Source organism: Pelobates fuscus, chromosome 6 (assembly GCF_036172605.1).
Source record: "Pelobates fuscus isolate aPelFus1 chromosome 6, aPelFus1.pri, whole genome shotgun sequence".
Lineage (NCBI taxonomy): Eukaryota > Metazoa > Chordata > Amphibia > Anura > Pelobatidae > Pelobates > Pelobates fuscus.
In genome coordinates, this window is record NC_086322.1 from 81,094,979 (window position 1) to 81,222,237 (window position 127,259).

Genomic DNA, 127,259 nt, shown 5'->3' on the forward strand with positions numbered 1-127,259 from the left:
AAGTATATTTGTAGGTTAACAGTATTCACGTCTTTAATTACTGTTAACATCTTTTGTGCTGCTGAATTGACTCTTGGTGAGCTTTGGGTGTAAAGGAACCCCGTTTTTAACCATTTTGAGAAAGAGGGACTGCACCCATAGCTTCCGAGCACCATAACCAGTGCACTAACTTGTAGTGGTTGTGTTGCTTACTTTGTTCCTTGAACCATTTTTAACCACTGCTGAAGGATCTTCCTCTTAGACCGCGCTGTGTTTAACAGAACAGTGCATTTGATCATTTTGTTTAGATAACCATTTGCTTACTCATCTCTTGGCCTTTCTGTCAATTTCATCACCCTTAAGTAATTGTATCAGGATTTTTTTTATTTTTATTATTAATTATGGTTTCTCTACATTGTGTAGGTCTGTGCCATTTGCAGTAACTCAGCTGCCTATTTTGAAGGAACAGTAACAGAATAATGGATTAAATTGCATACGTGTGGTACATTCCACGCTTTTTGACAGAGGTTTGGTATGTTTGGAAATAGTGCAACAAATAAAACAAAAAAACAAGAAAAAAAAAACACAACCACATTTTAAACTGTTTTGCTATTTTATTCCCCTATTATTGAGAAGATGTAAATGAAAACAAAAACCGTGTTAATACTGAGGGGCATGTGTATAAATGTGGTAGTACGGCACCATCATTTTTTAGATCGGTTGATACCCATGGAATAATCACACGGTTATATCCACACTGTTATTGCTGTCCTTTATAACTTTAGCTTAATGAAGCCGTTTTGGTGTCTAGATCATACCTCTGAAGTATCCCTTTTGTTTCTGTTTATGCAGCCCTAGACACACCTCCTTTGTTTTAGATTTAGAAGGTTTTTCGCTCATGTTCTGTAAATTGAACTTTTATCTCACACAGGGGGTTTCTGCAGGCTCGAGGAGGCTATTAATAAAGCAGGAGATAAGGAATTCTAAATTAAACAGACTTTTCAATAAAGGAAGTTTAAACATTCAATATCTCTTCTCTGGAACTGTGTACTTGCAGGGAGGAAGTGATTTAACTCTTAAAAGGTAGATAATTGAGCAGTGAGCCCACAGGGGCACTATCTATACACCAAAACCACCACATTAAGGTAAAGTTGTTTTGGTGCCTATAGTGGCCCTCTAGGACTTGCCTTTTAAGTTACACCCATACCATTCCTTCCTACCCACCTACACCTCTTATTTAATTTCACATTGTTGGGAAAGAGCATCAGTGTAATTTTTTTTGGGACCATTCCTGTATTCCTATGGCTATGTGGGCAAAACGTTGTAGTCTCATTTAAAAATGAATCATTGTAACCCACGTGAAATAGAGCTGTCAGTCAATGCTCTCACTTTCTAATTAATCTGTCTCATTTTCAGTACTTTGGGACCATATAATCCAATCATAATGCATCTAGTGGTTTACCTGGCTATTTGTTTATGATAAATTACACATTGTAAACCTTAAAAACAGTTTACAATTTTGTTTCACTGTTTTTGATTGTTAATGTGATACAAAAATAAGTTATGGGAAAGGTGGAGGGAAATTGACTGTTTAGTAGATCATGTTATACCCCCAATTAAGACATGCATTTCTATTTTCTTGCATGTTGTCATTGGGGGTATGTCTAAAAAGAGCTTGTAAAACCTGCAGTTCGTGTGGCTGCAGCCTTTGTAACCACTCCCCTTTTTTCCCAGAAGGTACTTCCAGTTTATTTACAGGTAAATAATGAAACAGAGGCTTTTTACTGAGATGCCTCTGAAGCTATTGCTTTGTATGCTAGTGCTTTTACTAGCGTTCGGGAATACAGCTATTCTTATGTAAGATCTGAAGAATAGAGGAGGAGCACGCATGCAACTTCTGTTAGCCCAGAGTAAGCCAATGGAATGGCGTTTCGTAATTTAATTCTAAACTGGAATTGAACTATAATACTAGTTTCAGTGGTCCTTTAAGGAAAAAGGGCTGACAAATATTTCTATGGATGTTCCTAATAACTCAGAGTTTGGGAACAGCTTCTTCCTGCTGCTCCACTGAGATTATGTTGGAACTTTGATAGTAGCCTCTCCAAAATCCTATATTACTCACACGTTATAACTCAAGCTTCACAGTCTATGTTTTGGATGATCAATAGATTTGCCCTATAGTTAAAGTGTTACTCCAACCATCATGACCACTTCAGTGATTTGAAGGGGCCTTGGTGAGATCCAGTAAGTGCAGTGTTTCTGATTGTACAGCATTTCAAGCAGATATATTTTTAATTGTGTGCTGGGGGCTAGTCGCACACCCAGTACATGTGCCATATGCAGCCTAATGTCAACTCTGTGCATATTTGACGTCTGATGTCCGCAAGCACAGCACGCTAGCAACAGACATTATCTCCCCAGGGCCAGATTAACCCCTTAAGGACACATGACATGTGTGACATGTCATTATTCCCTTTTATTCCAGAAGCTTGGTCCTTAAGGGGTTAAGAGCCAGTGGGCCTGGTGCTAACAGTTATGATGGGCCTAAGTATAGAATCTTATCGACCAAAATCACTAAAACAGTCATACCTCTCAAGCGTTATGTATCTTATGGAAATGTTGCCGGAGGGAAATTCACAGGATGCAGCTATAAGAAAATTCAGATTCTATTAAAATATGCTAATTTCTCTCTAATTCATGCATTCATCTTTCAAGTAAATCATACCCCCTAACAGCAATGTCCAGTGAAGCAGGAAGTCAATGGGCCACTGACGCGGATCATGTAACCAGAACTCCCGAAAGGGACGAACGTGCCCAAAAAGCAGGCGTGTCTGCCAAAAGAATTGGAAGGCTAGCCTGGCATGAATGCATGTCAGGCTGCCTACCAATCATGCATGCTGGCCAACAGCATCCTGAGCTTGGCATAAATGCATGTAGCGATGCGCTCGCTCTATGCTTTCTAAGGACTGTCTCCTACCACTCACATATCCACTCCTCTCCTTACCGTATTACTAGCAGACAGAAGCTCCTGGTATACAGTCTGAGACAGAGATAAGGGGGATATAGTGAGTGTAGAAGAAAGGGAACATGCCACAGTGTTAGACCAAAGTCAGCATTACGTTAACGAACTTCATTTCTGCTAGTTCACACAAGTTTTGTTTCCATATATCCCTCTTAAGTCTCCATACTTAAGCAAGAGTATGTGAAGAGTAGTTAGGGTTTCCACCTTTCTTGGAGAAAGAAAAAAAAAATACAGGCCTTACTAATTTGCATAACTAATTATGTATGCATAATATCACATGATATAAATAAAAAGGAAATTCTGTAAAAATCACCGAAAAAACTACTTACCGTTTGATTCTGCTGTATAGATGGATTGCTCCCAGGTCTCCCCATGTCACTATGGTACACTGAAACTCTGTATCACAGTGTCTCAGTGCCCCATGTCTCCCAGTGTCCCCATGTCACTAGGAGACACTGGGTGACATGGGAACACTGGCTGTGTCCCTAATGTCTGTGTCCTCGTGTCTCAGCATCCCCATCGGTCTGCCTGTGTCCCATATCTTCCTGCAGCCTTTACCTCATCCCTCACTTCACTGAGCTGTAGGCTGTCTCTGCAGGCTGGGAGCTGCTGTCTGGATTCTCTGTGATGTGTAGCTGCTCCCCCACGGATCAGTGAGTAGAGAGATGTAGTAATATGCTGTAACTTCCTAGCCCTGCCTCTTTCCACGCACACATCTGGCATACTGGCTGGTGCTGGTAATGCAGACTAATCTCTGTTTATACTGAAAAAAATGCTGTTATTTGTATTGCCGGTATAACTGCAATATCGGTAGAGCAATGGGCATGGGCATGGGCCCGGAGCTGCAGCTTCATCAGCCCCTATGTTAATCCGGCTCTGTATCTCCCTCTGCCTGCAAGGGGAAGCTAGCTCACCCATCCCTGGGGGTGCTCCCTCCATTGCTTTTGTATTTTCATTATTTATTTTTTTATTAAAAAAAAAAAAAATCCCTCACCTCGCCAGCTGAGATTGCATGCTTTGAGCTGGTGAAACAGTTCATCTCTATGAGAAATCTGTAATTACACTGCACAGTTGATATTGGATGGAAGTCGGAACTGGGAGCTTGGCCCGGCGCTGGATTGCGGCTAAATCAACTCCCTCCCCCATGGCAGTGGACCTTATAGCAGTGCAAGCCTGTTTATTGTATCTGTATTCCTGTATCCGTGGTTCTACTTGTGGTGGTAACGTGCTCTGTTTATGGCAAGCTTGAGTATTATATGTGGGGAGGTTGTGTTTGTGCCCAGCCTCTCACACAGTGAAGAAGGAAAATTATATATAATAAAGACAGATTTTTTTCTTTTTCCTTATTTATCTTTGACCCCCCTCTCCCTTCTTACCATTTGAGCTGGGAGTGCACTGTAGCCAGATGGTCCAGTGCTGCAAATCTGTTCCTCACTTGCATTTTCCCAAATGCACAGAGCCAAAAAAGAAATCTTTAGATTCCATCACCGACTCATACAGCAGCACCGACTCTGTCTGCCTCGGGGACAGACTGCCTACAATAGAAAGGGCACCATTTTCAAACTGTTTCTAACTAGTAAAATGGTGTACACATGATTCCAGGGCATAAAAAGGGGTTAATTAAAAACTAAATGGCAAGAATAGTTGAATCTGGAAATCCCCTCAATAAATAAATGGTATTTGTTTAAATCTTACATTAGATTTGTTGTAGGGACTGAATAAAGAAGCCCTTGAGAAGGGCATTATTACTGAGGGAGAGTATAAATATATGTATAAAAAATATCCAAATATTCCCGTTTTCTATACTCTCCCTAAGATTCATAAAAATCTGCAAGCCCCACCAGGTAGACCTATAGTTAGCGGTACGGATTCCATTTTACAACCACCAGCCGCGATTCTAGATACATTCTTGATCAAGTACGTACCGAAACAAAAATCTTACATTAAGGACACAAATGATTTTTTGAAACTAATTAATAACCTCATTATTGGACAATCAACAGAGGTTTGGCTGGTTACTCTAGATGTCCAATCATTATATACAGCCATAGACCATTCAGGTGGACTCAGAGCAATAGAGTGGACAATGGACCAGGATTTAACTTTAAATACGCATTTAGACACCAAGACATACATATTGAATGTACTGCGATTTGTCTTGACAGATAATTATTTTCTCTTTGAAGATAAATAATATAAACAAATAAAAGGGACTGCGATGGGCTCAAATGTAGCTCCCACATATGCCAACATCTACATGAATAGATTAGAAGAAATACACATATATACTGCCCCATTATTTGAGAAATGTCTCACGTGGAAGAGATTTATTGATGATATATTCGTCTGTTGAGGGGGTACGAGAGCTCGGTTGGATACTTTCTTTGACCAACTGAACTCTCTAGACCCTAATATTAAGTTCACCATGACATGTGATAGGGAAACTGTTCCATTTCTTGATACCCAAGTACATCTTATTGAGGATAAACTACATACGAACATTTACACTAAGCCCACGGATAGAAATAATCTCTTGGAATACACCAGTTACCATCCACAACATTTAAAGGATGGTCTACCGTACAGTCAACTTTTGAGAGTTAAAAGAATAATCTCACAAGAAGAACAGGTTAACCCCGGGATGGAATTTATGTGTAATAAGTTTATACATAGGGGCTACCCAGTGGAATTAGTGGAACAACATAAAAGGAAGGTCTTAAACATGGATAGGGACAAGGTGCTTAACCCTATCAGCACAAGGAACACGACAGAGATAATACCTTTTATCTCACCATTTACACCCCATAGTTATGATATTAAAAAAATTATAATGAAGCACTGGAACATCTTTGAGGGTGATGTCAATTTACCAGATGAGTTTAGGAATCCACCTCTGTTTTCTTATCAAAGAGCACAGAACTTGAGAGACAAACTGGTACATTCAGATATAGGAAGCAATAAAAAACAAAAAAGATTTTTTTCCGAAGAAAGGCACTCACCCATGCTTGAACTGTATACATTGCAACAGCATAATCAGGGGCGAATGTTTTCTTCACCCACGATCAGGTAGGTCATATAAAATATTTGACTATTGGGGCGGAGTCTAACCACTGAAGCGATCGGACGCATGGCCGCAGAGCTCCGAGACAAAAACGGAAAAACAAACGAAAAACAACCGAAAAAAGGGGGTTACGACACCCCAGACATACACCGGGGGGACCACTTACCTCACCTGATCCACATGGGCCGTAAGACTAAAAAACAAAAGCCCGACAAACCCCGGCCGGGCATGAGCATCGGGGACCTCTGGAAGCAGGCCCTGAACACACCAGGCCCCAACATGGCGTCTCTGCACGGCGGCTGTTCGGACTTCGACGACGAAATGTCGGATGAAACGGAGGGGGAGTACCTACCGATACCACAGAGGCAATCGCCGGCAAGACAGGTACCCTCACCGCCTGCAGCGACTTCCACGCCGGTCACGATGGAAGCAATTAGCAAGCTAATGACGGACCACCACCAGAAAATCTCAACAGAGGTGGCCGCAATCCGGGACGACCTACGCGGACTGTCAAGCAGACTGGGAGTAGTGGAAAGTACTTCCAACACCCAAGCGGCCCAAATCAAAGAGCTGCAGCAAGCGGTCCAGGAGCTTAAACAACATAGTCTCCTCGCGGAACGGCGGCTCAACGCCCAGGAAGATAAGCGGCGCCAGAACAACTTGAAAATCAGGGGAGTAGCTGTAGACATAACAGAAGCTGAACTTCCACATTTCACCAGGCGGCTTCTAACGGCACTTTTGACCCCCAAAACGGCCAAAGCGACCCAGCTAACGGGCATATTTCGATTGCAGACACCAGCAAAGGCACCGGCTTCAGCCACTGGGGACGTGGTGATTCAGTTCCTAAACCGCAGAGATAAAGCTGCAATACTAGCAGCCTCCAGAGGTCAGCCAACCTACCATTTCGAGGGGATGGAACTCTCCTTTTATGCGGACCTCTCTGGTGGAACGTTAGCATGGAGGAGGTCGCTGAAACCGTTCACCACCTTACTGCGCACACATCAACTGCAGTACCGATGGGGCCCAGCCAACTCACTGCTTATTGCCAAAGGGGACAAAACACATGTCATACACAACCTACAAGAAGCTGCAGCAGCATTAAGAGGCCTGGACCTCCCCTCGGACTCCTTAAGACAAGAGGCACCTACTTCCTCTCGAGGCCTTGACCCCGTACATGCAGCGGAATTCCGACCCAGACAGAGAGCCACTGAGGCCTACGCAGCGGCCACATCTTGAACTCTTTACTGCATTGGACTAGCCAACGCCGGACTTGGGATGAACTGCCCACCACGCTACCCGTTTTCAAAGATACTCCAGACCAGGACCGGAACGAACTCTGACTAAAGAGACATACCTGGCCGCCGACACCTTCCTCCGGCCAAAGGCGCACTGAACTTCCACCCCAGCACGGCCCCTGACTGACGAAGATGAGTGTGCTGCTGCCCGCTCCTCACACCCGCAGCCTAAACGTTCTATAGGACTTACTCAGAGGTTCATTATCGTTGTTTATAACGTTATAGATTTCAAGTATATTTGGTTAACCACTGGTAAACTACTTGTCATTACATGTAATTAGTTCCATTCCAGCTCACCCTAGCGACACTAGACCACCACGATACTCCGTGGAGTGCAAACACTGCATGCAAGGGGTCCACACTACTACAGCAGGCAAACATTAGGAGCCAACGGTCTCAACACAAACACTCTACCCATCCGTAATAGGCAACTTCTGGGTACATGAGGCCTGGGCAACCTCTATAGGTAGATCCCTTATGCAACCAGACTGAGCATCGGTTATAGGCAATTGTCCTCAACATACATTTTATGCAACCGTTTCCCGTATCTGGCGTATGCAGCCGTTATTTACAATTGTTGTACGCCAACGTTATGTGCTATTACTCATCAGAATGTTACTTGGAATTGCGATAAGCGCACGGTCTCTGTAAATGTTATGTAACTGTTAGTGACACATAGACAGGCCTGCCCGAACAGCGGGTAACTTGACACCCAACCCTTACACACCAATAGGTACAGCTAGGTAAAGCTAAATGAGCCACCACACGGCATATAAACACATGACCACCAGGTAACTCACCTGGCACGTAACCCAGTAAATAGACCTACCAACTCGAGTGCAGCCACTCTAGCATGGTATCACACAACCTGATTCTTAATTTCTCCATCTGCATTTATTGGCACTAATGCCCTCACAAAAGCGGGCACTAACGCACCCATACCCACCGGACAAGAATAAAACTTACAACTGGAATTCAACAGTGTGCCTAGCTTATGACACCACGTCAATATTGAGACCGGAAAATAGCGTAGATAGGCATTACTGGTAATATATAAGTGCTACTCAAATTCATTTATACCGAAAAAGAAAGCGACTGTGACTCGGAGATTGTTTCCTCCCTTGTCACATTCGCTTGCTAGTAGCTTTTACTCTGTTGTAACCACGCTGATGGAAAGGCTAGCTGAAGGAGGTTAGGTCAATTATGTCATACTAATGCTCCCATGTACCAACTAAATTGTTAACCTTTCAACGCATTCAGACTAATGCACTGACAACTTACATGTTTTTACTACCTTGATGTGTTTAAGCTTTCTGCGCAAAGCTAGTTCTATGTTTATAAAAAAAAAAAAGTGCAATACAACTTGGCAAAGCTTGTGTCCAACATTGCACGTCAAAAATAAAGAATTTCAAAAAAAAAAAAAATATTTGACTATTATACGTGCAACTCTGATTATGTGGTCTACATTTTGAAATGTCCATGTGGGTTGCTCTACGTTGGAGAGACAATTAGACCAGTGAAAGAGCGCATCGGAGAGCATAAAAGGGACATAAGAGCAGCCATACAGAAAGGGACATGTGAGAAACCAGTACCAAGACATTTTTTGCAACAGGCCATAATGTTAATCAATTACGTTTTCAAGTAATTGATGGTATCAAACCCCTACGGAGAGGGGGAGATAGGCAAAAGGCACTTCTGCGGAAAGAAACAAAGTGGATTAGCCCTTTGGAGACATTACACCCGGATGGTCTAAACGAGGATTATGACCTCAAACATTTTTTATAAACTGACCCCGGGAGACGTAGACATTTACTTAGGGAGTACTTTCATTTGTCTCCTAAGACTAATATGTTACTTTATATTTACAGTGTACTATTTGGTCCATATATGGTACGTTTGTCTCCATTATCCCTTAAAAATCTCTAAAGCAGTTGACCAATTTTTGGTCCGTAACCCGATTGGTAGCGGGGTCCAACTCAAGAGAACCCATGGGCATCTTTCACACATTACACTGCTGGTGAGTATGCCTTTTTTCGTTATATTGTTCAAACCTTGGGAGGAGTGAAGCACTAACTTCTGATTATCTGTTGCAATACTATTTCTTCAAATATATAAAAACGACTCGAGCTTTATGACTATGAGAAAGGGTATTAAATAGGCTCTTTAAATATTCATCCCTACCCCATATAACAAGATGTCTCTCAATATTAAAACTATTTTTGTCTTGAGATAGTATTCTTCTACAGAAATATCAAAAATAGACCTTACCTTTTAAGCACCTCTGTACCTTAGACATATTTGGTAGGGTACAGGGGAGAGTAGCCAAATATCCCATAATACCCTTCTGTATATCCTGCAATAATTTGCAGGCTATTTCATGTTTCACTGTTTTTATATATGTATACAAAACAGTATCAGTATTTTGTATTTATGTTTTTTTGCTTCTATATATATGCTTATTTGGTTGTATTTTTTACATTCTCCTGTTTAAGATTGGGGTGAAGCAGGCAATGTGGCAATTGTTTTCTTTGAAAGGTGTGTTAGCACACCGCATAGGACTTGGACTGTATAACCCTAATAATTTAATATATAATAAATTTGCCACATTGGCCTCCAGTATAGCGCATATGAGCACATATAATGGGACACGCATGCGCGGACAAGAGATCCATGTGCATGCGCACACTGGAGCGGCACGTCAATGACATCAGGTGCGTCATGACGTCATTCGGGCGCGACCCGCGCGAACAAGCAGGGGGGCCCATTTTCAACATAAATACGGATACATTACCTTTTTTTACCTGCACAGGGCCATTGAAGGAACTGAAGGGTTCCGAGCGCGCAGCCGCCCGCCATATCAAGAGCCAGTACTCTCTACATATTTGACAAGGATCTGCCAAGGATGTGAAGCTTTCTTCAATACAAAAAGGAACAGTTCCGTTTATTTGGTCAGTTAAAGTATGGATGCTTCACTGGGAATTGTACTTTTCTCCTACAGGATATATTGGTGAGATCCACCTAAAATACACAAGTGTGTGCACACTGGGACTGTATATACATTTTTTCTTTTTTCAGTTTTGTCTCTTTTTCTCCATTTTTTTGTGTACACATTTTTTCCATTATTGTATATATTTCCTTGTCAGCATTTGTCAAATATTCCATATATGGAATTTTCCATGATACTACAGAGTTCCACATTTACTGTATATTAGTGAGTCAACTCTTGTTATGATCTTTTTTCATATGAAATCACACTGGTTTCTATAGGATTTATTCGCTTTAGATTATTTATTTTTTACACTTTTTGTATATATTTAAAACACATATGAAATATCTATGAAATCGACTATTCATTAAATATAACTTTTCAAAAAAAATTTTGAGTGCAGTATAATTTATTGATTTTTGGTTAGGAGGTTTTTTTGGGCCACCTGGATACTTAGCACCAAACACGGATAAAAGAGTGCCTGTATACTTGATTTTTTTTAACTCTACAAGTAAGCCTATTTGGTGGTTAGCTTCTTATGTTCAGTTGTTTGATATCTGGCTACCCAAGGCCCGGTGTTGTTTTTAGGTCTGGTACAGTTATAAGGCAAGAGGATTCTTCTAGTTTAATTTTTGGAGAAGATTCCTGTGCAAGGCTTAAAAAAAATAATAATAGTAAGAACCAAGCACTATCAGGAACCTAATAACTACATATGTGCAAAAATCCTTTTCTTCACTTGTGACAAACTAATCAAATTCCGGTCAGTTGCACCAGAATAAACCTGTCCACCCAGGATTTATGTGACAGGTTGATTCATTTGGGCGTAGATTAACAGGAATTTGATTAAAGGAACACTATAGGTTCAGAAACACAAACATGTAGATTGGGCTAGGTAACCTCTGGCACTCCAGATGTTGTGGACTACATCCCCCATAATGCTCTTACACCCAATTTGCTGGCAAAGCATCATGGGAGAAGGTGTCGCGGGGGGGGGGGGGGGGAGCAGCCATATTCCTTCCCCGACCCCAATTGAAATCAGGGGCACAAGCTGCAGCAGCGGCACTGTCCCTGTGGAATTGTGTTCCATCCTTTACCCACGAGCGGCCAGAGGGGGCACTGTGCTGGGAGGAACTACTTTTGTCCCTTGCCCCTTATGTGCCCTACCCAAAGTATGAATCCTGGAGACACCACTGCATGGGATGTGTAGTCCAAAACATCTGGAGTGCCGAAGGTTGCCTATGCCTGATGTAGATGGTGGTCCCCTTATTAAAGAGATGTTAATGTAATTAAAGAGAATGTAAAAGGCGAAAAGAGCTTCCCATTTCTTTCTTTCTTTTTTTTTTAAATGCATTATATAGAAGATTCTTTAACGTCACAGTGTAGGGAGGCTGGCTCAGCTACAGGAAGACATCTCCCTCAGTAAAAAATAGCAGTTTCAATCAGGAGCATCTCATTCTAGCCTTCGTCTATTCTTATCCAGCGAATATCAGCCCAGGAAAGGATTGTGAAATTCAACAGCATTTCCACTCATCACATAGAATGAGTGGAACTACTATAGAAAGTGGTAGCAACTATATGGCGCCTGTTGGTTACACAGACCTCAATTCTCTTTCCATGGAACAGCAACTTGATTAAAGGGACACTCCACTGCCCAAATACAAAATAACTGTTTAGTAGATGTACCCCAAAATAAAAAACTTGCATGCATTTAATGATGCATCTTTTTCATTGGGGGTAAATATAAAATCAGCTTGCAAAGCCTGCAGTTCTCTTGTCTGCTGCCTTTGCAACCCCTCCCCTTCTTACCCCGCCCAGACTTTCTGTTGCTGACCAATCACAGGCTGCCCAAAGCAGCTCAATGAGGATCTTTGTAAGGCAGGTACTCTGGGCAATTACTGCCTCTTGAAGTCAGCTGCATTGAGCCAACAAAACTAGAAAGTAACATTACCGGTTGTCTGCTTGAAAGCCAAGGCTTAATTTACAAAAGTGTACATTTATAGATATCTGCACTTTTTGCAAAATGAGAAAAAAATCATTTCACACAAAGCTATTCAGCAAGCTAAACTTTCTTAAGATCTGGAGTGTCCCTTTAATATTGATTCGCAAATCAGTGCAGGTCTTAACCCCTTTCAGAGAATGGGTAACTATTACTCCACGCATCATCAATGAAGTTATATTTAGTACATTATTGCCAAGGGGCATGCAGTAGGAAATTTTCAGTGGCGAGTAAAGTTTTACTTAAATTTTATATATGTACAAATTCTTATTGTGTTATAAAATCTGAGACAATGTAAGATGACCAAATAATTAAAAGCCAATAAAAATTTTAAGAAGATAATTTACTTTATTAAACAGCTGTGTATATACATTCTGGAGGGGGAAAATGGCTATTTTCCCGACAGAAACTCAGTTTCTTAATTTCATGCGGATCAGAAAATACAAGGCCTAGTGACGACCTGAATTTACAAATTCTATTAGTTGCACCAAAAAGCAGCTTAACTTTAATTGCATTTTTAGGAACACAAAATGAAATGAAAGCTGTTAAAAATGAAGGAACCTTAACCAGGCAAAGTTGCAAAAAATACAATCAGCAAGAACATATCGTATAAAACAATGATCTGGGACAGGTAATGTCTGCACACTTTGAAAAAGGACATTTGACAAAATCTCTTGCTTTTTTTGTTTTATTTCCCCAAAGCATTCTTTGCAAACCTATTTTTTCCTCTTGGTTTATTTTTAAGTTATTTAATGGAAAATTATATGAAGCCGTTTAGATTCTGCGTACTCCTAGGGTTGAAAGTTTTTGGAAAGAAAGAAAAATATAATAATAAAAAAAAATAACGGCCATACTAATTTGCATAATTATGCATGTGTGACATCACAATATGTACATTACAAGGAGTGACAACAGAAAATCCTTTAAAATCACCCCAAAAAAACAACTGATTCTGCTGTAAGAGTGATTGCTCCCACTGTCTCCCTGTCTCACAGCGCAGTGTCTTTAATCCTCCCAGTGTCCTCATGTCTCCCTTAAAGGAAAACTCCAGTGCCAGGAAAACAATCAGTTTTCCTGGCACTAGAGGTACCCTCTCCCTCCCACCCCCCAGTTACTGAAGGGGTGAAAACCCCTTCAGTCACTTACCTGAGGCAGCGACGATGTCCTTCGTCGCTGTCTCCTCCTCCGCGCCGTTCCTTCTTCTGTCTCCGTCGGCCGGTGGGAGAGACTGATCCCGCCCACCGGCCGAGGAGACCTAATGTGCGGCAATGCATTAGCGCTCCCCATAGGAAAGCATAGGAAAGCATTGAAAATCTTTTTCAATGAGGAAATGAGCGACGCTGGAGGTCCTCACACAGCGTGAGGACATCTAGCGACGCTCTAGCAAAGAAAATCTTTGCTATGATTCAGGAAGTGACCTTTAATGGCTGTCTAGTAGACAGCCACTAGAGGTGGAGTTAACCCTGCAAGGTAATTACTGCAGTTTATAAAAAAAAAACTGCAATAATTACACTTGCAGGGTTAAGAGTAGTGGGAGTTGGCACCCAGACCACTCCAATGAGCAGAAGTGGTCTGGGTGCCTGGAGTGTCCCTTTAATGTTTCAGTGTCCTCATATCTCCCAGTGTCTCCTAGTGTTTCAGTGTCCACTAGTGTCTCAGGGACACAGATACTAGAGGACACTGGGAGACATGGGGCCACTAAGACACTGGGGAGCACTAGGAGACATGGGGACAATATGTATTCCCCGTGGATCAGTGAGTAGAGAGATGCATTAACTTCCTATCCCCGTCTCTCTTCACACACACAGCGCCACCTGCTGGCCGGCATTGCATCTAATCTCCGTTTATACGGAGGAAAATACCGGCATTTGTATTATAGCAATACAGACACAGGCCAAATGGCAACACTACATACAACATAAATGATCGTTTTACAATGGGACCAATGTGGGTAAAGTCATATTTCAACAGAAACATAAGACAGTGATGGCTTATCATAGTACTGTAAATTTTCATATAATGTCCAGTCTAAAGGTTGGCTAAGCATTATGGGAGACCGTTCACCATTCTTCTCCACTTACCCAGGTTTGAAAAAACTAATCTGGGGTTCTGTTCCACCAACTGGGTTAGTTCACTAGTGTCCCACATTTGAGGTCAAGAGGGAAATGACCCCAATCAGCATTGCACAAGCACATCATTAAATGCACTGTGATGTGTGGAGTAACATCAAGGCACTAAATATCATGGGCATAGCGCTTCAGGAATGGTAACCTCAGGGCACTAAGACCATGGGCAACGTGCCCGTCAGCCCACCCCTTCCATGATTGAAAGCATCATTGTATAATCCCCCCTTCTGACCAGCCTATTCCTTTTTTTTTTTTTTTTTCAATCTTTCTTTTATTGAGGCATAAAATGTACGAGTACAGAATAGAAAAGGGAGACAATAAAAAGTCATACATGATCGGTTATCACATTTCAGTATACATCATCTCCGAAAATTGTCGGCCTCTTTTTTTTTTTTACATAAAGTGTACGAAAGGCTTTGTGTAGCTTTACGCGCCTACTTGCTTAGTGTCGGGGTATGTCTTGTAGGCGGGATTAAGGCACCTCAATATGTGAGTGTGTTGAGCGTGGGACCTTAGTTAGGTGAGCTCAGGTAGGTGTGTATGTCGTAGCTGGGTGTGGTGGACTAAGTTGCTAGCGGAGAGTGCGGCAGGTAGTGAGCGGTAAGTTTTAAGCTGTGTTATGCACTCTGGGTGTAGGTGGGGGGTGACAGTGGCTTAATACGTAGTATTCGAAGGCTTACAGAACCAAAAAATAAATAAAATAAAAACATAAACCAATAGCAACAGTTTTGGAAATTACAAACGTGGACCTAGTCAGGTATGTCTCTTGTTATGTGCAACAGGTAAAGGACATCTGGGCCCAGCTTTGCTGCTGCTTCAGGTTGGTAGGGCTGAGGATTTCGGAGCCTCTTTTCTAGGCACGAAAGGGGTGATCTCCGCTACAGTCCATGTTGGACGGGTCTGTTGCTGTGTTGTTAGCGCTGGAAGGCCGAGTGCCTGCAGGAAGGCTGGTATATCAGATGCGTGGGATAGATTATATGTTTCGCCCGCCTTTTCTGCCTGTAGTCGGTGTGGGCCCCATTTGTAGGGGATAGCTTGGTCCCGAAGTAGCTGGGTGACCTGGCAAAAGGACTTCCTCCACATCATGGTGTGCCTGGAGAAGTCTTTATAGAACGTCAGTTGTGCCCCTTCAAACTCCACCGTGGGGGAGCCTCTTATAGCCCCCATAATCATGCCCCTGTCAGAGTCCCGTATAAATTTAATCAGTACGTCACCGGCACCTTCGCGTGGTGTGGAGGCCACCCTGGTGAGTCTGAAACAAGAGTCTATTGTTATCGACTTTGCTTGTCGTGGTGTAAGCAATGTGGCTATGAGCCGTCGGCAAAAGTGAGGCAATTCCGTGCTGGTGAGTGTCTCCGGCACTCCGCGGACCCACAGGTTTCTTGCTTTGTACCGGTCCTCCATTCCAGCCAGTTGGGCCTGTTGGTCCACGTATTGCTTGCGGAGTAAGCACAGCGCCAGCTTAGTGTCCCCCAGGCCCACCTCCACATTTGCCACTTTATTGGTGAGTGTGGCTATTTCTGCCCTTACCAGCGCCATGTCCGCTTTGAACATGGCCTAAATGTCCTTCACCAGTGCTTTGATATCAGCCTTGGTGGCTGGAGCAGCGTCCCCCATGTCCATGGGTCTCTGCGGCAGTTGTGGTGCACGGGTCAGCGGTGCAGGCTCTGCAAGGTAGCTATCCTCGTCCCAGGATTGTGAGGCATAGATCTCGGGCGCCATCTTGGAGTCTGCAGGCCGCGATGCGGCTCGGAGAAATGCCCCTATATCTCCTGATCCCGTGCCCGGATCTGCTCTCTACTTCTTGCTTTTCTTCCCCATACCGTTGATGAGCTGTGAGCCAGGTTAGGGGTCCGGTGGGTGCGGGGATTATGGCTCCAGGCAAGTTAATAGAGTGTGCCGCACGGAGCTGTCGGAAAATGCGGCCGGTTAGTTTGGGTGTTGGGTGCCCCCCCTATGACTTTTTTTTATACTTTTTTTTCCCCCCCAACAGTTTGTAAACAATACTTCCTAATAGTGTCCAGGATTTTTCAAACAAGAACAAGTTTAAAAAAAAAAGAAAAAGATAAGATAGACCAGCTATGCTTTTGGTTATTGCATCTTGTGCTTTGGTTGTGGAAAATGGCACTTAGAAACATTTTGAGAGGGATATCCCAGCAGCTTAGCCTAGGAGGCCGTTATGAGTCTTCATGAGTATTATGGAAGAATATAAAGGATTGCTTGTCTGTAGTGAACTACATAGCTGTACAAGCCGTCTTTCTGACACACTTAAGAATTTAATCAATGAACAAATGGTGGCAAGTTAAAAACTAGACTGCAAAATTGACAAACTGATTAGGCAAAAACAGAGGATTTGGAATACTCTGACTTGTGCTATAAATTTAAGAATAATTTTTAAATATGATAATTACTTTTGTAAGGCACACAGGAAAAAAGGATAAATTAATATTTTGAGATGTTATGCTTTACTGCTTAAAACATAAAAATGTCAGTGTTTTAATCTCCATAGTGGTTGGTTCTCCATTGAAGTGGTCTGAGTGCAGTAATGTTAAATATTGCAGTTCCAGAGAAACTGCAATGTTCACATTGCAGCACTAAGTCAACCTCTAGTGGTTGTCTACCAGACAGCTACTAGAGGGCTTCCTGGTTTAAAACAGACCTTTGCTTCGGTATCTGATGCTGGAGGTCAACTTTTCCTCATAGGAAAGCATTGACTCTATGCTTTCCTATGGGGAGGTCTAATGCATGCGCATGCACATTAGAACCCGCTCGTCGCCGGACTGAATAAGGGGAGCTTTGACCTAGCGCCTAGGAACAGCAGCACTTGGATCAGGTAAGTAAATAAAGGGGGTTTTAACCCTTTATTTACAGTGGAGGGTGGCGGATAGAAGCGATAGTCCCAGGAATACACATTTGTATTCCTGGCACTATGGTATCCCTTTAAGTGAGCATGTTAACACATGGTTGTCTACACAATGCTTTTTACCACTATGACCACAACAGAGGGAATGTTACCACTGTCAGTACCAAGCTGCCATAGTATACCATACAAAGAGTACCCTGACACCATTACCGGTAATGGGGCAAACTATTGGCTGCGACGCCATACGGCTTCTGCTACAGATATTGATCCACCGGTATTCATTGGCTGAGTTAGCCGATTGCTCTCAACCAATGAATGACTTTGTGCATAGGAATAGGCAAAGAATAGACATTAGCCAGTCCTGGAGCCCCTTTTCCAGGCTCACTAATGATATGACATTAGCCAGAATTGGAGTCCTAGCAAAACTCTGCAGTCTTTAAAGAATATATCTTGTAATATGTGAATATTAAATAAAACTTGCAGCTTATCTGGGTATCGTGCAAGGTTTGTGATATATTATTATAGATTAGACATTGATTACCCAATGCTGGTTCCCCTGGGCTAATTGTCTCTGAAGAACTAGGTTGCTGCTTTTTTTTAGTAAAGGGATACTCCGAGCATAACAACTACTACAGTACTCTTAACTAATGGTGCCTAGGTGTGCCCTGGTGCCATCTCTCATAAGATGTCAAATCATTTTAGCACAATTTACTGGGGTCCTGCTGTGTGCCTGGGTCATCTACACTAGGGCCAGTCTTCTCCAGCAGAACCAGACTGCACCCAGAGCACTCCTGCCACCACAACCACTACAGAGACTGGTAAAGTTACTTTAAAGGACAAGATACTTAGGGCATATGCACTTTGCTTAAACTTCCGAAGTTCAGTTAGAATTAGGAACTTGACAGGGTTTACACAATTCTAACCTCTCAATTTCTTACTTTAACATCCATTTAAAATTGTTTTGAACGGTTATTCAACAGAAATATTAAAGATTTGCTGTAGCTTATAACAAGAAAAAAAAATAAACCCAAAACAGTAGTTTTGAAACCTGTGCAATGGCAATATGCCCCTGCTCCCATTACTTTCTTGGAATTAGAAACAAACGTACATCTCAGCTTGGGAATACAGTAGACAATATTAATGTGCTGTTAAAGGGACAATCTAGGCACCATGACCAATACAGCAGGTATGTTGCCTGGATTCTCTAGGCACCATCCCCTGGTAATCTATTAAACCAATGGTTTACGAATGGTTTGACACTTATGTTGGTGTGTCTGGAACCTGTGGTAGTTCTTGTTTGATAAAGAAGAGGCAGTTCATACTTACACATTATCATATGAATACATATCTAATCTACATAGATTTCATTGATGTGAGTGTCAGCTGACACACTCTGCCAATAAACCTAGTACAATATGTTAAAGTATGAACTTCAGCTTTATAAGAGCAACTCAGGACACAGTCTACACTATTTATTGATTTGGTACTATGCACATAGGTTGCTATCATCACATATTAATGTTATTGTGTATGACAACACACATGCTTGTCCTCCTATACAATACATATGTATGCGGACTGATATCAGGCCAATGTTGGTGTATTGCTGATGCTCAACAGTAAACACAGGATGAGGGAAAAAAAATAAAAAAAAATAAGGTGCACTTGTGGGGGGTAAATCTGCTGGGCTTTGACCAGGGCCATGGCTTATAGCCCAAAAAGGCTTGCTGGGGGGTGGGATGGGGGCTCTGTCATTCCTGGTATGGGACGTATGTATTGGCGCATGCCTTCACAGTCGATTGCACTGTATAATTGCTGCTTGTGAACATGTCACTTGCAATGCAACCCAGGGTACTATTCTTTACGGTTTAATCTTCCTCTGTTAAAGAATAATAAAAAATTAAAAAAAGCCACTCCGACCAGAGGGATAGCCGTTGGACATATTACTGGAAGACTAGCCATGGGTCATCAGGCAGTAAAACCACTACAGTGCGCTGTAGTAGTCATGATGCCTAGAGTCTCCCATTAATTATGAACTGCCCAATTTATAGTGATATTAAACTTGCACTGTATTGTTCTTTGAGCATTGACATTAAAGAACCACTAGAATAAAATATTTTGAAGTGTAGATGAAGACACTTCATTTTGGATAAGTACTTCTTACCCTCCTACACTGCTATAAATAGATTTCTTTCTGGGTAATGATTTTGGTTCAAACAGGGCCCAGGATAAATGGTACGTTAACACATTTCCAAGCACCCTAAACATATTTTAAAACCTACCTTTAATCAACTCACTCTACACTGGGGCTCAATTCCGAAATGCCAAAAAATGGAACTGGCACCAATAATATTGGCTCCCTAACCTTCTATTGTATCACCACATAACTCTGGAACCTCTTAAAGGGACTCCTAATGTACTTCAGCTTTCTGAAGTGCTTTGTGTGTAAAGTGTTTTCTTTTTCATTTTACAAAACGTGTGCAGATTTCAATATGCATTCTCACTTTTATAACCTATATACACACTCCTGGCTTTCAGACAACCAGTTCAGTTACTTCCTGGTTGTTTAGCTCAGACTTCTCAGTAAGCCGTGTTGGAAAGTCTGATTGGACAGTCAAAGAAGTCTAACAGTCTAGGGAGTGTTTGCAAAGGCTGCAGAAGAGATCTTCAGCTTTCAAAAGCAGTTTTTAAAAATATATCCTCAATAGGAACAAAAAAGCATATATAAATGCATATATATTTTACATGGGAGTATATCTACAAAGAAAATATCTACGTTGTGTGTATTTGGCCAGTGAAGTGAATGCTATAATCTCATGTCAAAATATAAATCACAATATTTTCTTTACTTCAAGTGATTACAATTTGCTTACCAAATAACTGCAAATACATGTATACACACAAAAGGGACACTGTCACTTTACAGGTTTGTTTTTACTATGTTGAATTTATTTTTTTCCATTTTAAAATAGGGATTGCCATTTCGTAGGCGGAACGTGATCTTTTACAATTGTTCATTGTGAAATGCTGAGCTAATTTACCCACAACCCATCAATGAGTAAAATTCCACAGAATGACAAACTGCCTACTTCAAACAGAGGAGGATAAAATCGTGGTGCAGGAAAGGATAATAAATAAAAATAACCAATAAGAAACAAGAAATGTAGGGAAATGGGGAAAAAAATATATAGATATATAAAAAAACAAGCAAACCTACAAAGCACCCACTTTAAAGAAGATGTACCTTAAAGTACAATGTATGCTGATCAGCTTCAATATATATAGAAAAGCAAACCGTGGAAAAATGTGGGCTCAGGCAGCTAGAATATAAAAGGAATGTGTGTACAAATCTCAAATGGGCTGCACCCCCTCCCAAACCACTCATTTATAAATTCTATAGATTATTCCCAATCAATGTCACTTCAGTCTATTAGTTTTACTGGAAATTAAAAACTGGATTGGAATAACAAATGCATTGGGAGCAGTCAGCGTTAATTTTACTTTTTTTTTATTGTTTTTGTTTTTACACACAGCCTTATTACTTGGTCAACTAAAAATGTATAGATTCCATGCGGCAAAGGCAATCAATCTTGCGTATGTAACTGCAATTTGAAGACGTCCGTTTCTTTTTTCTGCAGGTATTAAAAGAAACCCTACCATCTGGTATTGTGACATATTACCTGAAATTTCCAACTCTTGTCCCCGACAAGAGGAAGGATGCACAGACAGTGGCATATAAATATTGCAGCTGTAGATCAGAAATACTGATGAGCAGCTGCTATACTTGTTCGTTTTTATTTAGTATCATTAAGAAGTGCACTTTTTCCACATCGTACTCGCTATGCTTTAATCATAGACCAGATGGGATTATTCTACAAGGCTTATGAAACAAACAGTCTCCTTATAGAAGTAATGAAACCAAACAGAACTGACAGGTACAAGTAAATGTTGAAGGATGGAGAGGAAAAAAAAGAAAAATAATGAACACAAGATGACACCTAGAAGCGTTTATTGTATGCAACAAACTTAAATATGACCATGTGTACATACACTGTGTACATACAGCATTTGGTGCACACATAAGTGTCCACTCTATCTATGACAAAATGCTGAGTGCAAACCTAGTAACCTAAAATAAAAACCTTTAAAATTTGTTTTGATAGGGAGACAAAACTTTAACCATGGAATTCAGAACGGCAAAATATCTAAAAATTGAACAGCCAGTATATTCAAATTTATTTTTTTAATAAAGCTGCCTAATTTAATCTATTAAAAAATTGATTTTTTTTTTACATTGTTAATAAAAATCTGCTGACCAACATTATAAAATCAAACGCCAGACTGTCAGTTCATACAGTATCCCAACAAGAGCTCTTCCGTAAAAGGGGATTTTAAAGGTGATATATGCAATATAAAACAAACACCAATATGTACATTTTCAAAATTATATTAACCGAACATGACAAAGATGAGAGAAATGGTTTCCTGAAATGTCCATAAATCAATCAGACTAAAATTTATTTTAGTTTCCCCCCACTTTGTGGAGGGGAAATTGATAAAAAGTATGAAAATCTGCTACCATGTAACTTTGCAAATCAAGAGAATAAAAAACAAAACAAAAAAAACCCTACCCTCCCAAAAATAAGGGGAAAAAAAACTGTACATCTTGCTCTATTTGAAAAGCACAGTGGCAGCAAACTTTACATGAGACAGTTACCAAAGATGAAGCAAAAATATCTTCAATGCTCCCTTCCCTTGGGTAAGTTGTGTGCCTTCAAGCGCTCCAGCAGAGCAACAGTTAAATCCAATTAGCAGGAGTCTATTCGCACTAGAATGTAAGCCGGTTGAATATCCACAAAATCATTAAAAGGTATCCTGGATGGGTTTTGTAAAGCAAAGTAAAGCACAGACAGTCTATCGTGCTGCCAGACCATTTAAAATGGTCCTTGAAGAGTTAAAGATTTAATGCTTTGTTGCATTTCATCATAATAGTATATCATGGTGTTAAGCAACATATTTCTTTAAATCTTCATAAAAGGAAAGAAAAAAAAATGTCTCAGAGAATCTGAGAATTTATCCTTGTGAGTTTTTCAGATCCGCAGAAAGGATTCCTGGTTAGGAAAGCAGTTTCTTTTTTTAGTTTATATAATTAAAGGTAGAAAGCAATTAATATATCTGTGAAGAAAACAGATTTTGAAGTATGGAGAACATGCCTAGTAACGGGCATTCATTTTCTTCCCTTGCAGAGGACTTTTCTTTTTACCTATAAAGAAAATAAAAACAGAATAAGCAACAACCAACTAAAAATGTGAGGGGAAAACAAATGTAGTATTTCTATTTACAAGCACAATCTGTAATCAAGAGAGAAACAAATGTTATTAAATATCAGTCCTGTCAGCCATGTTCACTGGGTGTGAATACATTACGTATTAGCGTACAAAGTCACTATACTCTTTATCAAATACGGTGTATGGGGTCCAATTGATAGAGCTTCCACCAATTTGTCTATGCACCATTGATGGCCAACGCGAACACTGCAGATATAAGTGGACATTATGTCTCATGATACACTAAAGTATAAAGGTTAGCTGTCACTAACTATGAATCCCAGTTACTACTCTACTGAACACATTACTTTGCTCTACACATTTTTATGAAATGCCCCCCAAAAAACTGTCTGAATTTCACTGAAATTCCAACACAGTCAAAATATATCATAAAACAAAGAAGGGACTACTTTATCTTTTGTATGTTTCCAGAACGTGTCAAGCCCTCAGCCATCACTAGTGATCAGTGGTGTACTCTTGTGCATGTGTTAGAATACAGCTCTGAAGACAACTCTTGGAAGAAAATGCAACCAATCAAGATGGTGGCAGCTGTGAGGGACAGGTACATTTCTTTAAAGTGGATGTGGTTTTCCAATTTTAGGTAGTTTTATGGTGAGGGCATGACCACCCCTTTGGTCAGAGGTTGAAAACATAGGATTAAATAGGCACAGGCCAACAACTCAAATTTAAACCTCAACAGCCTCCACTGCTACCTGCCTACCAATATTAATCAGGTCTACCTATGCATACCTGCTGAGAAATAACCCAAGAATACATATGTGGAAATTCTGGTTGTGTCAATGTAATTATCCAGATGAGGATGATTCGAAGAGTGTTATTATAAAGAAAGAAAGGGAAATTATTAGTTAAATGGTGTAATCAGAGAGGCAACATCTGATAAACTCCTGGTGCTGATGTAGTAACAAAAAACTCAAACTATCTGCGGCACCTTTAGGTATCCTCTTTCTTCTAGCTGTGTGTCCTCTGCATCTTGACTGCTCACACATTCACTAAACAGGTCTGCATCAGCAGAAGAATATCCTGGACTTGATTCTATCTCCCACAAGGAATCTCCTTCACTCCCTAGAAACTGGCTGCTGGGAAGAAAACTATGTATTTATTACCATGAAATGAATCTGATTATAATAATGGCAACATGCCTTTATTTAACCAACTCAAATAGTCAATGAGTCCATGATGATATTGGATATGATAAATAAGCACATACAAGTTATGGGACTCTCAGGTGAAGCACCATTTTAGATAATGTAGATACTAAAAACAGCACGATAATGTAACGGATCACCTGGCACCCCGACTGGGTACCTCCGTTGACTGCAGTTAAATCTCCGATTGGCCGCTTCATATTTTCAGCCAATCAGAATACAACAAACCTTACTCAGATGGGATTTCTTGTTTGCCATTGATATGCTTAATATAAAAACAGATATATATCTATATCTGTATATATTTATATTTTTGACAGGGATTCAAATTATGTATATGTAGTTAGTTTGGCAACCGTTCTTAATTTTAAAGTAACCTCATTGACCCAATTGCCAAACTGTACTAAAATGGATTGACTACTTACTGTATGATTGTGCAGGGGTACAGCAGGCTGTAGTGGTTATGGCGCTTGGAATGTTCCTTTAAAATGGTAATTATCTCCTGGCAATGTGGCACTGTCCAATAAATATATGGAATCTCAGAAAAACTAGGGTCACTAACTTGTCCTCAATTTGGGACATTGAGGGGAAAAAATGTCCTGTACCTTGTAAACAATAAATAATGTATATTCGTCTTTTTCTGAGAAGAGCTTATAATAGTATTTTAAACCAGTAGAATAGAATTGGCATAATTCAGTACTATTTTATACATGGATAAAAACCCAGACCATTTCAATAAAAACAGCCCTAAGTAAAGATTACCTTTGCAAGTCAATTTGCCTTTGTGCTGTTTTTTTGTCTTGTTTTGGTACTTTTGCATTTCCTGCATCCAAACCTCCAGGGCTTTCCTGATTGGCTGCTGCCCTCTTCCGACCTCTTCCAGCTGGCTTATTGAGGTCATCAGTTTTTGCTGCACTCCCCTGAGATTCAGACTTTGGTGGACGTCCTCTTCTTGGCTTAGGTGGAGCTGTAGGCCCAAGATCTTCTGTTTTCTTCTCCTCTGACTCCTTATGTATATTTTCTGTCCCTGGCGATGGTGCAGATCTTTTCTTTCCCCGTTCAGTACCAACATTAGTTGGTGCTGTCTGATCTGAATTCACCTCCTGCCAAGCATGTACATTTATTAATGCAAGTTCTACTCTGTCTCTTGAAACAGTGCAGAATATTGTGTCTAGCCCCTGAAAAAAGACTAGCATATACCTGAATTCGCTCTCTCTAAATTAGGTAAATACAACCTCAGATAAAAACTGAACATGACATATTACACCATGTAATGATTTAACAAAAATAAAGTCAAAATGGAGAAGCAATGCATGAAAAACTAAGTACCCCTTATGATCAAGAGCTTGTAGAACCACCTTTAGCAGCATTAAAGTAATCTTTTTATGTATGACTTTACTAGTATCTCACATCGTTGTGGAGGAATTTTGGTTTGAACTTCTCTAGAAGGTTGCTTCACTTCACTGAGGTTTACTTATGTAACCCAAAGGGGGAAAGAGAAAATACAAAACAAAACAAGGTTACAGTACCTTATTTTTGACAGACTCCATCTTGGCAGGAGTGGCAGAAATAATTCTCACAGGATGCTCATCGTTTTCGCTTACACCGGTTTTCGACACTTCAGAACTGAAAAGGTTGATAAATGAAATAAAAATATTGATTGTTATCAGCAGTGCAGGCTCTGTTTAGAAACATGAGCTACATTTTCCCACCTGTTTCAACAATAAATATCACAAGTACATGTGTTGATATGATATTGTATGCAAATCGTATAAAAAAACAAAACTTTGAACAGTAAGTAGCTGCTTTATATTACACGACACAAAAAGAAACCTTTTACAAAAGAAACACTGAATTTAGATGGAGTGAGCCTTGCTGGCATGGTCTCCACCCATGCAGTCGTTCACTCAAACCTCTTCCCTCTCCAATTCTTTAAGTTTGGATAGCAGGTGATACATAAATCAACACAAAAACAGTGTTGTAGCATCAATTTTCACAGGTTATAACATTAAAGGGACACTAAGCACCCAGAGCACTTCAGCTAATTGAAATAGTATGGGTGCTATGACCATTTCGCACTTAGTGCTGCAAAGTTGAACAATGTTTACATTGCAGCTCTAAGTCTGCCCTCTGTGGCTGTCTGACAGAGCCACTAGAGGGCTTCCGAAATCGCGCTCTACATGAGGACCTCCAGTGTCAGTTTTCCCCATAGGAAAGCATTGAATAATGTTATCCAATGGGGAGGTCTAATGCGCATGGCCATTGCCTCACATGCACATTAGGTCTCCCCCGCCAGCTGATGTTGGAGGGGGAGGAGCATGGGCTGAGCCTGACCCAGTGCCCAGGGACATCGTTGCTGGATTCAGGTAAGTGGCTGAAGGGGTTTTAACCCCTTTAGCCTCACAGGAGGGGGGCACTACAGGAGCCTACAGTGCCAGGAAAATGGGTTTGTTTTCCTGGCACTATAGGATCCCTTTAAGCAATACATCATTCCACATTCCATTAGGGCACCTATATTGATAATAACAGTGTACATTCTGTAGAAAGACCACTCTATATATTTATACCAGCTCAGTATTACATTCCTCTAAGCCTTCCAGAGTAGAAAGCCAGAGAACGCAGAGCAGCAAAGCCAGGGTTTGAAATGTAAATGCCGGGTTGGCCTTCAGGAGAAGCAGAGCCACAAGCCTCGAGACCCTGTCTCTCACCCTTACCCTTTCCCCCGTGAAGATCTCCCACAGTTACCATAGCTTTGTAAATATCTTCATAAAGCCACTTGCTGGAGCAGCTAATTTATCCATCAAATAATTCTCTTTGAGTTTCGAAAGCACTATTTCTATGGGTTGCGTATTTAGATTAAAACCAAGATTGGGCAAGAGCATTTCTGGCTGCTAATGTGATTTTGTGAATGCGTTTTTTTTCTCTGCTCCCACCCAATCATTAAATGGCCTGGCCCAAGGGTTCAATTCCACATGTCTTTGAAAGATCTGGGACACTATGTCTGACACCCTCTTCCAAAAGGAGCGCACACACGGACAGTCCCACCACATATGCTCGTTTGTGCCCCTTTTTCAGCACAATCGCCAGGCAGTAGTTCACTTCTGTATTAGTTGTGTCACAGCAGAGTTCTGTTGCCAGTTGACACAAATTGAATATTGCCATAAATCTTACCCACTGCAGGCTATTGGAAAGGTCAAGCTACTGAAGAAAGCCATTTAATAATTACATTGTGTATTAGCTTTCCAATATATAGTTGGCTAATTGGGACATACCTCTGCCTCATGCCAATTGGTGAGTCTGACTCAATGAGGACATTCACATTACTCAGTGTTTCAGACCCTGTGCTTCTATTGTAAGGTCTTCGTCCAGTGGCAGAAAGGGGCTTGTTTACTGCACCAAGCACGGTTGTTGGTTTAGGCTAAGTAAAAGATGGAAACAAAAGTCAGAACAGTAACACCTACAAAATTGATCCCATAAACGATTGAGGAAAGAATACAAAAACTCAAAATAAATGTTAAAAACTTCGCCAATCTAATACTTATCTATGAGAAGCTTGAGGAAGAGCACCCTTTCCACTGTCTGACAGCCAGGATGGTGCATCTTAGGACATTTATAAGCACATTGGAAAATAAGTGCTTGAAAGAAGCACTTTTATAAATTAAGACAAAAGGGACAGCCATTTACTCAAAAAGAACTTTAGACACCTGTATTGGCTAGGGTTCAAGGAGTAACCTTTAAAGTTTTATTTTACACACTACGGTCTATGAGAGTTATGAACATTTTTGCTAAAACGTATGACAAATGGTGAATATAGTGTTGTTAAGATACAATTTTTGAACTTACCTTTCCAGTTAACAAAAGAATCCTGGTTTCCTCAGATATATAGCTAGTATCATTGCAAAAATCCTGGAAGACAAAACAAGGTATTATTTTCCCCAACACATTTACAGAAGTTCACAGAAGTCAGTCACTAAAACAACTCACAGATCCATAGAACCACCAATGTTTAAAGGGGATCCATACTGCATATCAGCATTGGCAGCAGTTTCTTTGACCTCACTTGAGGGATGGAACTACTGATGAGAGCTGAACTACATATCCTATAGACATGGAGACCACACCACCATGTAGAAACCTTTAAATGAACCCTCCATGGGGTTAAAAATATAAAAATAAAAAAATAAAATAAAAAAATATATATATATATATATATAAAACAATACACAAGATCCAGCGCACTCTCCTATCTGTTAAACAGCAACTTCAATGTTGACAGATTTTATTCGTTTTTAAAAGTTTTTTTAAAAACACCTAATCTAGGCAAAACAAATAATAATGGGGATTTAGTTACATTTTATGATCATACATTGCATAAGTCTGCCACACATATATATATATATATATATATATTAATATTTTTTAAATAGATATATATTAATATTTTTTTAAATAGAATTTAAGAAATAAAAAAATACTGTCTTTCACATATACCTCAAATGAAAAAACACATGCATGTATTTATAAAACTTTGTCATTGGAGGTATATCCAACAACAGTGTGAAAAAAAGAGTCTGCAGCCTTTAAAAACATTCCCCTTTTATCCGCAGGACAGACTTGTGACGATAAAATTACAACAGCCTTCTCAGTGATAAGCCTCTGATTTTGCGCTATAAACATGTGCACTTACAAGAGCTCAGCTTTCCAGTGTGCACACAGCTTCCAGCCACTAACAAACTGGTAAAATGAGCTCTGTGCTTACAGGTACACTGTATGTTGGGGTGAAGGCAGATGCGTTTTGGAAGAGTGTGCCTGCCACTCCTGTCAACTCTGTGGAGCAAATTTAATCCCGAACATAATCAGAAGTTTATTTATAAAAGTTTCAATTTCAAAGAGAAATCAGCACTTCTATAAACAACAATTAACAAGAGCATATCAGGAAATAAAGCACTTAAGCAAGCTGAAGTGCTTTATGAGTGTGGAGTGGTCCTTAAATAATTTCCATACACCTTGGAGTTTACTCCTGTAACCATAAATTCTCCTAAACATAATGGAACAGCAAAGTGAAGGACAAAAGGACACAGCTGCAAAATAACCCTGCTGAAGTTGATTGTCACCACACAATGTTTAGCAAGTTAGCCACATAATTACATGTTTCATTTTTCAATTAATCTCATACATTGCACAAGCAAATATTAGACAAATCATCACCTTTTCTGGTTGTGTAAAAAATCTGGTGGGTAATACGGGGTCCTTTGGAGCTTCAGCATGAGTGGTGGTGATCTTACTATTCATGACACAGAGCGCTACATCACAAACAGTGTACAGTTTCTAGAAGAAAAAAAAAATATTTTCAAATACGGTCTACCACACACACTTTAACTATATGGAAAAAAGTTTATTATTGAATTCAGGTATTTCAATCAGACCCATTGCCACAGGTGTATTAAAATCAAGCCCCTAGTAACGCGGACTGCATTTATAAACATTTGTGAAAAAATGGGTCGTCCTGAAGAGCTCAGTGAATTCAAGAGTGGTATTTTTATAGGATGCCACCTTTGCAATAAGTCCGTTTGTGAAATTTCATTCCAGTTAGATATTCCACGGTCAACTGTAAGTGGTATTATTGGAAATGGAAGCATTTAGAAACAGAAGCCATGAAGACAAAGTCACAGAGCACAGTCAAAGTACTGAGGTGCATGGTGCGTAAATGCCGACAATACTGATTCCATAGGATAATGGTACAGGACTATTTTTCAGGGCTTGGGCCAGTGAAGGGAAATCTTAATGCATACCAAGATGTTTCTGACAATGCTATTTTACAACTTTGGGAAAGGCCCTTTTCTATTCCAGCATGACTGTGTCCCAGTGCACAAAGCAAGGTCCATAAGACATGGTTGGATGAGTTTGGTGTGGAAGAACTGGACTGCTTTGCACAGAGCTCTAATCTCAACCCCATCACAAAAACTGTTTTTTTGGAAAGAACTATAACAGATTGAAAGCCAGGCCTTCTCGCCCAACATCAGCGCATGACCTCACAAATGCTCTGCTGGATGAATGGGCAACAATTCCCACAGAAACACTAAGAATATTGTGGAAAGCCTTCCCAGAAGAGTGAAAGCTGTTAAGGGGGACCATATAATCATTAATGTCGATGTATTTAGAATACATTGTCTTAAACGTCCCTGTCAATATAGAAGACACTATTTTACTTGGAATATGGTCATGCTCAGGTCTTTAAAACCATAGCTGCAAAATAACTTAAAAAATAAATACTCACTTCATTTGCTTTAGGATCATCTGGTGATTGCGCATCCCGGGTCTGTTTAATGTTCTCACACATTTTCTTCATGAAGACATGACTGTTATTTTCATTCTTAGCCATTAAAACTTCAAGCATAAACCAAAGACACCTTTTATTTAAATAAACAAATAAATAGTTACAAAATACTGAATGCTGCAATACATGAATTACTATAAATACATGACTAAATGCAGATTAGGAATTTTTGTCACACCATGAATTTCATATAGCTTACACACTGATCAGGAGTGAATTTCTGCTTGACAGTGCTAAATTGGCACTCGCAAATGGCTAGTGGAAATGTAAAACCGTGGCATACACTTCTGCAATCTGTAACCCAGTTTAATCTATACAGATCTGCTGATATGTTTGAGTCTTTAACAACTTCCATCCCTTACTGGACTACTTAGATTTTTTTTAAAGTTTATATGTCTGATTTAATACGGTTTACATGACTTGGTTTATTTTGGCTCTTCCTTACCCACGCTCCTCTCTCAGGACAGTCTTCTATTTATATTAAAATCACTCTCGCTCTCCTTAAACCAGTCTATCACTTGTGTTAAGTTGCAAATGTTAAATTCCACTATATTGATCAGTATTACTTTTGATCTAGTGTAAACAGCTTTCCAATTAATATGTAGTGTTCGATTCCTGCACCCTTCCCCCCCAAAAAGTATAATTGCGTACTGCAATACCCATGTTACTTTGGAATCTACATCACTGGACTAACACAACTACTCCAATCTACATATATATGTATTTTTGTTTGAAGAATCAATTCCATTTCAACAAGATGAGACTATAGATAGAATGAGGTCAATTGAATCAACCATAGCCTCAGACCCCCTCCAGGGAATAAAGCAAAAACCGCAGTGCCAGTGAAAATATGGGAGACATGTTGCACTGAATTTTAGGCAGATAAAGCTGCAGATGTGCATGTAAGTGAATAAAATCTGATCATGATCTTGCTACATTTAATGGCAAGCAGCCCATCCAATAAATCATTTTCTATTTTAGGTTATCTACAAGCTAATCAACAATTCAAGTTTAACTAGAATGACTACCACAAAGTAGCAGTAATGTGTTCTGTTATTAAGTATTACTATAATGGGGCATAGAAACTTCATTTTAATGCATGAAAAACTTACTCTTTTACATCACGCAGCTGATCAATATCCTGAGGCTTAGTAAAATCTGGATCGTGTGCCAGGAGATGAATCATGTATGGGACAACATATTCTGGTAGCAAGGACAAAAGCTTCTCTAGAAGAGATAACAATTGCATTTATTCACACAAATTTTAATAAATTAACAGATATACAAACTCTTACACAATACATATTTAACAAGAGGATGTAACAAAAGATGTCTGTAAACCACCTCTCCGTCCCTTTCATCTATACATTGTACTAGCAGTAAAAGAGGTATTCTTCCACTTCCCAGCCAAATCTGTGGAATAAACTCTATGCTGACAATTTGACAGACAAGGGAGAACAGGAAAGACCACCCACAGGTAGTCCTTTTTCTCTCCCAAACAAAGCACGGCTGCCTAAAAAAACTCTAGCCAGCACTGCAACCACTGGCAAATAAGACAGCATGTCAGGGTCACTGAGGAGGTTTCGGGTCATCAAGGAGGGCAAATCAAAGAATACTGGAGGAGTGAGGTGAGGGCAGACCAGAGGTGGATGAAGAGTATGGGAAGCACTTAAATAAGGTAAAAGGGCAGACTACAGACAGTATACTTGACTTCATACATTTGTAATGTATGGAAACAAGCAGTGTGCATGTCAGTACGTTTGCCTGTCTCTTATTTAATAAGAACAAAATAAGTGAATTATTTCTAATGTTAAAGCAACCCTGTCATCCTACACTTACCTCACTTCAATATTTTTGTCTGTGGGAACTACTTGGCCTTATGTATTTTTCTTGGCTTGTCAAGATTTGGAAAAAGGCAGGGCTACCTTTGCCTAATTTTGTCGGTAATCATGAGACAATATCTATGGAGGTCACTACATTCCCGTCCATAGACCTCAGTGAGATAATACAAAGCGGACATTGGCTCCCTGCAGATAAGTTGAAGAGGAACACCAGCAGGAAGAGCATGGAGGCAGCTGTGAGTAAAACACACTTTCCTCTACGCATCCTGTGGCCACTAAGCAGCAAAATCAACTATGGAAGTCTTTGCAATTCAAGCAAAAAAATAAAAAATAAATAAAATAAAAATATGACTGACAGAGCCGCTTATAATAAATCGAATAAAAAAAATGTTTTACAGGCTGGGATACATTGTAAATAATAAGTTACCATGCACGGGGGCGTGGCTGAGACTCGTCGGTGTTCATGTGAGAACCCCTGAAAGATGACTGATCGTTGCCTTGTTTTCTATGGAACGGTTTGGGGGCATCACCTTGTGGTGAGCACGTTAATCTCACCACTGCACCATTTGAGACAGACTGCACATTTGTTCCCTTCTCTCTATGTTTTATCTTTGAGATACATCATATCGTGGAGTGTAGGTGTGATGCTGCCTTAAAAGCATACAAGCCTGATTACGGAGCCAGTGTTCACATACAGGCTACTTTAAATGTGAGTGTTCCACTTCACCACCATTATATCTAATTTTATCTTTACGTATCATCTGCACTATATTGCCTTTTCTATTTTTTTTCACATGTATTGCATACCAAGCTTGCTATCAAGTTATATGGGGTAAGTGTACCCTGCAATCTTCTCAGCACTCCACTTATAGGTGTAGGTTTTGCACTTATACCGCCTTATCGAGTTTACCTTGAGACGTTTATCCAGAGCCTGCAGGTTCGGCATGCAGAAGTAGAAACATCAAGGAGTACCCAAGATGAGGCACACAGATACCCAAGGGAAGGCACTTGACCTAGCCCGAGCACACCAAGAATGCAGTTCCTAGACGCTGATTTTAGCTAGGAGGATAGGCTTGCTGACATTACACTACTCCTAATTGCCCACTTAATATCACTGTCTTTCCACTAATAGCTCTGTCTTAGTTTAACAGCTGATTTACCTGTGATAATCTATTTCTCGGACAGGGTCATAAAGGAACTCTATGCCAATACCTTGCATGATTGTTGCTTCTGCACTTACAGTTTACTATACGTAACAGTAAAATAATAATAATTAAAAAAAAAAACAACACTTACCATGCGCCATTGGATTTTGTTTAATGTACTCCCGTCGTATGCTGATATTTTTAAGTAAGCACTGCCTGGCATGAGCCCTCCTTTCTTTCACAGGATCCTTGGCGCACAGGGAAAAGATAGCCATGTATTCAAGTGGAAGCTGTAGCTTCACAAGAGCCTTGTGGAGCTTCTGTGCAAAGATCTGCCTCACCTGGTAGCACTCATCCTATATAACAAAAAAAAAAAACAGTAAACACATGTAAAATGGGTATTACGTGGCAACACACACATTGCTCATTATACTACATGTATGCATCACATCAGAGAAGAAATTTGTGCAATGTGAAAGAAAACTCAGTATATCCACATAGCCAATGCATAAACCTTAATCTGGTTTCAACTGATTCACTCTATTTTTATGGAAACAAATTATCATAAACCTAAGTAACTTTTCTATTTTGTGCGCACTAATGTCATCCAAAGCTTGACTCATGTCTTACTTAGCAAACTGACTTCTCTCACAATGCATCACCTCTTCCAGTTTACACTCAATTTATTTCTTGCAGAGTTCCATTTCTTGGTAGTAACAACAAGCATTGTTTGGGAATTCCATTGGTATCTGAACTGAACTTTAACTTGATTCTCTATTTCACAGCTACCACACTTTTCTTAGGCTATGTTCACCAACATTATCTGTAAGCTAAGCAAAACATATCTGGTACTAGATTGTAACTTGTGTTTCATGTCCCACTACAATTTATACCCTATGTTTACATGATATTGGATTATGACATGACCCATTCTCAATGCACCAACATGACAGAACTTGTTGATGCTATGCAAATAAATTCCAGGAACAAAGCTGAGCAGTTGTCCATTTCAAAGGTCATTTCATAGATGAGAGCAATGCCACTTACATTAATCACCATAGCACAGAGCTGAAACTGCTCTGGTGTGATTATTTCATGGTAACAAGGTTCCTGAGCAAGTTTCATGATGGCACCTCCAGCTGCTAACCTCAGACGAGACATATCAGATTTACTGAAAATAAAAAACAAAACGCTTTACTCTGTCTCTTAGTAGCAAATAAGTACAACTTTTCCAATAATAATAAATATAAATAAAGCGTAAGAGTTTCAGAAACCTCACCTAATTCTCTTGTGCTCTGTCAGATCTCCTTCACTGACAAGCATAGCAGACAGCAATCGCAGAGTAGAGTTTGCAGACTTTGACTGATTGTTTTTCATTCCCAAAAGCCAACGCACCAATAGCTTTATGGCTTGCACCTACAGGTGAATAAACAATAATAAAAATGTACAAACGTTTACAGCTACAATGAAATATTAAAATTGTTAAAAGTTCTAAAAGTGAAGAAATCAACATGAAAACCAATAAGCAAGGGCATTTCACATTTAGAACGGTGTGTCACTTTTAAATTGGGTATAATTTACATGCATCTCCCTATTTGTGCATTAGAAAATTAATGTGATATAAAAGTACTAATATGTTGCCAATTGTATTTGACTTATGTATATAACCCATGGTTAAACCATTAAAAATGACACTATGGGCACCCAGCCCACTTTATCTAATTGGAAAGGTGCAGTGTGTCCTTGTTCCCCTAACCCAGCAATATAAAACATTGCAATTTTAGCAAAACTTGTTATAGTCTAATTAGAGACGCTTCCTGCATTTACACGGAGTTTGACTAGGTGAAATGATATCTGGGCGTCCTCATGCTTTGAGTCTTCAAATAACGCACAGGAAAGCATTAAGTCAATGCTTTCCTATGGGGAAGGCCTAATGAGCCCTTGGCGCTTGCCAAGCATGCGGTTCCCCCCATTGGCTGCAGTCGACAGAGCACAACCATGCGATAAGGGACATCGGCGCTGGAATTAGGTAAGGGTATGCAACCTTTGGCACTTAAGGTGTTATGGACTATAACTCCCATAATGTTCTTACAGCCATAATGATGGCAAAGCATCTGGAGTGCTGGAGGTTGCCAAGTTACCGTTTATAAGTTTGAATATATTGACAAATAAGTGTGTTATGTAAAATTCCTTATTGGGTACATTTTGCTTGTTATGGTCTAGGATAACAGGTGAATTGTAAATATAGTACTGTACTCCAGCCACACAGTATACTTTCTGGTAAAACAAAACGTGTTAAAAAAAAAAAAAAACCAAAACCTTTGAAAGTGAAATAATTACAACAGCAATTGAATAGTAAGCCTTACTTTAGCATGAACCTCTGGTGAAATATCATCATCTGGTGACCAAAGCTTGCCATTCTTGTCACCGTTAGACTACAAAAGGAAATGAAGTATTTACAAAATGTACAAAACATGGGATACATTCATAAAAATGTTACACATCATAAATGCATCTATTTAATGACTCACCCGGTCATTCATGAGTAAATCCTTCACTATGAAATTTGCCACCACAGATTTCATTGGGGAAGCAAACTGGTCAGGTGCTAGCATAGAAATGTGTCCTAGGGAAACTAAAGGTGTTACTAATTGTTCAGGTACATCTGCATTCAGACTTCTGCTGAGAGGCTGGAAAAGAGAAGAGATCTGAGGTTCAAGATACTATCAAATCAAAAATCCTTGAAACAGTAAGCACAGGAAGTGATATCATCAGCAATGAAAAAACATGCAAGGACAGCACTTTGCTAATTATGTCAAACCAAGGGTAAATCTTATTTACCGTATATACTCGAGTATAAGCCGAGTTTTTCAGCACATTTTCAGTCACTGTCTGTATTATGGCAATTTACATTGCCATAATACAGACTGGGGGCTGGCAGCGAGCGCTTACCTCTCCTGCAGCTCCTGTCAGCTCCCATCTCCGCGCCGGTCCGTTCAGCACCTCTGTCAGCTCCCAGTGTAAGTTTTGCGAGAGCCCCCCCTCCCCCCCCACTGAACTGCCAATGCCACTGGACCACCAGGGAGTAAGAGCCCCCCTCCCTGCCATGTATCATGCAGGGAGGGGGGACAAAAAAAAAATATATAGAATAATAAAATAAAATAATATTTTAAAAATAATAAAATAATTAAAATTATTTTTTTAAAAAAATAATAAAAATGCCCATCCCCCACCAAGGCTCTGCAACGCAACACACACACACACTGTAAATAAATATTCAATTAATATAATTTTTTTAGGATCTAATTTTATTTAGAAATTTACCAGTAGCTGCTGCATTTCCCACCCTAGTCTTATACTCGAGTCAATACGTTTTCCCAGTTTTTTGGGGTAAAATTAGGGGCCTCGGCTTATACTCTAGTATATACCGTATCAATTTACACAAAACATGCGTAATAAAACTGCACTAAAATAAAGTTAAAACTTGGTTTCTTCACATTCAGGTAACTGCAAATGATAGGTCAAGAAAATCCCAAGTACCTTTTTGAAGAAGAAGAGGAAGAAAAAAAAGAAAAAGAAAAGGCAAAAAAAAAAAAAAAGCTTCCACTCATTAAAAATTTTTAAAGCATAGAAATGTACAGGCTAATACCACAAAGTAGATTAAGCAGTATCATCTAGCATTTTAAGTAAAGCAGCTTTGCTAATATATATGTACTTTGGGTGACAATTTTGTATTCCTTTTAAAGGGACGATTAAAGGCACACTGACTGTCATTGGGAGAGCACAGAGCTGGAGGTGTATGTGCTTTCCTATGAGGAGAATTGATTGGATTAAAGTAGTGTCAGCATGACATCTCGGGAGGTGGGTTATGCAGCTGCCTGACCTGATCACAGTCATGTTTAATTTAGCTAGAGGGGGACATTAAACCTTGTGTAAAGGAGAACACTATTCATTTAGGCATTACAGATTTGTATTCTAAACGCTAATCCTAATAGTGTTAAAATAAAAGTTATTAGTATGTATTTCTTGATGTGCATTTTGTACCATTAACAGCAACATACATTTCATAAATAAGCATTAGAGAAAAAAAGTCAATTACAATAAATGTAAAGAATATTACCTCAAATATTTGTGCAAGTTGCACCTCTTTATTGGAGAAGATGGCATGGATGCAGTGTACCGCCTGCTTAGCCTGATGTGGGGTACCTCTTTTGGCCTTCTGATGTAAAATTGGAATAAGTGCCCTATAAAATAACCATGTGATAAATGTGGTAAACCAGATGCATTACAATAGCCTTGTCTACATCCACTAGACTGAATTACCAAGTAAAAACAGAAAATGTAATTACCATAAATGATTCTTACCAGAAATTATAATGGTAGTACCTGTGGAGATATTCTTAAACATGGTGGAAGAGTACTCCTAGAAATAGGGTTAAAATAATAAAACAAGCCACTTCCCCTCCCTCTCATAACTTTAAAAGGTTGCCTCAAACGGAGAACCCCAGTAGTAGCAAGAATTTCCGATAAGTAAAGTTTCTGTTTTTTAAACATTTAGTGGCAGTACCTGTGAGTTATAGCAAGATCCCAAATGGGTGGAATAAAATCAGGTAACAACTGCCTGGAGCACCTTGCACCCAAAAGCAGCTTCTGAGAAAGAAGGAAATGTCTAGCAAGTAGTGCTGTATAAATGTATAAAATAACCACATAGCTACTTTGCAAGTATCTTCTTGAAGATTAAGCTTTAGTCGCCCAAGAGATCGCCACACCTCTAGCGTAGTGTGCCTTCACTAGAAGAGGCAGTTTGAGACGCTTAACTTCATATGCCAATGTGATTGTGTCAATCACCTATCAATGGTAAGTTAAATGCCTCTGTACCTTCATATGGACTTTGGAAATTGACAAATACATGGTCTGGTATCCTAAAAACAGAACACTTCTTGATATAGAGCTCCAATACTCTTTTGATGTCCAGAAGGTGTAGTTTTGTTTCTTTAGAAGGATCTGGCAAAATGGAGGAATAGTAGGCTAATTAAACATTTGATTAAGACAGAACATTCGGTAGAAATTAGGATGGTGTTGCATCCAAAACCCTATCTTAATGAAAGATAGCACCATTTTCTGCAACAAGACAATGCTTGAATTTCCCCTATGCTCCTGGCAGATGTGATCACCACAAAAAAACAATTCTTCAATGATAATTTGTACGAGACTTCAAGCGGCTCGAAGGAGCTTCACAAAAGGGCTCTGAGGACTAAAGCCAAATCCCACGCTGGGAAAAAGTATTTACGAGGACGACGACTGAGAATAATGGCCTTAAAAAGTCTCCTGACAAAATCCAGCCCAATCCATAATTAGCAAATGACAGTGATGATATTTGAACCTTTGGAGTAGAAACTTTAAGTCCAGCAGCAATCCCTTATTACAGGAAATTTAGGGTGGCAAACACTCTTGGGTGTAAGGACCATTCTGCTTGGGACCACTGCCCTCTGCTAAGGCCATCACATTGTCCACATCTTTGATGTAAGGAGCCATGATTGATTTCCCATTATCTGAGCACAAAGAAGATGCAGAGATCGACTTGTTCCACCATGTTTGTTTATATAGGGGACTGTTGTAAAATTGTCCGATTGAATTCTGACTACAAAGGGTGTGAGCCGTGGCTTGAATTCTAGAAGTGCATTGAAAATAGTCATCTCACTGATAACTGGAGGATTGGGTTGCGCCTCTTCTTATGTTGTATTAGTAATCCCCCTTTTTTTTTTGCTCGAAAGACCACCTGTGGATTTCAGACTCTGAATTCTGTTTTCAGATCATTTTCTCCTGACCAATTTTGCAGGTCACATCTGTACTTTCACCCACTGCACTGCTGCAATAAAGAAAGCGAGGATGCCAGATAAGATCATGGCTTTCCTGATGGTACAACTTTCTTCATTTTGAAGTGAAGAAAATATTCTTTGTGCAGAGACTAGGCAAATCGTAAGGCGTGGGATTTATTTTTTCTGATTTGATGGCAAACCTTAAATACTTTCTTGAAGCAACTACCATAGGAACATGCAAGTATGCATCTTTTAAATCAAGAGTTGCCACAGTCTCCTTTTTGAAGCATTTGAGTAACTGACAGGACGGTTTCCATACGGAACCTTTGGTACGGACTATACGTGTTCACCTTTTTAAGTCTAGCACCGGCCTTGCTTTGGAACCAGGAACAACCTTGAATAAACCTCTTGCAATTCTTGTTTTGAAAACTCTCGTTTCACCAAAATTGAAATTACGATTTTGCGTGCTCAGTAGGGCAATCAGAACTTCAGTCGAATGCAAGGCAACCCAGGTGATTGGCATGCCACCCGGGACCACCTCTTAGCATCCTCCACCGGAAATACCTATAAATCAGAACATGTTGCGGCTCTCCGTGATACTGGATGATCTGGAGATGAAAATCATGCAGCTCACCACCTGGGTAGCTCAGGGCACATATCACCAAGCATCATCCTGTGTGCTTCACCATTTCTGTCCAAGGAGCACCAGTACGTCCCGTTCACGGGACAAATAAGAACGGAGGTGCTCAGTCTGGGACATCCTTTGAAAGGAATGAGAGGGAGCAGTTTGTTTTACCTATTTTACCTATTTCGAGGAGTACTAGTTCACCACGATTAAGAACAACCCCACAGACAGACACTATACGTGGGGACAAATACTGGTTTATGGAGAATAATGACTCAGACTGAAGCAGACAGGCTCTCAGTAGGGGGAATGGGGGGAAATGAATCACATTTAATACTTGCAGTCTTTGCAAATGTTAATGTATGTTTCGAAAAAAGCAGGGGGACACTACACTGCCCAAATACAAGATCATTTTTAAAAACCTGTTTAGGAGATATACCCCCAACGAAAACATGCATTTTTTTTATTTTAATTTAACAATTTTTATAGTGTTATTCATTCATCAAAGCATACACTATATACAATCGAATCAGCACAAAATATAACAAGTAAAAAGCAACAGATTAATACAGGGTCTCATATTTATAAGATACTAAAGGCATCGGAGTCAAACTATTTCAGATACCATATACATTTTGTAAGTACCAAGTATTGCATAAAAAGATAAAAAAAAAAAAGAACAAAACAAGTAAGAATCCAACAACGTACAAAGGATACAAATACCTTCAGGAGAATGCATGCCTTAATTTTGCATTATTTAATTGGGTTGTATCTAAAAACAGTTTTTAAAAGTGCAGATCCCTTGTCTAAAGACTTTGCAAGCACTCCCCTTCTAACCCAGCCAAGACTTTCAGCAGCTGTCCAATCAGAGATTACACAATGCAACTGCTGCCTCTTGAGTTTTGCTCCACTGAGCTAAATAAACAAGAAGTAACAGGACCAGTTGTCTGACATCCAGGAGGATGTAACAAGGTTTATAAAAGGGCCAGTCTCTATTGAAAGCTGAACTTTTTGTAAAATGAAGGAGGAAAAAAAACATAAATAAATGGACCCCACTCTTCACACAAAGCACTCCAGCAAGCCGAAATTCTTTAGTAATCTGGAGTGTCCCTTCAAACTACTTCTTAATCTTGCAGTGTCTCGAAAAAAATGTATGTTACAAAAACAAAATTATCTAAGATGACAAAATATGTGAAGACTGTTATATTAATTTCGGTGTAAAAAAAAAATAAAAAAAATAGAATAATAAAAGTAAAATAAATACATACGATCTGATGTGCGGTAAATCCGTTTCTATTTTGTGCCCTGTATTCCGAAATATTTGTATAGCGGCTTCAGCTACTTTGTCATCTTCCATACGGAGGCACTGAAGGAAAGATTCATATGTCTCAGCTGAGTGGAATGAGGTAGGATGGGTGAAGGACAGGACCTACATGTTAAAAGAAATTAAAACGCAGAAAATTGGTCACAATATCAAGTTGATCATATTTATCACACAACACAATGTTTTCAGGCATATTAAAAACGTTATTTAAAAACATATTGCCACATTTGTAAATAAACCTTTAAATTCCAAAGTAATGCAAACATTTAGCAGTAGCTAACTGGAATGCTGACATCAGTTAACGTTAAAATACATGATTCACTCTAAACATATTTCCTATCAGCTCCTTAGCTGCTGGGTCTTTTTATACCAAAAACATTTGTGCCAAAAACATTTGAAGGTTGCAATAATATGTAGCTGTTTTGGAATTTATAAGGCCCCTTTAACCTACTGATTTCAGTGTGGATATAGGCCAAGAAGCCTACAAATATTTAAAGGACAATTCATATTCACCATAAACAAGAACATAAACTCAAAACAAGAATGTAAACCCTGGGACTCTGAAGCAAATTGAGGTAATTTAAAGTATAATGTTTTATATTTCTAAAAAATTTTTTTTAGATATATTTATTTAGCAATTTAAAAGCATTACATGTGAATTAAATCGAACAGGTTGAATACATGTCGCAACAATCCAAGAGGTATCACGTTTAACATCGAGTAAAGTCAGCAGGTTATACAGTTAACGTTCTCATATTTTGTGCATGAAATAACTCCAATGCAGACTGGCTTTCGCTTTATCTACAATTTACAAATAGGATGGAATATGTAATGGTATCTCAGTTTTCTATCATATCTAAAGTGTTTAGCTGAGCTTTTTCAGCGATGTGTGTCTGCATTCTATAGGTAGTTTCCGTGTGTTACTTTTTGTGTCGACTACACTAATGTCAATTATATTGTGTACTTTGACGTCACTGTTCACAGTGTCCACTGTGGTATTGACCTAGCGCTGCGCGATCTGGTTGTCTCTTGTTTGAAAACCCGTGGTTTGCATGTATTCGCACCACCTGGCCCATGTATCTGTGTATGTGGTGTATTTATCAGAGAAGGAGTAGCATATTTCTTCCATACATCTCGTGGTCTCCACTTTCTGTATCCAGTCCCTGATAGATGGTGTATTGGGTTTTTTCCAGAACAGTGGGATTAGTTGGTTGGCAGCCGTGATTAGGTGTGTTAGTAGTTGCACCTTCTTTTTGGGCAGGTTGCGGGGCGGGAGGAGAAAAATGAAGGTATCTGGGGTGAGTGCGATAGTTTCTTCAATGATTGTTTGTATTAAGCCTGATATGCGTGTCCAAATTTTTTTTACTTCTGGACATGTCCACCAGATGTGGGTTGCCGTGCTGTTGGGTTGGTGGCATCTCCAGCAGCATGTGGACGTTTGGGGGAAAAAGGAGTGAAGCCTAGCCGGAGTGTAGTACCATCTTGCTATGCGTTTATAATTACTCTCTTGTGCTTCAGTGTTCAGTGTGGATCTATGTATTGTGGTGAAGATTTTTTTCCAGATGTATTTCTGGTATTTCTAACATTTTCATGCATCATATCAGCTAGGCATAAAAATAAAACTAAGAATATGGGGCATTCAAACACTAGCCTGGAGTACTTGTTTAACTTTTTATGATATATTTATATCATAGCTCAACATTTCTCACTAAATTCTTCCCAGTGGTGAGTAACTTTCAAGGCCTGTCTAGTAGCATAGGACATTTTGAGCCATGTTTAAAGTACCCACTTATTTTCTAGATCGCTATAATAAGATAGGGCCTGCATGTCTGAATAAGGCAGAACAGACATACTAATGTCTAGCTTAAAGCTACTTTATTCGCTTTATAAAAAGGTACTAACTTCTTAATAAAAATCCTGATAAACTTTATTGCACTACCACAACAGTTCAGAGTAAATTATAACTACACATGTGGATTATTGAAATTAATAAAGTGTCTAATTTGTTGAACACACACCTTAAGTAGTTCCAGTCCTGCTCTTATAGCAGAATCAGGACTTACACCTTCCTCTTCATCATCAACTGTGCCCTCGATTGATTTATTCATCAGCTTCACTAAAGCACTGAAAAACACATTTAGAAAAATGTACATAGCATGCTGGGAATTTTAACTCAACCATTTTCATTTCACAAAATTCATACATTGCACACAATAAATATCTGTCGGAGTGGTTTATACTGAATATTTTAAAGTGGCACAAAAGGCTGGAACGTATCACCTTTTGTAAAGCATTGCAGAGATACCACATTAAAAAAAATAAAAAAATAAAAAAGTACAGAACATGCTTGCTTCAGGCGCACATCTTCGGCACATAGAGATCTCACATTCAAACAGCTTTCTTATGTAGCTCTGTCCCATCTCCCATGAACATCTACATTGCAGATGGGATTAATTGTAAATGGACAAGAAAATTGCACATTTGCTTGTTGTTGGTTTTCAATGAATGAGGACACAAGAGGCTCAACTAAGTATGCTTTGGTGTTGCATATAAATAGCTTTCCAGCCAAGAGGAAGTTAACTTCCAGTGTGGGAGAGTCAGAACAGGACATGTATATCTCCAATGGCAAACATTTCAGGCCTGGATAGTAGCTTAGGACTTTGGGATAGATATAGGACAATGCACCCCCACCTAACTTATTGCAAAGCAATTAGCATTGTTTAACTAATGTTCTGGTATTACAGATGGTGACTAAAAGAACCCCATATGGTCACCAAAATCATTTCTACAGAAGGACAGCTTAATCTAATTAGACAAATATCACCGATTCCAAAACAGTCAGAAAGAATATATGAGGTTAGCTGCAATAATCATCTACTGACAAGTCATGCTGCACCTGCCCAAATTATGAATTACACCAGGACTTACCTGATTGCTTCTGAATCTATATGTACAGGAGCAATTCTTTCCAACAAGAATTTTACCATTTCCAGGAATGGGTTTGTAGGCTGCTTGGGATTTGCAAGTTTACGGGCAATTTCTCTCTAAAATTAAATAAAATGATTGCCTTAATGTTAAGACTTATTTTTAACACAAATTGAAGAAAAAATAGTAAACAAAGTGAGAAAAGGAGTTGGCAACACCAGTATATTTCTGACTGTATTCAGTTTAAAAGAATGGGAAAAGGGAACCCCACACTCCTGGTCTTCACCCATCTAAATGCAGGAAAACAGCTAGAAAATGTAAATTTCTCCAATTCTGATATGTATTTATACATGTATCACTATCTGCTCGTTCTTTTGATAATGTACATACTATACTCTATGAAAGGTACACAATTCCCCTCAAACAGAATGTGGAGCTCACACTCCTGTACAGATTTAAAGAAAATATTAATTTAACTTAACACAAATTAGAAAAGAGACGGCACACAAACTGTAGCGTTTGCAGAGGTCTGCCGATAAACAACCTGCTCGATTTAAAAAAGCCCCTTTTTGTCTCAAATGAAATTTACCACAGACAACTGCATAAAGCGTTCCGGTTAACTCTACATATGAGTATAATAGATATCGTGATCTTCGATCTACAGGTTCAAGGATTCCCATTCCCTTTCCCTTATCCCACCACCCTCTCCTCCCCACCAGCTGAGATAATTATTCCTGTGGAAAGCATATAGTACTTAGATATGTCGACAAGACACCAATTGCATTACCAAGCAAAAAGAGTTTTGGAGAGATGGCAAAATGGGCAAGTTTATGCCAACTACCTAAATTACAGGGTAGACCGTACCCTATACCCCCACCTTGTAGTCAAGGTTCCTTCCCTATTCAGCACTGTAGCACTGCTCAACCATTTCACACTGGCATCCCTGTTTCCACAAAGGTTCCAGGTGCACAGGGACTTCCACAAATGAGCAGACATGTAATGGTTGACTACCAGTATGGTGTTGCAAATGTGATGTATGTCTCTGATACTATGTCTGATGTTATGTAATGTATTCTCAAGCTGGTCTCCTCTTTGGTTTTCACCCAACCCCACTCCTTTTACTTTTTGTATGCTAGTCATATTTACAAATTCAATAAAATACGAATTGAAAAGAAAAAAAGAAGGAAAAAAACATGCCTACAGTGTCATGAAAACATAAAGACACATTCAGCAGCTTACTTTCTCTATAAAAATAAACCAGAGGAGTTGCACTCATAAAAATCGGAATCCATACCCCCAGTCTTAGCCAATTTCAATTTAAAAAAAAAAGGTCAGGCACACAAGTCGTGGAACAAAGCAGCCTTTAATAAGAACAAGCCAAAAGACAAAGTTTAACTCTATACCGAAGTTCTTTGTTAAGACTCTAATATGGAGTCAAAACATTGTCTTTTAACTTGCTACTATTAAAGGCTGCTTTGTTCCATGTCATGTGTGCCCTGACGTCTTGATGAAATTACACTCTTAAAAGATGTCAAATAGACTAGTCATGTTTTTCATAACTAGTTTATATAAAAACGACAATGCATAAATTGAATGAAAATTACAATATATAGTGGAAAAACAAGAAGCAATTTCCTTACCACACACACATCTGCCTGCTTACACGAACATGTTGGGCTTATTAACAGTTCCAACTGAGACCTCAGTTTCTCATCATCACCCAAAACCTGATTGAATTTCTTGACAAAATCTTGTGCTTTTCCAGGATCTGGCAAGTTTTCTATGGAAAGCAAAAAAAAAAAAAGAAAACCACAGAACACCTACTTTATATTGGAAGTTTTGCCAAAATAAATCATGTATTCTACTGGGAAATTCATACAACACACAATGAGATGAAAATTTACTGACAAAAATAAAATCTTTTATTGCAGGTTTTACAGCACATTGAGAGGGGAACCTTCATCACAGTACACCTGCTAGGTGCATCCTCTCAAAAGGGTTATAGTAACATTTTAAGACTTAGTCAACAGTTTACAGCTTGACATTTTAAGCCCTGACCAATGTTATTGTGTATAAAATAAACAGATAGTATAGGCCAACGTTTTAAACTGGTCATTAATCTGTGCTCACATAACAATCTAGTGAGTCATCACAGTTCAATAAAACATGTTGACAAACCCATAGGGCCAAAAAGATTAAATGGTCTACCAGGATGTAGATATTTCCTCCAACACCCAATGAAATATTTTATTTACAGGGTTAACATTCACATGGTTATTCACTAAAGTGAGAATTGAGAGCAAATGTAAAACTTAATAGGATATCTGTCATGCCATCTGCCACTCTTTAGAAGGAGAGTAACATTCTATCCATACATTGTGCTACACTGAAAAAGGAAAGGATTAGTCAGCATGTGGTAGAAAATGGATCATTTGGCAGAAAAACCTATTTAAAACTAGGTCTTTTCCACATGTCACGCAATTCTTCCACATAGACTTTTCCCCGAAGGATCGTAAGCTCTTTAGAGCAAGGTCCTCATCAGTTTACTGTTCCTGTAACATATTGTAAATTGTCTCATTTATTGTTCATTTTCACTTGTGTCACACCCGAAAAAAGACTGAGTGCATGAACGGAACTATTATAAGTGAATCGGCAGGACACTGGATGCCTGTAAGAGGCCTTTATTGATCAGATTGTCAGTAGGGTAAAACAGGTGTTCCTTGGCGTGTGATGTCAAGTGCAAATTTGAAGCAATTACTCACTTTGCTGTACGAACAGCAGTTAATATCTCCTTTTTTCAGATTTGTATAATTTTATAAAGTATTAAGGAGAAAAAAGCAAGGGGGGCTAGGGAATGCAAATATTTTAACAATTAATGCATCCAGAAACAAGAAGCGACGAGGGTGCTGTTCAAAAAGGCTTACTATCTACATACAGGAACATACAAAGGTATCTCAAACAATTTACCATCTCAAAGTAAACACAACAGCAACCACTAATAACTGATGCCATAAAACAGAACTCACTTGCAATTGTCATCAATTTCCCAAGCATAGTAGAAGTGTTTGCTTCAGACTGTGGAATGGAGAAAATATCACATTAAAAACAATGTAATCTAGGGTATATATAGATGCATCACACATACGGGAAAGGTCAGAACAATGAAACACATTTCTGATATCCCCACTTATTACTATGGATCATTTAGCAGATGTTTTCTTGAACTAAACATTATTATGGTAAAGAAGCCAAGTTGAAAGTAGGCAGATTAGCAATGACCACTACAGGACAAGTCAGGCTGACAATCAAAAACTGTCAAACAGAACAGATCTGAACACTAGTCATGAAAATACATGAATTATTCTGAAAGTCAACAGAAGCTGCATTATCTTCCATTGACTACTCTCTTGTGGAAAACAAGCAATAGTAAAGATGTTTTATAAGAAACTCTGACTGTAGAAAGGCAACATTTCATCTATCAGCAATAAAAGAAAGAATGAGACAAGGCTAACCATAAATTATGCAAGGGGTTAGGTAATGATGCCCAGTGTCCCTAAAAAAGTTATATATGTACATTATAAGTCATGTAAGAACTCAGTGTTTTACAATCCATATGGTAAATACTAATATGGAAGCATAATGCCCTTTATGTAACATTTTATTCTGCAACTGACAAGTCATATCTGGAAAAACAAACAAAAGAAAACACAACTGCATTTCCGCTATACTCACAACAGGGCATTTGTGCAAGTCCAGTAGTTCCCGTACATGGCTTCTCAACATATTCTGGCATTTCCACATTTCATTTAAAGCCCTGTGAATAGAAACATATGGTAAGTGCAATGCACATCCTAGTTTTCTACATTTAAAATTCAGTTTTTTTTTAAAAAAAAGTTTTATTAGAATTCTTTATTTGTGTGGTGCAGGGTTTAACATACAGGCATGTATTAGCCTCTGACAGAACGATTGACATATAGGGAAACATGAAGTAACGAGAGAACCGCACCTTTTTTCTCTTTCTTTTAACATAGTAGATATGTGCATGATAGGCAGATGCTAATTAAAGTAACAACAGGTAACAGGTAATCTGGACTGGCTGACTGCACAATGAATAAAAGTGAAGCTTAGGTGTAGGAAATAATAAAGATGAACATTACATAGTGCATGCGAATGCCCTTAGAGGGAGAGGTACAGCCACTCGTCAGCTGGAGTCCAGCAATCTTGAAAGGGTCGCCAAACCAGACCCAAGCCGCAGCATGCTCTGACAGGAGGAACCCTGGAGACCGATCCCGACGGGTTGCTGGTGCTGTGACTTGTGATCTCCCTGGTTCAGGTTTCCGGCACTGATTATTCGGAGCCCTCCTTCTGTGCGAGAATTGCTGACGGGGACCACCCCGAGCAGTCCGTGATCCAGGTATGTAGCAGCTGGCTTGAAGTTTAGACAGTTTGCTCAGGTATGTCGGCCGCGGTTTCTGTCCGCGTCTACACCTCCGCGATACCACGTGAGGGACACATGCGAGAGGCTGCGTCGGTCAGCAGTTGGGACCCATAAGTTCTTGCCTTGGCACTGAGGAGCAGGTGGTGTTTTGCGGTTTAGTAGTTGTGCGCAAAAGTTGTCGAATTTTTGTAGGAGCGGGTCCACCAGGGAAGTAGGCTGTGGGAGGCCTCGTTGAGCAGGCCGCAAGAGTTCTCCAGTGTGGACCGGGATACCCCCCCACCGGTCCAAAGAGGAGGGGACCCAGGTGCAAGCTGTTGTCAAACTAGTGCAGAGGAGCGGTGGGGCATCAGAGACGTTTAGCATGGACTGTATTCAGCAGATCCAGACCAAAGCAGGTCCAACAATCTGAATATTATTCCCCAGGAGAATAATTGGGATTTGAGTAGAAATTGTTCGTAATAAAAGTCGATTATTAGACTTAATAAGAGGTTGTCTGTTAGGAGCTCCAGCCACATGCGACTAAAAATTCTAGTTTTTTTAAAGTGAGAATTGCGTAGTTTTAAATACATTCATCGCCCCATGGTATGTGAATGCATCAAATCATATATTTTTAACACATTAGTCTAACACATTATAGTGTCATCTCCTATTGGGTGCATGGTTTATACTTACTTGACAGCATTGGGATCCAAACTAGCATACAAATAGTATAGACATTTCATTCTTTCTTCAGTCTCAAGGTTGTGTGGAACAAGGTACTGAGCAAATATTTTCTCTACTAGCAATCTGGCAAAAAGAAAATGGGAAAGAAAGGGTGAATAAAAAAAAATGAAGGGAGGGTGGATATATTTGCATAAACCTCAGTGCCGCACACACTTCCTCCAGGCTTCCAACTGAAAAAAATCAGGGGAATATGAATTTGAAAAAGTGAAAGGACAATATTTGTCTAATCACTTTACAAAGACATGCCATGCTTAAGCTTAATTGGAGAGAAGAAAAAAAAAAAAAAACTCAAAACAAACAAACAGAAATGTAGAATAACAAATCCCAGAAGATAATACACAGCGGACTTAAAAAAAAAAAAAAAAAAAACACACACAGACAAAAAAAAAAACATAAACTATAAATAGTATAACTGTAAACAAAACAATAACACACATAATTTGCAGACAACTGGTGACATGTGCACTATAAACAAACAATTCATTTTTATATCACATTCTTATCAAAGACAAAACAAAGTAAGGGGGACTGAAGATATAGCAGCTGTGAGTAAACTAACATGGGCTTTAGATACTATTAGAAGCAGGATTACTATAAAATAAAAGAGGGGGTGGGAGGAGGGGGGCCTTTAACCTAGAGCCCATCCAAAATAGTGCTAGAAACTATTGTATATATGGTTTTATAAAATAATAACTATCAATAGTAAATAACATCCCTGACACACAATATTAAATGTGGGTTTCCAGGCCCAAAGTGCTAAGCTGGACATGCATCCCTCTCACACTAATGTACTAATGTACTTTGTTTGTTCTCATTAGCTGCTTTAATGTGCATCATATGAACTTTATATGGTGCAGGTTAAATAAACAAAATGAAGAAAAGACTACTGAGAAAAAGGAAAATAAATAAGAAAACTTCAGCAGGTTATCCTGCTCTACAATGTGAAAGATATTGAACTTACTTGTCATCAATGCTGTTTTGATAGTATATATGTAAGAGTTTATCCTTTATCCAGCTCACTTTCTCCCCAACCTCTTTCCCAGCTTCATTGTGGAGGCAATATTTCTTGTAGAGTTGAGCAAGCCCCATCATTGCTTCTTTTCTGACTCTCCACTAAGACCAAACACAAATACTATATGAATAGATGAAGCCCATTGGGCAAAAACTAGCACACGGGGGCCTTTCTTCACGTGACCGAAGCTACGAGGTCTCTTTGAGAGTTTGAGCGGCAGCTCTAAATAGGGATTAGTGTAATAAACCCTCTTTGTCTGTCTTGTTCAGTTTGAGCCCACAGTAACTTGATCTAAAAATTCTAATTTTATATTTGTTTTGAAATAAATTAGTGTAACGCAATTGGGCTCCCCTTGTTTGTTGCTGCAGTTGCCACAGAAAGATCCACACTGAGAACGATGTGAGGTATACAACTCTGTCCCTGAAAATTGCTTCATCCCAGACCCGGGCCAAATAGATTCTGGTTGATGCGAGTGCGCCATTTTGGGGGGTGACATGGGAGTACTTTAAATTTAAACAGTATGCACTATATTGAAAAATTAAACACTTTGCTATATACATTTCTATGGTATTTTTTGCACTATAATAAGAAGTTGCACTTCATGGTTACATTTAAAATGCATGCACCACTCCACCCCCCTCCCCCTCCAATTGCATCCATCTCAAATCTTATTGCACTTAATATCACAGTTTGAACTTCTGGTTGTTATGGAGAAAATAAGACACTAATTATCTAATAAGTGAAAATAACAATCTTGACACCCAAGAAGAAAATATCAGTCTATCTTATTTACATAAAAAGTTAATTGTAAGGGATTCAAAGTGAATTTCATATTTTAGGTCAAAATATAAAATCTGAAAACTATTTTGAGAGGTAGTTCAATTTTGCCTAAAAATTAAAAAAAAAACACTTTGAATATCTAAAAATTCACATTTTAGCAAATAACAATGAATGTGTTTCTTTTAATAGCGACATACAAAGCATTTCTCATTCTACCACTAGATGGCATCACGAAAGGCCTCTACAAGTAAAACTGCCAAAATACACAGCATTTACATGAGTTTAGCTCCCAGGCAGTACTTAAAGTAGAAGCATCATTGTTTCATCAATAAAAGGCGATATTCCATCTACAATCTTGATTAAATTGTTTTTTTTCAGCTGAACTACAGCAGTAGGAATATCAATGCTACTATAACCAATTGTCTAAACGTGCTGAAAAATAATTCTGACAAAACACCAACATTTTGTCCGACACACTTTTACCAAGTTGAATTGATTCGAGAATAACTGGACTAGGAAAGAGGTTTTCATGTGTTTTGAAGCTTTTAAAATGATTCAGTCATTAGTCTCATGTACTATACCTTGTGTATATTAATTTTTCAATCTGTTCAGCAGGTTTTTTTTGTAAGCATAAACAAAAGATTTCTAAGTAAATTTGGGCATTTGGGGCACAGAATCGGATTACAGATAACCATTTCTTATTTTCTGCACGGTGAACAGCTGGGAGCTACTCAGCATATAGGCTGCTATCTTTGTGCGTTCTGTGCAAGCTATTCATCTGTAACGGTCACGAAGAGTTTGAAAATAAAAGTCATGCTAAATATGCTACAGGTTACTTAGAGGAAAAATACTCTGCTTGCTTTATAATTTTAAACATATGCATGTAAACAAATTGCTGTGTGACAGTTCTACTTAAAAAAACAAAAAACCCAGACCTGTCATTGTTTTATTAACATGCTTTAGGACTCAAGATTTTGTTTATTAGTACATTTAAGTTTCAATGTTTTTGCCCCCCATGTGTGCAACAAAACTGGAGTTTTTGTTGTCACCTGTTCCGTTCCAATTCATAATGAACAGTTTCTTACCCTTTTATCGAGTGTTCTCTCTCGCACAAAGCCAAGTAGCTGGTCGTTTACCAGAGAAAGATCTTTCTTTCCAGCAGTGATTATTGTGACAATAACGTCATGACGAATTGCTTCTTCAGGATCATGTGATCTCACCTTTAAAAACTCTGGAAATATTGACACCAGTTAGCAGATTCCACCTCACAGTCATCAAAACTAGAACTAAAGTCTTATTTTCCCCAAGCATGACAACTGATTACCAACCCAGTGATGAAAAGCACTCAAACCCATAAATAACTCTCCCCAATCACGCACATTTTCCACCTACACAAGCTCAATGAAGCAGTAAGAAAAACAAGATAATACACATGTTCTGTTACAATAAAAGACTGAATGTCAGGGTATACATTTTGTTATTTGCAGTAGAGTATCAAGAATTGTTTTCCAGCTGGTAATCCTAATGTTCTCTTCATATAAAGAGAGGGACCGATACGTTAAAGGAACAGTCTAAACACAAAATTTCCTTTGATTTAATGCAGTGACTATGGGGCATAAATGCTTAAAGGGACACTATAGTCACCTGAACAACTTTAGCTTAATGAAGCAGTTTTGGTGTATAGAACATGCCCCTGCAGCTTCACTGCTCAATCCTCTGCCATTTAGGAGTTAAATCCCTTTGTTTATGAACCCTAGTCACACCTCCCTGCATGTGACTTGCACAGCCTTCCATAAACACTTCCTGTAAAGAGAGCCCTATTTAGGCTTTCTTTATTGCAAGTTCTGTTTAATTAAGATTTCCTTATCCCCTGCTATGTTAATAGCTTGCCATACCCTGTAAGAGCGTCCTGTATGTGATTAAAGTTCAATTTAGAGATTGAGATACAATTATTTAAGGTAAATTATATCTGTTTGGAAGTGAAACCAGTTTTTATTTTTCATGCAGGCTCGGTCAATCATAGCCAGGGGAGGTGTGGCTAGGGCTGCCTAAACCGAAACAAAGTGATTTAACTCCTAAATGACAGTGAACTGAGCAGTGAAATTGCAGGGGAATGATTTATACACTAGAACTGCTTTATTTAGCTAAAGTAATTTAGGGGACTATAGTGTTCCTTTAAGATAAAAACAGTGGTTTTAGCCACAAATAGCTTTTTTTTTTTAACAATCTGGTCTCTAAAGGCCAGAGTAACAGAACTGAAAGCATAACAGACTTTAATTATTCCAGTTTGGCTATTTTTACTTTAAATTTGAAATTAACTTGAAGTCTAACTTTAATGAATAACCGTGTATGAATAGCAATCAATTCTCATAGCAAAGCTCCGTACCGGAGGCAACAGTCGCGCAATAAGCTTCTCTTTGAGAAGCAATTATTGGCTGCAAATCTTTGAGCAAGATTACAAGTTGAAGTTTAAGGGAGATTTTAAAATGTCATGTTTTAAAAATATAAATGAATTAGGGATAGACCGATTATCGGTTTGACCGGTATGATCAGATGATATTCCAGATTTTGGCAAATATCGTTATCGGCCACTTTTGATACAGATATTGGCGATAATTCCATAAGTCGGAACACGTGGCCACATTACAGCGCACCGGCTCTGGGGGCGCAAGAATCAAGAGACCGACAGGAAGAAGGCGCACAGCTCTCCCCCCTACCAATCACTCTGTGTAGCGTGGTTAAGTGGAGCAGAGCGGACCGCGGTACAGGAGCTTTCATTTTCTGTACCTGGCCGGACTGACAGGAAGTGCTCACTAAGAGAGCACTTCCTGTCCATCAGGCCAGGTACAGGAAATTGAAACTCTCGTATTGCGGTCCGCTCTTCTCAGCCATGCTACAAGAGAGGTAATGAAGCACACAAGGGAGGGGAGAGGACCAATATGGGGGGGGGGGGGGAGGTACACTAAGGGCCAGGGAATGGAGAGGTACACTAAGGGCCAGGGAATGGAGAGGTACACTAAGGGCCAGGGAATGGAGAGGTACACTAAGGGCCAGGGAATGGAGAGGTACACTAAGGGCCAGGGAATGGAGAGGTACACTAAGGGCCAGGGAATGGAGAGGTACACTAAGGGCCAGGGAATGGAGAGGTACACTAAGGGCCAGGGAATGGAGAGGTACACTAAGGGCCAGGGAATGGAGAGGTACACTAAGGGCCAGGGAATGGAGAGGTACACTAAGGGCCAGGGAATGGAGAGGAACACTAAATAGTCTTAAAAAAAAAAAAAAAAAAGATCTGATAGGCATGTATATTTTTTGCATTCACCGCTTAATAAAAAAATATTTGCAAAAATAAATAACATGTTTAGTTAACAGATTTGTGTAGAAATTATTTATTTTCTCAAAACGGTAAATGTACAGTATATCGATAATCGGTAAATTCACAGAGTATCGGTATCGGCTCGAGAAAAAAAAAAAAATCAATATCGGTCAATCCCTAAAATGAATTACATCATTTTAAAGAGAGGTTACTTTAATGCAAGATATATAGAACGGGAAGCTTTAGATTTCAATACTCATCAATTCACTACATTAAGACATGATTTCAAAGGGAGGTTTTATTAAAGGATCACTATAGATCACAAACTCATTTTCCGGTACTATATAATCCTTAGGGTCCCCCCACCCGCTGGGCCGAAGGAGTTAAAACCTCTTAAGCCACTTACCTTTATCCAGTGCCGGGGTCCCTTCGGCGCTGGTGACCTCTCCTACCCCTTCGACGTCAGCTCCCGACTGGAGCTGAATGCGCATGCGTGGCAATAGTTGTGCGAGCATTAAAAACGCCCATAGGAAAGCATTTCTCAATGCTTTCTTATGGACGTTCTGCGTGCTCAATTCGATTTTCGCATTGTGAGTCGTAGAAACGCCTCTAGCGGCTGTCAGGAAAACAGCCACTAGAGGCTGTATTAACCCCGCAATGCAAATATAGCAGTTTGTCTGAAACTGCTATGTTTACAGCTGCAAGGTTAAAACCTGGGGGACCTGGCACCCAGACCACTTAATTGAGCTGAAGTTATCTGGGTGACTATAGTGGTCCTTTAAATATGCAGCACCTTATAGAGCAATAGTTACTACCGAAGTGACAGTTCCATCACCTATTAAATGCAATTGCTTCGTTTACCAGGGCGAAGAACACAGACGATGTAAGTTAACCAACCTGCTCACTCCCTGAAACAAAATTGCACTTAGCAGCAAGGATGTCTCCGGTAAGAGCATTGGTGCCTGTGCATTTAACCAAGAAATTACATTTACAAATTTTTCAGCAGTGCCTAGAAATGGCACCACAATAGCTAACTTTTGTGAGCTAAAATTGAGCACGTGACAGTCCCTCTTTAAAGGGTACCTGCCACAGTTCCTATAAATTATGCTATTTTGAAAGAGCATACCATTATATCTATACATTGTGCTACAAGATTTGCTAAGAAATTAATAGACAGAGAATATCCCATTAAAAAAAAAAAAAAAAAACAACAACAACAAAGGTTTCACACCGGTCAGTCAATTCTTCTGCATAGAGTCTATTAACGGACAAGGAAAACTAGAAAATAAATCACACAGGGAACCTTTCTGCTCTACAAACAAAGTAATCAGAGCACATGCGCAGTTTTTGCAATAGTAACCAACAGACAGTGCTAGTACTGGTTAGGGAGTATAAAAATGGAGTGACTAATGTCAGATACTGGCATGCTGACAACTAAGCCAGTATGTCAGTATCACAGAGAAGGTTAGCTCTGCTTGAAAAAGCATCCCTAAGCAGGGCAAATAAAATATAAAAATGTATAAAGACCGGACAGAAAAGAGGTGGGTGTTACAGAAGAGTAGCTCCCACAAAGCTCAAGACATGGCAGCACTGGGTAAAAAGTAGTTTATTTCTCAAAACATGTATATCTGTGATATACAATTTATTTAACAAATTCAGGGATAATTTATGTTGAACCATAACTACGTGTGGAAAATGACAAATTATTGCTTTTGTATATAATTAACATATCTGTAATCAACATTGGGCATTTTCCGTTACGCTGTCAAAATGTTTAAAAAGACAGAAAATTGGATTCTTCTAAACCCCTGCACACTTCATAATCACATATTTACCCAGGCACATTGACAAATCACAAATCCAAATCCAAATACTGCAAATTTATTTAAGACACTTGTGCTTTACATGAAATGCATATCATGATTATTTGCAACTTACCAGTTAGATCTTTAGCCAGATCTGGGTGGTTCATTAAACAATGACTGGCAAATTTCACACTTTCTAATCTGACAGGGACATGAATATCATTAAACCTAGAAGGAGAGCAGAAAAAACAAACTAGATATGTAAACATACTTCTGTTGTAACTATATTTTTCCAATTCAGAAAACCACTAGAAAATTCATTTGAGTAACTACCCATCTGTTGAATTACCCTTTCCAAACACAGGCTATGAATAAATCAATTTCAAGATGGATGAAACAAAAAAGTATTTTGCTTCATTTACTACATATGGAGATAATGTAACTCTTTTTAACTAACTGACATTTAAATACAGGTTGCTTCATCACTCATCAGGGTTCCAGTTATCCAATTGTGCCTTTTCCTATTAATTTGCAGTGGTTAGGGATGACCGATTGAAACCCTAACAAATCATTCATAACTTGGGTAATCGATTAGTCACCACATTTTCTGTACTTGTAGAGTGCAGTAATGATGGCTCTTGTTCCTGGTTTTATTGATGAATATAGGACAACTCAGGAGAAAATAACCAAAAACAAAAATCTCCAATCAAGTAAAGAGAAGACACTATTGCACGAACTAGAACAGAAGTAATAGGGAGGATAGAGCTTTATGTTTACAACGACCTCATTAACCCAAAGTAATAATTAAAAAAAATCTAAATAAGCACAACCACTATTTGGTTAAAGATTTAGGTTAGTGTGTGTTGCTTGATCAATTTGATATTTTTTTTTTTTTTTGCTTTTTTGCATTTAGAGCAGGTGTTCACAATAAAATAACAAATGATAACACAAGTAAAGAGATTTCAAGAATGCATTCTCTCCAAGCTGCAACAAACAAAAAGTGCCATCACAGAGGCAAGGAGAGAGTAATTATGGGTAAAGGGCGACTTTTTATTGGTCATAGAATGATTGTGTCAAGGATGTCTACATGTTATAAAAGTCAATAAGAACACCTCCTCAATTGTTACAAAATAAAAAATTTATAAAAACAAAATGTGACTGTATATACACCATTGTACGAGTGCAATTTTCTCTCAATTTTATAAGCACATTCTCCTTCACATTACTATGCAGGGTTCAAGATTTCCACTTGCCATTGGCAAGCAGAAATTCAACCCTTCCAGGTTTGCCATGTAACCAACTACATGTTCGCATACTCGGTGCAGTTTGAAAGCTTATAGTTACAGTGGCTAAATGGCTTCTATGATTTCTGTGGACTTTATAGTAAGCACAGCCTTCCTGCACAAAAGAAATCCTTACCGGCCCAGGAAACACTGCCATAGTGGGCGGTTCTGTGTAGCTAGATCAGAATCCTTTGACCCAAATAACTTTGCAAGAAGACGCACAACAGCCAGACGTTCTTCTCCATCATTACTCTATGGGAAAAACAAGCATACATATTTCATGAGGGTCAGACATCTATTTCAAATATCTACCATATGCACTATGCTTCCTTGGACACATTAAGCAGCATGGTGATTGTTAATGTATGTAGAGTGCATGTCTACAGAAATTAATACACTGCAGGAAAGACTTCCAATATTAAATCAAAGTAGGCCTATTCCAGATTGGTTTCTCTCCTATAGTGTGTACATTCAGCAGAAAGCATTTATTTTTTGTTTGTTTTTTTAATACCATCAATTAGAACAAAGTAATGCATGTCTTGGAATCTTGAAAGTTATGATTGATCTGAGAATCTTACCAAGGAACAATGACTCACTCTGCTGGTAAAACCAATACATTTCTTTACATTTAATATAGGATTCACAGTGATGGACTTACCTTAAGTTTGAATTCCAGTTGAGGCATAACAGACAGCAACAAATGGGGATCTATTGCAAATAGTTCTTGTATTAGATCAAAGACATGCTCAGACAAGTCGCTCACTGAAGATTTACCCAACACTAAAACCTGGTTAAAAAACTAAAAACAAAACAAAAAAATAGTTACTTAGTACAAATCTGACAGCAGCTTAGTAAATTTATCACTCAGTCTGCAAAGCACATAACTGTTTTACCACGCTAATTTAATTACATTTTTATCTAGCACTACATACACATTTTAATCAAAAGTTCCTCTAGCCCTTGCTCTCCTTATGAAATTGTATATATATTTCATTCATATATATTCTGTACATGAAACAGCATGGCTCATGTGAAAATACACCACATCCAGAGGTGGAGCAAGCACGAGTCACAGGAATTCAAAAGTCTGCAATGACTGAGGATGTCATATCTGGCAATATCTTTTAGAACTATGAAGTTCATAAGCCCTACTTTGAACAATTTCTGTTTCAGGTATAAAAACATTATCTTATTTTTTTTTTTCAACGTGAATGATGTTAAACACAGATACTTACATTAGCAATACATGGCTCTATGGTTTGAGCTGTTCTCTTCAAAAGAACTTTGGCCAAATCAAATGCTTGCTTGTTTAGATTCTGGAGAGAGAGAGCGAGGGAGAGAGAGAGAAAGTAAGCACACATTTACAAATATATCAATCTCAGTGGCATGTAAATATGTGGTGTGTCAAATACTAAGGTATCTATACAAAAATACAAAGGGAACAAAATAAACACCCACACATCAAACCATGCATTCTAAATGAAGTACAATAATAATACTCTAGTATATAATATATAAATTGAAACATATTCCCAACATCTGTACATTACAAGGCAAATTTCAGAAACAAACTGCTTGAGACAAACCGGCAAATGAGCACAGACTGCTGTAGGCGGCCCTTGAAAATACCTTTTATTAGGCAGTACACTTGAGAATGTAAAGGGACACAAAGTACCAAAATCACATCGTAATGAAATTCTGTTGGTGCATAGACTATTTGCTGTCAATGCAAAACATCGCAGTTTTATCACATATGAGGAGTTGAACTGCTCTGTTATCCGTTTACAAGGGAAGGAGTTCACTATTTTGTGAACTAGACTATGGACACCAATCGGAAGAGCAGCAGCCCAGCTCTCTCTGGTAGAAGAGCATTCAGTGTGCTTGGCAGATAGCTCTGATGATTGGGTAAAATTGAAGATGCCTCCCTTTAACTCTAGAAAACCGCCATATGATGCAAGACAAAACAAAACATTTGTTAGTTTCTGAAAATGTGTAGGTTTAATGGAATTTAACTGACCTTATGTGCAGGGATCAGATTAATAAGGATAGTGTCCAACAGCTCTTGTGTTACACCATCTCCTTCCATGGTAATAGAACTCATTAAATCTAACATGTGCATCTGTACCTTCTGATTGTGACTGTTGCTAAACGGGGTTAAAGAGAGAGGGGAAGGAGGGGGGAGATATATCAATGTTTTCTTTAATTCATAAAAATACACTTTAATTTACATTGTAAAGGCTAGCAAATCCTCATGGGAGCTGTAGTTCTAAAATGTGGGCAATACCTAGTTCCATTCACATAGAAAGACATTACAATAAGAATATGGAAAAAAATAAAAAAATAAATACAAAATAGATCGACTGGTATTTTTTGGAAATGTGGGCTCCCTAAATACCAGCAGAAATTAAGCTTTACAACAAATACGTTTCACAACTGTATAGCAGGCTTCACTTGCTTGTTGTGGCACAGTAAGGATTTGCCAGCTGTGCACAGCTTTTTGAATTACATATCAGGTGTTTTTAACAGGTCTGCTTCTGAAAGAAGACACACATGACATGACATTAAAGATAAAGGCTAGCTACTGGTTGCTGTCCATAAAGGTCACAAATTGCACATGACCTGCCTTATTATACCAGGACAGGATATAAATTGGGGGTTCCCTGGAATCCTTATTATTTCCAAGTAATAACTGCATGTGTCTATGTCACTCATTGAACAGTTCAAACCATACATACCCTTCTATGTATTCTGCCTGTGAAGTTTGTTGGTCATGTCTGTTGGCACGCTTTTCGAATATTGATTCTACGTGCTGAAAGCTGGTCCTCCCTTTTTGGGAGAAGCTGAAAAAAATTCTATACTTTGAATGTCTTCTAAAAGGCCTTTATTTGTTGGCAATACTAAGTGTCAATGTTTTCCTGGATCTATCTCCTTGTTTATATAATAAATACATTTTTGGTCATTCTTACATTGTATGAGCATTATTCAGATTGTTGTATATGTAGAACTTTGGTATACATTTTTGTTTGGATTAAATAGTTACTCAGATGATATTTTCTATACTCTAGGAACCGTTATACAAACTTTATAGAGACACCAGTCCTCTAGAATACTACAGGGATTGGAACAAGTTAACATTTTGCTCTTACAATGCATCTCACCAGTGACACAGCCAAACAGACGATAACAAAATGCACAAAAATAAGGGGTTTTGGTCTTCTGATTTTATTTTGTCTACACAATAGAAATAAAAGTTCAATAGCTTCCCCCTTAAAGAGTAGGCGCATGCTACACAACTCTCCCTCTTAGTTTTATACAAGAGAGCCTCTGCCATGATTGTGAATTATTACATATGAAGACAACCCCCCTCTCTTCTCCATTGAACAATTCAGCAAGGTAATAGAAGCAGCACTGCATGTGTTTCCAAAAATGGAACGTTTAACCAGGCAGATATGACTGGAGAGGTTTTAGTCACTTCCTAGCTTGTGAAATGGCATATCTGCTATCCCCGAGAATTTGCTCAAAAACACATTTGCATGATTTTATTAACCCAGGAGCGGAATCCCTTTATCTAATCACTTCGGCCATGTTACACTGGTCCGTAAATATTAATGTGGTATCTTCATAATGCACTATCCAACCGTGACCTCCAGTTTGGAGGTTCCTTACATATAACCTATGTATTTCTGGTTTTCAGACTGTAGAGGAGAGATCTTCCATTAAGTGTATTTGAGCATTTTAACTGCTAATATTAGGAAATACATACTGGCGAGCACATTATTTCACATATACTGTGCTTAAAGGATAGTTACCGGTGGAAATGACACTGCTTTATGTAAACAGCACATAGAACCAGAATTGAAAAAAGAAGGGGGGGGGGGGAGGGGAGCAGGGGACTACGACAAAGCAGAGAATCCTGGATTTTCCGTGACTTTTTGGTAACGAACTTATTTTTCCTGCCAGAAAGCAATTCAATCTTGGTGTGGACACATTTTACCAGATTTGTACGTCATTTCCTTACGCTCCTTTGCCTGCAGTCTGCATGCTAGTCCTAGGCGGGAAGGCAGCAGATTCCTAGCTACTGAATGGAAACTCCTCTCTCCCCCTTAGACCAGTGGGGTTATCCTGGTTCACAAACACCTGCCTAGCAACACAGTGCCTACCTAAGCTTAGACCTTGCCTATCCTACTTCAACCCTTGAACACGAGTTTTGCTGTTCCAAGATGGATGCCGACTACAATTCGGCATCTAACTGCGTCAGTGATGCATTCTGGCTGTAGTTATGACAAAGGGTGATACATAGTATGGGCAGGATTCGCCAATTTTCTGTGGGCTGCCGGCGCCCGGGGTCTCATTTCCCACGCACCGCTTCCGTTACAAGAGGATGCGAAGGGGAAAGCTTCCACGATGTGCAAGGCGATTGTGCTCCACGCCATTCTATCCTTCTCTGCAATCTTATGGCTCCAACACTGGGTCAGATCCTCATGCCAGGAGCTTCTCAACTGGGAGGCTTAGTGTCATTGCCCGCCTGATAGGTGGCGGCTCTTAGTTCTTTTTGGGTCCTTGGTGCTGTACGTGTACAATGCTGTGCTATTACAAATTCCAATAACCTTACGTCAAGGAACTGTTTAAATTATTGAGGCACCATATGATCGTGAAGCAGCGGATTTATTTATTTAGTTTCTCATTCAGCAATATGATTTTCAGTGTACGGTCAATATGCTAAAAAAAAAAAAATAATAAAAATATGCCACACTGCCTATGAGCCTAAAGGCTCATATTTCATTTTAGAGCTGTTTTTTCTACACTTCTGTTCTTGACGCCAGCGTGTGTAGCAGTGTCATGGTAATTATTTATGCACTATTTATTCTTGTCTTTTAATCACCTATTTAGTAGACATGGGCACGGGAGATATTTCTGTTGCATTCAGACGGGGAAAAAAAAAAAAACTGTTTCGTCAGAACCAAGTTTTGTCCACTGCCCTATTCATTTTCGGACAAAATTCATGCATTTTTTTCAGCTTTGGACAGACCATTTGGTCATTCTTTAGATTCAGTATTTCATTTGAAGAAAAGGGCCCAATTAAAATCCATAATTTCCGTCGAGTTCATATAAACAAAACAAAAAACAAAAAAAACCTCAGATGATAAAATGTAATCCATCTTATAAAGCCTTCCCACGCCCTGCAATTTAACTCAGAGCGATCTGATTGGTTGGTTTCAGCAATAGCCCCCTTTCCCCCCTCCCCAATTAGTTGCGACCCCACCCACTTCATCTAATTGAAGTGGTCTGGGTGCAGTGCCCCTGTCCTCTTAACATTGCAATTGTAATTATTGCAGTTACTGATAAATTGCAATAATTACCTTGCAGGGTTAACTCCACCTCTAGAGGCTGTCTACTGCTAGACAACGTTGGCCATTCTCACACTTTGCATGAGGATATTCAGGGTCAGCTAAAATACCCTAGGAAAACATTGAATCAATGCTTTCCTATGGGGTAGTCCTAATGCGATTGTGGTGATCAACGCACGTGTGCATTAAATCCCTCTGCCGGCTGACGTCAGTGGAGGAGAAGAGGCGAAGCCTGACCCATCGCCGAAGGAAATTGGCTCTGGAATCCGGTATGGGACGAAAGGGTTTTTATCCCTTTGAGCGCCAAGGGGAGAGAGAGGAAGAGGAGCACTGTAATACGACTTTGTATTCCTAGCACTATAGTTCCCCTTTAAAGACGGAGGCAATTGTACAAGTTCTAGGGGAAAAAACAAGGCTTAGAATTTGAGCTATATGTGAATAATAAAAATATGCATAAATATAAAAAAAAAATCGAAATAAGTGTGAGAAATTAAGAATGTGTTATTTTCCAAATTCAGCATGGCATTTTAACGGTGCATATCATAATTACTGTTGGCATTACTGCAAAAAAAAAAACCCCACACATTTGTATTCTGTGATGTCCCACAAAAACAACGATCCACCCTGTACAGGTTTCACAGGGTTACGCAAATTTATAGGATCAAATAAAGAGCTTGCCGATTTCAGTTTTAACACATTGAAAATTGCCAGATTGGTTTGCTGGGCCAAGGTTGCATTTGAGACAGTATGGCAGCCCAGGAATGAAAATTAACTTCATCATGGCACACCATTTGCAAAAGTAGACAACCCAGGGTATTGTCCAGTCTTCAATAGTCACTAAGTAACAAATCCAGACCAAAGTTAGAGTTCTTTTTTGTTTTTATGGCTTTTTCACACAAAAATGGCACTTCAAGTGACTAATGACTAATATTTTGTTATACTTTTTACTGCTATAAACAACAGTACCCACATGTGCAGGTCTTATGGGATTTTGGAAAGTTAAAGTGTTAAATATAGGACTTGCAAATTAAACTTCCTGGTATTTCTGACTGGGTGGTCAGGCATGTCCCCCCAAAATATAATATTCTAATTATAAATAACACACACACACACATATACATATATATAAATATACACACATATATATATATATATATATATATATATATATATACATACATATACACACACACATTTTTTTTGTTTCCAATACATTGTTAAAACACAGATCTGCACACCAGTCAAGCCATAAGACTTGCTTTTCCCACATAAATCTCAAAGTTGTAGTGATCTTACTAATGCAGGGGATTCTGACTGGGCATATGCAAATTAGGTTAACAAAGAATTACCTTTTTGCCTCATCATTCCACTTTAAACATGGATTCCTTGAGTTTATTTTTGCTGTATGCAACAGCTTTGAAACATCTCAGGAAGAGATGCAATGCAAGTGAACCACTTATGGACAGCTGTTTCGTTGTTAATGCAACTCATCAGCAGAAAGTTAGTTACTGGCTTGCTACTGAGGCTTCCAGAGGACTAACCAATACAGTTATGGTTGGGGAAAAAAATTCTTCTAAATGTTTTATTTTATTATTTATGTATATTTCTACTATGTTTTAATAATTATATGTTGGGGGATCCATCTGACAACTGAGGCAAATTCACCTGCAGTCAATCTGTGAATCACACTGATCTGAGTCATGTGATTGCCGTGTCATTGCGATCCCATGACTCAGATTGGCAGGATTAGCTGCAGGGGGACTGCCTTGGTTGTCAGGCAGTACACCTCTGATCACAATCACTGCAGATAGTAAGTATTTGGGCTGCTGGTCTAACAGAGCCCTCCTTTTGTAGGATGGCATAGCATGCCTTTCATCGGGAAGGAGTTTGAAGGAAGGAAAAAAAAAAAAAAAAAAAAAAACATCTTTAAGGAACCCTATATACAAACATGTACTCTAACACTATAGTTTTAATCTATTTATTTAAGCCCCTCCAAATGGGAGGGCTGCAAGGATGAGTTTTACTTATTTTTCAGCCTACACTGTGCCATTTACCAATGGGAGGTGCGCCTCTTCACCTGGGATCATTAAGGTAGAATCCAATATCTCCCAATAAGAGAGCATTTGGGAGGCTAGTATGCAGGTAGGGAAAATGCGCTATTAAGATAAACTACATATGATCATCTGATAGAAAGAGTTTCACACTCCTATTTTGGCTCAGTAGAGGCATTTTAACTAGGGATCGACCGATTATCGGTTTTACCCATATTATCGGCCGATATTCTGTATTTTCGGCAATAATACATACCAGGACCGCCGGGCTCATTACAAGTGCTTACTTACCTTTCCAGCAGCTCCCTGCGTAAATCTAGCGAGTCCCGTGGCCGTCAGAGCGTTGCCACGGGTTACCATGGCAATGCTCCGCGTAGCACACAGGCCGCGAGATTTACACAGGGAGCTGCTGGAAAGGTAACAGCTTGCTGGCCCCCCACTGCTCACTACATGCCACTGGACCACCAGGGAATGGCATAGCCGCCCTCCCTTGCCAGGTAACAAGCAGTGAGGGGGAGGGGGTACAAAAAAAAATAAAACAAAACATAATATAAGCATGAATATTAAAAAAATAAAATAAAAATACCCCCTTCCCCCCCCCATTTTACACAAATTACATCCCTTCAGAAACACACTGCACAAACACCCCCAGCATTCACTATACGCACACTACACAAACACCCCCCGCATTCACTATACGCACACTACACAAACACACCCCGCATTCATTATACGCACACTACACAAACACACCCCGCATTCACTATACGCACACTACACAAACACACCCCGCATTCACTATACACACACTACACAAACACACCCCGCATTCACTACACACACACTACACAAACACACCCCGCATTCACTATACGCACACTACACAAACACACCCCGCATTCACTATACACACTACACAAACACATCCCGCATTCACTATAGGCACTACACAAAAACACCCCGCATTCATTATATACACTGCATCCACCAAACACACACAGCTCTCCTGTCTAAACACACTGCATCCACTACATGTGGTGTGTATATTTTGTGCATTTACCTTTAGAAATAGTTTATTTTTTCAAAATGGTAAAATGTACAGAATATCGGCAAGTTATCGGCTATCGGCCTGAAAATTCACATTATCGTCTCTAAAAAAAAAAATCTGTATCGGTCGCTCCCCATTGGTGTTTAGAACAACGTTTTCAGTTGTGGGGTTAAAATGACAGACATGGCCACTTCAGATGAAGTGGTCTGGGTGCCTATTGTCCTTTTCACACAGCTCATTTCTCTTTTCTAACCCAGATCCTGGTAGCAACATGCATGTTGCTAACTCGTCCAGACATGCTTTACAAATACCAGAATTGCCCATGGAGATGGAGAAAAAGCATTACAAATGTAAATATATATATTTCCCCCTACTAAGCACACCGTCACAATTTCCAACAGTAGAGAATTCTGTTCAGATAGACTGTTGGGGAACCTTAAAATGGTCACTAAGCACTGATACAACTTTGTCATACTGAAGCTATTCTAGTGCCAAATGCTGTCCCTGCAGCCCTTTTTATTTAAATGTTTTAATCTCACAATAAATACCTATTACGTAGGGCCAGCAATATCAGATGTGTACAACTTTTGCTTCTGGTGTCAGCACACACATCATGCTAACCCCGGCAAAATGCTGCTCATTACTGGATGAGTGTCAAAGCTTCCGCTACCTGGCTCTCAGACAATGTAACTCTATCCCTGACATTAATTTTAAAAAAAGTAAAATCAGGGGCGGGGCCGGACCGCCATGCTGATCGGTCGCATGGCGGAGGGGCTCCTGAGAAATCGGGCCTTTAGGCCATAATAAGCAGCCATCCACACTCGCAAACAGCGAGACACTACTCACTCAGCTGTGGGAAGGGTAGCGGACCCCGGGATCGGGAGTTTCGGACCCCCCCCCACGGGAGGCCCGGGACTTCGGAGGCCGCGGCCTACTCTGGGGGTGGCAGGGTGGACGGCCGCTGCCTTGTCTCCCCACTATACTGCCCAACGCTGGACTGTTGAATGCCTGCCGGCCCCTGTTCCCCCCCCTCTGGGCCGGGGGGGTCATCCCGGTCCACACTGGGGTGCACTCAAGCCGACCTACATGCTGACTAAAGGGCGCTGAACACACAAGGCCCACAGCCCAAGATGGCGGCGACTCAGAGCAGCTGCCTAACCGCTCCTGCGATATGGAGCCAAAACAGTTGTCTGAACAAAGGTACAGCGACCTCAGTGGACCCAGGCCAAAGGGAGAAGGGCACCAAGAAATCCAGCAGACCCTCTGCAACACGCACCTCCCTAGCCGAGATTGTGGCCGGAGGGGACTCATGGGTCATCGTCTGTCCAAGCGACACAAGCATGGAGCTCCCCACAGCCTGATGCGGACCGGGCAATATTGGAGCTGACTGCTCACCTCATGCCATCTGGGAATAGACACTCATGGACGAAGCATGCAGTTGTACCTGGCCCCCACCAACTTCTCCCCGCCGGGGTCCGCATGGACACATAACAGCAAGACGGCTCAGCCCCAGTGGTCTCCCTTAAGCCTGTTTCCTCTCGCTCAAGACAAAGAGTATACTCACCTTGCCTGTTACGCCACTCCATGGGGACTATGCACCCGACAACCCAGCAAGCTCCCTGTAAATCGGGAATCGGATGAAAGGGCATAAAGCATGTCTCACTCACCAAGCGGTGGACTCCTGTACTTAGCACAGAAGCAGCTCACTCATGTTTAAGACAGCTCCCTTTGTTTGTTTATTTTTATTTCGCCTAGCAGAGCACAATTAAAATTCACAGCATAGACCAGACATACTGCACAAAATGCATCACACTGTACACTCAGATACAAAGATAAAAGTGTTTAGCTATGATCTGTAATGCAATGTCCTAGTCTGACTGTTAACCCTAATGTGACTAATAGGTGAATCAAACTACTACTTTCCTTTGTTTTTATAAGCGCAAGTTTTACCCTGTTTATATTACTATCTGTAACAAAAAAAAGTGCAATGTCATTAATGCCATGTGATTAAATGTGTATGCAAACCCGATTGCACCAGCTATTGTGGCAGTGCACATCTGCATGTTAAACTTATGCACAAATAAAATAAAGAATTAAAAAAAAAAAAAAAAAAAAAGTAAAATCAGGTCATTTTCAAACCCCATTTCCCATCGAAGAGCAAAAGCCACATGAAAAGAAAGGGAGAAAAAAAAAAAAAAACCACGAGGCACATCAAATGTATTCTGTTCTATCACGATCAGATAGATTATGGCTGAAGTTGGTGAGCAGGGGGGGGGAAAAAAAAAAAGGATCTAAAATAATTGAATAGTAAGACAAACACTTGCTAACCACTCCGGTGGTTGACTGAACTTGATAAGGTTTTCAGTCGACTACAGGTTTCTAAAACATTACAGTTACATAGTTACATAGCTGAAAAGAGACTGGTGTCCATCAAGTTCAACCTTTCACGTTTTGCGGTTGATCCAACAGACGCACAAAAATTAACACTCAAAAAGTGTGTATTCTCTTAATTTTTTTTTTAAACCAAGTATAATAAAACCATGCAAAGAGAACAAGCGATGTACTACATCCATGCTTAGGCACTGCAGATATCGTGGACTTCATCTCCACTGATGCTTTGCCAGAATGGAGGTTGTCAACCACTGCACTAGTGATTTCTGCAATGCTAACCTATGAGAAGCATTTGCTTAACCCCTTAAGGACCAAACTTCTGGAATAAAAGGGAATCATGACATGTCACACATGTCATGTGTCCTTAAGGGGTTAAACAAACCAAGAAGAAAGTCAATGCTGGACAAACCATTAGCTGCAAAGGCCAGCTTGTAAAAAAGTATGGTGCTTTAACCCCTTAAGGACCAAACTTCTGGAATAAAAGGGAATCATGACATGTCACACATGTCATGTGTCCTTAAGGGATTAAGGGACACTATAGTCACCAGAACAACTACAGCTTAATGTAGTTCTACTGTATAGTATGTTCCTGCAAGCATTTTAATGTAAACACTGCCTTTTCAGAGACAAGGCAGCATTTACATTACTGCTTATTCACACCTCTAGTGGCAGTCACTTAGATGGCCCCTAGAGGTGTTTCCTGGGCCCGGGCTTTCCTATGGGAAAGCATTGGATTGGCTGAAATCATCTATTTTGATGATCTTAGCCAGAGGGCGGAGCGTGGGGCTAGTCGTGACCAGACCTGCACGGCGCTGTAAAAGGTGAGTGCCTTAACCTATTGTAAAGGGGGGCTAATTAGACCTGTAGTGTCAGAATGCTGGCACTCTAGCGTTCTTTTAAGGAATATTTGTGAATATTTCCCGCTAATGCCAGTGCAATCTTTTACACATAATATACACACAAGTTTTACACACAGCAGCAATTTAATTTTATATTCATATAATACAAACAGCTGCACCTCACATTTGAAAACTATGAAATGTACAGCTTATTGCAATTATATTAAAAACAGACATTTTGTTAATGGTATTCAACTTACTTGATAACAGAGAAGAGTGTCTTAAAAAGCTGAATAAATATTTCATTGCAGTCCTCCAATTCAAAGCAAATATTATACGATTTAACCCATGCCAAATTCTAAAAAGGTTAAAAAAAATTAATTTAAAAAACAGAACAATTGCCGTTACTTACGCAAAAGCTAAGACTGTGGCACATGAACACCCTCATACTGCAGCAGGTACACCCTCACCAAAGCAGTCCTTACAATAAAAGTATCAGTCTCTTTTCTTAAGAGATTTTAATTATCCAGCAGAGAATTATTAGATACATGGTTCCAGCTGCAGATCCAGGACCTCAGTTCTACTCCTCAAATAGGATGGTGGAAAGGTAAATGAGCTGCTATCTTAGCGATCTAGCCACAACTGCTTTCAGAATACCACAAACAGAGCACAGATAATCCAAGCTGCCTACTACATGTCATAGCTTGGACACTCTTCAGAGGTAGAGGAGCGGTGTGAGATCACTGTCCGAAGTGTGTGTGCGAAATGTACATACTTCATGCTCAAGTAGGATGGATGTTTAATGGCTAAGCAGGAAAAAATATTCAAATTTGGACATCACTGATCCAGGGAGTAGAAATATAGTTGCAGCAATTATTACAAAATGCTGCAGTTATATACCACTCTGGGAAGAGAGATAGAGAGAAGGGTTATGCTGCTTAAAGGGACACTAGTACCCAAAGCAACTTTAGCTTAAGGAAGCATTTATATAAATCCAAGGTGCTTGCACTCCAGGTATATAATGACTGTGATGCCCGGTTCGATTCCAGCAAAAAATGGAATGCACTCCCGTTTTTTTGGCTATAGATATATAGATATATATCTATCATGCCCCTGTAGCCGCACTGCACAATTCTCTGCCATTTAGGAGTTAAATCAAATCACTTTTGCTTGTCCTAGCCACAACTCCCCTGGCTGTGACCTACACACTCTGCATGAAAAAAAATATAGTTTCATCTTCAATCAGGTGTTAACTTACTTTACACATGTGCATCTCCTGCTTTGTAAATGGAGCTTTAATTACACACAGGAGGCTCTTGCAAGGTTTAGCAGGCTATTAACAGTGCAGAAGATAAATTCTAAATTAAACAGGATGTGCAATAGAGGAAGTTTAAACATTAGATCCATCTATATAGAAAGTGTTTACGGAGGATGTATAAGTCACATGCAGGGTGGGGTGATTTAAGCTGTATAAAGAGATTTATAGCAGAACATTGAGCAGTGAGACTTTAGTGGCATGATCTATACAAAAAACAGTTTCAGTATGCTAAAGTTGCTTTGGTGACTATAGTGTCTCTTTAAAGTAGTCCATAAACAATGGTTAACACCTCTCCAAGTCATTTTTTCCCTTAAAGAAAAAATACCCTAAAAACAAATTTTACCTCCAATAGATAAAAATATCTGTTGAACTGTGGACTCTTTGTATCTTCCAGGCCTTTCAGTTGTCTTGTTATGAACAAGAAAATGTCCTTGAGAAATGGGAGGAAAAAAATTTAAAATATATATTATGTATAATAACATGCAGATCAACAAGAGGAAAAATACAAACACAAGCAAACACCTACCGTATATACTCTAGTATAAGTCGAGTTATTCAGCACATTTTTTGTGCTGAAAAAGCCCCACTCGACTTATACTTGAGTCAAGGTCTGTATTACGGCAACTGTTGGGGGCGGTCCTGTTGCCCGTCAGAACGTTGCCACGGTAACTCCACACGGCACGCAGACCACATGATTTACACTGGGAGCTGACAGGGGAGCTGCATGGAGGTGAAGGGAGCTGACCGGAGCTGCTTCAAAGGTAACAGCTTGCTGCCGGTTTCCCCCCTGCACAGCCCATGCCACTGGACCACCAGGGATTAAGATTGCCCCCCTCCCTGACCAGTTAACAAGCAGGGAGGGGGGACTAAAAAAAATATTAAATAATATTAAAATTTTAAAAAAAATGTATATAAAAAATAATAATAATAAAAAAAAGCCCTCCCCCACCCAGTTCACACACACACACACACACTCTGCATTAACACAAACACACACACTCTGCATTATATACACACAGGGTGGGTGTGTGTATATAACGCAGAGCATGTGTTTGTATGAGTGTGTGTTTGTGTATATAATTGTAAAAATCACAGAATTTCATAGCTCCAAGTTTTACCCTCGACTTATCCACGAGGCATAGCATATTTCACAATTGTTGGTCACAACTCGACTTATACACGAGTATATACGGTACACCAAATGTAAGTTGCAGTCCTCTAGCTGTGGTTTAACAAAGTAGAAAATCAGCCAGTATTTTCAGACTTACGAAATTAGCATTGCATTATATTGTTCATCCACTTTCATATAGCATGCCAATTAAATTTGACAGTTGAGGAAGAAATGGTAAACATTTATTACTACAAAAGTTTAATCAGATCGTACCTTTAATTTATCATGAGAGGTGTATGGTGCTTCTGGGGCATATATTCTGAAGATATCAGCTAAGCAACAAGCGACAAGCAAGCGAACATCTTTGTTGGGGTTCCTGAGGAAGAATTCAGATGAAAGGTGCAAGGCTAAAGGGAGATATTGTTGTTTCTCATCTTCTGAGTCCTGGTCCATATCCATAAACGTTTTTACCACCATCTGTGTAATAATATTTAACAGCATTGGTCATAAACACAAAGCCACATTTAAGTTACTAATACAAAAAAAAAAACAAGTCCTGCGCTCAAACTCCCATTACTCCTGGGTGGCAGCAACAACCATAGTACACATCAGCTCAAATACATACAGTAAAAACCAAAGAAAAAAGTTACCTGCGCTCTTTGCCAAATCCCTATGTATATTTAAACAAATGGAGGTTTTTAGTTACCTCCAATGGCCATGAGAGTATATGCCCACCTGCCACATCAAGGCAGACAGACCTCTTGGGTGGGTCCTAACACTAACCATTCACCTTGCTTCCTTGAGCTTCTGGCAGAGATATCTCTAATGATACAAAAAGGGGTGGTTTTTATATACATCCCTACATGCTTATTAACCCTTAATAGGGAACATGTGATGGGCAGCAGCATTGTAACAAAGCACTAACTGATCTGACAAACAGCTAGAAATCCCTATGTCTGTTCAATCATACACTTCCCAAGGCAGCTCAATGAGAAGTCTTTACAAGACAAGTGCTCTGGACAATTGTTTGTCTTTTTAGTTTAGCTCCATTTAAATAAATAACCAGGAAGTAACAGGACCAGTTTCCTAATTGCCAGGAATATAACAATGTTCATTTATAAAAGTGCCAATTTCTATAGTAATATAGTGGTTATGGTATTTGGAGCATTCTTATATCAAATAAAATATTTTCTTCTGTATGACCGTCTAGGTCAAACAGTCCAAATTCCCTATTCACAGATATCACTAAAGAGGAAGAGCCCCTCTTTTGCAGGTTTATTTTTTTATTTTGCCAAGACTTAATTCAACAGCCTGAACGATTTGGGGAATTTCTTATTAAATAACCCACTCCCCCTTATATATTGACCGGTTCACCTAGTTACATAGTAATCGCAGTTGGGAAAAAAAAGACTAAAGTCCAACAAGTTCAACTTTGTAACACATTATTTGATGCTGCTGACCCAAAACAAAAAGGAAAATGTGGGCTTTTCCTATTATGTCACAAAAAAGGAAAACACAATATTCCTTCTTGATTTCATTATGGTAATAAAATTCAACAATTAAAATTATCGGACCACTACAATCCCCAATGGGTGGTGAAATCAATCAAGTGAAAAAAACTGCATTGATTTTAAGTTAATTTAAGGGTTTTATCACCATATTTTTTTCCATTTAGTAGTGCTCAATGTCTCCTGAATCAAGTGAATCAGTTACTTACTGCCTTAAACTCAGTCACCAAAACAACTGTAGCTTAACCCCTTCAGGACCGGCCTGTTTTTGCGATGTTTGTACGTTAAGGACCAGAGCAGTTTTAACACTTTTGTGGTGTTTGTGTTTAGCTGTAATTTTCCGCTCTCTCATTTACGGTTCCCATACAAGTTATATACTGTTTTTTTCACGACAAGAAGGGCTTTCTTTACATACCAGTATATATATTATGTCATATATTGTATTTAAAAAAAATAATAAAATATGGTGAAAAATAAAAAAAAAAAACATGTTTTTGGACTTTTACTTGAAAAATCTTTTACTTATCTACAAAAGCTAATGAAAAAAACTGCTAAATAGATTCAAAATTTTGTCCCGAGTTTAAAAACACCCAGTGTTTACATGCTTTATTGCTTTTTTTTGCAAGTTATAGGCCTATAAATACAAGTAGGAAATTGCTGTTTCAATATATATATATTTTAAATGTATCAATAGTGACATTGTTACACCGTTATCTGTCATAAATCCCCGAAACACACCTAACATGTACATATTTTTTAAAGTAGACAACCCAGGGTATTCAAAATGGGGTATGTCCAGTTTTTTTTAGTAGCCACCTAGTCACAAACACTGGCCAAAGTTAGCATTTATATTTGTTTGTGTGTTAAAAATGCAAAAAACGCTAACTTTGGCCGGTGTTTGTGACTAAGTGGCTACTAAAAAAAGCTGAACATACCCCATTTGCAATACCTTGGGTTGTCTTCTTTCGCAAATGGTATGCCATCATGGGGCTAATTCTCATTCCTTGGCTACCATACGCTCTCAAAGGCAACCTAACCAATCTGACAAATTTCAATAAAAAAAAAAAAAGTAAAATCAAGCCTTATATTTGACCCTGTAACTTTCACAAACACTATAAAACCTCTACATGTGGGGTACTGTTATACTCAGGAGACTTCGCTGAACACAAATATTAGTGTATCAGAACAGTAAAATATATCACAGCAATAATATCCTCAGTGAAAGAGCTGTTTGTGTGTGAAAAATGCAAAAAACTTCACTTTCACTGACAATATCATCGCTGTGATATGTTTTACTGTTTTGAAACACTAATATTTGTGTTCAGCGAAGTCTCCCGAGTAAAACAGTACCCCCATGTACAGGATTTAGGGTGTCATAGAAAGTTACAGGGTTAAACACAGTGCTAGCAAATTAAATTATCTGGACTTTTGGCCTGGGTTGGCAGGCAGGTCCCTCAAATTGCAATCATTAAAATTACTTAATTAGGTAAAAATATTACATAAATATGCACGTAGAATTTTAATATATATACATATTTATATATTTGACGTCTACGTGTATATTTATGAAATTATTTATGTAATTATGTATGTGGACATATGTATATTTCGTATTATTTTTATTTATTTATTTATACATAGATATATATATCATTACATTCTAAGTATATTTTGATATAAATATATATATATCAATATCAAAATACTGTTAGAATAAAACTGAATATATATATATAATTTTTTTTTAATTATTAAAAATTATTTTTATTTTTTGTTATTTATTTTTATTAACATATCATTTGTATTTTATAATAATATATATATACCATATATATAGTTATTATATATATTGTATATATTCGTGTGTAATTTAAATATAAGTGTATTTTTATAATTATATACGTATATATAAATATAAAAATACACTTAGTGTGACATTATATATATGATATATATACATATATTATATATAGGTATATATAGATATAATACATGTATATATAGCATATATATACACATATTTTTTTTTTTTTTACACAGATTTTTTTTTACACTTTATTTTGGATTTTTCACTTGCAGGGAGACTGCCTGTCAGCACAGACAGTCCCCCTGCAGGCAGACACATGGACACCTATTGCGGTCATGTGATCGAGTGATCACATGGCCGTGGGGTCCTGATCTGCCGAAGGGGGACTGCCTGGGCAGACAGGCAACCCCCCTGGACCGGGTGGAGCACTGATCGCCGCCGTGGGACCGACGGCGATCAGGTAAGTAGCCCAAAACCGTTATGACGGTTCAGGACCGTCAGCGGTCCAAACGCACGTTTTACCGCTGACGGTCCTGAACCGTCAGCGGTCGTTAAGGGGTTAATGAAGCAATTTTGGTGTACAGATCATGCTCCTGCAGTCTCACTGTTCAATGATCTGCCATTTAGGAGTAAAATAACTTTTGTTTCTGTTTATGCAGCCCTAACCACACCTCCCTGCATGGGACTTACACAGCCTTCCTTAAAACATCCTGTAACATTATCCAATGTTTACACTTCCTTTATTGCAATTTCTGTTTCATTTAGAATTTATTTTCTCCTGCTCCGTTAATAACTTGCAGGAGCCGCCTGTGTATAATTAAAGTTCAGTTTACAGAGCAGAATATAAAAAAAACTTTTAAAGTAAGTTACATCTGTTTGAAAACGAACACATTTTCTTGTCATGCTGACTGTGTCAGTCATAGCCAGGGGAGGTGTGGCTAGGGCTACATAAACAGAAACAAAAGTGATGTAAATACTAAATGACAGTGAATAGAGCAGTGAAACTTCTGAAACTTTTAATGTATGACCCATACATTAAAAAACTGCTTCATTAATCTCAAGTTGGTTTGCTGTAGTACAATTTTAGCAGCATAAAACTGCTTTAGTGCTTTGATATTTAATAATAAATGTATATGGTTAAACACTTACTCTTACCAAAATTAGTGTAGTCAGATGTAGGCAGTAAGGACAAGAGGACAATGATCTTACAGCTCTTTACCTAGCCACAGTGCTGTGAAGAGAGTGCGGAGCAAAAAGGAGAAACTGGCAAATACCAGTAAAAAGAGCTCAATGTTCTGCACAGAAAATTTGTATACCAAATAGAAACAAAGTGAAGTTTCTATGACAACTTATGTTTTTTGTTTTTTTTTTGTGGTCCACAAACTTTTTTTTTTTCTCTCGTTTATTCTTTTATTTTAGGACCTGATCCTTTATAATCCCGAGAGAATTGGATGAAGCATAATTTAGCCGTATGAATTTTTATAACAAACTAAAGCAATATAAGCTATGGGTCTTGTTTTCGTGTATATATATATATATATATATATATATATATATATATATATATATATATATATATATATATATATACACACACACACACACACACACACACACACACACACACACACACACACACACACACACACACACACAGTTGCAAGAAGAAGTATGTGAACCCTTTGGAATGATATGGATTTTTGCACAAATTGCTCATAAAATGTGATCTGATCATCATATAAGTCACAACAATAGACAATCACAGTCTGCTTAAACTAATAACACACAAAGAATGAAATGTTGCCATGTTTTTATTGAACACACCATGTACACATTCACAGTGCAGGTGGAAAAAGTATGTGAACCCTTGGATTTAATAACTGGTTGAACCTCCTTTGACAGCAATAACTTTAACCAAACGTTTCCTGTAGTTGCAGATCAGACATGCACAACGGTCAGGAGTACCGTATATACTCTAGTACAGGGGTAGGCAACCTTCGGCTCTACAGATGTTGTGGACTACATCTCCCTTGATGCTTTGCCAGCAATATGGCTGTAAAAGCATTATGGGAGATGTAGTCCAAAACATCTGTAGAGCCGAAGGTTGCCTACCCCTGCTCTAGTATAAGCCGAGTTTTTCAGCACATTTTTTGTGCTGAAAACCCGCAACTCTGCTTATACTCGAGTCACTGTCTGTATTATGGCAATTTACATTGCCATAATACAGACTGGGGGCTGGCAGCGAGCGCTTACCTCTCCTGCAGCTCCTGTCAGCTCTCTCCTCCTCCGCGCCGGTCCTTTCAACACCTCTGTCAGCTCCCAGTGTAAGTCTCGCAAGAGCAGCGGGGTCATAGTGCGGCTCTCGCGAGACTTACACTGGGAGCTGACAGGGGAGCTGACCGGACAGGCACGGAGGAGAAGGGAGCTGACAGGAGCTGCAGGAGGTAAGTAACAGCTCTGCCAGCCCCCCTCCTGCACAGCCCATCCACTGGACCACCAGGGAGTGAGAGCCCCCCTCCCTGCCATGTATCAAGCAGGGAGGGGGGACGAAAAAAAAATAAAAATAATAATATTAAAAATAATAATAAAACAAAAAATAAAAAAGTTTAAAATAATAATTAAAAAAATAAATAAAAATGCCCACCCCCCCCCAAAGCTCTGCAACACATACACTGCATCACACACGCACTTTGCACTCATATACGCACTCTGCACTCATACACACACACTGCATTCATTATATACACACACTGTAAATAAATATTCAATTAATATATTTTTTTTTTAGGATCTAATTTTATTTAGAAATTTACCAGTAGCTGCTGCATTTCCCACCCTAGTCTTATACTCGAGTCAATAAGTTTTCCCAGTTTTTTGGGGTAAAATTAGGGGCCTCGGCTTATATTCGGGTCGGCTTATACTCGAGTATATATGGTAATTCTTGACCATTCCTCTTTACAGAACTGTTTCAGTCCAGCAATATTCTTGGGATGTCTGGTGTGAATCGCTTTCTTGAGGTCATGCCACACAGCATCTCAATCGGGTTGAGGTCAGGACTCTGATTGGGCCACTTCAGAAGGCATATTTTCTTCTGTTTAAGCCATTCTGTTGTTGATTTACTTCTATGCTTTGGGTCATTGTCCTGTTGCAACACCCATCAAATGGCCTTAAGTTCTCCTGCAAAATGTCTTGATAAACTTAGTAATTAATTTTTCCTTCAATGATAGCAATCCGTCCAGGCCCTGACGCAACAAAGCAGCCCCAAACCATGATGCCCCCACCACCATACTTCACAGTTGGGATGAGGTTTTGATGTTGGCGTGCTGTGCCTCTTTTTCGCCACACATAGTGTTGAGTGTTTCTTCCAAACAACTCAACTTTGGTTTCATCTGTCCACAGAATATTTTTTTGCCAGTACTGCTGTGGAACATCCAGGTGCTCTTGTGCAAACTGTAAATGTGCAGCAATGTTTTGTTTGGACAGCAGTGGCTTCCTCTGTGGTATCCTCCCATGAAATCCATTCTTGTTTAGTGTTTTACATATTGTAGATTCGCTAACAGGGATGTTAGCATTTGCCAGCGACTTTTGTAAGTCTTTAGCTGACACTCTAGGATTCTTCTTCACCTCATTGAGCAGTCTGCGCTGTGCTCTTGCAGTCATCTTTACAGGACGGCCACTCCTAGGGAGAGTTGCAGCAGTGCTGAACTTTCTCCATTTATAGACAATTTGTCTTACCGTGGATTGATGAACAGCAAAGCTTTTGGAGATACTATTATAACCCTTTCCATCTTTATACAAGTCAACAATTCTTAATCGTAGGTCTTCTGAGAGCTCTTTTGTGCGAGGCATCATTCACATCAGGCAATGCTTCTTGTGAAAAGCAAACCCAGAACTGGTGTGTGTTTTTTATAGGGCAGGGCAGCTGTAACCAACACCTCCAATCTCATCTCATTTATTGGACTCCAGTTGGCTAACATCTCACTCCAATTAGCTCTTGGAGAGGTCATTAGTCTAGGGGTTCACATACTTTCTCCACCTGCACTGTGAATGTTTACATGGTGTGTTCAATAAAAACATGGCAACATTTCATTCTTTGTGTGTTATTAGTTTAAGCAGACTGTGATTGTCTATTGTTGTGACTTAGATGATGATCAGATCACATTTTATGACCAATTTGTGCAGAAATCCATATCATTCCAAAGGGTTCACATACTTTTTCTTACAACTATATATGTGTATTTGTAATGTGTATCCGTGCGTGTATGTATGCATATGTGTGTTTTTCTTTTGGTGCTGATCTATAATCTAGAGAGAATTGTAGGTAGCACATTTTAGCTATATGAATCCTTATAGCAAGCTGAAGTAATCTAAGTATGCTATGGGTTTTATTTACACACACAAACATATTTTATATGTTTTTTTTTCTTTTGGTGGATATCAGGGTTCAAAAATGCAAAAATAGATTTGATATAGGCAAGTGGAAGGTTTAAAGAGGAAGGAAAGCGAGAAGGGGGGAGGAAAAGAAGAAAAAAAAAGATAAGAGGGATGGGTAAGGAGAAGTAAAATTAAAGAAAGGAAATGGGATAGAAAAATGAAGGGAAGGAAAGTGAGGGGGAAAAAAAAAAAAAGGAGAGGGACTGATTGGTGGAAAGAGAAAAATAAAAAGCTTGGACGCCAGAGCTGGGGACTAGCGAAGGCACACACTCCAACAGGAAATGCCAAGAAGGCTTGGAAAATGGCTTTATATGGATTTTTGGCTGAATTAAAAACCAATAAGAGAGATACCGATAATGAATGGGTTGGCTGGCGCGTCAATAAGGCAGCACAAACTGCTGCCATAGGGCGCACCGGACTGGGGGCGCTAGATCGGAGTGACCGGCAGGAGGTGGTCGCACAGCGACACTATGGGACAGGGAAGGGGGGGGGGAGGTTGAAAACACTATGGGACAGGGAAGGGGGGGGAGGTTGAAAACACTATGGGACAGGGAAGGGGGGGGAGGTTGAAAACACTATGGGACAGGGAAGGGGATGAGGTTGAAAACACTATGGGACAGGGAAGGGGATGAGGTTGAAAACACTATGGGACAGGGAAGGGGATGAGGTTGAAAACACTATGGGGCAGGGAAGGGGGGTGAAAACACTATGGGGCAGGGAAGGGGGGGTGAAAACACTATGGGGCAGGGAAGGGGGGGTGAAAACACTATGGGACAGGGAAGGGGGGGTGAAAACACTATGGGACAGGGAAGGGGATGAGGTTGAAAACACTATGGGACAGGGAAGGGGATGAGGTTGAAAACACTATGGGACAGGGAAGGGGATGAGGTTGAAAACACTATGGGACAGGGAAGGGGATGAGGTTGAAAACACTATGGGACAGGGAAGGGGATGAGGTTGAAAACACTATGGGACAGGGAAGGGGATGAGGTTGAAAACACTATGGGACAGGGAAGGGGATGAGGTTGAAAACACTATGGGACAGGGAAGGGGATGAGGTTGAAAACACTATGGGGCAGGGAAGGGGGGTGAAAACACTATGGGGCAGGGAAGGGGGGGTGAAAACACTATGGGACAGGGAAGGGGGGGTGAAAACACTATGGGACAGGGAAGGGGGGGTGAAAACACTATGGGACAGGGAAGGGGATGAGGTTGAAAACACTATGGGACAGGGAAGGGGATGAGGTTGAAAACACTATGGGACAGGGAAGGGGATGAGGTTGAAAACACTATGGGACAGGGAAGGGGATGAGGTTGAAAACACTATGGGACAGGGAAGGGGATGAGGTTGAAAACACTATGGGACAGGGAAGGGGATGAGGTTGAAAACACTATGGGACAGGGAAGGGGATGAGGTTGAAAACACTATGGGACAGGGAAGGGGGGGTGAAAACACTAGGGGGCAGGGAAGGGGGGGGTGAAAACACTAGGGGGCAGGGAAGGGGGGGTTGAAAACACTATGGGGGCAGGGAAGAGGGGTTGAAAACACTATGGGGGCAGGGAAGAGGGGTTGAAAACACTATGGGGGCAGGGAAGGGGGGGTTGAAAACACTATGGGACAGGGAAGGGGGGTTGAAAACACTATGGGGGCAGGGAAGGGGGGGTTGAAAACACTATGGGACAGGGAAGGGGGGTTGAAAACACTATGGGACAGGGAAGGGGGGTTGAAAACACTATGGGACAGGGAAGGGGGGTTGAAAACACTATGGGACAGGGAAGGGGGGTTGAAAACACTATGGGACAGGGAAGGGGGGTTGAAAACACTATGGGACAGGGAAGGGGGGTTGAAAACACTATGGGACAGGGAAGGGGGGGTTGAAAACACTGGGACAGGGAAGGGGGGGTTGAAAACACTATGGGACAGGGAAGGGGGGGTTGAAAACACTATGGGACAGGGAAGGGGGGGTTGAAAACACTATGGGACAGGGAAGGGGGGGTTGAAAACACTATGGGACAGGGAAGGGGGGGGGGTGAAAACACTATGGGACAGGGAAGGGGGGGTTGTAAACACTATGGGGGCAGGGAAGGGGGGGTTGAAAACACTATGGGGCAGGGAAGGGGGGTTGAAAACACTATGGGGCAGGGGAGGGGGGTTGAAAACACTATGGGACAGGGAAGGGGGGGTTGAAAACACTATGGGACAGGGAAGGGGGGGTTGAAAACACTATGGGACAGGGAAGGGGGGGTTGAAAACACTATGGGACAGGGGAGGGGGGGTTGTAAACACAATGGGGACAGGGAAGGGGGTTGTAAACACTATGGGACAGGGAAGGGGGGGTTGTAAACACAATGGGGACAGGGAAGGGGGGATTGTAAACACAATGGGGACAGGGAAGGGGGGATTGTAAACACTATGGGGACAGGGAAGGGGGGATTGTAAACACTAAGGGGACAGGGAATGGGGGTTGAAGAACACTATGGGACAGGGAAGGGGGGGTTGAAGAACACTATGGGACAGGGAAGGGGGGGTGAAGAACACTATGGGACAGGGAAGGGGGGGGTGAAGAACACTATGGGACAGGGAAGGGGGGTGAGGAACAATATGGGACAGGGGAGGGAGTGAAGAAAATTAAAGGAGGACACCAAGGTACAGGGGAGGGAAGGGAACCACTAAAAGAAGGGAGAAGAACATTAAGGGGAATTTTTTGGGGGGAGGGCGAGCACTAGGAGACAGGTAATGGGTGGGTTCCTACCACACATATTTACACACCAACACACTGAATCCACTACCCACACCGTGTACACTAAACAAAACACACACTGCATCCACTACACAAACAAACGCTGCATTTACTAATCAAATACTCTCACTGCATCCACTACACACACACACACACACAAATATTCTTGAAAAACAAAAAAATATCTGACTGGCATGTATACGTGTCTAAGCTGTATCAATTCCTGCCTATCTAGTTGTGGGTTTATTGCTGGCAAACCCACTACTTGAAGTACGAGTTTTTAACCTTTTGTTTAAATAAATACTGTGTTTGATACTATTCAATTTGGGCTACTGCCTAGATATTACATCTGATTCAGAAGAGTATCCTGTTTTGCTATATATACTGTGGGTTTATCCCTCTCCATTGGAGCAATTCAAACCCAGAGCCAGGGGTGATAGGGCTCTGGTCCATGTGAGTTGATCCCCAGTTATACTTTTAATCTTGTATACCCTGTATATACAGATAGTCTGTACTATATACTGTATATTTTTTCAGAGAACTCAGAGAAGATCCTGAATCCAGTGCAGTTGCTAGCGCACTCCAACTTTCTGGTAACTATTGCTAATTTGTGTCACTTGGTGGTAGTGCAGCAGCACTGCAGATATTCTTAAGCGCTTTGACTCCATCTGGTTTTTCACTTTATAGATTTAAAATAATTTACAAAAGGTACTTGCCGAAAGATTGAGGAGGGTAGTATTATTTAGTATTCATCCAGGCTAATAAGGTTTTTTACAATTGCATCATTTTTACCAGTCACTTAGGAAGAAACACGAAATCCAGCATAATATTAGTCGTTTTGGGCTAAGTGAGACGAAGGAACGTATACCACATTTATTATCTAAATTATCTAAATTATTTGCGGAAAAGGACAGGGGCAAATCTCCCATATTTTACAAGGTTATGGGAAAAAGACCTGGGAATGACCATATCCCATCAGGACTGGAGTAGATTTTTTAAGTTAAATAAAAACTGTTTTATTGCAAGTAAATATCAAGAGTTTGGATATAAAATTATATCTAGATGGTATAGAACCTCGGCCGATATGCATAGATATTTCCCAGTACTCTCAAAAAAATGCTAACTGTGTTCAAATTCAGTGGGAGACCTGCTACATTTATGGTGGCTATGCCCGAAAACTCAATCTTTCTGGAAAAAGGTAGAAAATATATTAAAGGTGGTAGTGGACCCCCAATTTCATGGGGCTAAGATTTCTTTGGGAATCTTATTAATAAATGCAGCAAAAGAACTTATCCCACTTCACTGGAAACAGATAAAAAATACCCACAGTTAAAGAATGGAATGGTAAAATTAATAATATTAAAAAAAAAAAAAAAAAAATAGAAAACTTAATTTACAGGGGGACTATAAGGGAAGAACACATGAAGAGATTGGAATCTTGGGGAAAGTTTTAGAATGGTTCCCATAATAGGAATTGTTTGGGTACTATAATTTCAACCTAAAGGGGAGGTTTTGTAACAACGGTGGTCTAAAAAGCACTGATTAAACGGGGAGAGGGAGAGAATTTATACCTTTTTTTCCCCCTCTTCTTTCCTCACTGTAGGTGGGGAATGCTCCCCTTGGCTCCTTGCCATCCACCCCCATTTATTTCAAGGAGGGACTGGACCATTATTCAAAGGGAGGGGAATAATGATTGTAGGTGGTGATTGCCATTTGCATCCTCCCCGCTGGCTGCTCTCAACCCTTAGGGGAGGGGTTGGCGGCTAGTGGAGATGAATGGAAATAGGTAATCAAGGTAATTAGGAGATGAAAAATAAAGAACTTTTGGCATTGATGAAATTAATGAACATAAGCAGTTATTTAAGATGCTTTTCTTTTTCATATCAAAGTATACATTGTTTTTTTTGTTGTTGTTGGTTTATATATAGTGTGTTTTAATTTTAGTGTTTTTTTAAAATGAAAACATTTATTGGCCAATTGTAAATTGTGAGGAAAAAAAATAACCTTTATTACTGTAAATTCTGTTTTTCTTAATATGGTGGCAGTACGTATGGGTTGTGCTTCCTAATTGGGACAAGCTTCTACAAGATAGGGGATTAGGAAAAGTCCCTCCCCTTTAACTTATAAAGGGCTTCCCCCGGCAAACCCACCTCAGTCGTAGCAAGAATACACACCTAAGCAACACACTGTAAGCAAAATTGTAATTTAGAGGCAGGGAGATTTGTACTGCCACAATATTAAGAAAAAAATAAATTACGTATGGGATATAGCAAGAAAAATTCCCAATCGGGTGGGCCGTATGCCTAAACAGCACCTACACCCCAATGCAATTTTAGAGGCAGAGAGTACATATAGCCTGAAAATGCCTGACGTTTTTTTAAGGTGCTAAAAGGTGACCAAGAAGCAGCCATGCTGATTTCTTCGCGTGAAGCAAGAGCTTTTCTCTGCCCACGAAGTGGCCATTGCCTTTCTGGAATGCGCTGTGAAAGACGCTGGCAAATGAAAACTACTGAAGCATAGGCCATTATGACCAACAAAATAACAAGAAATAGAATTATGAGAGGCTACATTCCTCTTAAAATTCCCTAGAAGTTGACAAGAGGTGATCTGATCTTCTGAATTCAGCCGATATTGATAGGTACATCTGAAATTCCCTTTGAATATGCCATCTAGTTCCAGCGGGGAGGTGGCATAATTATAGAAGGCGGAGCCAATTAACGGCTCTAAAAGATAACTCTGGAATAATTGAAGTGTTAGGATGAAACACCTTGATAGAATATAAGAAATTCCACTGAAGCTCGCTTACTCTCTTGGTAGAGGAATGGCAACTAAGAATGCTGGTTAAGCTTTAGCATATTAAAAGGAACCACCTCCAAAGTAAAATGGGACCTGAAAGACTGAAGAAAGATCCCAGGAGGGGAACAGAACTTCCTGGTTGGCCTACGAAGCCTATTGATTTAAAGAAACTTCTAACCAGCAAATACAAAGACCAATCCCTTCTCAGAAAGCTTACATAATACAATGTGTTCTTAACATGTAAATGCCCAACCTGTGGAAATCTCCTGCAGGAAGTGTGAGTTTGAACCACCCGGACAAATGAACTAGAAGACAATGACGTTCCTTACAAAAATGTAGAAACTCTACCCAAATCTTTGTGTAAAGTTAGAGGGAGAACAACTAGAAGATTATACGCAACAAGTGGACTCTGACTCATGAAGACTCAAGAGATGAAGGATCCACCAAGCAGTTGCTCTACCATAAATAAGAACCTATTCAACACTTCCAGCAGGATATCCTGTCTTCGGAAACTGTTTTCGAGATCGGAAGATCGCCAAACTTGAAAGCCATCTCCACCAAGGCTGAAAACTGGCTTGTGTTTGGCCAGTACGGAAAGATTGGCAGAACCACTGCTCTGTCCTCTTTGAAGTAGTCTTGGGAACAGTCTATAGGAGAAAAAAAAATGTAAGCCCGGAGAAATACCCTTAGATAGATAGACCAACTATTCAACGTGAACTGTCCTGTACAGAGAGGCAAACCTGAGAATCTTCAGGTTCTCCCTCTTTGCCATAAGGTCTATCCGGGCACTCCAAATCTCTCTATAGACCATGAACATGATCGGATCTATAGACCATTACACTTGATCCCAATTTCTTTTGCTGAGGTTGTAGGTGATGACATTGTCGACACATGATGAGTGGAATGGAGAGAGGACTTCCCAGAGATTCTAAGCCCAGTACACAGTTTTGGTACATAGCTGAAACAGACCTTGCCTCTGGCACCACCCTGTCTGTTGACGTGAGGGAAACAGCGTTGTGGTCTGACCACATTGCAATAGGTCCCTCAATCAACTAAGATCTGAATCGGTGAGGGGAGGGAAGGACTGCCTTAAGAGTTCTGAAATTAGTGGACTATTTTTCTTAAGACCAAGAACGCTGGCACATTAGAGAATTTAGACAAGTGACCCAGCCTGTGTTAGATGCATTCTGTGGTGAAAAGGACTCCTTCAAAAGGGCTGAAATGACAGACTTGTTGGAAACAACTTGACGTCCTTTAGCAGTGCCCTCTTTAACTAGATCAAGAAACCAGTGATTGCAAGTAGGTTCTACTTAAACGCCAGGCAAGAGACATTCAAATATATACTGGTTCCCAAATGCAACCCGGGAATGTTAAGTGACTCCATTAAATGGTACTCCAGTCATCTACCTCAAAAGGATGAAGTGCTGAGTTAGCCCTGCAGGGGAAATAAACCTGCGAACCCCAAGGGTTGAACAAGGTCTAAACACACTGAGCTATCCACACTGTATAGAAATGCAGGATTATGCCTCCAAGTTTCTTGGCGTCCAAAACGCCTACACATGTCAGACCTAGTTCTACTTGTCTTGAGGCAGAGCTCTTTTCCTTTTTTTGACATAGATTATAAAAGATACCCCTTTTCATAATCGGAGTAAAACAGGGGACCGAATAGGACGCTGTACTGCCGTCCAAGCTTAAGCCACCAGGATATAAGGGAAACAGCAGATCAACCCATGATCTTGGCTGTCATTGTCAAATGTTATTAGTCAAATCCATATAAAGTATGTGGCAATCACAATAAAACAGAAAACTGACGAGCTGCTCATCAGGAGACTTAAAAAACCTCCATTAACGATTGTAAACAAAGTTATACGTTTTTGGACACCGCAGCACCTGGGAATCATTTCCTTCTTAATATAATTTTCAAGGGATGAGACCTCCCAGCTAGATTTAATTTGTTTTTGATAGAGATTCTGTAGGTTGTTAAATGACTGATTGATGTCAGGAGTAAAGTTTGAGTGATCTAATTGTTCAACTGAAAACACATTGTCTGAGTCAATACACCAGAGGTTGCCGTCAGGTTTGTTAGCCCTGGAGTCAAAAGAAGGACTAAATGGGCAACAGATAATGGGCATAACCCAGAGCAATAGATAATAGAGAAATCCCAAAAGTCAAGGTATTTGGGAGGGAGAGCAAGGGTCCACCTTCCAAATAGCACTAGACTGACTCCAGGGCTAGATATTTCTAACTCTGTAGTCATTTATTTCTCTTTAAGTATACTGAATGTAGTGTGTGTGAAGCTTGTCATGAGCCCGGCGGTCCTGGTATGTATTATCAGCAATATCGGTATCTTTATTGGCTGATACCGATATTGCCGAAAATACTGAAATTTGGTCGATACCTAATATAGAAAACACATTACAATGTATGCAGTCATAAATTAGAATATATAATTCTAAGATATATAAAAAGAAAAAATAAGATCCACCTGCATAGGATTGGTCAATGCACCATTTAAAGGACAGAATGTTAATACAACCAGACGCATCTTACTCTGGTCTTTATAGACTGAACTTAGCCTATAATCCAGAAATGGCCAAAATTGTCAATGGCACTGTTGTCTAGCCTTATATATCAATCCATAGACAACTGGTACTATAACTGGAAAAACTGTCCGGAGTACAACCGTTTTTCAACCTAAAATACATGGATACATGGATCGACATTTTTAAGATATTATAGACAACAGCAGAAGGAGCTTAATTGTGGAGAGACATGCCTTCTCTACATAAGAAACTACTATAAGATAGAGTCAAGTTCTATCTGTATAGGGTGGGGCAATGGAATAGTCCTTACATTGGAAAATAAAACAACTAATAGAAACATAGAATGTGACGGCAGATAAGAACCATTCGGCCCATCTAGTCTGCCCAATTTTCTAAATGCTTTCATTAGTCCCTGGCTTTATCTTATAGTTAGAATAGCCTTATGCCTATCCCACGCATGCTTAAACTCCTTTACTGTGCTAACCTCTACCACTTCAGTTGGACGGCTATTCCATGTATCCACTACCCTCTCAGTAAAGAAATACTTCATGATTTTTTTAAACCTTTGCTCCTCTAATTTAAGACTATGTCCTCTTGTTGTGGTAGTTTTTCTTCTTTTGAATATAGTCTCCTCGTTTACTGTGTTGATTCCCTTTATGTATTGAAATGTTTCTATCATACCCCCCCCCCATCTCTTCTTTCTGCCAAGCTATACATGTTAAAGGAACGCTATAGGGTCAGGAACACGAACATGTATTCCTGACACAATAGCGCAAAACCCGGCATTTAGGAGGCTTCTCCCCCCCCCCCCCCCCCCCCCATCAGAAGTGCTGCCTTTTAGCCAATCCAATGCTTTCTCAAGGGGAAAGCATTGGCTAAAATGCAAGGGGGCGGGGCAGCACTGTTTTGCCCAATCAGCACCTCCTCATAGAGATGCATAGAATCAATGCATCTCTATGAGGAAAATTCAGCGTCCCCATGCAGAGCGTGGAGACGCTGAACGGCACTGCTGCCTACTGTGCAGCACTGAGCCAGGATGCACCTCCAGTGGCCATCTGAGGAGTGGCCACTTGGAGGTCCCCCTAGGGCCAATGTAAACACTGCTTTTTTTCTGAAAAGGCAGTGTTTGCCTGAAAATGCCTGAATATAATGATTACACTCACCAGAACAACTATATTAAGCTGTAGTTGATCTGGTGACTATAGTGTCCATTTAGGATCCTTTAACCTTCCCTTGTAAGTTTTATCCAGTAATCCGTGAACCAGTTTAGTAGCCCTTCTCTGAACTCTCTTCAAAGTATCAATATCCTTCTGGAGATACCGTTTCCAGTACTGCGTACAATACTCCAAGTGAGGTCTCACCAGTGTTCTGTACAATGGCATGAGCCCTTCTCTCTTTCTACTGCGAACACCTCTCCCTATACAACCAAGCATTCTGCTAGCATTTCCTGCTGCTCTTGGCCATCCTGGCCAAGATAATCTGGTGAAAGTCCCATAAGAGAGCAGCAGTCCCCTGGAGCGCTTGAATGAGATGCGTTGTGACCCCATGGAGAATGACTATAGTCACCAGCAGTAACAGATATTGTGCTCTGTAGGCATGAGGTTAGTGACCTCTGCCAGGCTAAAGTGCTGCCAGATATGTCATGTTCTCAAAATGATAAGGAGAGTTCCCTCTCAGAGCAGAGAAGACTGTTGCTTGATCAGTCCCGTTCCGAAAGTGGATTACCAGATCTCTTAGGGCAGTAGCCGGTGTCCTGACCGGTCTAGGGACAGGAAAGAGTCCATCTAGCGCCATAGCAAGACCACCAGCCAGCACCTCAAATTGTGAAAGCTCTGCCTCCAGTATTCCCTTCGAGACATACCTCACCTTCAAACTGTTTCAGAGTCGGATATCTTCCTGGGCCACAAGGTGGCGTTCATTAGGGATGCACCAAATTGAAAATTCTGGGCCGAAACAGAAAATTCAGGACGCCCTTGGCTGAAAATGCCTTCCACCTCCTCCCCCCCCCCCCCCCCCCCAAATTATTTTAAAATATAGTTTTTTCTATAATTCTATTACTACTAGACTTAATTAATATAATATGAAAAACTACAAGCCAATAAAATAAAACAAAAAACAGAACCCTTCAGAGATTTGTTTCATTCTGAAAATTCAAGACAATTCCTTATTATCCTGATACAACCTAATCATGATTACAAAGAAGAGAACTGTTAGACAGCTGATCAGGTAAATGCAAATAAGTTGCTCTGACACACTGAGGGGAAGCAGTCACTCCAGCAGCTTAACTGCTTAATGTCAAAGATAGAAACCATAAACTTAGCACAAATGGGACTGAGTACAGAGATTGGGACATTGTCATATAAAAGTCTCATGGCAAATCCAAACATTTGGGACTGGACTATACAGTTGGACTTCGTGCTTTGATTAAAGTAGTCATTAACTGGTTCTCAAACAGGTGCAGCTTCTTTAAGGGTTGCCAGATCCCCCAATCTTTTACTGGACACAGCACTTATACAAACTGATGGGCAGCAACTGACAGTGTTGCCCTGTGGAATGTATAACTCAAATCATAGAATGAAGAATGCAAAATATGAATTCTTCATACTCCAGGGCATCACATATCATTGTAATTAGAACAGCAGCAGCCTCAATACCTCACCCAGAATTCCTCCTTGAACATACACATTTGGCAACCCCATCTTTTCTATATAAAAAGATAAAACTTTATTATTTATGTTTTTTATTTTGTAAGGTGGATTGCTGTGAGTCAGGTATGATCTTGCAGTGGCATAGGATTAAACTAAAGGTGGGCACAAAATAAGACGAACCTTACTGGCCACAGACTGGAGATGCCCACAAGGCACTCAGTATCTCCTCAGGCTGTCCCTATATCCTGAAATCCCCAGTGATGCAAATAACCCATTCACAAGGGTAGGCTCTAGGTCAAAACTAAAGAGTATCTCTCCCTGTGCTTTCCCTTCCTCACAGACACAGTGTCACAGTGTAATTTTCAGCAGATTTGTTAGAGAAACTAACCGATTTTAAATTCGTTCATATGCTCCATTTTCTGCTTGACTACCTTAAAATTAAGAAATTTTCCCTTTTATTTCAAAGGGACGAGGTTTTCTTTAGCACAATTGAATTGCATGTGAAAAAAAAACTTTTTCATTCTTAAACTCACTCAAAGATGTGCCAAAACAGCATGAGGAGAGATTTATCAGTGGAACATCACTTAAAGGACTGTATAAAAAAATACAGTTGCAAAAAATTGATTCAGCATCGTGTTAAATATCTGGAAGAGCAATTTCTGACATCGTGGAATTGTAAGTCCTTGGCAAATTGAAGAAACTGAGTGATCTTCTGGATTTGGCACTCTCCAACACAGACAGAGTTCCAGTTTTGGGAAACTTGCTGTCTATACTGTCTGTGTAGCAAGTCTCAACCGCATGTTGTGAAAGAGAGTTCAATTTAATGAACTTTGTAAAAAAATAAGTTCAGATCATCAATGCAGTATGAAAGTTTAGGTGATTTGTTAATGATCAGCATGAATTGTCCATCTGTGAAGGAGTTTGATCCTGCAAAGGCTGACAACCATTGGTACTTTAATTCTAAAAATACAAGGCATGTTCATGACCACAAAAAGCCAAGTGAAAAAATTATCTACTTCATAAAAATAATCTTGTGTGTCACATCCTAATATTTTCATTATCTTGTTAATGCCCATGTCGTTTGGTTCTAGTCTTCTTTATATGTTAATTTAAGATGTGTTATTTTTTTGTAGAAAATAAAGCTTTATACGTTTTAAAAAACAAAACTGGCTCCTAACTTTTTTAGCTGGGACCTAAATTTCCAAGGAAATTTGTCAAGCCCTGGGTTATAGTAAAAGGAGTAGGAATTGTTAAAGAATTAGTTCAATTTTAAAAAAAATACACAATAATTTATTTATTTATTTTTTTACACACACTACAGGTCAATAGTCTCATATAGAAAAATACAAAACCAGAAGATATTGTCAGCTAGCAAGGCAAGTTATTCTGATATCAGCCTGTAGGTAACCAGCAGGAAACATGTTTGCCTATGAGATGGAAGAATGCTTCCAGCGCTCCAATTCCCTGCGGACGTATCAGGAACGTCCACGGTCGACAGTTTGTGTCGGACGTACCTGATAGATCCATGGTCACTAAGGGGTTAACCTTCGGGGGTTAAATTTAATGTTTTATTAATTTTATTAAGTTAATATTTAAAAAAAAAAAAAAAAAGCGTTCTTTAGTTATTTCTGCATTGCTGACTAAGACAATGCTGAGAAAGTTCACTGCCAAGGAGGCCTATAATATCTTAGCGGCTGACAGAGGCAACTGAATGCCTCAGAGGTTGAAGGGTGTGACTTTGTCAGACACTGATGTAAAAAGTGCTTATTCCCCTCGCACCGATGACTTGGTACCCCCTAACAATTTCATACCAGACATCCCTGTGTTCATCTCCTGTAATTCAGGCAGACTTGTCCATCCACAAAGCACAAGATTTTATGGAATTGTTTGGGTAAGTGTTCACCCAGAAATATATAAGTTGAGCAATATGTGGCACGAAACGCAGAGTCACATCACCAATAAAGGAAGCTGGCGTCCCACCACTGTACCACAATTAATGAAATTATGGACACTAACAATGCTAATGGGCATAATCAAAAATCCCAGCATTCGAATGTACTGGTCCAAAAACCCAGTATGCAATACCCCCATTTTCCCCCAGACAATAAGTAGGCCCAGGTTTAAAGTCACACTGTTTTTTGCACTTTAAATGACAACTCAAAGTGCCCCCCAAATGACTATCTGCAGTATGACAAGCTGTACAATACACACCCCTTTCTTTTCCACTTTAATAAAGAATTTGGCACGATTTATACCCCCAGAAACATATCTGCATAGACAAGTCCATCATTAAGTGCAAGGGAAGACTTAGGGTTTAAGCAGTACACCCCAGCCAAAAGATCCTGGTATGGCATCAAGCTATACAAATTATGTAAAAGTGGCACTGGGTATGTGTATTCCTTCAGAGTATATGAATGTAAAGAAAGCTACCGGGATCCCCCAGGTTGACCAGAAAGTTTTGGGACTAGTGGGAAAATAGTTTGGGATCTAATCGTGAACAAGGAGTACCACCTCTATATAGATTGTTAATATAATAGCATATCTCTCCAAAAAATGCTATTTTGTTTAGAGACTGATCTGCGGCACTATCCGCAGGACACGCACAAGCTACCCAAAGGCTCTGGCAGAGAAAGCAAAAAAATTAAAATAGGGGAAAGAGCTGCTCTCTGCCAAGGCAAACTGCTAGCTCTGAAATACAGAGACAAAAAGAAAGTGTTCATCGTGACTACCACAATGCACACTGAGCACACTCTCGTGGTCACAGTTCACGGTAGACAGGAGACAAGACAGCTGCCAGTCTGCATTAAGAAATACTATAAGCACATTGGGGACCTGTCTGATCAACTGCTGCAGCCATATCGAATAATGAAAATAAAAAATAAAATTGTTTATAACATTGTTTAGGTAAAATTTAAAATGCTTAGGAAACTCTGTGCCAATGAGGCTTACAGAATTCTGACAGCAGAATCAGAGGTGAAAGACAGTGCCTCAGAGTTTGACGCAGGTTAATGAGGGATTAATATGTGCCTGATTCTACAGCAACCAGCCAAATTACTCAAAAATAGAACTTGACAAAGACTTATTTAGCAGGTGGAAACGTTGCTGCTCCTTTTCTATTAAAACTGCCTGCGGCTTGTACACCATGAGTGCCTGGAGAATTTATTTTGTTGCCTTATAGTTGAGGGATTGCTGGTCCTGCTCCAGAGAACCAGGTGGCTGCCGGGATTGAGTGCGGCTCCCAATTTCACCCTTGCAAAAATTGGACGTGGACACAGCGTCAAAATTTAAATTTAAAGTTTGAGGGGGGAAAAAAAACTGAAATTGTAGAGTCTCACATTTGCCCCTTCAACATCCACATATACCTGGCAATGGTACACACATGGTGTTGCTGTATTCCGACCACATAGCTGAGCAACATATTGGGTGTTATAATGACGTAGCATGCATTAGGATTGCAAAATATACATAAAAAATCTCAAAGCATGCGTCAAAAAGGCAGAAAAAAATGCTTACTACTACTACACTTGGTACTAACTAGCGAAAAAAATTATGTCTTTTTAAATACCCTGGGGTGTCTTCTTCAGGAAATGGTAGGCCTTTGTGGGGTAGTTTGAATTTAGCAAGTTGCTATTAGACCCCCAAAAGAGACATAGGCCTATCAAATCCATCTCTCAAAATTCTATTGTAAAAACTGAAATGGCAAGGTATGGCGCAGTAGCGTCATGAAATAGTGCCAAAGACATACATTGCGGGTATTGTTTTACTCAGAAGAGTTAGCTGAGCATAATTCTTATCTTTCCTCCGTGATCTTGCGATGCTTCCGGTCAGTATTCCCGAACCTCCTACATTTCGTCCTAACAGAATGAGAAAAGTTTCTCCGTTCATGTTAGGACGCAATTCGGGACATTGTTCGTATCGGAATTTCGCATCCAGCGTCGCAGAAGTGCCTATAGCGGCTGTCAGGAAGACAGCCACTAGAGGCTGGATTAACCCTGAAATGTAAACATAGCAGTTTACATGTGAAGTGTTAAAACCTGGCTGGCACCCACACCACTTCATTGAGCTGAAGTGGTCTGGGTGACTATAGTGTCCCTTTAAAGCTGTGTCCTTAAGGGGTTAAAATAGTAAAACCACACGCACTTATAGGGAGCACACATATGATAAATGCTAAACAAGAGTGCTGTTCTTGGTGGTAGGTCGCTAGATGTCAAAGCTTCTATTCCCAGCACAAATAGTGTAATTCGGTCCACAGATTCACTGTCGGGATAGACCCGCCAGTAGCCCCAAATCCCAGAGCAGCGAAGGTACCTCTGAAAGGTGAGGGTAGGTCGTTGCAGCCTTTCTCCACCAGAAGCCGTCGTGAGCCCCACTTATAGGATATTTTGTGTTCCCTAAGGAGCTGGGTGACCTCCCAGAATGATAATTCCCTTATCAAAGTCCAGCACAAACTTTAGAAGGACATTTTTAAAAATTGAAATAATGTACCGCAAATTGTCTAGTCACCATGGAAACCAGCCAATACACTGCATTTGACACTTCCCATTTTCATGTTTCACCCCTTTACACTATAAATAACATTGTAATTAATGTCAACGTGTGCTCCACTGAAACGACACTGGTATTACAATAAACAATGAATTTGGGCAGTTGGCCCATACATAACATATCAGCCCTCAACAAATCCCAGGCGCCAGGTCGCCATGGTGACTAGGATTTTAAACCTGGAGTCTAAGATTTGTTAGCCTGGCCCCTGAGGTGGTCAGCTGCCTATGAGTAGAGGCAGACGGCCATCCGGCTAAAGGGAGAGCATTTGCGCGCCGCTGAGCTCGCGCGTCACTGAGCGAGTTAGCGTGTGTATGTGTCAGTGAGCGTGTGTATGTGTCAGTGAGCGTGTGTATGTGTCAGTGAGCATGTGTAACTGAGCGAGTTAGCGTGTGTGTCAGTGAGCGTGTGTAACTGAGCGAGTGAGCGTGTGTTAGTTTAGGTGACCGGTCCCACTCCAATCACATGGGTAATGGGTTTTGATTCACCTTTTTCCCCCTATGCTGTGCTGGTCTCGCCGTAGCTGGCCATGCCTCCGATCATCAATCGTGGATAGGAAAGCATTGGGAGGCTATTGCTAATTTGTGGCAAAACGCCATGCTGCGCCAATCAGCATCTCCTCATTGAGATAAATTGAATGAATGCATCTATATGGTTTACACTGAGTGACTTTCACTAGAAGCGTTACAAGGCAACAATGTAAATACTGCCTTTTTCTCTGTAAAGGCAGGGTTTACATTGAATAGTGTGGAAGGACAGGTTATAGACACGAGAACAACTAGTTTACGCTGTAGTGGTTCTGGTGACTATATTGTCCCTATAAGAATTCTATTTTTGACATTGAAAAACCTAGCTCCTAACTTTATTTGCTGGCTCCTAGAATGGAAGCAAATTTGTCAAGCCCTGACTTATATGATGGTTCTTGTTAAATTCATTACGCACCTAATGAAAAACAGAGCCTATTTTTTGTTAAAGGGACACTATAGTCACCTGAACAACTTTAGCTTAATGAAGCAGTCTTGGTGTATAGAACATGCCCCTGCAGCCTCACTGCTCAATCCTCTGCCATTTAGGAGTTAAATCCCTTTGTTTATGAACCCTAGTCACACCTCCCTGCATGTGACTTGCACAGCCTTCCATAAACACTTCCTGTAAAGAGAGCCCTATTTAGGCTTTCTTTATTGCAAGTTCTGTTTAATTAAGATGTTCTTATCCCCTGCTATTTAATAGCTTGCTAGACCCTGCAGGAGCCTCCTGTATGAGATTAAAGTTCAATTTAGAGATTGAGATACAATTATTTAAGGTAAATTACATCTGTTTGAAAGTGAAACCAGTTTTTTTTTTCATGCAGGCTCTGTCAATCATAGCCAGGGGAGGTGTGGCTAGAGCTGCATTAACAGAAACAAAGTGATTTAACTCCTAAATGACAGTGAATTGAGCAGTGATATTGCAGGGGAATGATCTATACACTAAAACTGCTTTATTTAGCTAAAGTAATTTAGGGGACTATAGTGTTCCTTTAATTACTAGCTTACTACAAAAGCTTCAGTGGTTCTGGTGACTATAGTCTTCCTTTAAGAATTGTATTTTTGTAGTTGGAAATAAAGCTTTATTACAAAAAAAAAAAACCTGGCTCCTAGAGTCCAAGCAAATGTGTCAAGTCCTAAGTCAAGAATGGCTGAGAATACCAAGGTGACGCTCTCTGCCAATGGCCACGGCCCTGCACATCTAAATGGATTCTCCTGTAGAGGAATTCCAGAAGCAAGAACTGCAGACATGTGTGCCCAGTGGGATTCAGATAATTTACCAAACTGAATTCAAAAACGGTTTAAGGGACAGCACCAGGGCACTACGGACCCAAGAGCCAACAGATGGGGCAGTACTGTACAATGTTTTCTAAGGTCTAAAAAAAAAAAACAAAAAAAAAAACACAGGACTCTTAGAATATCCATAATTTAAAAAGTACCAAAGGGGGGCGGAGCCTGGCAGCGAAACGGGCCGGTCGCCATTGCCGTGAGCTCTGACAATCACAGGCTCAATCCTACGAATATCGGCAGACACTCTCACCATCCACCAACGAAAATCCCACCATAGCACAGAGGGGAACCCCCGGAACCGACTGATGCCATTCCGGTACACCCCGAAGCAGGCAAAGTCGAAATCCAGAGCCCGGGCCTACCTTCCATCAGCCCACCACGGCCTGGATTACTTATTTGACGGTGACTTCCTGGAGGACGCGTGGGACACATCCCTGCACAACTCCGATCACGGAACCTCCGGAATGGGACGCAGGTCGCAGAAACCCCAACCAGGTACAGCACAGCCTGATATAGGCACACTGCTGCAGAAACAAACACCCGCCAAAATGGCGGCCGTAAAAGGCCCTGTTCCCCCTCTAGAGCCTACCTCAGTGGAGCATAGCCCTCAAAGGGTTACACCGTCAAAACTCACACCCCAGCAAGATATCACTGAACTAGCCACTAAACATGACCTACAACACATGCAAAAAATGCTGCAAGAAATACAAAGCCTACTGGCTGCAGATCTACCCACCCTTAAAACCAGCATGCAACAAATTACTGATAAAGTACTACACACTGAGGGAGAAGTAAAAGGGATCCAAAAAGAAATCACCTCACTGCAAGAAGCCCTTTCCAAGATGCAACACACTCAAAAAAATCTGGAGGTACAAATAGCAGCCCAGGAAGACAAACACAGAAGCAACAACATCAAAATACGTGGTATCCCTGCCTCAGTCTCCAAGGAGGATTTACCACACTATGTGCGACGTCTCATGCAGTCCATACTGCCCCCCGGGGTGGCAAGGAAACTCACCTTTGCCGGAATATACCGACTATCCACTTCAACACGGGCATCCACACCCCTTGCTGGAGACGTAATAATCCGCTGCATCCTCCCCCAAGACAGGGGTCACATAATGTCGGCACTCAAGGGCAAAACGCCACTCGACTTTGAAGAGTCCCAATTGACTTTTTACCAGGACCTAACCAAAGCCACTCTCCAGTGGAGAAAAACCCTCAACGACTTCACCAGCCAGCTGCGCTCAGCGGAAATACCATACCGGTGGGGAAACCCACGCCACCTCCTAGTTACACAACAAGGACAAACGTACAAAATCACTACAGGAGCTGAAGCAGCCGCGCTACTATCAAAACTGGGTCTACCGACCAAGACCACCCAGAACGCCTCTCCTGCATGGGACCCAGAGACGATCGAACCTTTCATCCCAAGGACACAGAGAATGGACACTCAGGCCACTTGACGGGAATGGGGAGAGAAGTCTCCTACCCCAACCCGCTCACAGGCTAAATATTGCAATTTGCCGTTTACCAATGTTTTTTTCTCCTTTCCCTCCTATCACTTTTTACCTTCTAATACTAAAAAGTTCTGTTGTCTTCTCCATGACTTAAGTAACGCGACTCTGGTGACGCCCCAACAGCATGCCAGGGATGGCGTAGGCACGCCAGTACGCCAGAGGAGTGTGTGCTGCAACAAGGCGCACACCCCCCCCCCCCCCCCCGACAGCCCCTAGGTTAGGGCGACCACACCTCAAGATTAGTCTAAACCAGGGGTAGGCAACCTTCGGCTCTACAGATGTTGTGGACTACATCTCCCTTGATGCTTTGCCAGCAATATGACTAAAAGCATTATGGGAGATGTAGTCCAAAACATCTGTAGAGCCGAAGGTTGCCTACCCCTGGTCTAAACAGACCAAAATAGAAACCTCCCGACTAAATACTTCCAAGACGAACCGACCGTCACCACAGACCACTTGTCAGAACCACAGATCCATACAGGGGACATACCCTCCTTAGAAAACCTCGACCTCAAGCTTAACGCTGACCTGGTACAATCCACCCGACATGGACCACACCTTCTTTACCAAACCAGGACCTAGGGATGGACGCTCACAAACCAAATAGAATACCATACCTAGTATTACACCAACCCACTACCTAGGCCTTACAACGTTTCCTAAAATATAAAAATTGTGACAATGTACAACATATGCGTTGACACTCAGAAGCTAATATATATATGTTAATGTTCACTATTGCATGTGGTAAATTTACCCTTTGTTAAACAACACGCAAAAATAAAGAATTAAAAAATAAAAAAAAGTACCAATGCTTCTTAAAAGGGACACTCCATATGAAGTTTATAATCAAATTAAAACACAAGGCCAACTTTTCAAAGTAATAAGGAACACACACCACACTGATCCCCCTAAAAAAAAAAAAAAAAGTGTCACTTTGAAAATTATTTGAAAACCATTAACCAATGTCCAGTCTCAGAAACTCCACTTTCACTTTCTAAAAATATAATAAAAGAAATCAAGTAGGGCAACAAGACTATGAACAATGCAACAGCACCTGAATGCAGAAAATACAAGTTGCCCAATATGCTGAAAATGATCTAATTTGTTTTTACTAAATAACACATACATCAAAAAATAAGATTTCAAAGTAAATTAAAATAGCTTCCATTGTGGTGGTTATATTGGCCTGTAAAACCTAGCCCAGCAGTAATGCAGACTGTTCAATAAGCTGATAGTCTTACCATAGCTCCAAGCCTATCCGCAGCTTGGTTCATACATTTTGTAAAGAGGGCTATGTACAGCAATCTGCTGCAGTATACCAACGGTGCATGTGTACAGCCACAACTGATGCTCTCCAGAGCAGGAAATATGTTTTCTACAGGCACACATAGAAGTTAGCTGGTTCATAGGTGGCAAAAGGGATGCAAAACTCACTGTAGTACCTCATTAACTAAAGAGGAAGTGAGGCAGCATCACTCTAGTCTAAGCCATTTCACACTAGGAAAAACAGAATGATGCAAGTGCAACGCTACCACAATATTAGCTCATGATCAGGTATAGAATAGTAATATGATGAAGTATTGGCTACTGCACAATTATGTCATAAAAAGACAACCAATATGCTTCCCTAGTCAAAATAAAAAAAACAGTTAGAAAGAGGGAAGTGTTCTGTTTTTTTCAAATCCAGCTATGAACACAATTTGAATTATTGATCGTGTCATAAACATGTTTAGATAGCCTCACTCCAGGCAGTTACTAGACAACCAGAATGAAGACAACCATCTGAAAATTCCAGAGTATTGCTTGCGAGCGGATATCTAAATACTGCATGAAAATCTATTTTCTCCTACATCACTTTTGTGTCGCAAACAATATTTGCGTGAATACAACGATAAACATTGGGCAAACCCAGTATTTAAAGGGACACTAGAGCTCATTGAAGTGGTCTGGGAGCACAGTCCCTGTGCCCTTAACCCAGCAATTGGGAAACTGCAATAATTACATTGCAGGGTTAACTCCACTTCCAGTGACGGTCTACCAGACAGCCACTAGAGGCACTTCCAGGTGGTTAGGCGACTTTTGGTCGCCTAACTGATGCTGGATGTCCTCACGCTCTGCATGAGGACATTCAGCTTCATTTAAAACCCAATAGCAAACATAGAGCAATTGAGCGGAGGGCATTGTAGGTCACTATAGTGTTAAGAAAACGACAGTTTTCCTTGCCTATAGTTTCCCTTTAACGCATAAAGTTGGAGCAGGTCATACATTCACATTGTAGCTTCTGTGCATTTACATGCAAGCCCTTATTTCTGCCATTACTGCACATGCAAATTTACTTTAATAAAGTAAAACCCACACAAATACAAGCAGACACTTGCTTTGCTCCTCTCTGGTTTCAATGGGGAATCAAGAGATTGGCTGGGAGTAAGTACGCAGCCATATTCTGATTACAACTTATGGAGGAGGAAGAAAAAAAAAAAAAAACACCAAAGTTTTCCTTCACACTTTTTTTATGAAATGTAATTTATTCTACATGGAAAGCTTTATAAAAAAATTAAACAAATATAAAAAAAATAAAAGATACCTGCAATACATACTTTATTTAGATATTGTGACCTCTTTCATACAAGTACACGTAAAGGGACACTATTGTCACCAAAACAACTTTAGCTTAATGAAGCGGTGTTAGTGTATAGATCATGCCTCTGAAGTTTCACTGCCATTTAGACGTTTTATCACTGTTGTTTCTGTTTATGCCACACCTCCTCTGGCGGTGACTGACACAGCCTGCATGACGAGGTGCAGCCCTGGAGAAATCTTGGAGGCGAGCATTAGAGGTGGGCATATGGACAGAGGATATACGTAGGTTTTGGGCAGAGCGTAGGGGCCTCAACGGGACATACTTGTGTATTAGGGAGGATAGGTAGGAGCGAGCAGTATTATGTAGGCACTTGTAAGCAAGCCCCAGGATTTTAAATTGAGCCCTATATCTAACTGGAAGCCAATTCAGGGACTGACAGAGGCGTGAGCGCACAGGAAAATAAGCCTTGCCCACGCATTCACTATAGATTGCAGCGGTGCAATCTGGGAATACGTAAAACCACTGAGAAGGGTATTGCAGTAGTCAAGGCGAGAGAGAACAAGAGCATGGACCAGCACCTTAGCCGCATCTGGGGTTATGACCCAGGAAGGATCTCTAACAGCTGAGGAGTGGCTAGTGAAGTTATCACTAGGCTGTAATGTAAACACTAAATTTTCTCTGAAAAGACAGTGTTTACAGCAAAAAGCCTGAAGGGAGTTATTCTACTCACCAGAACAAATTCAATAAGCTATAGTTGTTCTGGTGACTATAGTGTCCCTTTAAAAAAAAATTGTATCTTCTGCTCTGTAAATTGAACTTTAATAATACACAGGCGGCTACTGCAAGGTTTTGCAAGCTATTAACAGAGCAGGAGAAAAATTCTAAATTAAACAGAATTTGCAATAAAGGAAGTGTAAACGTTAGATGACTTTACAGAATGTGTTAAGGAAGGCTGTGTAAGTCACGTGCACAGAGGTGTGGCTAGTGCTGCATAAGCAGAAACAAAGGTGATTTAACTACTAAAGGGAAGAGAATTGGGCAGTGAGACTGCAGGAGCATGTTCTATACACCAAAACAGCTTCATTAATAATAATAAAGTATTTAGCTACAGTTGTTTTGGTGACTATCGTGTCCTTATAAAGCATACCTTTAAAAAAAAATCATGTTTAACACAAATTACTATTTGGCACATAAATTGCAAAACACCCCTCAAAAAATGTATATTCCACACAAATCAAATACAAGATTCACTTATATGTAGGCTTATAGCATTTTAGGTTTTTACAAGATAATCCAACATGGGTGAAATTTCTCATATTTTTTATTTATGCTGAGAAAACTATACTGGAGAGGAAGTTTGAAATGCTTTCCACTACTTTTGTGTCAAATGACTAGCACCACAAACTACAAAACTTATCCTACATTGAAGACCAGTAACAACAGAAACATGCGCTCAATTAGTGGATTTAAACTGGCTCATACATATACACTGACTGACTCTCAGCCTATATTAAAAGTGGCAAACAAGTTCAAAGAAGAAAGCATTTATGTAGAGAAGAATGAAATCTAAAATCATACTATGAGAATTGTAATAAACTGCTGAATATTTTGTCGCTAGCTAAATGACAATACACCATTTGCTTGGTTTACAAAATTAAGCAGTTGCTCTTCTGAAGGGTGAAATATTTGTCAATTTAGATTACGGACCATATCTATCCCCAAAAGCTACATAATGCAAGTAAATATAAAAAAAAAAATTAAAAAAAATAACACAATTCCACATCCATAGTAATGAACTTACATAGTTATACAGGCTGAAAAAAAGACTTGCATCGATCAAACTCACATCTGATTTGCCAAATACCCAAAAGACGACAGATTAAAAAAAAAAAAAAAGCAACAAACTAGGAAATAATCCCTTCTTTACCACAGAATGGTAGTCACATCTCTCCTTGGATCAAAGGTATCCTGTCCATGGCTTATACAAATATAATTAAAGGGACACGCCACTCCAGTGCCAGGAAAACATATCCGTGTTCCTGGCACTGCAGGACCCTGCAGTGCCCCTCTCCCTCCTACCCTCCATCCCATGTTGCTGAAGGGGTTAAAACCCTTTTAGTGACTTACCTGATTCCAGCGCCGATGTCCCTCGGCACTGGGTCAGGCTCCTCCCCTGCTGGGAGAGACCCAATGCGCCGCATTAGACCTCCCAATAGGAAAGCATTATTCAATGCTTTCCTATGGGGATTTCGGCAACGCTGGAGGACCTCATGCATAACGTGAGGACGTCCAGCGTAGTTTAAAACACTTTTCGTGTTCTAAGATAGACAGCCACTAGAAGGGGACTTAACCGTGCAAGGTAATCGTTGCAGTTTATAAAAACTGCACGAATTACACTTGCGGGGTTAAGGGTGGTGGGAGTTGGCACCCAGACCACTTCTGCCCATTTGGAGTGGTTTGGGCAGCCTGGAGTATATAGGCCATGCATAACAGTGAGGCACACAAGACATTTATCAGTTTCAGTGTGTTGACTAAAGCAATCAAAAACAGAAGTAGTGTACCAAGGACAAAACAGCAATTTCAAGACATAGCCTCTTCCAAGCAGATTATTTTGTAACGAAGACCTTAATGAGCAAGTTTTCCAACACCAACTAAGTATACACGTTTGCCTTGAACCTCAAAAACAGCTCTTTATATAGCATGAGACACGTATAATTACTGAGCAAAGGGTGAGCAGCCCAACAGCTGTCTGAGGGAGCCCATGGGGGAGCAGCCCAGTGGTTACTGCCTTCCCGGCTGCTCCCCGGGGACTCGCTGCACATTAGGACTGACCTTCAGCCGTTTGACCACCTCGTCGTTGGTGATTTTGTCCGTGATCTCCTTCACCCCGGGAGGGTAGATGATCTTGCCATCCACGGCTTTTTGCTGGGTAGGGAACTCCATGCTGGCGGCGGCGGCGGCGCTCTCCTCCGGTCACAGTACTCTAGCGGCCTCTATGGGAGAGAAAGCAGACTGTGAGCCTGAAACATCCCGAAACAAAAACACCGCTCTCAGGGGCCACACACTCATAGTGACCAGGGCACCGTGTGAGGGGGGGTACACACACCCCGGGGGGGTTTGGATGGGCCGGGCTGTACCCGGTTTATGATGGGGGGGGAGAGGTGGGGGGAGTGCCGGCAGTGTGCCGGGCGCTGTGCTCTCAGGGCTCCCCGGTAAAGGTGAATTAATTGGGGGGAAGGAGGGGGTGTCTAGGAGGGTCCCAGGTCCGGGGGGGGGAGCTGGCCGGGGCTGCTGGCTGGGAGGATCCCACACGGAGGCCTACAGCCCAGGCCGCACACTGTGAGGGGGGGGGGGAGGCCGCATGTGGCGGTACCGGGACCGGCCTAGCCCGGGACACACGTGGGCGGCCGGGGGGAGTGGGGTACCTGAGCCGGGCTGGGGGTCCTGAGCCGGGCCGGGGGTCCTGAGCCGGGCCGGGGGTCCTGACTGCCCGGAATAACTTTCACACCGCCCCCCCCCCCGGCTGGGCGTGACCTGGGAGTAGGGGGGGGGGGCTGAGTGTTCCCCCCCAGGCCCTCCATCCCGGGCTCTCACCTGAGGAGGAGTGCGAGGATCCCCCAGCATGTATCCGGCGGCCGCGCGCTCTGTGTGTCCGTGTCCGGCCCGCGAGCACCGACACTTCCCTCGGGCTATCCGACACTTCTGGCCGGGCGGCGGTACCGGGGTGGGAGGGGGTGTGGAGGAGGTTCCTAACCGTCTGCCCTCCCGCGAGGTTTCCCGACACACGTGACCACCGGGCTCCGGGACACTCACGATCGGCGGAGACGCGCCCAGGCTCGCGGCCGCCAAACACAGTCCCCACGCGCTTGCCTGTCCGCGAGCTGAGAACCGCACCGAGCGGGGAACAGCGACACCTAGCGCCTGGCGCCAAAACGGGAAGTGAGCGGCCAGAGCACGGGAGGGGGGGGCTGCTCCAAACTCACTTAGTGCCCCCTCCCACCAGCACTACATCACTTCCTACACTGCACTCACTCAGATACAGGGACCCCGACTTACCGTACACACCACATACCCACCTTACACAGGTAATAATGTATCATCTCCCCAGGTAATGTATAGAGACCCCCATATACACGTATCACTTCCCCAGGTAATATATAGAGGCCCCATATACATGCATTCTTTCTTTGGGTAATGTAGAATGAGCCCCTTCATCCATGCAGGACTTCCTCAGATATGTGTAGTGCACCCTCTCTTATCATCAGGTAATGTTTAATTGACCCTGCATACACGCAGGTATTGTGCCCACTCACTTAATATCAGGTAATGTATAAGTGCCCCACACACCCTAGGTCAATGCTTGTCAAATTTGTTTGGAATCTAGGAGCCAGCTAAAAAAAGTTAGGAGCCAGTTTTTTTTTTTTTGTTTTTTTTTTTAAAGGGACACTATAGTCACTAGAACCAATACAGAATAATGTAGTTGTTCCGATGCAGAGAAAAGGCAGTGTTTACATTGCTGCCTACTAAGACCTCTAGTGACAGTCACTGAGACGGCCACTAGAGAGTCCTGTGTCAGTGCTCTGCATGGAGGTGCTGAATGTTACCCATAGAGAACATGCACAATATCTCTCAATGCGGCTTAGCTGAGATCATAAAGATTGATGATCTCCGCTATGGAGGCGGCACAAGCCGTGGGAAAAAAGGTGAATAAAAACACCTCATGTGATCTGAGGGGGACAGGTAGCTAAACAGACACACATTCTCTCTCAGACACACACAGACAGACAGACTCTCACACACACATTGACAGAGACATATACATTTTCTCACACACACAAACTGAGATTTTTATTTAAATCCTCTCAACCTCCCTACCTTTGGCAGTGGATCTTTCCCTGGGGTCCAGTGGGGATGCTCTCTCTTCCTGCATGCAAGGGAGCAGTAATCCACCTGCAGCTCCTCTTTGCTCTCTGTAGTGATGCCGGGGCTGGAGTGATGTCCTATTCCTGCTCCTGGATTCACTATACAGCGCGAGGGAGCAGAGAGGAGCTGCAGGAAGATCACTGCTCCCTCGCAAGCTGCCTCAGCCGACCTCTGCGACGATTCGCAGGGAGGGCGGGAAGCTAGCTAGCTACAGCGCTCCCTGAGACGGCCGCCTCCATGCTCCCCAGGGCGGCCAAATACAACTCTCCATAAACAGGCCACCTCCATGCAGCCCAGGGCGGTCTGCCCTGCCAGACGCTTTAGGTAAAGGGCTGAAAAAAGCCAGCAAAATATTTCTAGTCACTATGGCGACCTGGCGTCTGGGATTTGTCGAGCCCTGCACTAGGTCATGCACAAAAAGTGTATGTTTTGAAAAGTAATGCAAACATGGAATGGTCTCAGTCACCAGTGCTATGTACCTGCTGGTTTCCATGGTCGCTACCTAACTTTTAGTATTTTAAATTCTTTATTTTATTCGTGCATAGTGGTAACAACCGTTTGCACTGCCACAACAGCTGGTGCAGACAAATACGTAAACATCTTAAAACATTGGTATGGCATCAAAAACAGTGCACATTTTTTTATTTTTAAGAGTCAAGATATACGGATTACAAGCACGATTTTTAGTTTGCGCATGCGTAGTTACTTAGATCATTCTTTAAACTGTTTAACTAACGAGATATACAGTTATATTTTTGCTAGAACATGCATCACTAACTGGCATTGATACATCTATGATAACACATCCATTCTGTACGACCTGCTGATAGTGCTAGTGATACTTAAAGGCTATTGGTCTGAGTAGAGTAATCTGTGCTTCCACGGTGTGTTCAGTATAGGTGCACGAAGTGTAAATAAGTCTTACCAGCCTGATCAGTCAGAATAAACTATAGCTGATAATAAAGCATAACAAACAATAGGATGAGATGTATACTGTACAATCAGAATGACATAGTAGGCAAAATGAATGTGTACTCTTTGTACTGCGTATTAGCATTGATAGAATCAAGCAGATTTAAATAGAAGAAAATAAAAGAAAAGCAAGTGCTGAAGGATTAACGTAAAACCCAAGTGAGTTTGCATGAGTAGGCAGGTGCGGTGCACCTCGTTCAGCCTGCAGTCGGTACCTGGATAGTGGTAGCTTATAACGTGTATTGTGAGAACAATCCCAATCTATGCGTTTAATCGTAGAGGATTTGCGCACTTGGCAAACTAAGCTCAAATAAACAGAAAGAAAAACGCTGAACAAGAAAACAGTAGGTTATTCGAGCCATACTACATGGATTGACATTAGAGCCTTGCCGTTATATTAGTGGTATGGTTTGGACTAGAGTTTGGTCGTGGGGGGCGACTCGGGGAAACTCACATGTAGGCTATGTTTAGGGAGATCGGCTAATACTCTATGAAACTTAGGCCTGTGACTACGAGGATTATGTTGCTGGGTGGAGGCACAGGGTAGTCGGTGCGTGCAGGAGTGAGCTGCGTTTATCGAGTCCACCACATACATAGGAAAGGCAGATGGTGCTTTGAGACCTCCGCCGCCACTATTATGTTGGTAGGCCCTGCGTTCGATCCTGTGGGACCATATGGGGCTCGTTATGGGAGTAGGGGTAGCTTTTATGGTGGGCTATGGAGGGTTGGGTGCACTAAGAGCTAGCGAGTGCCTATGTCAGGTTCCCAGGAGGGATCCCGCGGGGCCCATTCACCCTGTGTGAATAGTTCCTGCTATGTACCCTCTCCGGACCTGGCCAAGTACACGGGGACTGGGTGTTGCAAAATACGTGCTATGGGGCGACACATAAAAAAAAAAATGCAAAAGCAAGGATTAAACGTTACAGTCTCTGTGATCCGCTGGGTTATAGTCGTCCGCTCGTTGCCGGGCGTTCGCCAGCGCCCTGCCGGGGTGTCATAGAATCTCGCTGTTGTGTCTGAAGAGTGCCCAGTAGTGTGTCCCTTTGCGAGCGTCCGTCCGAGCAATGTGAGTGGAGTAGCCTCAAAGGAAGTTGCCTGCTCTTCTTCGGCCTTATACCGGCCCCTCGCTGAAATGGTAGCTGAAACAAATCGTGTTCTTGGTAGGTCATGTGAGTGTGCGCCGACTGTGTGAGTTGAGGTAGGCTGTGTCCCTCTGAGGCCAGGTGTTAACCTTGATCCCGGGTAGCCAGTCCATATGATCCAGTCCATGGTTAGACAAGGCTGGAGGGGTAGTCATTAATGGTTTTTCACGAGTTAACCCCACTAGCAGGTGTTCCAGCTGGTTGTCTGGGCACAAATTCCTTTGCCCTGGCTGGGTCCCATGACGGTGGGTCCTTGGGTCTCTCCGTCGGCGTTGGTAGTGAGTCAGTGGGAAGGTCCAGTTGTCTTAGGATTGCCGGTGCCTCCGCCATGTAGCGCATTGAGAGTGTGGTGTCCCCCTTAGTGACTAGCAGGGTGTGTGCCGGGCCCCAGTGGTAACGTACGCGGTGAGCTCGCAGAACGGAGGTTAGTTGTTGGAGGGACCTCCTCCAAGCTAAGGTCGCCCCTGAGAGGTCCGCATAAAAGGTAAGATGCATATCCTCAAATAGGTAGGACGGGTGGTTGCGGACGGCCGCCTGAACTGCGGCCCTGTCCCTGTAGGTCTGAAATTGCATCACTATGTCTCTTGTGGCAGTTGTCGGCGCTTTAGCGGGTTTTGGGGCACGAAAGATGCCGTCGATTGTCACTGCTTTGGCCATTTTTGGTTGTAGTAGGGCCGTGAGGAGCCGTCGAGCGACATGAGGCAGCTCAGCCTCGGGTATGTTGTCACTGATGCCCCTGACCTTGAGGTGTTTTCGTCTTCGTTTATCCTCAAGTTCTGCAAATTTCAGGTCATTGAGGGTGAATTGTTGCCTTAGCTCCTGTATTTCCTGCTGGAGCTGACGGATTTGACTGGTGTGGGTGGTTGCGGAGACTTCCACAGCTCCCAGTCTACCAGTGAGGCCCCGCAGGGTGTCCCGAATCGATGCGACATCCGCAGAGATTTTGGCGTGGTGGTCCGCCATGAGGTCTCTTATGGCCTCCATGCTCACTGGCGTAGGTGCCGAGTTCGGCAACTGTTGCGCCTTTGCTGGTGGAGAGGACCGGCTCGTCGGGACGCCATATTCGAGACCGTGGCTCCTCGGGCCTGCCGCCACATCTCGTCGATATGCATGCCCGACGCAGGCTTTTCAGGCTTGAGCTTCTTATTTTTTTCCCCATTGGGAGCGTGTAGGCTTCGTGGTCGTTTTGGGGAGATTCCGACCTTTTGTGGTAGGTAAATTGGGTTGTTTGCACTGTCGTCGCTCAGAGCTCAGCCGACATGCGACTGCTCTCCTCCGTTGCTTAGCTCCGCCTCCCCAACTTTTAGTATTTTAGACCACATTTAAGAACATCATATTTTTTATGTGCCACTCAGGGACGGACTTATAACCATTTGGGCCACTGAGCAAAATTAGGTCCTGGACCCTTTGAAGGCCAATATATAAGTATGTTAGAAAATATTTAAACGTGCACCAGGACCAAATGGCTTTACACTAGATTATTACAAAAAGTTTGGCACCCAACTCCTCCCGATTCTCACAAAAGCACTCAACGTATTGACTAAGGATGGGAGATTTGACCCGAAATCATTAGCAGCAACTATAATGATTCTACCTAAACCCAGAAAAGACCCTGAGCTCTGTGGGAGCTCTAGGCCGATCTCCCTTTTAAATGTCGATGCCAAGCTCTTCACGAAAGTACTAGCCACCAAGATACGGACATTTCTACCGCAAATCAAACAGGATTCATTCCAGGTCAAGAAACAATGGACAGCATCCTACGATTACTGTCCATTCAATACTCGGCGCAAAAGAAGGTGGTCACGCCTCTAGTGCCGTTATCCACGGATGCTGAGAAGCCTTCTGACCGGGTGGACTGGTCGTTCATGATAGTGGTTCTGCGTTACATGGGCTTTGTCCCTAACCTACTTACATTGATCAGTGCTCTATACAGTTTTCTGATCGTGAGGATACGTGTCAGTTGTGCTCTAATGGGAGCCTTCCAGATGCATAATAGGACCAGTCAGGGCTGCCTGTTCTTCTGTTTATTGTTCACCCTTACTTTGGAACCTCTTTTACGAGCTGTTCTACGGACCGTGGACATAACAGGCTTTGATTGGAAGGGGAGGACCAATAAAGTCGCAGCTTATGCCGATGACTTACTATTCTTTATCACTAAACCTCACCTCATAGACGAGATCTTAAAAAAAAATGTTTTTTATATTTTTGCTCCTACAGGCTTCATCTACAAACTCTAATATATATCATATCTCCCTCAGTTAATCAGCCAAGTGTTGGAAATACAGTGTCCACCCGAGTAGTTCAGCTCAGTGGTGGCAATGTAACTGAATACAGTCCAATTGGTCCAAAATATCAGTCCTTATAAGCTCAATTATGGGAACTCCGGTGTCATTCACTCCAAAGCTCTATTTGCTTCACCATGTCTCTACCTCCACCGGCAAAATAAACTATTGCCACTACTGCACTTATTAAATGCAGCAAAGACTATGAAGGCTATTCCTCCCACAGGAAATCTATAGTAATCCCTTGCCTGTCTCATTGGTTAAATAATGAAGAAAGCATTAGAGCCATGGAGGAGATTGAGTATTCACCAAGTCCACATTATGATCATTATTTATTCATAATGACCCCTTGGGTCATGTTCCTCAAGACCCCTCTTACCTCCTAAGTGGAAAGGTAGCTGAAGGTATTGTTCAACCCCTTATCATACGGTGCCATCTTTAAATGATAATTCTTCTACCGACGTAAAACACAATACATACAGTAAATTCCCAAAGCTGTAATGTTTACCTTCAAGTTCACTCTTTTGTTGTTTCCAGTGTATTTGTTTAAATAGCATTTGATTCTTCTTCCCCTCCCGATGCCTATGACATGACTATACATGTATCTATGTACCAATGTCACTTGTTATCCATAACATTTTATGATTAGTGAATATGTGCTGTACCTGCTTCATACAAAACCAATAAAAAAAACATACAAATAAATAAAATAAAAACTATGATGGGCTAGATGAAGCACCAGGCGCAGAAGAGGACCTTGCATATTATGATGGCAATGCCTTTGAGGTTAAACCTAAGGTAAGTGAAAATCACCAAAGGTAGGAAGAAGGGAGGGGGGCGATACTGATTCAATATGCTTTTTTAAAATAAAAATGTAAATTTATCTTCAACCCCCCCCCCACACACACACACACACACACGCACACCTCACCCCTACCCCCCCCCTCCCCACATACACCTCATCCCTACCACCCCACACACAAAAAAAAGTTGGCATGTATTGCGGTTTGGGCACTCGGGCTCAAAAAGGTTCGCCATCACTGATTTAAGCCCTGAAGGTAAGATGGCACTTGTACACTCCTGCCCCTATAACAACTTGAATAAGATTTCCTTTACAATTTTAATTTTCTGGTCACCCCTGACTAGTCGCAGTTTGGTGAAAAAGATATTTAGATATAAAATATTTTCCCAAAAAGGATACAGTGACATCTCTTCTTTTCAAAGTATGTCCTGGAGACCAAATACAATATGAATTAAAATAATAGGAAACATATACACTACAATTGTAGATTATGCTCTCTTTAGTGTACCATTATCTTAATATTAATGACATTAGGATTCACAGCAGCACAGCAGAACAAACTACACTGTACACAGCGGTTCCCAAAGTGTTGGTTGCAGGGCGATTCCCAGTGGGTCGCGCTGACCCACACATGCAGGGCCGCCGGGGACTCAGGCAGGCAGACTGATTAGTAGGGCTCTCGGTCCGTGATCGCGGGCCCGGCGGCTTGCCCTGTATGCCGCCGGGCTCCCTCCAATCAGTCTGCCCAGCAATTTCGGTCTGCAGCTCCGCCAGGGTGCAGAGCTGCAGACCGTGTGATAGAAGTCTCGCGAGCTCCCAGAGCGTTACCATGGCAACACTCTGGGAGCTCTGTAACCTCTTCTCTCCCTGCCCCTCCCACACTGTAACCCCTTCTCTCCCTGCCCCCCCACACTGTAACCCCTTCACTCCCTGCCCCCCCACACTGTAACCCCTTCACTCCCTGCCCCTCCCACACTGTAACCCCTTCTCTCCCTGCCCCCCCACACTGTAACCCCTTCACTCCCTGCCCCCCCACGCTGTAACCCCTTCACTCCCTGCCCCCCCACGCTGTAACCCCTTCACTCCCTGCCCCCCCACGCTGTAACCCCTTCACTCCCTGCCCCCCCACGCTGTAACCCCTTCACTCCCTGCCCCCCCACGCTGTAACCCCTTCACTCCCTGCCCCCTCCACACTGTAACCCCTTCACTCCCTGCCCCTCCCACACTGTAACCCCTTCTCTTCCTGCCCCCACCACTGTAGCCTTTTCTCCCCCTGCCCCCCCCACTGTAACCCTTTCTCCCCCTGCCTGCCCACTGTAACCCGTTCTCCCCCTGCCCCCCACACTGTCACTCTCACCTCTCAAACACACTGTCACCCTCACCTCCTGTCTCTGCGTGTATGTGTATCTATGTGTCCTTTTGTATCAGTGTGTGTGTTTGTGTGTCTGTGTATCTGTGTGTGGGAAACTAGGTGTCATGTGTGTATCGCTGTGTCGGTGTGTGTATGTGTGTGTACACTGCACACATACTCCATACAAAAAACATGCTTACATTCAAACACATATTGTGTATATGTATATTTTATAAACACAATATACACAGACTGCATCCACTACACATGCACTGCAATCAAAAGCAAACATTACATACAAACACACCCCTGCATTAAAATCACAAATTATCTACAAACACCCCTTCATTCAAACACCAGAGCCAGAGATGGAGGCTCACCACATTAGCAGGCCTCTTAATGATAAGAAGTGTTTGATTTATCGTAGATCGGCAGTGAGAAATGAATGGGGGATCACCCCAGTTGTCCAGCAGGGGCTCACCCCTGCATACAGTGCATAATAGCATAAGTAAACTGCCAGACATTGATGAATTTAACCACATATAGTATGTTTAATGTACTAATAAGGGACTCACCTGTTTGTGCTAAACTGATTGTAATGCACCAAGAGTAGGGCACAGAAAGGCATATTCCTTAGCGAAGAAATATGCATATTTAGTCTCAACATATTTATTTATTACTGGCATGTATAAAGCACCAACATATTCTGCAGTTCTGTACAATTACAGACACTCCTTACTTACCGACCGGGTTTCGTTCCTACGACCCCGTCGTAAGAACAAATTGGTTGGTAAGTGAGGAGTTAAGGTCTCTGGTGCGTTGGTCTATGTTCGGGGAAACTACCAGCGAACATATTTGCCGCGGACGTATCAGGTATGATCGAGGTTGTTAACGTTTTTGTCGGACGTACCTGATACGTCCACGGTCACTAAGGGGTTAATCTACTCCCAAACTAATAGATACTACCAGGATTTACATGACAGATCGATTAGTTTCGGATTAGATTAATAAAAAAATTCATTAATTCATAGAGGTGAAAAGGATTTTTGCAGAAGTCTAGTGCCAAACTGATCCGGCCTGTTTTTTTTTTTTTTTTACATTATTTTGAAACAGAGAGGAAGGCACTATAATTATCTGTTGCTGTATTTCACAGAAATGCTAATTCTGTAATTTGCCTTTTGTGTATTATTTGTTGCAGAGATGCAAGGGGAGAAGGGCAGGGCCTGACCATCATTCGGAATGGACGTGCAGTGAGAGGGCTCCTCGTCATTAGAGGCATACCTAGGGTCTCTAGCGCCCTTGGCAAGAAGCTGTATCGGCACCCCCACCCACCTACCCCCAGTCATGTTCCACATAGCATGACTTCTATATACGTGCTCCACCATGTAAAGGGAAGCTAAAGAAACAGACCTAGCATTATATTTTGTTTCCTAATCCTCCCTGTCCCATAAAATAATTGAGGTTCCTAAGCTGTTTTAGGAACAAAGTCCTGCCAGTCACCCAAAGCCCTCCACACTATATGAAATAAATGCAAGGAGAACTCCTGCAAACCCTCCCACATGCTAGTGTACAAATAATGTAATGCCAATGATAATCTGTTATCAGCCTCAAATTATATATATACATAGGCGTGCGCAGCCTATTGCATTAGGGTGTGCACCCTAAAGCACAAACACGCCGCATGTGTATATATTTATTCTATTTTTATTTTTCTATTTTTACTATATATATATATATATATATATATACACACACACATACACTGCTGTGTGTGTGCTGCTAGTGTGCTGTGTGAGGGTGGTGTTAGTGGGGTGTGTGGGTGAGGGTGCTGGTAGTGTGCTATGTGGGTGAGGGTGTTTGTGTGGGTGATGTTTGTGTGTGAGGGTGCTGGTAGTGTGCTGTGTGAGGGTTTTTGTGTGTTTGTTAGGGTCCTGTTACTGTGCTGTGTGCGTTTGTGTGATGGTGCCGTTTGTGTGATGTGTGTGGGTGTCGTGTATTTGTGAGGGTGCTGTTTGTGTGTGTGTTTGTGAGGGTGCTGTTAGTGTGCTGTGTGTGAGGGTGTTGTGTGTTTGTAAAGGTGCTGTGTGTGTTTGTGAGGGTGCGGTTAGTGTACTGTGTGTGTGAGCGTGCTGTATGTGTCTATGTGCTGTGTGTGTGTGGGCTGTATGTTGGGAGGGATTGTGGAGGTGGGGGCAGATTAGTAAATATCCCCCCTCCCTACCTTATGTAGGGAGGGGGATCCTTGCTGCCATGTGCCATCCCTGGTGGTCCAGTGGAGAGTGAACTCTAGCCTGCGGAGCTAGAGTTAACTCTCGCGAGATCTGAATGTTGTCGTGGCAATGCTCAGATCTCGTGAGAGGAACCTGGCAGAGCTGCTGTCTAGAGCTCCCTGGGTCCTCTCCTGCCTCCCTCCGTGTTGCTGTGGGTTGGTGAGGTAGATCTTTGATCTCCCCGCCAGCCCATGGAGGCTAAGAGCAGAGCCGGCACTCGGATAGCACCGACTCTGCGTGAGCAATCAAGGGAGATCCGGACATCTCCAGAGAAGTCCTGGGGAATAAAGTGTGGGAACTCTTTTCCCACCCCCCCCCCCAAAAAAAAAAAATATACACGTGTGTGTGTGTATATATATACTGACACACAGATATATATACGCGTGCACACACATACTCAGACACACACATACATTCACAGACACACACACAATTATAGACACACACACTCACAGACACACACATACCCATTGTAGCGGTACTTACCCTCTCCAGGGGCCGGCCGGGGTCCTCTCTTCTCGCCGCGCGCGGTCCTGCTCCTGCACGAGCCGCGCGCGGCTCGTCCAACGATAAGATCAGTCAGGCGGGCAGTGACCGCAAGAAGCGGTCACGTGTCCCGCCCGACACTAAGAGCGCGCCGCGCGTCTCGGGCGCGCTCTTAAAGGGACAGTGGGAGACTAAATTAGAATCAGTCTCCCATTGGCCCCTGTCATGCCACGTTCCCCATACACTCACGTTTTGGGGGCGTGGATATGACAAGGGCCAATCAAAGTGAACATTAGGGTATTTATACTCACCTGTTTCCTTTGCTCCTTGCCCTATCGTGGTTTCTGTCCAGTTCCCTTTAGTGCTTGTATCGTTCAGTTGGTTTTTTGGTGCTTGACCTTGGCTTTGTTCCTGACTCCGCTCTCTCCTTATCCTTGCTTGCTTATCCGCTGTTTTGTCCTCTGTGTACCAGTCCTCGGCTTGTTCTACGTTACGCTGTCTCTCAGTTCCCTTGACCTCGGCTTGTTCTAGACTCTGTCTTTCTTACCCGTCCTAGTCCGGCCATTCTAAGGTCCGGTAAGACGAACCCTGGTTTCTTGTCTCTTGACTATTGAACTATTCCTGCGTGTTGGGGTATATTACCGTGACATTACGATAGGGCCATGGACCCCGCAGGTTTAGGACAACAGATGGCCACTCATGAGGCTAGATTCGCAGAACAGGATCACCGTATGGATCAAATGGCTCAAGCCATCCAGACACTGTTATCCAGATCAGCTCCGGTACCTGTACCTGCGCCTCCTGTAAACCCTATACCTGACACAGCTAATATGCCTAATGCTTCAGCACATCTAACCCCGCCACCTAGGTATGGAGGGGACGCTAAGACATGTAGGGGATTCCTTAATCAAGTGGAATTCCACTTTGAAATGTACCCACGTTCATTTCTCACTGATAGATCTAAGGTGGGTTTTCTTATGCACCAGCTTACGGATAAGGCACTAGAATGGGCAAATCCTATTTGGGAGGCTAATGGGCCTATGGTACACGACTTCAATAGCTTCCTCACAGCGTTTCGTAGAACATTTGACACGACTAAAAGGTCAAAAAATGCCGCCAGGGCATTAATGAGAATAAAGCAAGGATCTAAATCTGTAGCCGATTATGCTATTCAGTTCCGTACCCTTGCCTCACAGGTAGATTGGACTAATAATGGGCTTACTACTGCGTTTATGGAAGGTCTGTCTGAAACTATGTTGGATGAGGTAGCAGCTAAGGACCTCCCTGTACCCCTGGAGGACCTGATTGACTATCTTATCGATATAGATAACAGGATCCGTGACAGGTTATATACCAGGTCCAGAAATAGACGTTTTGTTCCTGTTAACTCACCTAGAGCTGAGACCCCCGAGGGATCTAAAGGTTCTGAGGAGGAACCTATGCAGTTAGGGGTTGCCAAACTTACTGACGCTGAAAAGCTTTATAGGAGAAAGGAGGGACTTTGTCTTTATTGTGGTAGGAGGGGTCATATGAGACAAGAATGTCCCGTGCGTCCGGGAAACTATCGCACCTAAGACCGTATAGAGGACTGGCCTTGGGTGTGACATCACAGTCCTCACATTTGCCTCTTAATAAATTACTTCTTCCTGTTTCCCTGCACCTTGGTAGTAACTGCATAGCAGGGAATATACTAGCCCTGGTTGATTCCGGAGCGGCCGAAAACTTTATTGATTCCAGTTTTGTCAAGGAGAATAACATACCCACCAGAGAGAAGGAGACACCCTTGGCCGTTGAGGCCATAGATGGTAGACCATTATGCTCTCCAGTTATCACACATGAAACTGTTCCACTTCATATGTCTACAGGGGTGTTACACTCTGAGACCATTCGGTTTCAGATCATTACTTCTCCTTCCTCTCACCTCGTGTTAGGGTATCCTTGGTTACGTACTCATAATCCCACCATTGATTGGGAGTCAGGACAAATAGTTTCTTGGAGTGATTCTTGCCAAGAGTCTTGTATTGTTAAAATCACCCCTTTGAATTCTACTAATATACCTCCCGTGCCTACGGTCATACCCCCTCAGTACCTGTCTCTTAAATCTGTTTTTGATAAAAGGGAGGCTGAAAAATTGCCACCTCACAGGCCTTACGACTGTGCTATTAATTTACTACCTGGTACGATGCCTCCCAAAGGGAGAATATATCCTTTATCTCCTCAGGAGAATCTGGTTATGGAGGAATATATTAAGGAATCTTTAGAGAAGGGATTTATAAGAAGATCCTCTTCCCCGGCAGGGGCGGGTTTCTTCTTTGTATCTAAGAAAGATGGCGAATTAAGGCCTTGTATTGACTATAGGGGCCTAAATAAAATCACAGTCAAAAATGCGTACCCCATACCTTTGATCACAGAACTATTTGATAGGCTTAAACAGGCCACAGTTTTTACTAAATTGGACCTTAGGGGTGCTTACAATCTCATACGTATCACGAATGGAAGACCGCATTCAATACCAGGAGTGGCCACTACGAATATACTGTGATGCCCTTTGGCCTTTGTAACGCCCCAGCAGTTTTTCAAGAATTTATTAATGATGTCCTACGTCAATATATACATACATTCGTTATAGTATACTTGGACGACATATTAATTTATTCTACTGATTTACAGACTCATCACATGCATGTTAAATTAGTGTTGAGAACTCTTCTGGTTAACGGTCTCTATTGCAAACTCGAAAAATGTTCATTTGATCAATCTGAAGTCCAATTCTTGGGTTATATAATCTCTGCCAAGGGTTTTCGTATGGATCCCAAGAAACTGTCTGCCATTATGGAATGGCCTCTACCTCAGGGTTTGAAAGCCATTCAGCGTTTTCTGGGGTTCTCAAATTATTATAGGCGTTTTATTAAAGGGTTTTCTGCCATTGTAGCACCTATAACCAGAAGGACCAAGAAGGATGGTAATACTCATGTCTGGAAACCAGAAGCACTCGAGGCCTTTGAATTCCTGAAGGCTTCATTTGCCTCTGCTCCTATTTTACAGCATCCTGTCCCTTCACTGCCCTTTATTCTTGAAGTTGATGCTTCTGAGATAGGGGTAGGTGCTATCTTGTCGCAAAGAGATTCACCTGAAAAGCCGTTACACCCTTGTGGCTTCTTTTCCAGACAGATGTCCAAAGCAGAGAAGAATTATGATGTAGGCAATCGTGAACTCCTTGCCATCATTTTGGCGCTCAAGGAATGGAGACATCTGCTAGAGGGTACTAGGGATCCCATCCTCATTTTAACAGACCACAAAAACCTCTCCTATCTCAGTGAAGCAAAAAGATTGTCTTCCAGGCAGGCCAGGTGGTCTCTGTTTTTGTCTCGTTTTAATTACATAATCACATACAGACCAGGTGATCGTAATACTAAAGCTGACGCTCTGTCCAGACAATTCGAGACTACTGACAAACTCGAGGTCGATGTTACCCCTGTCATTCCGCCTGACAGAATAATAGCTACTACTGTTCTTTCTATTTCGTCTTCCCTCTTACAGGCTATTCAGGCTAAACAAAACTTGGCTCCTGGGGAGAGGCCTGCTGATAAGCTATTCGTTGATATACCGGAGAGACGAGACATCTTGTCATTATATCATGACACTAGAACTGCTGGACACCCTGGTATTTCTAAGACATTCTCAGCAGTTTCTAGATATTTCTGGTGGGCTTCCTTGCGCAAGGACGTCACCGATTACGTTAATGCCTGTAGTACTTGTGCCAGTATGAAATCCTCCCACAGAGTTCCTTGTGGGTTGTTGCATCCGTTGCCCATACCCGAGAGGCCGTGGTCCAATATATCCATGGATTTTATTGTTGAATTACCTCCCTCTAATGGTAAAACTGTCATCCTGATGATTGTGGATCGTTTTTCTAAGATGGCTCATTTTGTGTCTCTTGTCAAATTGCCATCATCCAAGGAACTTGCCTCTATCTTTGCCAGGGAGGTGTTTCGGTTGCATGGTATTCCCACTTCGATCGTGTCCGATAGGGGTAGCCAGTTTATCTCCAGATTCTGGAGAACGTTTTGTACAGAGATGGGTATCTCCCTCTCGTTTTCTTCCGCCTACCACCCCCAGTCTAATGGAGCTGCTGAACGTGCCAACCAATCTCTAGAGCAGTATCTTCGTTGTTTCGTGTCCCACCATCAGAACAATTGGGCTGACCTTCTTCCTTGGGCTGAGTTTGCTCGTAATAATGCTGCTCATGAATCCTCCGGTAACAGCCCTTTTTACGTTGTTTATGGCCGGCATCCCGTGGTTCTTCCAGCTGCATTCTCCTTACAGGGCATGCCAGCTCTGGACGAACATTTGGCTAGTCTACGTAATACTTGGGAGCAGGTTCAGTGTTCTTTGGTGGCTTCAGCTGCTCGCCAGAAGATTCAGGCAGACAAGCATCGCAGGGCGGCTCCATCCTATGCTGTGGGAGACCGGGTTTGGCTTTCTACTCGCAATATTCGTCTTCGTGTGCCTTCTATGAAGTTGGCCCCTCGTTTCATTGGTCCTTTTCGTATCTTGCATGTGGTTAATCCTGTCTCGTATGCATTGGATCTTCCTAGGAATCTACGCATTCCTAACGTGTTTCATACCTCCTTGTTAAAACCCCTCCTGTGCAACCGTTATACTCGGCATGTCCCTCCTCCTCCTCCGGTTTCTGTGGAGGGCCATGAGGAATTTGAAGTGGCGGCTATAATTGACTCTCGTTTTCTTCGGGGTCGCCTCCAATATCTGGTACATTGGAAGGGCTATGGGTCTGAGGAACGCAGTTGGATTTCCGCTGACGCTGTTCACGCTCCTCGCCTTGTGCGTTCTTTCCACGCTCGTTTTCCTGCCAGGCCTGCTCCTCCCCGCCCGGTGGGCGTGTCTTCAGGGGGGGTACTGTAGCGGTACTTACCCTCTCCAGGGGCCGGCCGGGGTCCTCTCTTCTCGCCGCGCGCGGTCCTGCTCCTGCACGAGCCGCGCGCGGCTCAGCCAACGATAAGATCAGTCAGGCGGGCAGTGACCGCGAGAAGCGGTCACGTGTCCCGCCCGACACTAAGAGCGCGCCGCGCGTCTCGGGCGCGCTCTTAAACGGACAGTGGGAGACTAAATTAGAATCAGTCTCCCATTGGCCCCTGTCATGCCACGTTCCCCATACACTCACGTTTTGGGGGCGTGGATATGACAAGGGCCAATCAAAGTGAACATTAGGGTATTTATACTCACCTGTTTCCTTTGCTCCTTGCCCTATCGTGGTTTCTGTCCAGTTCCCTTTAGTGCTTGTATCGTTCAGTTGGTTTTTTGGTGCTTGACCTTGGCTTTGTTCCTGACTCCGCTCTCTCCTTATCCTTGCTTGCTTATCCGCTGTTTTGTCCTCTGTGTACCAGTCCTCGGCTTGTTCTACGTTACGCTGTCTCTCAGTTCCCTTGACCTCGGCTTGTTCTAGACTCTGTCTTTCTTACCCGTCCTAGTCCGGCCATTCTAAGGTCCGGTAAGACGAACCCTGGTTTCTTGTCTCTTGACTATTGAACTATTCCTGCGTGTTGGGGTATATTACCGTGACACCCATACACTCAGACACACACATACTTACAGACACACACTTACAGACACACATACACTTACAGACACACATACATACCCATACACTCAGACACACACATACTCACAGACACACATACACTCAAAGACACACACTCACAGACACACAAACACACACACATACATTCACAGACACACACACATACATTCACAGACACACACACATACATTCACAGACACACTTACACACATTCACAGACACACACACATACATTCACAGACACACTTACAGACTCACATTCACAGACACACACACATACATTCACAGACACACTTACAGACACACATTCACAGACACTCAGACACACTCAGACAGACACACACACACACATACAAATAATTTTTTTTTTATTAAAAAAAATGTCCACCCAGCCTCCCTACCTGGAGTGCTGGCATGGACTTGTCCCTGGGGTCCAGTGGGTCGGGTGCCTGTGTCCATCTCAGACTTGGCGAGGGAGCTGTGTGCTCTCTGCTTCCTCTCGCCGCGCGGGCTGTCTGCTGTAGCTGGGAGCCGGAATATGACGTCATATTCCGGCTCCCAGCACCAGCAAACAGCGAGAGGGAGCAGAGAGCACACAGCTCCCTCGCCGCGTCTGAGATGGACACAGGCACCCGACTGGAGGGGGGGTGTCCTTCACCTCTTGCCCCCCCCCCCCTCTCCCCATGACAGGGGGAACATGGGGGCCGGAAGGGGGCACTGAGTGCCCGCAGGAACAGCGTTCCTGCTCAAATAAAAGTGCAGGAACGCTGTTCCTGCAGGACTCAATACATAGGCGTGCCCAGGCACACCCGGTACACCCCGTGCGCACGCCTATATATATATATATATATATATATATATATATATATATACACACACACAATATATGTATGCACAAAAGAAGCAATTCTAGTATTTTATTTTTTATAAACTGTAACTAAAATACGAACCCATGGACAACAAGGTGTGTTGGAACCCCATTGTAGGCACTAGAACCATTTCATCTCATTGAACTGGTTATAGTGTCTGGAGTCCCCTGACACTGTGCTTCTATTAAAGGACCACTATAGTGCCAGGAAAACAAACTCGCTTTCCTGGCACTATAGTGTTAATAGGTCCTCCCCCCCAGCCTCATGGCCCCCCTCCCTTCAGGCTCTAGGGATAAGAAGGGGTTAAACACTTAGATGGCTATGCAATGGCATAGATGGCTTTGCAATGAGACAGCCACTAGAGGCTGTATTAACCCTAATGTAAACATAGAAGTTTCTCTGAAACTGCTATGTTTACAGCAGGCAGGGTTAAACCTAGATTGACCTGGCACCCAGACCACTTCATTAAGCTCAAGTGGTCTGGGTGCCTATAGTGGTCCTTTAAGAGGTTTTTTTTTTTTTTAAAAAAAAGTAATCTTGGTTATCTAGTTTTGCAGGTGGTATATCTGACAGGGGATGCGAATTTGAGGTCTCTAAATCCTTAACAAAATAAATACAAGCTCAGCAAATCTTGCTGTAAAAACTGGACTGTTTCACAAATGGATTTTACAGTAATAGGACACATCGGGCCTATGTTATTCTCAATGAAAATTCAATGCATGAGTGAAAAAACACACACACTTAAGCAGTAATTAGTGATAAAATGGCTATGCAATTAGATTTTAAACATCTTAGATGGTTTACTTTTAGAAAAGGTTTGGCATAATGGGATAATTAGCAGTAAGAAGCTGCAATTTTGCCACAAACGTGACATGGACAGAGTTAATAAGCCTGTCAAAATAGTAAGTCTGAAATGGACTGGTCACCAGTTAGAACCTATAGCTACACAAAGGTCTACATGGGGCATTTAGGAGGAGTAGCAGAATTAGGACTGTAAAATTTACCATGGAAATGCAGTGTGTGTGAAAAACACAGCAAACAAATCCCCATTGAATTTTTACAGTAACTGATGATTAAATAGCCTAGTGACAAGACATTGAGAGTAATAAATTAAAAAACACGGTGTAGTTAATATCGAAAAATAAATCAAAATGGGCAGCAACATACATATACAAGCGACTAAATATGAGTGTAAGCTCACGATATAAAATGCATGTGCGCACCTAAATAAACTGAAAAGATGAACAAAAATATTTGTATACCAATATAAATGTATTTATTATTAGATGATAAATAAAAAGATAGCTAAATAGATCTATAATTAATGAGATTGATATAATATATGATATATAGTCTAATATAGCTATCTCGAAATATAAAAAACATACAATGATATAAAAATGAACAAATATAAATGAAACAGCTCAATAAAAGTACCTAACCTCGGTGGGGGCCCCCACCGAGGTATAAACCAGAGGAATGCTCGGGAGCAGGACGAAATCCGGCGTGTAAGGAGTGCAGTGCTGAACCGCGGTCGGAGTCTTCTAAAAAGACCGCGGTGAGTAGAGAAGGCACTCCAACAGGGGACGCGTTGCACCACGGTCGGTGCCTTCAAAAAAGACCGCGGTGTACGAAGACCGGCCGGCAGCAGAACACGCTTCAAGTAGATACTCACGGGGATTTCCTGTACCCGACCTCTTCCTGCAACAGCTGATCAGGGTGTCGAGTTAACAGCTGTGGCTCATCGACGCGTTTCGTCCCGCCCACGGGACTTTCTCAAGATGCAGAAACAGCCACAGTTCGAACTTTAAATACACCCACCAATTAGCCATTAAATACAAAATAAATGAACAAAAATTGAATAGAGATGAATAAAAATAACAACTAGAAAATAAATAAATCTACCCATAGAGCACACAAGAGAAAAGGGTAAACCCCTTAGACATCCATATATGTACATAAATTTTTAAAACATAAAAGACCAAAATGTACCAATAAACACCTCTAATACAGAACCCCTGTAATTTAAAGGGACAGATGCTGATCGTGTATATAAATGACAATAAGCTTCAAGAGCGGTCTAAAGTCAACAGTACTTATACTATGTAATATATCTCAAGATATTTACACAGAAAAATTCTTATATATCTGTACCAAACCAGAGAACCGACATAGAAATAAGCAAATATAAACAAACAAACGAACCAGATGGTAAAGACCTTAATATAGATCTGACTCTTCACAGAAGACATAGATAGAAGGTGTAAGCCCCTAAAAGTTATTTCTACCTTTTTCCCCCCCCCAAAAAAAGGGGGGCCAGAGATTACAGCAATAAATGACTGTAATACGGAGCCCCTATTAATTATATAAAGGAGCAAACATTCGTTATGCATAGGGGTTTAAAGCGCGATCTAAAATCGCAAGTGCTTATGGTAAGTACCCCATAATATTTGCACAAAACCATCTAATCAGGACCCAAAAAAAAAAAAACACAGAACCAACATAAGGGTATATGAATGTGAATAAACAGAAAAGGACCAATAATAAAACCCTTAGAACAAATCTAACTCCTCATTCAGGCCGTTCGGTGCCATGGTATTCAACCTAAAAATCCACATGGATTCGCATTTGATAAGTTCCCTCTTCCTTTTGGCCAAATCTTGGAATGGGGGAATATGCGTTAGGCCCAATAACCTGATGCCAGAAGGATTATTGTCGTGAAAGGTAGAAAAGTGTCGAGCTACTGAAGATTTGCAGTTGTTACAAATTATAGCTGTTCTGTGTTCACGGAACCTGCATTTCAAGGGTCTAATTGTTTGGCCCACATACTGCCGATCACAGGGACAAATTAACAAGTATACCACAAAGGAGGTGTTACAACTGATATCTGATTGAACAAAAAAGTTTTCAGTACTGTTAAAGGGGCTAAAACTCGAGGTAGAGTGCCAAATAAAGCCACATGTCAAGCATTTAGTGTGACCACAACGTTTACTTGTGAAGCCCTTCTTTGTCAGTGTCGTTTTTCTCCTCTCTATGTGGCATGGCAATTTGGAGGGTGCTAGAATGTTCTTCAAACTAGGTGCCTTCCTGAATGTGACTCTTGGTGAATCCGAAATGCAGAAAGATAGCCAAGGATCTTTCCTCAGAATGGGCCAGTACTTATGAAGGATCTCAATGATGTCATCATACGCTTTACTAAAAGAAGTTGTAAAAATGGGTGTAGTGCCCTTACCCACTTCCTTGGTGCTGATGTTAAACTTAGCTGCCTTACATTTCGGAACTTGAACATTGTCCAAAAGTTGGAGAATCATATAGTGCTCATCTGTGTGTAATTTCTGCTCGTGATATGTACTTACGAGGGATGGCCTCGAGCTGGGAAGATCCATAACATGATTCCCTAGGATGGAAGTATCACCATAGTTAAGCCCCTTTAAATAAGCATTCAGAATCTTGTACGGTGGGTAGGACTTTTCAACGAAACGTTGGCATAGAACAAAGGATTCTCTTTCATAATCAGACAGAAACGAACAGTTCCGTTTGATTCTGATGAATTGTCCCAGAGGGATGTTATGTATCCATGTGGGATGATGACAGCTGTTGGCGTGTAAATAGCCGTTTACATCCACACTCTTCTGGAAAGTTTTAGTGATGATTCTACTCCCAAGGCCTGTAAGAGTTAGGTCTAAAAAATCAATTGTGGACCTGTGTTTCTTATGTGTGAAGGAAAGACCCCATCTGTTGTTGTTAATGTAAGTCATAAAATTGTCTATATCTTCCCAATCACCCCTCCAGATAATTAGAATGTCATCGATAAATCTTCGATATAGGGCGAGCCGCTCCATCCAGTGTGGTTCCTGCATTTAGGAGGAGTAGCAGAATTAGGACTGTAAAATTTACCATGGAAATGCAGTGTGTGTGAAAAACACAGCAAACAAATCCCCACTGAATTTTTACAGTAACTGATGATTAAATAGCCTAGTGACAAGACATTGAATAGCAGTAGCAGTGGTTCCCAAACCAGTCCTCATGGACCACCAACAATCCAGGATTTATGCATTTTCCTTTTTTATTCCAATGGATATACTGACAAAACCTGGACTGCTGGTGGGTCCTGAGGAATGATTTGGGAAACCCAATGCAAAATGGACACAGGGAAACAATCTCTCAAAATTGGACATTTAAAAACAAAAATGAGCAAATCCCACCTCTGAACAGAAAAGATAATTATATTGTAATAATTATATTGTGGGCTACTCCAGTAGAACCAATCATAAAGTCCTGCCTGTCAATTGACTGATACCCTACTTGAAATTCAATCAATGTAACTGGTGCAAAAATGGACGGTGTAGCCATCAAAACAAATTAGAAAAAAATTACACAATGAAAAAAAAAATTATGGTAAACCTCTCAGGCTTTATTCATATCCTGCCTACATAATTACCCACTACAAATTGGTAAAATCATTGTTTCACAGAGTAAAAAAATAAAAGAGTAATAATGAAACGAGGGGAGGTTATGGGAAAAAATAATTAAACAATAACTGTGTAATAGAGGAAGTGCTAGTCACCTCACATTTCACTCTTGCCATACATTATGCACTTCACACTGATATGATCTCTTTCTGTATCCTGTCCTTTATTTAGTTAGTTTAAAAGAGAGAGGCAGTGTTTGTAGGCTGTCAGTGATTATTCACTCAGCCCAGGTATTCATTTTTTCTGTATTCTGTGCCCCCTTGTTTTTTTTTTCCTATAGCCACCTTTATGTGGACTATATACACTTTATGAGCCAGGGGTATTTAAACTGACATAACTCATAGGCAAGAGGGAATATCTTAACCCAACATATAATTGATAGGCATAAGCTAAATTTGCAGACTACTTCAGGATTGTGGCAGGGATAATCAACCTCATTTTTCAACCATTACTTTTTTTTTTTTAAGTTTTTGTTTACTTATTTTTCCCACACCCTTCCTTGCTTTGATTATTGCTCTTTGTTTGATTATTTATTTCTAGCCTATGAAGCAATTATCTTTTGCACCAGTTGCATTTATTTAATTTCAAGTAGGGGGATCAGATAATTACCAGACAGGGCTTTCCTATTGTTTCTAATGGGAGTAGCCCATATAATTACCTTTTGTTTTGTTGTCTACTGATCATCAGTGTAAAGCCCTTAGAGAGCCCTGGTCTGTCTACCTGGCACCTTACACAAGATCCATTGGGTTCTCGTGGTTATTTCCATTTTTTTAATCCCTCATCTGGCTTTGTAACTTTCCAAATGCACTACCTAGATATTAACAAGGATATTTCTGTACTTTGAGGATGTAGCGGAACACAAAATAATTTTTTAGCAGTAAACTAGGATTACAATATTAACAAGAAAGATACAATATGTTGCATGCAACCGAATAAAACATTAAATTAAAAATAAAACATTTAAAGAGATTTGGCAGAAGTTAGTGGTAAAACGGTTACATTAAAATGTTGCTAAGTAAATACCATGGGGGTTATATACAAATAAATATGTTTGTGTATCAATTTTGGATTCAGTGACTGCTGTTAAAGGAATACTCCAAGCTAGCCACTTTAGCAAGGGGATCTCAAACTTGGGCCCACCGTTCGTTAAAGGCCTACAACTTGTGGAACTTTTAGTTAAAGAGACATTATAGGCACCAAGACCTCTTCGTCTCATTGATACAATGTCCCTGTCCCCCTTACTCCTGCAATGAAAAACATTGCGGTTTTAAAGAAACAACTATGTTTACATTGCAGGGCTCAAGTTGCTGTCTACCAGATAGTCACTAGAAGTGCTTCTGGGATTTTAATGGAATTTAGGTCACCTAACTGATGCTGGACATACGCTCTGCAAGAGGACACCCGTCAGTGAAAACCCCATATCTTTTTTATTTTTGCCACACATGAGCATTAGGTCCCTTCTGTCGGATTACTTTAAAGGAGGCAGAGTGCCAACCCAGCGACGAGGGACATCGGCAATGGAATCAGGTGAGTAAATAAAGGTGGTTTTTTTTTTTTTTTTTTAAATCCCTTTATTTACTACACACGGAAGGGGTGGGGTGTTTGTATTCCTAACACTATAGAATCCCCATAAGCAATATCTACTGGTGTCACAGTTTAAGATGCCTGCTTTAGAGCTATGCAGGACAACAGTCTTTAGCATCCACAAATAAGAAAGTGGTGGAATAAAAAATCAACTTCAGCATCACTTGGCTCAGAGCGCTTATTTAACACTCTCAGCCATTGATTGCTTTAGTCTAAAGAACTGCAATGGTTATGTTGCTATGAGTATTCCATAAAATGTACTTTCAG

The 127,259-nt window shown here is 41.1% G+C and overlaps 1 protein-coding gene across 6 annotated transcripts; it reads right to left on the minus strand.

Moving 5' to 3' along the window:
• Positions 1–21,320: 21,320 nt before the first annotated feature.
• Positions 21,321–104,133, minus strand: PDS5A (PDS5 cohesin associated factor A). Of its 6 annotated transcripts, none has more exons than XM_063457883.1 (35): positions 104,054–104,133; positions 103,073–103,233; positions 71,574–71,777; positions 70,533–70,619; positions 69,132–69,229; positions 59,930–60,034; positions 59,212–59,338; positions 58,430–58,510; positions 57,853–57,993; positions 57,331–57,446; positions 56,045–56,139; positions 51,876–52,021; positions 49,960–50,111; positions 48,948–49,061; positions 47,570–47,651; positions 46,864–46,912; positions 45,478–45,617; positions 43,841–43,956; positions 42,931–43,036; positions 40,857–41,017; positions 37,265–37,388; positions 35,676–35,834; positions 35,511–35,579; positions 34,424–34,560; positions 34,192–34,315; positions 33,296–33,500; positions 31,271–31,385; positions 30,099–30,231; positions 29,030–29,149; positions 27,665–27,727; positions 27,094–27,239; positions 25,351–25,447; positions 24,584–24,924; positions 23,605–23,752; positions 21,321–22,591 (listed from the first exon to the last, which is right to left on the minus strand). In XM_063457883.1, the coding sequence occupies exons 2-35, from the start codon at positions 103,181–103,183 to the stop codon at positions 22,556–22,558; spliced, it is 4,248 nt and encodes a 1,415-aa protein (XP_063313953.1). In that variant the 5' UTR covers positions 103,184–103,233; positions 104,054–104,133; the 3' UTR covers positions 21,321–22,555. The 6 variants fall into 6 exon arrangements, with proteins under 6 accessions (XP_063313953.1, XP_063313954.1, XP_063313955.1 ...); XM_063457884.1 differs by having other exon boundaries at positions 103,995–104,122; XM_063457885.1 differs by having other exon boundaries at positions 23,605–23,749; positions 103,835–104,122.
• Positions 104,134–127,259: the final 23,126 nt, after the last annotated feature.

Coding starts and splice junctions, on each gene's coding strand:
- PDS5A (XM_063457883.1), bottom strand. CDS start 103,183: ATGGAGTTCCCTACCCAGCAAAAAGCCGTGGATGGCAAGATCATCTAC. Junction 69,230..70,532: donor GATATTTTTATCTATTGGAG/GTAAAATTTGTT, acceptor TAACCTTTTTAG/AATTTGGCATGGGTTAAATC. Junction 41,018..42,930: donor CAGGACTGGAACTACTTAAG/GTGTGTGTTCAA, acceptor TTTAACATGTAG/GTCCTGTCCTTCACCCATCC.